Source organism: Aptenodytes patagonicus, chromosome 14 (assembly GCF_965638725.1).
Source record: "Aptenodytes patagonicus chromosome 14, bAptPat1.pri.cur, whole genome shotgun sequence".
NCBI lineage: Eukaryota > Metazoa > Chordata > Aves > Sphenisciformes > Spheniscidae > Aptenodytes > Aptenodytes patagonicus.
This window is the reverse complement of record NC_134962.1, coordinates 757,082-891,915: the sequence shown is the minus strand read 5'-3', so window position 1 is coordinate 891,915 and position 134,834 is coordinate 757,082. Positions and strand designations below refer to the sequence as shown.

The window sequence follows — 134,834 nt, the reverse complement described above, 5'->3', positions numbered from 1 at the left end:
TGATCTAGTTGAAGATGTCCCTGCTCATGGCAGGGGGGTTGGACTAGGTGACCTTTAGAGGTCCCTGCCAACCCAAACCATTCTGTGATTCTATAACTTCAGCTATTCAGAAACCAGGGTGGAAGCTCACAGCCCAGGTGCAGTCAGTGTTTAAAACTTATTTCATTTTTTCCCCTTCCTTTTCCAGTTTTTGTTCTAGCAGCCTAATTTAGTTTGAGGTTTGCTGTGTCATTTTCCTACCTGAATGCTTTCTCGTTTCTCTTGTGCTGGCTTCTTTTTGTTGACATCAGGGAAGTTACTTTCCATCAACATTTGAACTGAGCAGTTTCATTCATGTTCAAAGCATCCATTTGGAAGCAGTCACTTACTTCTAGAAAGTGTCCCTGCAAGAGAACAGGCTGAATATTTGTACAAGGCAGCTGCATCCCAGGGTGTAATTCATGCTACCAGATTTAGGTTTTTCACCTCGAGAGACAGGATTCAGTTTATGTGTATTCCTAATAAGGAGTTACTGTTTGCCCATTAAAGAAGTTTTACAGGCTGAGGTTACTCTTGGTTTTGTTTTTTTTTTTTTATTCGCCACATAACAATGAAGAAATTTTGTGTTCCTGTAGCCTGCAAACTTCTGGATGTCTCAAAACCACCATTTGTCATAAAAATGTGGTGGTGTTCTTCAAACTGTGGTGGAAAAATTCTGATTTTTTGTTGTTGTTGTTGTTGTTCTTTAACGTTGCTCAACATTTTAGTTTGAGATGTATGCAATTCTCCTAAGTTTTCCCTAGGCTTCTATGGTTCTATTAGAACTATTTCTATTTTTCTATTAGAGAAAAAAATTCAGTGAATTTAATAATATTTAATAAATTATAATATTTATTTACTTTAATATTACTCTTCTAAAGTTCCTGTTGTTGTTTAACCTCCCATCTTTCTGAGCCGCAAGCTCGGGGCAGTTCAGAATGCCAGAGGCTGCTCCGGAGCGTCTTTCCTCTGCGGGTGTTAGTCTTTCCGTAAGCCCTTCCACTTTCCGGCATTTGTGTTGTGTTAATCTCTTCTAGCATTTCTTGCAATGCTTCATTTTAATATGTATTCCCTTGTCGCTGCAGAACTGAATTCAGCCTCCTGGTAAGTGATGTCTAAATCACTGCTGCAAGGGGAGAATGAAATATAGGTGTGGGAGAGGGAGGCAAAGGATATGGCTGAATAAGAAAAACTCGCACAGCAAGAAGAAATATCTACAGCGGTGTATAAAATATGCTGCTTTTCTTACGGCTTCTGCTCGCTGCTGTTGGTACAATACGTGTGTGTCAGGTACGAGCGCAGATGTCTGCCTCTTGCCGTCTAACTGCGAGATTATCTTATTTGAGCGTGCGGTTGGGTTGTGCATATGCAACGACTCGGGTGTTTATTGCACACGCAGTGGCATGTCTGAAACCATTTGGAAATCGACTTTTGCAGATGCTCAGTAGCTGACTTTTGCCAGCAGTGATATTCCTGTAGCACGTACAAGGCCGGAGCAGAGTCTCCTGAACGCTTCACTGTGGGCATTTATGATGACCACTCGGCCTTGTGCATTTGGATGAGGGTCTTTGAAAGGGAACAAAAAAGGAGAAACACGGATAGGTTGTCCCAGGCAGAAAAAGCTCATTAGGGCAAGCAGCAAAGTCAGCAATAAAAACAGTAAGTCTAAATCACCCTGAGACACTTGGGGAGAAAATGGGGAAAGCCGGACTAGAGCCGGTGATGGGATGCGGGCACCGCGATGTGCTGGCGAGGGATCGGCTGCCTGGGGGTCAGCTGCGGGAAGGACCACGCTTGCCTGGCTCTGCACTTGGCACCCCGTGAAGGGCCTGGGGGTGGGCTGCAGTGTTGCTCTGTGTCTTTTCCCCGCTGATCAAGCACTGCAGTCACGATCTCAGCGGGCAGCTGGGATGCATCTTCTGGGGGAGATGGTTTCTGACTTCACTCTGCTGCTCCAGAATTCTCGGAGGGGCTAACTTCATTCCCTGGTTTTGGGACTAGACTGTCATCAGCACACCAAATGCAGTCCAGGTTGAGTGTGTGTTAAATAAAACAAAAGCTCGTACAGCATTTCTGTGATGGGGTTGCTTCATTGAGTCTGAGCCCTCGGAAGCACGTGCTGAAGGACCTTCCTGCTCGGTGAGAGCACTTTGCTGTTACTGCAAGAAGACACCTTGTGCGGTATCGAAGAGCATCCTAAGACTATTTTTGCTGCCTTCTGTATTCCCATGGGAAAGCTAGCCCAAAACTCGCTGGGGTGGTAGCAGCTTTCTCCTAACTTCAACCTGAACGTATTGGTTTGTGTTTGTTCCTGTGCCAACATTGTCCCTGAGCCCGAGCAGCTCTCCTCTCCTCTCCCTCCCCAGTATTTACCCCTCTCCTGTGTTTGTGGAGAATGATCGTATCTCTGCTCGTCTTTGTTCTGCGAGGCCGAGCGTGCTGGCCCCTCTCCGGTTTCCCAGTCATCTCGGCAGCCCTTTGCTGCCCGGTTTCCGTCTGAGTCCGTCCCTGTTGAACATGGGTGACCAGACCTGAACAAAGTCCCCAGATAAGATCTTCCCGGGGCCCTGCACAATGGAAACTTCCGCGAAGCCTGGCCAAGGCGTCCGCTGAGGGATGAGATTTTCATCCCTGTGGGATGAAATTTTCCTTTGATATACACGTTTCTGCTGCCCTCGGCTTATTCAGCTAGCATAAGCATTGCTTATTCAAAATGATATTTACTGTTGGCTTTATACATTTCATTACAACTTCATTTTTTACGGTCAATTCATGACACCCTTTACAGATACAACTGAAATAAATTTGAAGCTTGGTCTTAACAAAGCCAACATTTATCAGGTTTCTGCAACCTTTCCAAGTTGCTTTTTGTCAAGAAAATCTTTTTCCCGTGTTGCATCTGAAACAGGAATGAGCATTATAAGTCCCACAACTCCTCGGGGATTGGGAAAAGTAGATAGTTTCCTACTATAAGCCTCCTTGAATCCGTGCCCATGTTCTCCATGCGCTGCCTTCCTATACAGGCAGCCCCATCGGCCTCCTGTCAGATTTAGATGCTTCAGTAAGCCTCATGATTTCCTAAAAAGTTGGTTTCCTCAAAGCATGGGGATCCCTGCTGGGGCCACATCACAGGGTATCCTTTTTAAGACAGATTAGGGGGGGAAAAAAGCGGCATCCGAATGATCCAGGCCACAAAGGGAAATGGCAACCGGTCAAGTCAGTGGTGACGTTACCTCGTATAAATCAAGAGAGGTGGCAGCTGGGTGTTGCTTGCAAATAGCAAGAGTATTGAGGGATGCCTGCTCGTGAGACGTGGAGGTTGAGAGGAAAAGGTGTGTCTGGTTGGCTGCAGTTTTTATATAAGGGCAACTGCTTCCATCTTCCTTGCAGGAAAAAAAGGGAGAACGACTCAGAGTCTCGACGACTTCCAGAAAAGCCTGAGCGGACCCGAGAGCCCTTCCCAGCTGGCTGCAGCTGATGCAGGTAATAACATCGTCTGTGCCTCAAAGCCGCGGCTGGTGAAGGCTGCGTGGTGGCAGGGAGACGTGCGTGGTAGTAGTGTTACCGCCTTACAGCTCTGGAAGGATGCGCATAGTGTGCCTAGTGCTTGGCTTCTTTAGTTTGAGATTTGGCTGTGCACCAAGCTCCTAATCATCTGCCTGTGTCTGTCATTTCATAATTAAATTTATGTTAATAATTATTATTTATAATTTTATGGTTAGCTTATTTTTATCACTTGAGCTTTAGTTTATTGCTTTTGAAAGTTAGAAAGAACAAGAATGATCCTCAGATGTTTCCCTTGGCAAAGACCCTTACCAAAACACGTGTAACTTTTCATCTAAGAGATACAGAAATAATGCCTGCTTAAATATCAGTTCAGGGGAAAAGCAGTTTGGCTTTCTTTTGTGTGAACACGTAGAATATTTGGGGCAAGTCACAAAGGACAAGGAAAGGGCTTTTATTGACCCACACTTGAAGTCTGTCCATATGTGTGGACATGAACAAGGTCCTGCTGCCCCAGGCTCAAACAGAGTCTTACTTGAGCTTGATAAATAGTAGAGGAGGGATTTCTTGCTTGACCTCTTTCCTTGTAAAGACACTGGGATCCCTTCTTAGAGGCTTTTCCCTCACTTTTCACTCTGATGTCTCCCTTGCCAGCAGGGGAATTTTCTGGAGATGACGACGTTGAAGCTTTTTGGAATCATCTTTTTCTGTGGCCTCCTCTCGCCCTCTCAAGAAGTCTTGTCCGGTCTGTCCTGCGCCGTCAGTCCAGGGGCAATGCAGAATGGTAACTAGAAAACATGAGTTATGTTTGTTTTGAAAGCTATGTGGGACCGTGACATGGAGTAAAACCTCCCGAGCATCTTCGTCTTTATTTTGTAGTTCTTCAAGGCTGCAGACTTAGCTTAGAGCTTCTGATAGCCATCACTGGGTTCATGGGTCAGGGAAATCTCTCTGCTCCAGAACTGGGACACGTTTCAGCACCAAACAGCCGTACAGAATTTCAGGGCTAGATCTGGGTTATTTCCTCTTTTTGTCTTAGTTTCTCATTTCCACATTGGAGCAGCTGATATTTGACAAACAACTGCTGTGAAGGTTAGCGGCCATGTTAATATTTGCAATGCTCCAGCTAAAAAAAGAGGCTTGTTTCAAGTTGCTTCTCTTTAAAACAAACAAACAAACAAACAAAACCCCTTTACAAATGGGAAACAAGTTGCGAGCTGAAGCGCAGCTCCCGCGGAGTGTCATTGCTGGTAGTGCACAACCACACTGTAATCTTTAAGTTGGAGGTCTGGGATGCTCTCCACTGCTGCCCCTCCTGGTTAAGTCACTAAGGGCAGCTTTGGTTTAGTGCACGTTGTAAAATATCATCCCCTGCATGATTTGACAGCACTGAGACAGCCAATGACTTTATAAGGAGTTTTTGGGGGGCGGTGGGGCTTTGTTGTGCGACTCCTTTGCCAGGACAGATCTGACCGAGTGGAGAGGGGTCATTGCTGCAAGTGCCGGTCCTCACGCAGAGGTGTTTTCCAGTTCTCTCGGATGCCATACTTCAGAACGGACTTCTCCAGCAGCACCTCCAGGGCCTCGTGCTCCCAAACATCATGGGTGAAGGGGGTCTGCTGAACTCTCCCACCAGCATCACTGGGTAAGTGGAGAGCAAGGGCTTCTCCATGAGTGCACCTTGACCAGCAATTCTGAAGCAACAAAAGCTGAGCTGCAGTTGGCATGACTGGCCCAAGTAGTTATCCTCGGTTTATTTTGATACTGGAATTCTGGCCCAACAGAAGTTTTCTGTGTGGTAGCAAGGTGGATGGTGAAGTGCACTGCAGGTTACGGGTGCAGATGCAGAATGATGGCTCTGATGCTGCTGTTGATATCTGAGATGCTTGACAGCACTGAGAGAGGGAGGAAGGTGCCATAGAGAGAAAAAGCTGACTGCTCTATAAAGCTGGCTTCCACCCCAATCTGGTTCTAGGTTGCCGCCTTTTGGGTTTCAGCTGCAGACTCTCTCTCTCATCCTGGAGCTGGTATCTCTTGCTTATAATATTCGTGCCTCCAGCTGGAGGTGGCTGTGGTGATGTAGGTTCCTCAGGGTGTACAGCTGCTCAGCTCTTAGAAGATGCTTTTAATTTGTGCCAGCTTTTGCTGTTGTTTGCAGCCTACACCTTGTCAAGGTTCGTCTCCCCAAGCTGTCAGTGGTGCTGCTGCCAGGAATCGGGGTCCAGCTGACCATCGCCACAAAGCTGGAGCTCAGCGGCAACTGGTGAGTGTGGTGTTTTACGGTGGCTGTTAAGGGAAACCCCTACCCACAGGCTTCCTATTGTGCAACGTTTTGCATCTTTTATGGATTTCTAGGTGTTTCTTACCTATAATAAAGTCACAGAGCAGAAGCACCAAAAGATGGCTTGTGGCATTTGTAATGAATTGCAGGAGATGGAGGTGCAGTTTGTTGCTTCTGGCTTTGCTGAGTTTCTCTGGTTAGAGGCTGAGAGATGAAATCTGTTCAACCCATATACTTTTTTCAGCTTGGTTGGCCTTCTTTCAGAACTAATTGATATCTTAGTGGATGTGAACATTACCGCAAACATTAAATGCACGAACTTTGAATCGGGCACAGTCCAGGTCGTCATTGAAGACTGCCTCTGCATTCTTGGTGCTATAAAGATCAAGCTCCTTGCTGGGTAAGTGCCTGGGGATTTATGTTTTCCATTGCCTGTAATCCTCTTCTCTTTATCCAATGATCTAGACAGTCTGCCAGGACACAGACGGTGCTAAGCTGATACAGAGCCAGGCCTCAGGGAAGTAATTTCTTTCCCATTGCCAAAGCCAGTTGCTTTAGTGGAACTGACAAAAAATTTGGTTGTTGGAAGATGAGGGTTGATTTTCCCTGTTTGCCCATGGAAATTTTAAGATCTGAAATATGAGGTTTGATACCTCCTCCAATGCACTTTCTTTAGACTTAGCTAGTGAATTGATATCCAAAGGGTAGGAATAATAGGGCAGGGAGTGTTCTAGGAAACCAGCACCATTGCTTGCCCTGGTTTTATACTCTGCCTTTGGCTGCTGTCACAGAAAGATGCTGGGCATACGGACTTTCGGTCTGACCGCTCTGGGTGTGTGTGATTCCATGCAAATGTGCCATCTCTTGCGCAGTCTTATTAAATTCTTGGCAGAAAGAATTCGCTGACTTCATGTATTGGTTGCATTCATGTATGAATGCAACAGTAAATTGATCATGGGAAATATTTTCTTTTATTGCTTTTGAATTACTCACTTTTCAGGTTCATTGAATTTCTCCTAACTAATTTTTGCATTATACATTATATTTCAATCAGTGCAGCAGCTGGTTTGAAAGAGACTATGTAAGTGAATAGAGGAACACGGCTCACCCACTCTGGGGTCATATGTTAAGTTTTAGCAGGATTAAAGCGATGGTGTGCAGGAGGTGAGCTTCCTGTGGGGTAAGGGGGAGCGTGGATGTACATGACTGACTTCATGGCAGTTCCTCAGATGCGTCTATAGGCAGAACTTGGGCATAAATAACGAGATGCATTATGAATTCCTACTGTCTGTGGCTTGCCCAGTGTGCTGCTGCATGTTCTAACTCAACAGTCCAGAAATATATTGATTATCAAAAGTAAATGGCTCTGTGCTGCCTACAGGCATCACGTGTCCCAGAGTGATCTATTTAGCAGCAATGTTGAAATGTTACACAGCAGATTTCTCCTCTTGTTATTCCACATGTAAATTGTTTGTTTCCAATAACTAACATGAAGGTATTTCATAACACCTCCACCTTCCCGTAACTACAGCACTGATTTAAATACCAGAGGGAGACAACCAAACTCGGGTTACACCGCGAGGCTCACTCCTTTCGTGCAATGATGTCTGCACACCCCAAGCGCTGAAGCCTTCACTTATCAGAAATTAGCCCAATTCTCCCCTCAGTGAGGCGAGCAGCTCCTTGCCCTCCCTGCCTTCTGCACAGCCCCTGCTCTTGCCAGTATTAGCTGCAGCAGTGTCCCTGAAGGGATGACTAAGGACATAGTAGTATGTAAAATGAAGGCTGGAGATCCTTTGGTCTCCTATCCTGAAGCTGTGTTTGTAGTGATTGGAAATTTTTCTTTCCTTTCCAGCTTACTCTCCCTATCAGTAAACGAGATAGTGCTTAACCAGCTGACAGCAACTCTGCCCGGTTTGGTAAGCCTGAAGATTGCCCTCCTTTCATAGCTGAAATGCAGAAATGTCAGGAACAACATGTTACGAGGTCACAGCAAGCCGCACCGTCTTTCTGTGTTGCTTTCCCACATCACTGGCACACGCCGCTCGGCAGCGATGCCGGTGGCCAGCCTGGCTGCTGCTGGCGTGTTTCTGCCTGCAGGGCGATGCCTGAAATATTCCCTAGATCAAAGCAGTCCCCTTTGGTGCCGTACCACAGCTCCAGGGATGCTCCGCTGCTACCAAATCCTTCACAGCGTCCCAGCTGCTGCCCTAATGCCACGCGGCACTTTTTCCCTGGGGATTTAGACTAAAAGGAGTGGGTCTGATCAGGCTGAAGGGTGACGGCTCCCTGCAGAGGGGTGGCGAGGGGGGTTGAGCGGTCGCGTTTCTGCTTTGTGTTGCAGCTGTGTCCGGTAGTCGATATTGTCGTCAACCTTGTGAACATCCAGCTCCTGGGCACGCTCAACGGTGCGTTTCTTGTGGAGGATGAGGTGCTGCTTCCCCGCATTCCCCGCAGTCCCGCGGTGGGAAGTGCCCTTTCCCACATCTAGTCCATAAGTGCGTCAGGGAGGAGCTGCACTTCTGCAGGGCTGTTATTGAACCTTGAATTCACACCCGAGCAGTCCAAGTGAACTGCTCACACCTTGGCCCTCCTTACGCCATTTTTATACATCACCCTTGGATTTAGCGTATTATCTTTGATGCTTTTTTTGGGCTATATTCTACAGGCAGATCCCACAAAGCTGAATTTGGGGATGTTTTGGCCGTTTTGAGTAGCATTGAGCATCCCACAGAAGTGAACGCTCAGGACCTGGTTTGTGGGTGTGAGGTCTGGCTGGTGGCTTGCGGGATCAGGGGAGGAGTTTGTGTTGCTGCTTATTTCCTGATGTTGTAATGATCTTTTTTCTCCATGAAGCGGTGATCCCGGTCGGTACGGCAGGAACGATTCACTACCGGCTGGCCAGCCTCCCGTTTACCTCTGGCTTGTTCCTTGGGTTGGATTTAGATGTAAGTTAACGCTGGGCAACAGGACCCTGCGAGCGTGACTGCGGCGTGGTGCCTTTCAGACTGTTCACCTCATCCTGCGGGAGCAGTTGTCTTCTTCCAGTACAACCATGTGGAGGAGCTGGGCTAATGACTTGTTCTGGAAATGCTAGCTAAATATTTAGATCCTTATCCAAATCACCACTAAGTGACTGCGTGTACTTTTCTTCAAGCCTTCTTTTGCTCGGTTTGCAAACTTATCCTGAGACTGCCTGAGGCTGCGCGTCTGCTGTTTGTAACTGTTGGGACAAGCAGTTCTCATCCTCGCCCTCGCCCTGCCTGCGGACTGGGTGTTACTGCTTTTTGCCTTCGCTATTCAGTCTCTATGGTGGGTGAATGCTGAACGAAGATAACGGATGTATTTTTCACTTCTGTCTCACTGGGAAAAAAAAAAACCACAGCAAAAAACAAACAGTACTTTCAAACAGGAGAACTTAAATAAAAGAAAGTGGCTAGCAAGAAGCAACTGGGACATAAGCAATAAAGAATAGCAAGGGCTAATAACAAGCACAGCAGTCTGTATGATCAGTGCTGCTGCTCTTGCTTTACTGCAGATACTTCATTGGGATTAGTCTTTGCCCCCACCCCCCCAGGTGGTCAGAGTTGGTCTCCTTAGCGAGTAGATGGTATCGGTGCAAGTTTGTTGTAGAGTCCGAGGATGGCTCACGCCTGGCTGGGCGCTGGAGGGAGGAAAGGCAGGGCTGGGACCGCCGGGCTGGCAGCACCTTCACCGCGCGTTTGTTCTCGGAGTGAAATCTCAAGGATGAACTGAAGCAGTGAGTTGTGATTTGGACAAAGTGTGTTATTAGCTAAGAAGGCCTCAGTTACGCTCTCTGGCCTTTATCAGCTCCTTTCGTCTATTAAATATAGAGGGAATTGCTCTGATTCCAATGCTTTCCCTAAGCTGCTGGCAAGAGGAGGGCTATTTCAGCTGGCACAGACCCCGCACTCTCTGTCTCAAGGATCTGGGCATGCCTCGTGGCTTTGAAGGATCGGTTTAACGTCTGTGTCGCCTCTCTTTGCAGGGTGCAGTGAAGCAGGTGGGAGGCAGCATCATCCCCCATGACTCGTCCTCCTCTGCTTTGCCTCCGCTGCTGGACAAGCTTCTGGTCTTGGGACTGCGCCAGAGCTTTCTCAATGCAGCCCTGTGCCTCCTGATCCAGATACCGCCACAGACGTACACCTGCACGCCAGAAGTCGTGAGTGTAGCAGACCTGTATGTCATGCCAGGGGAGGTGGCACAGGACATGCGTCAGCGTGACCTTAGCTCTGCTCGGGGAGCCGGCTGTGCATGGCGTTCACTCTGTTGGTGCTCAGCACGCAGCCAGTCTGGGGACTGCATGTGCACGTGCTCACTTGCAGGTGCTCAAGCCCCAGCGCTGCCTCCTTACTGCTCTTTTCAGAAAGCTATAATAGCACGTGCAACGATCAGCCATTCTTGTTTCTGTATGGGCACCCCCAGGGATACCTGTTGAAACCAGTTGTGTACTGGTTATGCCACGGACTCCTGGAGGTCTGTAATCTGCTTCAAGGAGTCTTTAAAATGTCACTGAGAAAAGCAACTTCGTATGTGCAATGCAATTCTCTAGGCATATGCATTTTCTGTACCTCCGATCTGTACTTCCACGGGAAAATATTAGGGGTCTACACACTGAAAATTGTTGAAAGCCTGTGGGTTACGTCTCCTTCTGCTGGCTGCTCTCACCTTAACGACTGACCAGGAATTGCCCAGGCAGCTGGGGAGCAATGGAGAAGGCTGAGGGCTCAGGGTGCTGCCGTAACGTAGATCTGCATGTGACTGAGCTGCCCATGGCTTCACTAGGGACAGTGAGGGCTCAGGGACTGGCTCCAGGAGTGCGAACAAGCTGGCTGGGAACAGGGATGCAAGTGGGAGAGGGGTGGCCCCAGCAGGACAGCGTTGCTGAAATCGGCTGGAGTGCTCACCGGGGCTGCTTGCACTTTTGTTCCAACAGTTCTCTGGTGCCAGCCATCTGCAAGAAGCCATCACGACCCTTGTTCCTGCTGGGGTGAGTGACTTTTGCTGGAGTGAGGGTTTGTGTAAACCTCGCCGGGTCCGGGGCCATCCAAATGATGGTCCTGGATGTGCCGGGGTGCTGCTGCCAAAGGTCTCCAGTCTTCTGCTCGCCTCCACTTGGCCACACTGAGCGTGCAGCACGGCCGAGCGGCGCCAACATAGCTCGAGGCTGCCCTGCTGCCCGACCAGCTGATGGGAGCAGGTGAAGGGACCGGAGGTTTGTGTCCAGCCCTTGGCAGCCTCTGCACGGTGCCCACTCTCCTGTGTGCCGTTGGCTGTAGCCAACCTTCTCCCGCTCCCTAAGCAGGGGAACATCTTCTCTCGCAGCTCACGGCCATTGACAGAAAGAGCTGATAAGTGTCTGGCATGTCCCATTTCCTAGGCACTATGGGCACCCTCTTACGGGCACAGCCCCCTTCGTGTCCACCTTTGCTTCCTCAGCCCCTTACTGCCTGCAGCAAGGAGTGCCAATCCGTGCTGCCAGACCTATTTGCTCTGTAAATTTGGCTTGTCCAAGGTCTGTGTGACCTTGGGGGAGGCCCTACAGAGTTATGGGGCTGTGAGAGTCCACCAGAGGACTGCCTGTCCCCTGCCTGGCCAGCGTGTGGGGCATGGGTAGCCACCTCCATGTGTCCTTGATTCCCACAGTGCTCCACCTGCCATGGGACCAGTCCTCTGAGCATTAAGCTAACGTTGTCTGGGAACCCGCTCATCCTCTTGGAAGAAAACAAAGCCACCGTCGAGCTTTCGGTCATGATTCAGGTGCTCATTAAGCATTTAGATGGATCCATCCTCAACCTCCTGCTCCTGAAGGCCGTAAGTGTGGATGTAAAGACCTCAAACTGGTGAAGTGTACAGCCAGCCGAGTGACTGGCAGTTGGAATGGGGACGTCTTCATGGGCTGATCCTCTCCCTGTCTGCTTGCAGGACCTCGGTCTAAACGCCCGCGTGTCGATTGCTGGAGGCAGACTGGTGCTCGGGTTGTCCCTGGGCAGGTAGGCTGTCCCTGCAGCGGCTGCACAGGGGTTCTCGAAGCAAAGCCTGCTGCAATGCCCCAGCCTGCTCACTCCCCTGAGACAGCCCTGGGTGTTCAGCCGTGCTGGGAAACTCCGGCTTTCCCGGAGCTCAGGGTACAGGTTCGGTTTGCTGGGAAGCAGCAACCAGAAGAGAGCAGGATGACAGGAAGGGCTGTGATTCATCAGGGACACTCCGAGTGCTGTAACAGCGTGTCCCTCGGTGACACAGCGCTGGTGGAGCTGCCTGAACTATGGCAGAAGGGACGGGAGTGTTGCACAAACAGGGCTGTGACAAAGCCGGGCAGTGCTGCCCTCTTACAGGCTGGTGACATTCTCTGCATTGCAATGTTGGCTCTGGAGCCGCTAACTTGAAATGCTTTTAAATGTCTGTTAAACAGACATTTCATTTCCTGAATCGGAGAATGTCATACCTGGCTGATGGCATGAGGTCGACAGGTATTGCTGACTTTCAGGAAGCATTACAGCAGTGGGAAAGTTCTAGGAGACTGGAAAAAAAGTCTGTGTCAGTTTTATAACAAGGAGAAATGAGGTAACCTGCATAATTGTAAGACTGTCAGCTTGACTTTTATCCTGGGCAGTAGTTCGAAATGTCTGATATTGGACATGAGTAATAAAGGAGTAAAGGAAAGCACTGTCATTAATGCCAGTCAAGGTACGATTAAAGATTGGAAAGCATTTCTTATAGTGTGAGGTTTGAGGATTTAAAGCCATTTAGCTTGTCAAAGAGCTAGATTTAGAAGCAACATTGGCATAGCTTGTATGCAGTGATATAGAGAATAGAAATGCATCAAAGGGCTTTTAATTCAATAGACAAAGATATAACAAGATTCAGTGGAAGTAGAAAAGAGAAATTCAAAGTGGAAGTAAAGCGTATGTTTTAGCTATGGAGATAGTTGTGTGATTGCAATGATAGATTAGGAGCTGTAGCGAATTCTCCAGAGCTCATGATCTTTAAATCCAGACTGGATGCTTTTTCTAGAAGCTCTGCTCTCAGCTAGCCAGGAGCTGACTCCTTTCCCAAGGTGAATAACTACCTGGGCGCAGGAGAGGGGAGGGGAAGCCAGGAGATAGCGTGTGCCCTGTTGCAGTGCTATTTCATTTACAAGCAAATAAAAATTAGGTGAAGCTTTTAGTGTTGATCCATTGCTTTTATTTTCCTATTTTCTTTTCTCTCTTGCAAGTGTGGCAGCGCCTCATTTTTGTGTCACAATATTGTGATCCCTTTACGGATGCCCCGATGATGCCTCACAGGGATCCCTTGCCGTGGGCTGAGTAACGCTGCTCTAGGAGATGGCAGGGATCTCGTGGTCGGGGTCTGTGAGCTCTGGCTGGTGACATGGTGTCTGACATGCTGTTTGCTTTACTTTCCCTGCAGCACTTCCCTCTCCTTGGAGTCTTCTGATGTTGGCATCAGTAACGTAAGTCTCTCGTACCAGTCTAGGCTTTACTAGGTGGGTAGAGTGGCCGAGCGCTGTGCACTGCAGCTCTGGGGAAGGAGGGGGACACGCGGTCGCTGTGTGATGCTGAAACGTGTCCTGGCTGTGATGGATTACATCTGCTGAGAGTCTTAGTTGTTAGCTGCTCTACTTTGTAGGTCATAGCAATTCTTCTTTTGCTGCTTTTTTTTTTTTTCTTCTGCCTTTTCTAATAATGCAAATGTAAAGCCTGAAGTCTGTTTGTTTATTCACCCCTGCTTGGGCAAAGCTTACACAGAGCTCCAGCAGGAGTTTTACCTGGTAGAAAGATTCCCAAAGGAAGGACCAAATACAAATCGAGGAAGAAAAGTAGATTTGCTTTAAAGAAAAGAGGGACTATTTGTTCTTTTGCTGTGTCAGTGGGAAGTGATTTCCAGTCCCAAGGACTGGCTGGCTTCCAGCCGTAGTGCTGGGCTGTGCTTGTCGCTGTCGAGTGCCTGGCAGCGCTGCTCACGTGCTTGTTCCTTCTCTGGTTCAGATCTCGAACTTGAAGCCACACTGCAGCAATCTGCTGGCAGAAACGTTATTGCCCCTTATCAACGGTAAGGTGACCGGGATAGCTGTAGCATTGGGAGTGCTTTGACTGAGGAGGGGAGAGGGATACGTGTGCATGATTGAAAGCTGTAGCAGGAGAGTTGGAGCGATTAAATGTCTGCAGTCCCCGTGCTGAGGCTGTAGTTAAAAGTCCCAACTTTATTCTTACACGATCCGCCCCAGCTTCAGTCCTAAGGGCCCTGGCAACTGTTAGTGGCAGAGAATGTAAGGAAAGCCAAAATGCATCATGCGCGGTGGTGCTGCAGTCCATGCCTCTGGATCAGCTCTGCTCCCTTCGCCCTCCCTGGGAGCAGCTTTGTCGTGGGGCGGGAGCTGGGCTCACCCCTCCGGCGGTGCGTAAGGACCTGTCTGTCCCCTGCAGGCGCTCTGGGCATCGGCATCCCTCTGCCAAACGTGCTGGGCATTCCCTTAATAAAGGTGGATATTCAGATACTAGCGGTAAGTGCCTGGAAGGGCTATTTTCTCCTGCAAGACACTGGTGCAGGTCACTGGGGCTGTTTCTAGCAGCTGGCTTCAGTAACAGGACCCTGCCAGTGGCGGTTTAGTGAGCAAGAGCTGTGGATTTTAAGCCTTGAAAGGCCAGGAGGGGTTGCTCTGTCTGACCTCCTTCAGGTCAGAAAATGCTGCTGAGTACTTCATGCCCATGAGTGTTATTGAGCCAGGTACGCAATGAGCGATGTTCAGCCCCTCTGGGGTAAGTCCTGGTTCCCCCGTCCAGGCTGTGTTTCCTTTCTGGAGAACTCTGTGTTAGCAGCTCTGATGTGGGTCCAGGGGGTCTGGCAAGCCCTTTCGAGTGGCACCGTTCAAAGTGTCTTGAATTGCACCGAATTCCAGCCCTGTGCATCCTGGAGATGTCCCAGAGGAGCTGGGATATTCTCTGATGCTTCCCAAAGGATACCGTGCCCTCCTTGTTACAGAGTTGACGTGAGGATTTTTGCAAGAGGGTTTTCTGTTCGCTGTGTGTTGCTTGACAAGCTGATGTGAACCAGCAGCCCTCAAAAGTCGGAAAATAACGTGGATGTGTTGCTCCTTGCACTTCTTCAGGGCCTGCTGGTGATTCTCGTGTGAGCTGGGAAGTACAAGGCGCGGAGAGGTCTTTCTGGGCAGAGAGAGGAAGAAAGACCAGCGAGGATGGAGTATCGAGACCAGCATTATCTACTTTTCTTTTCTAAACTTGATTCAAGATTCTTGATAACATTTAAGACACTTTAAAGTTAATTGGCTCATGTGAGTACTAAGATACTTGCATAAGCCAAAACCTGATAGGCAGCTCTGTGTACAAATATTTATTTAGAGAAATTAGCATGATTTTGGGGTCGCAGTCATAGCAGTTGCATGTGATGCTGCAGTGGAATTGTTAAATTTGTTCTGAGGGAAAATTGTTATTGATATAATGAAAAAGTGAACTTGTTGCATATGGCTTTCTAAGTAAATGTCACCATCCGTGTTCAGAAGGGTATGAAGTGCTGAGCGGGAGCTCGGGGTACCTTTGTCATGTAACTCTTCTAATAAACATTCCTACTTTTTTAGTGCTTGGAATGAGGTTCTTGTTTCTGATGCTTCTCGGGGAGAGTATCTGTCCTGCCTCCTGCTATGGGATCTGGTTCCTTTGTGGCAACTGATATTTTGGTTTGAAAGCTTTTTCCACTCAAACTTCCTGAGGAAAAAACACTTGGATTTTCAGTGGCTGCTCCTGGCCGGGTAACCTGCTGACCAAATGCTAATCCACAAGCAGAAATGAGAATGAAATCGAATTTCCCAAGGTCATGAAGCATTTCCTAATAGAATCTGAAGGGAAAACATTACCAGATAATTGAGAAGTATAACACCGGAGCACACCCATCTGCCTGCAGTAATGTCCCAGGGAAAAGAATTCAGGCATTTTTGATTTCAGAAAAAAGAAATGATTCTGGGTAAAACCCCCCAACATCTGAGGTCTTAAATGGCCTCTCAAACACCTGCTTTTCCCAGCACTAGATGTTATTACTAGTGTGTTTATTATTATTAGCTGGTGTCCCCAAAGCTGATGGCAGTATGTCACTGTTAAAGCATGGGTGATGCATGGAAGAAGTCTAGCGCTGATCAGGTAACGGAGAGGGGCAATATCCTGTTCTGCATTTCTGCCTAAAGGTAAGAATAGTTCAATATCTGCCTGGCCAAAGCCCTTGGTTGTTGCATTAATTTCCAGCATCACAGTGAGATGTTGCAGAGGAATCACTGAGCGCAGCAGAGGATGCACTGGACCTGTCGGCGGTCCCGGTTCAGGCAAACTGCCCAGAGCTCTCCCGTGCTGTGCCAAACGGCAAACCTGGTGTCGCGCACCGTCATCGTGCGGCCTGGCACATCTTGTGTCACGGCAGGAGGGTTTTGGGTGGGTTGAAGTACACGGTAATACCGAAGACTGGTGTTTCGGTGAGTCTGAACGGCTCCTTCGGTTCCCAGCTCTGTGCAGGCTGATGGTGCCGGAGGGACTGTTCTCTCCTAAGGCCGTTCAGCTGCTGGTAACACAGACCTTGCCCTGTCCCTGGGCAGAAATGATGCTCCTGCACGTTGATGGGACTCCCCGCTCAAGCAGCGTGCTGTGGGCAGCCCCAGCACCAGCTAAACCAGGCGGGTGAGAAGTTTCTGCAACGCAGGGCGTGAACAAGAGGAATGCCGTGGACGATCGGGCCATGCTTGTGAGCCGGGAGCAGGGAGCTTCAGACCCCACTGCTTGTGCTCTCTGACGCCAGTATGCCTGCGGTGCCGGCAGAGCGGGGTTTTGGGGGGCTGTGTGGCCCCGTTACCCGCTGGGCAGGATGAGCAGCTCCACCGACCTGCACTGGCAGCCGCACAGCCGGAGCGCTCACAGCTTCTTTGTGCCACCTCAGAGTTACTGGACTGATTGGGCTTGGCTTCTCCATCCATCCTTTTTGCCCGCAGGTTGGCATAACGGGCTTTGTTTGTACAAGGTTTTGTTCTGGGTCCTGAGCAAACACCTTCTGTATGGTAAGTAAAATTTAGCAACTTTTTTGCACACTCTTTTGGCCAGCACTTCTGTGTGAATTCTGGTTTGCTGGGGGGATTAATTTTGCTGGCACTCTACAGTAATCTGTGATCTGTCGCTGTCCCAGGAGTCTGTTTGACTTGAGAAAGAAATGACAGCGGGAAGCGTGTAACTGGAGAGCTCGCTGCCTCGCAGAGCCGGGGCAGGGGCTGCGCGGGCCTGGGATCGCAGAAAAGTGGGAAAGTCATCTTGTGCATCTGGAAACAGCTTTCCCTCCCGGGGCCTGGCCTCTGTCATGTCATTTGTCGCACGGGGCTGAGCGGGAAGGAGCAGAGGGACCTTTTCAAAAGGAAAGGGCAGCATCTCCTCGGTGTAATTCATTACTTCTGCAACTCGTAAATCTCGTGCTCTGAATTGCTGGTGGGTTCAGGAGTAAATCCAGAGCAGGAAACCGCAAGACGGAATTCATAAGAGCTGGGACAATCCTGTCCACAGTGCAAAAAACCAACTAAACAGTCATTTTCCAGCGTGCTGGCACTCTGACTCGCTGGAAAATCTCTTTATGGGTGAGCAGTGGGAGCGGGGTGTGATGGGCTTGCTGCTCTGCCCGGGCTGTGCACGGGACTTCGGGCTCTCCAGCTCTTGCTCCAGGAATGTCCCTGGTAAAGCTTCATACCTCTGCTGCTCCATGGGGGCTGGCGAAGGGGCTCGTCTCTGTTTTTCCAGCACTTGAACCATCTGGCTGTCATGTCCTGCTCCTTGTGCCTCCAGCAAAGGAAGCTGTACGTCCTGTGGGACCCTGGGATACTGCCCAGGAAAATTATGGATTTTGTTTATGCCAAAGACGCTAATACAAATGCTTTTTGCAGCATTTCTTTTTCCAGGTGAACCCAAAGTGACTGCTGGGGACAACACTGGCCGTCTCCTGCGGATGCAGCTGTGCTGGGGGGGCTCGGTAAATCGGGTGACAAGAGGGAGCAGCAGAAGACCCCAGTTCTCCAGCGTAAGCCAGCTCGGCCCCCAAGCCTGCGGCTGGTCCCAGGTAGGACGTGTGGGGCTGGGAGTCGGAGTGTGCAGCTCCTGTGACCCCAACCCTACGCTGGAGATGCAGAGCCATGCAGTAAAGCCTAAAGCCAGAATATCCACTGGCAAATAAATACATCTTTTTACTACTGTAGCTTATTCCTTTTGGGAAACTGGTTTAAGATACATTAGTCAAAGAATAATGGTTGTAGCTCTACCAGGAAACTTTTATTAGGAGCAGTTCCCGCTATTGCCAACTTTGGGCATTAAAATTGTTAGTCAAGTCCCCAAGCTGGGCATATAAACCTTCAGGGCTTTTTACTCCTTATAATAAATCAACTTGGCTTGTTTTGTTTGCTTTGCTGTTTCTGAGTCTCTGAAATATGAGGTTTTGAAGTGCTTTTCAGCAGCTCCAGAGGCTAGAAATGATGTGTATAGCTGTTGCAAGTGAAAGCAGATGTATATGTAATTAATATGGTTTCATGGGAATCACCATTGCAGAGCTTACATTGTGAGAGCTGCGCAGTCAGCAGTGAGGGTGCTCTTCCTGGGCATCGGCACAGCGATGCGCTCACCCTGTCCGGAGGCAGCTGCCAACAGCACCCAGAGGTCGAGCAACTTGGGCGGCTTTAGGAGCTCCGTTACCAGCCCACCCTTCCATTCCGGACACTCAAGTCTGTTGTGGCTTTTTTTCCCCCCTTAGTTTGCTGAACAACCTCTCAAGCGCAGAGGCGCGTTTGGTCAGTAGGAAAGAGCGTTCCAATATTGACAAAGGCAGCCGCTGGTGCCCTTGGGCGGGCGCGTGCCGAGCCGGCACGTGGCACCGTCTGTACGTGTGCAGTCACGTTTCGTTCAGCATTTTCTCTGTGACGAGCTTTGTCAGAAGTATAGTTTTGAAAATATAACTGCCTTCAAGTCTAAAATTAGAAACCACTGGGCAGACTGATTTCCCCCTCCGCCCCTTTCTGACCCAGGGAAAACCACCAGCCGTAATGTTCCCATAGTAACACGGGAAATGGAGAAAAAGCAGATGAAAGATCTCTTGTTGGTAGGGGCCATGTCGTTCTGCAGCTGAGAGACACGGAGCTGCTTTGCATCCTTATAAATCAGTGCAATTTTCATGCTTCCTTAATTAAATGTAAGGTCTGGACATCTGTATTGCTACCAGTTCTTAGCAAGACAAAATTCATCTGTCTTTAGGTACAAATCATTGAGGGGAAAAAAGTCAATAACTATACCAGAAAATGCAGTATGAAAGTGAAATGTTTATTTAAAGTATGGAACATTGTTACAATCCATCCTCTTTGTGCAACAAAAATACCAAGAGCAGGACTGGAAGAGAAAGCCACTAGTGCAGTGCCATTATTATCCTAAATCTGAGAAAGTGTTGTTTTAGTAAGGCAAGAAAGAAGATTTTCAACATTTCAAGCAGTGACAAAACACAAAGCATGATTTCAGAGTCAACAGAACAATTTTGCCACTGTTTTACCCCAGACACCAGACTTCAGCCCGCGGTGGTCTGCTCTCCAGTCCTCGCCCGTAGCTCAAGGTTGCAGGGGACCAAGACGTAGTCCTAAGCAAGGGGAGGAACGAGGGGTGAGCGAGGTGCCCGTGTGGCTTTTGTCGGCCTGCATGGGGCTCTCCACAGCCCAATGGCCCCTCCAACACGGCTATTGCTCATGGCAGTGGGGCTAGAGAGGAACTATGCCTATTTAAAATGTTGAAACTTGGTTCTGTGGGTTAAGAGGGCTAGAGGAGCAGGCTCCAATTTATTCTGGAGCTAGGAGGTAAGCATCGCTCCCGCGTTCCCTTTAAATCAAACAGCACGGAGCAATTTAAATGTCTTATTTCTTACCTTGTGAATCGTGACGTTGACGTCAGTGTAGGTAAAGCTGGAGATGTGGGGCAGGAATACGCCTTCACTCAGGACCGCTAGGAAAAAAAAGAAGGAAAGTTGCCAGCTGGGTGCTGCCTTCGTCCTCGTCGTGCATCTTGTGTGGCAGCACTGCTGCAAAACTCCCGGCTCCTCACCGTTCATCTGAGCCGGTACCTCCTCACGGATTGTGGGCAAAAATAACTCCTCTAGTAAGGCAGCCTGCCAAAGGGAAATCCATGGTCAGCTCATTTATGACGTGACTCTAAAGCAGGAGGAGAGGTAGGGACCAGCAAGAGAGGGGTCCTGATGCTCACTGCACCTCTCCTAATCCCGCACGGACCTGCCTCTCCCTTCTGCAGGGTCCAGCAAGCACCCAAAGTAAATATTTCCCTACTGATAACCGCTGCCTGGGATGGTTTAGGGCAGCCTAAGCTGGCTGGTGCAGCTGAGAGTGACCAGGGTGTTAGAGGACGGTGCTAAGGCGCAGGCTGTTGCATTCAGCAAGTCACAGCAGCACGGTGTAAGGAGACACGGTTGCGTGCAGTCACTTGGGGGGTGCACGGCTGGGGGTACCTACCGGCACGGGACCCACGTCGGAGGCAGCCAGGCTGAGCTCAATATCCCTGGAAAACAAAGAGTGGCACAGGAGCTGCTTGTAATAAGCAGACTTTCATGTTCCCCCAAACGCCATGGCTGAGTTCAGGGCCAAGCCAGCAGTGAACGTGATGCCTGGGTACATCTGAGCAGGTGGCTGAAGCCTGACTTCCCCCCCCCCCCCGCCCCCGGGCACAGCAGCAAGGGCTTGAGGACGTTTTGGCCACCAGGACCCAGACTAAACATCTTTTGTGGGGCCCTGCTGAAGCGGGCAGGCTGCACTGGTGTACGCTGGGGTGAGCGGGCTGGGGCACAGGATGCTGCGGGGCCGGGGTCTGGAGAAATGGGCAGCCGTAGGCACCACCGTGGCCGGACACACCGGAGCCCCCCCAGCTGCAGGCTGCGTTTGGAGATGGGGCAGTCGAGCACGTGCTTTCCCCGGCAGTGGTGCCGGTGGTGTGGCAGGAACAGGCAGAGGCGGGCAGTGTTGGCATGTGCCAGTCGCCTGCGTGTGCCTGTGCTGAATGCGGGGGGGTGGAACGGTACAATTTCCACTTTTCTCTCTAACCACGTTACTGGAGTCTCACTGCTACCTCTGGAGTGCCCAAACCATAAAAGCTAAGAAATTCCCTGACCACTTTGCCTCTCCTTTCCCTGCTATGACTGGGACATGTCCCCTTCGAGGACTTGGAGCATAGCTGGGTTCATTACTCTATCACTGCTGCAGAGATCATCATCCTTGTGTCGGCGATGCTAAGGAGGAGTCCTGTAGACATATCCTGCAAGGGGAAAAGAGAAGGCAGGATCAGAGTGAGCAAATGGTCCAGTTTCAGCTTTGAATAGTGGCATGCAATGAACCCACCCGTGTGCTGCCACCTGCGACGTGCTCCTCACGCCCTGCTCTATGCAATGGAGGCAAATGCTGCTTGGGACCATGAGCGCTGTGGCAGGTAAAGGCTAAATCAGCCTCTTGCAACAGCTGCAATCGGGCCGGGTCTCGGAGCAAAGGGCATTGCCCATGTGCAGTTTGGGCACGCTCACAGAGCACACTCAGCACACTCGCAGAGCACACTCCCCATGCTCCCCACGCTCGCAGAACACGCTCGGCATGCTTGCAGGGCAAACTCACCACGTTCACACTCAGGAAGCTCTGGAAAGCTGGTGAGCCTGCCCCGATGTGGACAGTGAGGAAGAGCTTCAGGGCTCCCTTGCCTTCCTCCAGCACCACCCGAGGTGAGCTCCTGAACACAGCTTGCAGCATCACCGGTAGGTCCTCCTGGAAGAGGGAGCCCATCTGCCGAGGGAGGGGGGTTATTTCTGGGCATGGCAGCCGTCCCCTGCGTGCCCCTGGGTTGGTGGGCAGGCGGCCGGGGGGCACTGCCCGAGCGGGGGCTGTGCCTCTCGGAGCGACAGCAACGGCAACGAACCTGAGTAATCTTCTGTGCCATGGTGGCGGTGGTCAGTGGGCTCTGAAAGACAAAGCATGGCTTGTGATCTGACTGACGGATGCTTGGGGCTGCTGCTCTGGGGCTCGTGTCCAGCACAGCCGTGCGGACCCTGCGGTGAGCACTGTGCTGCATGCAGATACGTGCAGGAGCCTTCCTGCACGCCAGCACGTGCCGGGAGCAGCATTCTGGTTACTCTTCATGGCAAATTCTCCATGCGTTACTAGACCAGCAATATTTTTGGGAGCCTGGGGGTGGGGGGCTGCAACTCCCATGGGCACTCAGAGACACACTCTCATTTCTTTGCAGGGTGCACAGCTCCTCCAAGCCTTTCGTGGGGCAGGGCTGTCCCTCCAAATGCATATCTTCTACTCCTTCCTTGCTTGCTTGCTCTACTCACCGGGATGGTCATGTTGAAGGCTCCAGCTATTTCCAGGGCGAAGAAGAGGCTGGTGTAGAAGTGCTCAGAGAAAGCCAGGATGAGGTGGGAAGGGCTGGAGCTCGCTGGCTCGGGCATGCTGAACGGCACGGGGCTGACTGGCAGGGGGGTTGCCATCCCTGCCACCTGGAAAGTTGTCTGCAGGGATACGGGCAAGGAGAGAAGGAGTTTGAGGTGTCTCGGGGCACATAGCACTGGGAGGAAGCAGCTCTCCTAAAGCCTGGAGCTGGGCTGTGAGTGCTGGAAAGCGAGGACTTACTTGCAAGGATATGGTGATTCCCTGCTCGGAGAACATGGGTGCAGCCAGGGGCAGGTACTGGACCTGGCAGCTCGGCGTGACGGGGAACTGAGCTGCAAACCGAGCAGAGGGATGCTCAGAAAGAGGAGGGGAGCAGTGACGGTGGGTTGGGTCTGGGAAGCATCTGGGTTTCCCGAGTAAAGAGACAGGGAAAGAGAGCTGGGTGGAGGGAGCGGGTCCGTGGGGAGATGACGGTGGTGGAGCTGCTGCTGCTGGGTTTCTGCTGCGGGGTAGGGAACCCGTCCCACCTCGTGGCCTGTTCCAAAATGAGCCTGGAAGCCCTTAGTCCATAACAAGACTGAAAGCCAAACGCTCACCTGTCAGAGACATCAGCTGTTCATGTGGCAAAAGCAGCAATTTGGAGACTTCCAGGCAAATCTATGGCATAAAGAACAAAAAGAGAGGTGGCAGATGAACACGGGGGTCTGCTGGCATCAGGCATCCCCCGAACACCTCTGATGTGGGCATTCCCATGGGTCGGCCGTGCGGCAGCCAGGAGACGGGATGGCAGCGTTCAGTGACTCCTGATGGCTGCTGCTCTTCTCCCTGCGTGCGGGGCTGCGGGGGAGACCTGGCAAAGCACCAGGTTGACTTAAAGTGCTCTAATTCTTACAGAACTGTACAACTTTGTCTTCTCTTGTCTCACGCCTTTACAAACTTTATCTTACCTTATCGATGTTAATCTCCTCGTCCACGTCTGAACTAGAGGACTGGCTGGATGAAAACAACAGAACAGAAGAAGTTAGACGAGAACCAGCTCAGCCAAGGGTAGGTGAGCGTCTTTTATCTGACCCAAAAGGCATCCAGAGACAGTATTACAATTATTTTCTATCTAATAAGCTATGATTACAATTCAGAATTCAGCTGAAGAATTGCCATTGGACTTGCATTAAAAATGTTCCTGCTACACTACTGTAAAAGATCCGCTCCCTTATAAGAGAATGGAACTCTCTTAAAATGGGGAAAACCAACCCTGCAAGCAGAAGAAAGTTCCTCCCATGAAGATAAAGGTTTTGTGTTAACCTTTGTAAGTTTTTAGGGCAGTGACCAGATCTTAGTCATATCACCTTCCTGCCTAGAAATGCTTGTGCCTCAGTTTATTCTTTTCCACTGTTACCCAGATCCCATAACAAGGAAAACCGCAGGGTCAACCTTTCCATCTTCTCGGTGCTCTGCATCTCCTCCACGGTGGGTTTGCAAGCAGAGGTCACCAGTTCCAGGTTCCCTTCGGGGTTCATTTCCACGTGGAGGTCCACCAGGATGGACAGTCTCATCACCTTGGTGGTCGAGCTATGCCAGAGGAGGAGAGGCGGAGGCTGGAGCGCAGGGGCTGCTCCTGGTCCTGCTCACCCCGGCCCCCCCTGCTCCCGCAGGCAGACAGCAGGTGCTGGATGCGGCCCCGTTGCTCCGTCCAGGAGCTTGGGCTTCTTCCAGCCCTGCGGCACTGGCACTCACAGGGCGGGTGTGATGCCGAGGTCCACATCGATGCTCAGCCGCAGCCCGGTGTCGGGGATGAGCAACAGAGAGAACTCGGCAACCTTGACGGAGTTAATTTGGTTCCTGCTGGAGCAGAAATGAAGGTGTCAGGAGACCAGCGCAGACTGATGTGCAATCCCTGGCTGCTCTCACAGTGGGCAAACCCCAAAAGTCCATGAGATCTGCACAGTGCACGGATAATCAGTGCCCTGAGGGTGGCACCAGGATCGCTGTCCGTAGACCCCAAAGGAGGAGCCAGGAGCTCTTTTCTAAACCGCTCTGGCAAACAGCCGTGTTCATCTCCAGGGGGATTTTTGCCCTCACTGGCAAAATGCCTTTTGTGACGATATTCAAAGTGCTCCAGCTAAACACCAGCGTGAACCAGTGGTACAGTGGCAAAGCCTGGGCAAGGCACAGCCGCGGACTCACCTGATGGGCTCTGGGGAGCCGAGAAACAGGTCTAGGACTCTTGGGGCCATTAGGTCCTGCCTGAGGACTGCCTCTGCGTGTGGCTTTGAAACTTCAGCAACTGAAATAGGGCAGATATTTTATGAGACGCTCTGGAGCTTGTGGTCTGTGGCACAGAGATGGACAGACTGAAATCCCTCCAGGTGACACACTTCCACCCTTTCCTAAACCCCCCTGTTACTAGCTATAGAAAGGGGATGATGAAAGTGAGCTGATTAATGGCGTAAGTTTCTGGTGAGTGTTTGGTATTTCATCACCGGACTGAAAGATGCTGCTGCCTCCCCTCCCTGCTGACGGCGTGGGAGTTACGGGGTCCAGACTTACGGTAGCTCAGTCCTGATGGGGTGAGGATGCCCCCGCAGTCGGGTGACCTCGTGGTGTGAGCGGGGACCAGGAGGCTCAGGAGGATGCTCAGGGTGCAGAGCTTCACCATGCCGGTGCCTGGAAGAGGAGGGCACCCGCAGCAGCCTGGTCAGAGTGGCATGGCCCTGGCCCTGGCCCGGCCACCAAGGCACGGAGCCATGCTCGGGAGCCACGGATCCGCTCCCGGGTTGAGTTTGTGGTCCCGAGCTTGCCAGCTTTTGTGCAACAACAACGCATAGCTCTCATGAGGTGCCTGGGGATTTAAAAGCGTTAACAGAAGGCTCAGCCTTGAAAACTCCCTGCAAGTCTGCAAGCTACAGTGGTGCTTGCAGCAATATCATGCCTGCTGAAGAGCATATAATGGCCTACAACTGGTATAAAACTAGCAAATAAGCAGGAGCTAAAATTAATTGAGGAACGAATGGAAGTTATTGAGGAGGCTAAAATCAAATAAAAAGGTGAAAATGTTATCTACCTCTCTGAAAAACATTTGGGAATTGTTTATAATGTTTGTAATGCTCTTAGAATACTAAGAAAACAAGTAATTCAGAAAGTTTAACCTGCAGAAAACATACATATTTCTATCAGTCTTTGCAGAAAGTGGACTTCTGATGAGAACTGACCCTTACAGAGACACACCAAAGTAAGTACAAGCAATGCCTATATCAAGCTATTCAGTTTGCAAATGCATCTTTACCTTTCCTGGCCAGTCTTCCCATTCTTCTAACTGAGTCCGTGTCTTGCTGTGGCCACACCAAGGAATGATGCCAGCTTTATATATCCTCACAACCAAGGCCGATGGGGCAGAAATTGGCAGAGAGGGCTAGAAACCAGGACGTTGGGTGGACACTTTGTTTTATATACCATTTTTATTGTTTCCCCATATACTTGATTACATTGGCCGTTGACCTAGCGAGGTGAAATATTGAACAGCAGGTGCTGGGGCAGCTTGCCTTCATTGTGGTGTTACTGAGGAGCACAAAGAAAGGTCTCTGGGTGGAGGGTGCCAAGAAATCAAACATTGTTAGAAAGCGAACATCGGTTTCTTTGCTCTGCAGCCATGCTTTCTTCCGAACACCACAGGGATAGCCGCCACCACGTCCACACCAGCAAGAAGCTGCTGTGGTTTGTATCGCTCTCCCAGCTGGGCAGCTCAGACCAGAAGGAATGAGACCTGCACGTGTCGCGCTGAAGGAGGTCTTGACAATTCATCAAGGATGCCCTCCATTTCCATCAGGCCCGGGTAAGTCTGTTGAAGGCAACAGGAATATTTCTGTTGGTTTCAGTGAGTTTTAGACCAGACAGAATATCATTTTTTTTTACGGTATCTCCTCTAATCTCTGGAATGGCCCACGTGCAATAATTTCTTCCTCTCTTTAACCCATCCCAATCAAAAGCCACTGGCAATATTTATTACAACTGGTAGAAAAAATGGTGGGTGACGTCCACCCTCTTTGATAATGTCTCTACAAGCAGTGAAAACATTCATGGAAGGGAGTCAGAGTCCCTCTCCTTCCTGTGCTTGGGGTCCATCGTGTTCTCCTGGCTTCCTTTTGGCCTGGAGGACAGAGTGTGGACTACCTGCAAATGCCATGTAAGCGCATCCTCCGTGGTCTCACCCAGGTCTCCTTTGTGCTCCGTGTTCTGACTTCCCCCCCCCCCAATATTTGTGATCTCAGCTTTGGGGCATGACCAGTCTTCCAGAGAGGGTTGAATTGCCCATTTTGGTCTGAATCCCTTGGCAATGGGATAAGGTGTTCAGGGCTTGTTGAAACACCTGCTGCCCGGGGAGGCAACCATTGTCCTTTGTGCATTGGCAAAGTGAGTTATTGGGCGCTGGTTCCAGGTGCATCTTGACACGTTCAAAGCCTTTGGCTCTCGCCAGTGCTGTGTTGCTTTCCTTCTCAGCATGACAGAGAAATGCCACGAAAAGCAGAGTTTCAGCTACATTGTACATTTCCATTGAAGTCATCCAAAGAGCAGTGTCAAGAGAAAATATGAAGATATATGTCTAGCAGCCCACCGAGGGAGAGCAGGATTTACACGTTTACGCTGATGTATGCAGCCCATTTAGAGGCAAGAAATGCGTTCAGAAAAGTAAATCCATTGAGAAGGTTGTAACCTGCAGACGAGTCCCCCGGGGCTGCGGGAGACGTTTCGTGGCATCTGACATCGGTAGGGACACAGACACAACATAGAAAAGTCTCTGAGAAATAAGTCTTTGCTGTGTTTTAGAGCAATGGGTGGAAATTTGCCCCTGCTAGGCCTTGTTCCAACGTAGGTAATATCGGCAGCTCTTCCTGAAGCGGTACTGGAGATTTATCTGTGGAGCATTATTATAATTTACAGCAGTGCAAGGGTCTGGGGATAAGCTGCCGGGACGAGATAGCACCATGTGCTTAGATATGGATTTTCTCCTCCTGCAGAGCTGTTCTGGACCTGATGATCTCTGTTGAGGCTTAATTAGATGTCAATTTATAGCATAATGACTGATCAAGTTACTAGCACAAAAGTGTCTTTCTGGCATAGTGCATTCCTTATTGGGAGTTATCTATAAATCTTACGCTCCTGTCAGATAAGATGTAAATCTCCCTGTCTGGGCTTAGCAGAGAGCCACCGAGTACCTCACCGGGAGGGAGGTGATGGCAGATTAAACCTCATGACACGTTTTATACAGAAATGAAGGGAAGAAATAAATTTCTTGGTGCTGCAGGATCCCACTGGGGTGAACTCTCAGAGCCGGGTCCTGCTGGGTGGAGTACCCAGGAGGAGACGGGTGAGGACACCGTGGTGGCCGCTAGACCCAGCTCAGGCAGGGCTGGTGCATGGGCAGCCACAGCGACGGCAGCAGCATGACCAGCCCAGAGGAGAGCTTCGTGCAGCCTGTCTGCAGTCTGGTGGGATGCATGGCTCTCCTGTGGCGGGACAGGGACGGGGCTGAGAAGCCTGTTCTCTGGGCAGGTGACAATTCTTCTCAGCCTCACTCCAACCCTGCTGAAACCAGTAAGAACATTACTGAGATTATCACAATTCCCAGTGGGTTCTCCACCAGCTGATCCCATGTCCTCCCCTGGCATTTGCACAAGCTCCATGAACCTTTGGGGAGCGAGAGACACTCATCTCGAGAGTTGTAGTTACGCGGGTATCCCCAAAAGCAGAATTTACCATTACACGTCTTAGGTTTCTCCTCGTCCCCACTTCTGTCTGTACCATGTAATTAAATGGATCAGGTTTTTCTCTTTCGGACTTGACGTGCAAGTCTCCATTGGCTCTTCCTGGGCATTGAGCAAGAGCACTGGCTTCAGCCTGCTGGGAGCACGTGCCTGGTGCCTGAGGCTCGAGGGCTTATCTGGACTTTCAAATTTATTAGTGAAATTATTTGTATTGGCAGATGTCAGAAACACTCAGGAATTAGGTTACATCACAGCAATTACCCAGCCCTTTCATTCTTTCGTTTTTTCCCCTTTCTTGGTCAGGATTTATATATAGGCTGTTTCTTGCTTCTCTCCAGGAGATCAGTGCAAAGCTTGGACAGCCTCTGGCGACTCTCCACCGGAGCAGAACTGGGCAAAGCAACGGCAGGGCCCTTCCCTGCAGGAGTCCCTGTCGCAGCAAGGTGCAGCAGCTCACATCATTTCCCTCTGGTGCAAGCAAGAAGTGGGAGGCCAAGCCGGAGCAGACTGGTGGAGCCGTCTCCATAGCCTGTGGAGAGGCTCATCACGCCTCGTGCCACTGCCATGGCCAACAGCCGTGAGCTCTCCTGCCATTCCTGGGGCCAGGGCTCAGGGTGGCCCTGAGACCCAGCAGGCCATGTGCTCCATCAGGCAGCTCCAGCCCTTTCTCCACGGCAGGTTTTAGGCATCACGAGCAGCTCTGGTGCTTGTGGAAGAGGAAGGCTTAGCGCCCCACTTGGGTACTGACCACAGGGCAGGCACGTCCTGATGGGGCTGCTCTGGGGTGTTCAGACATTGGAATTTTGGAGAGTGATTCTTGTATTTGGGCTGTGTTTTGGCTAGTGTAGCTCTGCCAGACTTGCACAGAGCCCTGCTTGCTTTCCTCTAGTGTGAGTGCAGCGTTTATCCCCTGACGTGCAGTTTGGGAACCATCTCCAGCTCATCGTCTCTCTCTGTCCGTTGAAGCCCACACACTCCTGTAAGCCTCTGCCACCTCTGGAGCTCTGTGAGCAGCCGTGCCGGATTGGAAATGTCAAGGATTTGGTGCGTTTTATTCCTCAGCAGCTGGCTGGTGTGGTCAGGAAGAGCTGATGGCCCAGCAGCTGTCATCAGGATTGATCTTGGAACGATTGACCGCAGTAAGTGCTCAGCCACGTTAGTGTCTGTGCGTAGACATGAGTCTGTCCGTCTGCACAGACAAGCGGGCAGCGGTGCACGGGCTGCATTGCGGCGGGGAAGCCGCCTTTCGCTGCTGTGTAGCCTGCGTTCCCGAGCACATCCCCAGCCTCTGCGTGCCACCGGCCGGGCGGGCTCCAGGCGCTGCCCTTAATCCGCAGCAGGAGCCGCTTCCTTGCGGTCTGCGCGTCCCGTGTGGGACGCTGCAAGCAGGACCTCGCGGCTGTGATGCCCTGACGTGGGCACGTAGGTTGTCTCACCGGTGTGCGGTACGTTAAGGTGGGAACCTGAAAATGCGCCTCATGTCCAAAATCGCAATGTGTGCGCAGCAAGCGCCTGCCGAGCTCCAACCGTTACCCGGGGACGGCAAAGATTGCTGGTAATCCAAATTTACAGCAAGCGAAGTGTCCTGATGGTGCCTGTGTGTGTTGGAACAGGAATACGTTAATAATGATGTTTTATAGGGTACGGTGGGAGGGTGCCAAGTCCCCTCACCCTCCAGCACAGGCTCCTCCCTGCGGGTTTTGTGCTAAACTCCTCGTCTTGTGCGAACCTTCCAGCGGTCTCCACTGCTCTGAATGAGAGTGATGTTCTGCAGAAAATGGCAGAGGAAGCCGCAAAAAAAAAAAGCCAAACGCCAAACCCATCAAAGGCATCTCGGGGTGAGTGATGATCAGCAGCTTTACACCACGAGCCTGAACCTGGGAATGAGAAAATAAAAGCAGAAGGTTGGGAACTGTCAGCCTGGAGGCAGAAACGAATCACTCTCTGCTAACAAGTGTGATATTAAAGGAGTGATTTTCTGCATGGTTGTGTCTACAAATACATGGAGAAACTATAACTTAAAGGCAACAAAGCGCATCGGCTCCTGCTTCAGCTCTGGCTGGGGACTGCTGCAGTGGCTCTGCGGCACCAGGTGGGGTTTGCTCTCAAAGCCGGGGGTGCCCAGCTTTTGTCAATAATATCCTGAGGGAACCCCAGAATTTCTGGGGGATCAGAGCTGGCCCTCCATCCTGCAGATTCGTTCTGGGTGAAAGCATGGAGATGTTTTGAATGTCAAAACATTTTTTTTTCCAAATTTTTTCAAAATTAAGCTGTGCAATCTTTTTGCTAGGAAGAAACATGTTTCTAAATTTAAAAATGGTTTTAAATGGAAAGTTTAAACAAGAAGTGAAAGAATAAAGATGGTGATGGCAATTATCAGTGATAGGTGACTTTGACATAAGCAGCCCGACCTGGTTCCTCTGCGGGCTCCTCTTTCCCAGCTCTTTTCCTCTGTTTTTTTCCCCAGGCTAAAAGTGAAAGATCTCCGTCCCCCCGTGATATCGCTGGCACTCTCGCCGGGCTCAGGGCTCTTCATGGCCATCTTAGTCCAAATGACCATCACTGGGAAAAGGTGAGCGGGCACGGGGAAGATCCACTGGCGGGGCTGGGGTGGGCTCGCTCGCTCCCGGGCGTTTGCCCTGCGGTGACCGAGCTTTGCTCTGAGCAGCTTTGTAGGAGGAAACATGGGAATCGCTCTGGCCGCAAACCTGACGGCCAGCAGCCGGCTGTGGCAGGACGCTGCAGGCGTACCCAGGTTCCGCTGCAGGAACTGCCACATCACTCTCGTCAGCGTTAAAACCAACCTCCCCAGCAGCTGAGTCCCAAAGGACAACATCGATGATTTGCCGATATTAATAATTCCTAAGAGGTAGGTAACAGCATTGTTAAATCTCTCAGTCTCCAGGTGCGGGTTTCTACAGAACACAAATACTTTTCACTGTTCATTTTTTTCCACTAAGAAAACCAAAATTTTTTATGGATGAATTCAGGCCAGCTCTATCTGTGTTATTCCATGCAATGTTCATCTTTAGCATCAGTCCTCATTTAAGTGCTGTACTCCTGGGATACCAGAGCTTCTTTTAGGCGTGGAAACCTTTAGCTTTGTTTAAAGCCAGAAGATGGCATTCTTGAGAAAAGAGAGAAAACATCTTTTATTAGACATTAGGCATATTTTGGTTTAATCCATACCAGATACGTTTCTTTAGTGCTTGACTTTCTTGCCTTTTGATCTTTAGTAAATAATTATTGCTATGTGCAAAACGGCTGTATCGTCTGATGTGTTGCCTCTGCCCAGCTTGCTGCCCAAAGTCATGAGCAAGTTTCTGCACAGCACCCTTCAGAAAATGCTGCCAGGTCTGGCGAGTCTGATCCTCCTCCCATCCTTGTTTCCCGGAGACCGTCTCCTCCTCCTCCTCCTCACTGCACCGTGACAGGTTTCACAGTTGTGCCACACAAAGGAGCTTGCAGGCTGGTAAAAGGGAGCATTTCAAGCAATTACTCGTTTTATGCAGTCAACACCCGCAGCAAAGGCACTGTCACTGCCTAAAGCCTCCTCGCCCCAGCCCGGCGGTTAGGGATGCGATGCTCAGACAGAACTGATCTCGATGCTGAACATGCTTGTTCCTAAAGGATTGTCAAAGGGCAGACTTGCAGCCTCTTAACACGTGTCATAAAGTCGGTCTGGTTTAGTCAGATATCTGTGGGGGGTCTGGCCCTGTTCTTCGCTCAGCTTAAGGAAGGTTTACTCCAGAATAGCCTAATTCAACCAGGAACAGAGAAAACTGAGGCAAACCCTTGTCTGGGTAATTAATAGTGGAGTGTCCTGGTGCTTCAGGGTGGGAGCTGCACTGGTCTGGCAGCCACAAAGCTCTGCTCCCACCAGAAACCTCCATGCAAGGTTTTCTCACACATTTCTTGTTGCCCTACAGCTGTGTCCAGCTGTGGATGCAGTGCTCAACCTTGTGAATGCAAAATTCACCACCATGATTTGTAAGTTGGCATCCATCCATCTCATCCGTCTTCTTCCCTTCCCCTGGCAAGGGGAAAGCACAGATCTATCACATAGACAATCTGCTGAGCCCTGACTAGGACCAGGTGGGGACAAACCTCGGTGGCGGCCACACGAATATCCACCCCCTCCTTGATGCAGATTCGGGAGAGCCTGGCATCACAGAGGTTTGCAGGGAGACGGGAGCCCACCGAAGCCGTAAATGGCACGTGGCGCTGGTGAACCAGAGGTTTGGTGCTGGTGAGTGCTCTCCCCGCGGCGCAGAGTGTGCACCTTCTAGTTAAGCATCCCTCTTTGCTTCCACACAGCTGAGATCCCCCTTGGGACTGCTGGGACCCTCTGGTGCGCTTTGCTGAACCCCCCAATGATGAGTGAAACTTTCATAGAGCTGGATTTGGAGGTGAGTGCTGCTGCCTCGTGCCGGGTCTCGGAGCAGTGACATTTCTGGCATCCATTTACTCGGAGGTGTTTTCCTTCTCAGCCTTGGGCAGCAGAGGCTCTGGGAGGGGTGCAGACATGTGCTGGTTGCATTATATCACCTAACCACCTCCTCGGCTCATTGTTTTCTATGGAGTTTATTGCTCCTTTTTGTTGCTGAGATTACAGAGCAAAGCATCCAGTACCTTGTACCTGGTCCAAATGCAAATCCTGGAAATGGACCTGTGCTCTCTGACATGGCTCTTCTTATTGGTCCTTTTAGACCATTCTCCACCAAAAGGAGGGAAAGGAGGTTAACCTTCCCATGGACCAACCATCTTTTACTTCTCTGACACCGAAGAGGGATGCTGCTACCCAGCTTATCCTGTCTGCAAACTTCTTGGGTGCTGAGCTCTCTATTCTGCAGGCATCCTTCAACCTGGACATCAGCAATAACATGGTGGGTGGTTTGGGCTTGAGATTTTCCTCAAGAAACCACTAAAGAAATCTACACCCATGTCCAAGGCAGAAGGGGAGATGCCTCTTCCCTTCCCCATGTTAAACTCCCCACCACCCAAGTGAATTCATTAAGTCCCTGTCCCGTGAGACTTTCTCAACAGGTTCTTGGGCTTCCCCCGCTGGTGACCACGATGCTTGGAGCCCTCATCCCTGAGGTAGGTGGACTTTGCTTGATCCTACTGGTCTGTGGCTCATCTCAGGCTACTTATGGCAGCAGATAAAGCTGCTCTCCGTTCACAAAGACATGCTGGGTACCTTTTCCCCAAGGTCAAACTGGTGCTCTCTTTATTTTATTAGTAAAACTTTTATTACTAAGATTATTTAAGGGACATACTATTAAGCAGTATGGACCAGCTTGGCTGACTCCCACTGACTTTGGTGAATGTCACCGATGCTCAGCACCCACCGGGATAATCCCCAGAGCAGTGAACTGGGAAGGAAAGGGGATGTCACCCCTTTGCTTTGACTCACCACAGATTTCCAGGGTGCTGCCTCCATCACAGCCGGTGGTGATTGAAATGCGAGAAGTGAAAGCACCAGTGGTGACCACAACCCCGGACAAAAGCTTTGTGCAGCTCTTCAGCACTGCCGAGTTTTGGGTTTCCCCTTCAGACTGCTCCCCAATCCTTCTTCGTCCTGCATGTTGTGAGTTGAAGCCTTTTGCAGTTGGCGAGGGCTGAACGTGGTCGCCCCTGCCCCAAGCCAGCAAACCCACACCAACACCAGAGCGAGAGATGCGGGATAGTGGCCAGGGATGTCTGTCAGAGAGGATGCCTGGCTGGGGGGTCCTGCGGGGCTGGAGCGGTCGGGGGGATCAGGGTCCTGGTGGGGATTCCCTTTCCCTTTCCCCTGGCAGCACAGCAACCTGGAGGTGCAGTTTGCCATTGCAGAAGAAAAGCTGCGGCTTTCCCTCGCTCTGCGAAGGTAATGCGGCTGCTGGTCCCCAGTGCCACCACCAGCAGCGTGACAGTCCCTGGGCTGCTGGGAAGGCCACACGCTGCATCTCACCTGTGCATTTTCAGAAGGAACCTTTGCTGTCTCTGCATGATGCTTTTATAGTTTATACTAACAGCTATTTAAAAATACATGAGGGTCAATGTGACATAATCCAGCTGAGCTAATACCTGTTTGGTTTTTTTGCTCTTTAAGTTTGAAGAGCTGAACTTGGTTCAGGGTGGAGAAAATGCTCTCGGTGGGAAGCAGCCCCTTCCTGGAGGGAGGCTGGCAGAGCCACGGCACCTCTGGTGCAAGGGGGAGGTTCGCTGGGGGCCAAGATCTGGGTGAAGAGTTTGCTGAGGGCGACAGGGCAGCTCGCCAGGGGGCTGCGGGAGGCGAATGATGCCGTGCCCTTCCTCTCCCTGCAGTCTGTCTCGGGTGGCCTTGGCTTCCTCCTCCCTTGGGACGTTTGACGTGAGTTGGGCAGTCTGCGTTGTGCGTGAGGCTGGGGTTGCCGCTGTGAATCTCCGTGCTGGCAGTTTGTGTAATGCTGTACCAGGAATTCACTCTCTGGAGCCCCGTCCTGCTGCTTTCATTATCAGTAACAGATTTGTTAAAAAAACCCCACAAAACAAAACCAAAATGAATGTTGAAGATGATTGAAATATTATTTCAAGGAATAACAAATGACAAATCAACTGCCAAAACCATTTGCCCACAGACACGAATGCTCTGGAGGGGGTCCCTGTTCATCACGCACCTTGTTCATTCCTGGGAGAGTTTTGGCCATGAGTAACCCTCCCTGGTGCAGCACTGGTGGGGTGGGAGTGTGAGCTGGGCTGCCCTGAGGCTGTGTGTGCTGGATGTTCAATCTCCTTGTCTCCCTCTAATCCTGATGCTGGGGTAGAGATGAGTGGGAGGGAGAGTGCCCGGGGGCTCATGCGGATAACATTTGGGCTGGCTGCAGCAGGGCTTCGGGCTGCGAGGAGGATGTCTGGGTGCCCGGCCCCGGCACTGACTGCAGGGCAGAGAGCAGAGTGCTGCTGGGGCAGGGAACAGTCTCATCTGGGGCAGTTTTCATGGAAATTCAGAATTTCTCAAATGTTCCCATTCTGCTTGGGGGGACCTCTGCAATTTTCCTGTGATTGGAGAAGGTGCTGGATGAATTGATGGGGTGAGCCCAGCAGACGCGGCTGCTGGCTCACAGAGCAATGGGCGGTTTACACCGCTTCTCTGTGTTTCAGGAGCTTCCACTGAAAAGAGTTTTGGCAGGTATTATTCATATGGCTTATGTGCCATTGATCGACAGTAAGCACGGCTATGGCTTCATCTGAGGATTCGCTAACTGCACGGGAAAATAGTTCTCATTTCTTTTCCTATAGACTGTTGTTATCTTTCTTTTTGGAAATGACATTGCCTGGCTGACCTTGCGTGCTCTTCCTGCCCTCGAGGCTGTGAGTGACTCTGCCAGCAAAAATCGCTTGCCAGCCATTTCGCACCTGCAGGGTTTGCAGTGGGAGCTGGAGGCGGGCAATACCTCTTGGTCGGGGCTCTGGCATGCTCACTCCTTCACAGGCAGGAGAGATCTGCCTGCACAGAGCAGATCCACTGCAAAGGATGCAGGCTTCTCCTCTGAAGTCTCTTTGAACATTGTTCCTGTCCCCCAAAATCAAAACCACTTGCCATGAACAACTGGGAACAGTTTTCATAAGACCTTTGCTTTTCTGAAGTCTCAAAAAATCATCATGTCCCTCTTTACCATGCCTGAAAACAGCCAAAGTGTCAGTAAAAAACCCCACCCTGGAACACCAATTTATCTGCTTAACTTGTACGGCAAGTATGCCAAAAGCAGAAATTTCAGTCATGCTAACATGCACGAACCCAGGAATTCCAGCCCTGACAATTTTCCTTCCGAGTATTCCCAAAACCCCTTGCCAGACCTTTGGCAGGTGTGGGCAGGCAGCGCGAGGGCGGCAGGCAGGGAAGCACCGGAGATGCCGGCAGCGCCTGCCACGGCCCGAGGGCCTCTGACAGCGGCTCCCCCTCGTTCCAGGGGCGCTGCACGGAGGGATCCCCCTGCCCGACCTGCTGGGCATCACCTACTGGTGGGCGAACATCAGCGGGTTTGAGGTAGGCACACTTGTGTGGTGGTTTTACTGTACCCCGGGTCATCCCAGGAGTTAGTGCCGTTAGTCTGCCACATCTGAGCATGGAAGCAACTGTTAAATCCTGCCCGTGTGCTTTTTATTTTTAAATCTGCAGAATGATCTAGTTCTGGACGTGTCTGTCACGGAGACCTGAGGTGCGGGGAGGTACGGCCGCAACCCACCACTGCTGCGAGGACCCAGCAGGACCGGGTGGGAGAGGGAGCAGCAAGGCTGCTGGGGTTCCTGGGGTGTTTCTTCCTCTTTCCTTGACTTTTCAATAGTTTGATTCCACAAGCTGAAATAAAAAGAACCCACCACCCATGACGAGACTCTGGCCTGCCGTGTGTCTAGTGGAGCCAGCTGGGCATGTCTGGGCAGAGGTTGTATTTCGCGAAAGGACTGGTCCCTAAATCAATCACATTTGTAACAGCAATAGCACGTGCGTTAGCATGCTGCAGGCAGCAGCGTGGGCTGCCATCGGGGTGCAGCACCCACATCTCCTGCAGGAGCGGGGTGCAAGAAGGGGACCCTCATGCTCCCAGGGTGCATGTGCTGCAGAGGAGGGGAGTGTGTCTGTAGTTGTGTGTGGGGAATTAGGACTGCTTGGAATGAGTCAGGACATCTCTGTGTGTTTTTTAATACTTCAGAAGTGCCTAGCATCGTGGTTTATCGGCTGCATTGCAGATATTGATCCCAAGCGTATAGGTCAGTGATTGCTGGATAATTACCTGTCATTAGTAAGTCAATAAACAGCTTTGATCCTGATTTCATCAAGCTGACATGATTTGAACATTTTTTCCTGGTGACAAGTAGCTGGTGCAGAATTAAGGTTATCTTTGAAAAGATCATTGTGTTTTTAAGAAATTGTCCCCAAGAAAATCTCGCTGTGAGGCAGGCTCTGAGAACTCCATTTGTTTTCTTGTGTGTGCTGCCAGACCCAGCAGGCATTTGTTCTGCAACGCGTGTAAGGAATTGTCCTCATCAGGAGTCCTAAGCAATGAGGACAGCAGCCATAAAACCAGCTCCCCATGAGGACTGGTGTTTATGGTGCCTTCTCTCTTCATTTCACTGCAAACATTGTCAATGCCAAGCACATATTTTTAAGAGATTTCCCTTATTGTTCTTGCATTAGCTAATAAACAATCGAACAGTTTGAGTATGAATTCCCTTAAGAAGAACAAAAATGAATCAAAATATCTGTATGCAGCCCTCCTAGGAGAAATCAAGGCTGGAAATCTCAGGCGGCAGCTAGTTAATTTTTCATGAAACACTTAACCATGCTGTCAAGCTGCACTATCACGAAACTGGTATTTGATGCCCTGGGGCACTTGGTGGAGGTGCAGCCTTCCGACATGTGCAGGCACCAGCATTGTCCCCTGGAGCTGTACACGGACCCCGGCAGCCCTGATCCCCCCAGCAGTGGGGGATGTACCAGGCTCTCACAGTTAATGGTCCCAGAGGGATGAAAGAGCAAACCAAGACTGCCCTGGCTCAGGGGTCCCCACAGGGACGCTTTCCTAGGGCAGAAAGGCCACATCTGGACGATGCCATCAAGGGGAGAGCAGAGCAGAACCATCTCGTTTTTCAACCAGGGCTAACGCATTTCACTTTGCCTGCCCTGGCCAGAGCCTACTGCCCTCTTGCTAATGTCAAGACCTCCAACGCTTCGCGGGGGTATGTCTCTCTTACTGTCTGCCCTTAGGTCTCTGTTTCCAGGTGATCCGAGCATCAAAGCAGCATCTCTTCACATCAGTCCCATTCTTCTCCCTTTGACCAAGCCCGTTCTGGTTTACTCTGCGTTTCTGTCCTCACACAGTGATTTGGCTTCGTGTTCTTGAGGTTTTGAAAGTTGCTTTAGCGGGACCTGGACCTCACGATGTCATTCTCTTTATGGGAATCTGCTTCGGTTTATCCAAAATATTTAATTGTCAGAGACCTCTGCATTCAGCAACGGCTGGTGTGAGGCCAAGTTACTGTCATGCCTGAAAGGTGACTGCTCAGAAGCTATTCTCTGCGGTGCCAAAGTGCCCCTTTACTGTGTGCTGACCATTATCAGGTCTGTCTTTATGGTAATTTGGGTTTCGTATAGTGCTTGCCCAAAGTATAAAGTGATTCAGGAGGGATGATGACATAATACCATCTTGTTAACACTCTCTTCCACCTTATCAAATGTCATGATCTAGCTGTGACAGCAAGGCTTTGTGCTCCCGAGGTGCCTGGCTGATCAGGTTGCAAGGAGAGTGACAACTCCTTAAGTACTTTGGCACCTTTGCCATCCCTTTCTTGGCCTTTAGCTAAGATATTTTTTTAAAGCCGGAATTAATGTGTGACAAAAGCTGGCTAATCTGCTGGAAATACTTATTTCCAAGTTTGCAGAAAGTATTAAGTCTGAGCAAGCATTTTTATGGGCTATTATTCTTCAGCGTTGGGGAGCAGCCCATCCACCCCTGCCATTAAAGAGCACATCAGGGGAGTGAATAGTTCACCACTGTCCCCTTGGCCGACGCATCCTCCCCTCCACCACGGACAGCCTTCGCTGTGCATGTCAGGACATGACCCGCACACAGGGATGACGTTTGGTCTGTCACCCACAGAGACGGGTTTTCTTTTTCTTGCCCCGAAGAGCTGCTGCTCTGGTGCAGCTCGAGGCAGCAGCTCCGTGTATCCGTGTGGTGCCAGTGATCGGGACCAGGATGGGGCGAAAGGGAAGAAGACAGCATGGCTGTGGGTGCACATGATATGTTGGCTCAGCAGAAATTTTTCTCCTTTTCTCCTGCCTGTAGCAGTAAATTATCTGGCAGTAAATGATCCATGATGGACCAGGCGGGACACAATTTTTCAGCATGGAAAAAACCTGGCCAGAAATCTAAGAGGGCAGGGGCCTGGACGGAGCTGACCCTGGGCAGTTGCATGGCTGTTCCTCTCCTGCAGCACATTTGTTGCATGGGGTGGTGTGGCAGGGAGGCCACCTCTCTTGATATGCCCACACTGGGATCAACAGTCCCTACAGGACTTCAAAATGATCCAGAGCTGACAAGCTCTAGGCTGGGAGCTCCTTGGCTTTGTGGTCAATGGCACCACCCTCTCAACGGTATCTCCCCGTGACAGCGCATCCCACCTCCAGTCTTCCTGGAGTGCTCTGAGGCAGAGGTGATGGACCTGGAAATAATGCCATGCCAGTTAGACTAGTGCAGCATTTCCAAATCAGACTCTCTCCGAAGAGTCTGTCAGCTCAGGGTACCCGTAAAGCTGTGACACCCCATCGATACACCTTATCATGGTGTCACTATTCCTTCCCAATTCAATACCTCCTTTTCCTCAATTATCAAATGGATTATGAGCCATTCAGGTCACTGGACGGGCACTGTTGGCTTTGATAAATGTTGGGTAAGGTCATAGTCTGTAGGCACGTCGGGATGGGAACGCTGGGCATGTCCTCCTGGCCTGGACAGTGAATACCCAGCTCTGTTACTATCTCCACAGGCTGTCTTTACATTGAGAAAGGTGCCACCTGGTCCTTCATTTATCACCCATAACGTGTGGCACATCCCCACCGCATGGACTTACTGCGAGAGTAAAGTGCTCAGCACTGAGAACTGTAGAAGTCCTTAACAGCGAGGGGTGGCCAGTATTTTGACACATTTTTCAGTCAAAACCTCAATTTTATTTGGAAAAAAAAAAAAAAAAAGTATTTTATCAGGGCCTGACTTTTCAGCCATGTCCGCATCTTGACACAAGAGCAAGCCCGAAAGGAATATATACTAAACCAGGCAGCGGTGTGCGGACTGGCGCCCAGAGCTGGCTGAGCCTGCCTCTGCACCTACCCGTTGTTGCTCAATGATTTACCTAACTCCTAACATCTCTAGGGAAATATTTGCAGTGGAAGTCACCAGAAACCATACATTGTTTGTGTTTTGCTCCCCACCAATTATTCTGGATGTCCTCAATGACATTGCTTGCCTCTTTCCTGCTCAAAAGCTCTATATATGAGGATGCTTGATGCAGGTCATCTTCAGAAGACAGGGACATCGGCTAGAGAGCTCCTTGCACTCAAGACCTTGGTCAGGTAAGAGCAAACTTATCCCTCAAAAAGTGTGCTTTTAGCTTCTGCTTCTGCAAACCTGAATGCTTCCCAAAGAAGAATCCTTAATGTTTGTTTAGGAGTATTGGCTTTTTAACAAAAATTGTTATTCTTGCCTCCTGCCTGCTTGAATTATGCTCTGACAAGTAAAATATGCTGTGGCTTTCACTATGAGTTTCTCAAGAACAGACATGCACGTTCATTGTAGCTGCAGTCCTTGAAGAAGAAAAGGTATTTCATGGTTTTCATAAACAATTATCACTTAAATTATTTTTGGTATAACTCTGTTATCTGAGATAGATTTTTACCTAAGATGAATTAGACCTCTCACACTTGTTTTGATCCCTTTTTGATGTGCTATTTACATTTAAATAAATTTGGGGCAATGAAGTTCATTATGGTTCTTTAAAAAAAAAAAACAAACTACTTCAAATTGTAGGTCCCACAGAAATATTTCAATGACACTGAAACTTTTAAAATTATTTTCTCCTTCTTACAATTCTAGCAAAAGGTGCTTTTATGCAGAGGGAAGCCTCAGATGTTTGTGCAGAGATCATGACATTCAAACAAGGAGATGCTAGCCTTACTAGATATATTGGTGCATTTGTCCTGTGTAAATGCCATTGCTTTTCTTTCTGTGACTAGAGATGATTACGTTGTCAGAAATGTCCTGTTTTCCCATCGTGCGGGATACAGGATCTTGTTTCTCGGAGAAATTCCCACCCAGAACAGATGCACCCCAGATTGTCCAGATCAGTCACCGACATTGCTCACCGGCACTGAGAGATTAAAGCAGGAACAAACATTGGCTTTTCACTTGGCTGCTGTGACAGTTGGTCTTTGGAGCAACTGTTGTTAAAGTTCTGGTTCCTCCTGGAGGAAAGCGCCATCAGGAGTTTTACTGTGCCCACCAGTGTGGTGAGGAGGCGGGAGAGGTGCCAGCAGCTTCCTCCCTGATTTTGTCTTCCCTGACAGGCATTCCTCCTTTTTCTTTCCTCCATCTTACTCTCTCCTTCCTCCACTAGCTTGTGCTCACTGTCCCAGCATTGCACTGATGGCAATCGCTTTCCACAGTTATCAGGACCGAAGATGTCTGCATTCTGGGCTGTTTTCCTCCTCTGCAGCCTGCTGACCCCTTCACAAGGACTCGGAATCATGTCCTCGGTTGCCAAAGTGGATGTAGATGGTAAGTGTATGGAAGAGACAGGATTCGTCTTTTTTTTGAGACCAGTTCTGCTCTTTCTGTCTCTTGAACATGCTCAGAAAATCAGAAGCTGGTCCAGATTATTTCAGCAGTAGTGGCAATGCTGATAATTTGCATTTATAAAGCACTTTGGAGATGGCACTTCAGATACTTTACAGTCGCTGGTGCCACCACCCCTATTGTATAAAGAGGGAAATAGAGGGACAGTGGAGGGGAAGGAACAGCCAGGCTGACACAGCATGCTTGTGTGCTGAGTCCACATAGCTCACAGTGACCTCTCATCCTTTTTTTCAGATATTGCAGATTCACTAGCCAAACGTGACCTCCAGAAGCTTCAAGGTGGTGTCCTTGGCGGCAATCTGCTTAGTGGTCTCCTTGAAAAAGATAGTCCTCTTGGCAGTCTCCTTGGTGGAGATGGTGTCCTTGGTGGTCTCCTTGGGGGAGATGGTGCTGTTGGCAGTCTCCTTGGTGGAGATGGTGTCGTTGACACTCTCCTTGACAGAGATGGTGTCCTTGGTGGTCTCCTTGGTAGAGATGGTGTCCTTGGTGGTCTCCTTGGCAGAGATGGTGTCATTGACACTCTCCTTGACAGAGATGGTGTCCTTGGTGGTCTCCTTGACAGAGATGGTGTCCTTGGTGGTCTCCTTGGCAGAGATGGTGTCCTTGGTGGTCTCCTTGGCAGAGATGGTGTCGTTGACACTCTCCTTGACAGAGATGGTGTCCTTGGTGGTCTCCTTGGCAGAGATGGTGTCCTTGGTGGTCTCCTTGACAAAGATGGTCTTGTTGATGGTCTCTTTGATGCTGTCATTGATATTCTCATTGGCAAAGATGGTCTCCTTGGCAAAGATGGTCTCGTTGGCAATCTTCTTGGTGGAAACAGTGGAGATCTCACAGGGTAAGTGAGCGTGGGAGACGGGTGTCCCTGAACAGCCCTCGGTGCATTGGGGCCACGCTGGGGAAAGGAGGGTCTGGTTTGGAGCCTGATGTCTGAACACACGGGGCCCTCTCTTTCCACTCCTGGGGCAGGTTCATAAATGAGGGTTCAGCTGTTGGGAGTTTCTTGTGTGTGCTTGCCATGGAAGCGTGCCTTGTATGTGCCACAAGTTGCTCCTGGGTGGTAGGGATGCCTGCTGACGCAGAGCGGAGAGGACCCCAAGACCATGGCTCTGCAGTCACCTGTAGCACTGGGGGCTGAGGGGACAGGGCATCCGCTGTACAAATGTGCTACTTACCGTCTTTTCCTTGTTTCAACCATCCAGGGCAAAAATTGTAAACAACACCCTCCCCAAAATAAGTCTGCGCTCCCTGCCAGGCTTTGGGCACCAGGTGGGCTTCAACACCCAGCTGCTGGTCGAGAGCACCAGGTACAGCGTGTCCATCAGGGGCATGGCTCAGGGCCAGGGGGTCACCATCTCTTCGGAAAGTAGATAGCCAGCAAATTTCCTGAGCCACGTGTTGTGTTTCCCCCTGTGCAGTGCACTGGGCAGGGCGCTCTGCGTGCAGGTGGAAGCAGATGTCGTCATGCTCATCCAGGACAAGCGGGCGGCTCTCCAGGACAATAAAGACTGCAAGACTTTTGACATAAACATCCGTGTGAGGTAGGCAACAGTGTGAGATAGCATCCATGTGAGCTCAGCACCCACGTGAGCCGGGTGCTCATGGCCAGCACGTGGCCCCTGCGGCAGTGGGAAACCTTGGTGCTGTTGGCCATTGAAGGTAGTGCTTTTGTGCCTGACGCCTTGGAGACTGAACTACCCGGCTGCCGACCTTGGAGGGGAACTGCCGACCTTTCTTTTAAAATTTGGGCTCAAGAAAGAATATTTCTGGGTTGTGCTGGGAACCTAGCACGGGGCCAGATTCAGAGGGCTGGGTTTTGGTAATATTTTGGCACTGAATATGGGCCTGGAGAGTGCAAGCAAGGCCTCATTATTTCTCGTGTGAAGTACTTTTATTTTCCAGCCATTAATCTACGTCACTTTTTATTTCCTATTTTCCTGTTACCCAGACCCAAAGTGCCACTTCTGGATCAGCCTTTGAAACGCCTCCTTAGTGATGTCCTGCGTGAGGCGGTAAGTCTGCTAAGCGATCTTCATGCGAGCCATCAGCACGGTGCTGGGCGGGCGGGCGGGCAGCACGGGCAGGCAGCACAAGTAGGCAGCGCGGGCAGAGCGGGCAGCGGGCCAGGCCGCCCCCGCGGACGCAGCTGTTTGCACAGCTGTGGGCTCGGCCAGGTTGGCCAGCCCGTCCTCCCCGCCAGCGGGCACCGGCACCTCGTCGGCACCCTCGCCTGTGCCAGGCTCCGCCGGCAAACAGTTTTCTGAGACGCGTGCTGGTTTAGTGGTCACAGTGAGTAAGTCTTGCCTGGGAGGTTAAACCCACCCTGGCTTAGAGGGGCCGCTTGCCTGCCTGATGCTGAGCGCTGCAGTAACAGGGTGTCCCACCAAAGCCTGCCCAGCAGCGGCTCCTGCCCGCGCTGTGCAACCCCAGCAGAGCCAGGGAAGGGCTTTATCAGTCTTAACTAGTCATGTGAATGCAGTGCACATCCACTGGTGCTGCGGGTCCCAGGACTCTAACATTCCCCTGCCTCCCCAGGGGTGCGACATTGTCAACACCAGGCTCAACGTGGTGAGCACTCTGCTCGGCTCCAGGACCTGTAAGTGCTGGCGCCCTCCTTTTCCTCTGCTCCTGTGTGACCCTCTGCACTTAGGGTTGGTTGTTTTTTTTACATTGGGTAAATAGAAATATTTTAACAACTTCCTAAAAACACAACTCTCAGCTCAAGCACAACATTCAATTTCCCTTGCCCCAGAGCAGCAGCAGACAATTTTTCCTGCAGAAAGCCACTTCAAGAACTGTTGCTTTTAGAAACAACATTTTTGCTGCAAAATAGTGCTCTCTAGCAACTTGTCCACCTGGGAACGCTGTGAGCAGGAGTCACCGTTGGTTCTGATATCTCCTGGGACACGGGATTTGGGAGCTTCCCCCTCTCATTGCAGCTTAAAAGCTTTCCTCCCTGTGTCCCACAGCCGCGCTCCCGCTCGGGGCTCTGGGAGATCTGCCCCCCTTTTCCATCATCAGTGGTGACGCTATCCAGCTGGATCTAAACGTAAGTGCCACCGCTTCCCCTGGCCCAAAAGCCTTTGACTTAATGAGTTTGGGTAATTCATCTGAATGTGGTGGCTATTTGTCAAAGGCCCCTCTTATTCCAGTTGTCTTCAGGAAAGCATTCACTGGAAGGTACTGAGTGTGGTTCGGCCATGTCTGTGCTAGTGCCACCACTGGGTCTCTACCTTATTTTTTTACTTGCTAATCCTTGAGGGTAGCATGAGCCAGATTGGTTTGACACTGCTTAATTAAGCATAATTATAGCACTCTCATAGTTGTTAATCAGGAAAGCTTAATTTCATACAGGATCAGTGGTCAGTGTTCACAAGCAGGTTCCATTTATAAGTGGCTTGTAAAAGTTTGGTATGTAATTAATAGGGATCATGATCAGGTCAAAAATATTGGCAATGTGTCTTTCTGATCAGGAGACACAATGGTATTTTAAAGGGAAAGCTGTAGCAGATGCCGCCTTCACCTGTGCTAGGACAGTCTGAAGCAGCCATATGTTTATTAAAGCATCAATTAACCCTGCGTGAGCCTCTCCGTGAGGTCCGTGGGTGGGCAGGGTGCCCGGTGCGACCGCAGCCCTCCGAGTCCCGCCAGTGTCCCTCCCCTGCTCTGCCCCCTGCAGCTCCTCGTCGGGGATGCGGAGGGCAGTGTGGACGCGTCCACGCAGGGACCGCCGCTTGCTGCCACCCTGCTGCTGGCCACCGGCCGCCCGCCACAGCTCAGCCTCTCCCAGCGCGCCCTCGGCATCCTGCTGGAGACAGCCCAGGGGCAGGGAGCCTTCAACCTCAGCATCACCAACTCGATGGTGGGTCGCGACGCCCCTCTCCAGGGCCAGGTCGGGGTCCTGGTCACTCTTCGGTGACCCAAGGGTGCTCGCCGCCACGTGCTTGTATTCGTTTGTGGGGTCCAGCCGAGCCCAGTGTGGGCTTTGCACAAACCCTCCCGGCCGCCGACACTGCTGGTGCTGTTCCTGCAGGTGCCCAATAGCATCTCGCTGTCCACGGCTGCCCTTCTCCCGCTCATCCCCCAGGTCAGCCGCCTCCTTCGTGTGCACTGATCTCCAACCCCACCACCTGCCCTGGCCACGCAAAGACCCCCTTGCCCTGACCTCCCCCTGCCCCGTACAGCTCGCCAAGATCTTCCCCGGCTCTCTGCCGCTGGAGCTGCGCGTGCGGGTGGCCAACGAGCCAGTGGTGGCCATGAAAGGCAGAAGAGCCACTGCCACCCTCAAAGCCTCCATCGATGTCTTCAGTCCCCTCCTGAAGTCCTCCCAGAAGCTCCTCTTCTCCCTCGACACGGTGAGTGTGCTCCCAGTGAACAAAACCTCCGAAACAGGGCAAGGGGTGAGTCTGGTTGTTCTCTGGCATCCCCGCAGCTTGTCCTGCCCTTAGCTGTGCAGTGCTTGTACTTTTGAATTCAGTACATCTTAAAAGCAGTGGTGCCCAGTCCTTTTAAAACGCTCGTAACCAAGTGCAAGTCAAATGTTTAAGGAATAATTAAAAATAAAGACAGGAAGTGTGAACCCTGGGGAGAGAGATACATGATGCCATCCATCAAAAAAATGTAATTTCTAGGCAAAGACAGGTGTTTTTTCTTGGAATGGGTTATTTACAAATACTCTGGGTTTTCTTTTCAGTCTTGGGAGCTACGCAGGGAAATAAACTAATTTCTTCTGTTGTTCCAATTTCAGGACATCGTTCTGAACGTCATCCCATCGGTCTCTGATGGTAAACTGCAGACCTCTCTGACTCTCGACAGGTAGAGCCGAGCTTTGCGGTCGCTGCGGGCAGGGAGGGGGCTCTGCCTGGGGATGCTCCCAGCAGCCCCACAAGATAGGGCTGGTGGTAGCGATCGGGGCGTGCGATGTAGATGTGGTAGAGACGTAAAGGGCTGCTTGAGCTTTCCTGCCTTCTCCCAGCCCCAGCCTCAGACCAAGTGCATGTCTGAAGTGATGAGAGAGTTGTAAAAAAGTTGCCCTATTTTCAAAATCCTTGTATCTTTATGTGGGTGAGACAAATTCTGGACCAAGAAAGGGTCTGAGCAGCATTTGGAAAACTGGAGGAGGGCTGCACCCGATGCACCCCGACTCTGCCTTGTTTTTATCTTCTGTAGCATCAACATGACACAGACACCCCTGGGACTCGACCCTCTCAGTGTAAGTGCACATTGCTTTGGATCGAGGCGCTGCAGCGAGCGATGTGGTGGCCAAAGGCTCTGTGTAGGGAAGGAGAACCAAAATGCCAATTCTTCTTCAGTCTTCATGTTTCTTCTTCTCTTGGCAGAGGCTAATTGTTGTCCTCCCTGTCGATCCCCTATGCCCTATAGCAGTGACACTTTGATGTATATGTTCACTTGTTGGCATCGCACTGGGGGTGCTGGGAAGGAGGGAGGAATAATTAAGAAGAAATTACCCAAAGACCATGTCCCTGTGTATTCCCCCACCCTCAGTCCTGGAAGAGTTTCACGAAGGAAGCTTCCCAGACTTTGTGTTTCATAGTTCTGAGCATCCTGCAGTGACAGAACTTAATTGATAAGCCTGACATTGCTGTTTTCATCCCAATAACCATTGCTCTCTTCTTCTGATACTGACATGTCTTCTTCCCCTGCAGGTCTCCCAGCTTGTAGGATGGCTCAAGCAAGTCCTTGAGGCTGCATACGTACCTGCCATTAATGGTACGGCCGGGGTCTGGGTCCCCTCTTCTCTCAAACTCAACTGGATTTAGGGCTCTCCCCCTTCCCTCGCTGCCTGCGTTTGGGGTTTCCCCCCATGATGAGATGCTTTCACTTGCTTTTGCAGATGCCTTGCACGTGTCGGTCCCTCTGCCCAACATTCTCAACACCAGCCTCAGGAATGCCAACATTGACATCACCGACGTAAGGATCACATTTCCCACAGCGCTGCTTTCCTGGGGAGCCAGGGGATGAGACCCACACCACCCCGGCCAGCCCATCTCCCGTGGGCTGCTCCCAGTTTCCAGGAGGTCCCTCTGCCTGCATGGACCCACAGGAAAACATCACCTGGGATATAGGGAAAAGCTGGTGAAAGTCTGAATGAGAAAACTGAATAGTTTTTGTGCTGCTTCTTCCAGGCAGACGACTCTCCTGACCAGACCAGTCTAAAAAGATCCTGCTCAGGAGGATCCTCGACCCTGCTCGCCATCTGAGGCAGGGAACGCGCCGCAAGTCCCAGAGCCCTGCTCGTCTCTGCTGTCTCCGTCTTCATTTTCCCTTGAGCACTGCCCTGTGTTATCGCCGTGGCCCGAGGGGGACAAGCAACCGTCTCTGGTCGGCCGGTCCTGGCGTAGCCTGGCATCGGTGTAGGGAAAGCTGCTCAGCTGGTGGATGTTAGGGAGGATTTTCTGTGGCCAGTTTTAACATCCATGGTCGAGAAGCAGAGCTCTTCTTCAGGCATAAGGTTGCTCTCCTATTCCTCTTTCAATAAAATCTTTCACTGCCTCAGTATTTCTCTCTCTAAATGTTTATTTGCTGTGGGTTTCTGGCTGTGCCCCTATGCCATATGGCCCATGGACAGGCAGTGCAGCTCGAAGAGGAGGTTGTACCTATAAGGAACAAGCCACTACCTTACAGAAAGCGTTTTTGAAGGTCAGCCTCACACGGGAGCTGGGGTTTGGTGCACGTGGGTGCCCTGCTGCAGCCCATCACCCTGCCTGGCTGGAGCAGCACTGGGTGCTGCTCGTGCCAGACTGATGGGGAGCAGAGGAGGTGTTCGCAATGCAACGACGGTGCAGATTTAGCAAAGTGCTTGCTGATATTTCCGACTCATTTGAAGGCCTCATCGCAGCGGCTGCGGGGGGAACAGCTCCTTGCCGGGGGGCTCGTTTGCACCATGTCCCACATGGAGCCCAGCAGTGCTTGCTGTGCAAGGCTCTGTATGGAGCCAGGCACAGATAAACAGCTTACACCTCCGTACTGCTTTGTCTAGGAGCATATTATCCCCTTATTGTGTAAGATGCACTGGGTTGTTAGCAGCACATTTTATCTCACAAAGCTATTAAGTGTTGAGAACACGAGTACAAAAGCACCCTTATGGTCTGGAGCTGACGTGGATCAGCATGTCCCACCGCACAGGGGCTTTTCCAAGGCTGCAGAAATACTGTCTGCCGGGAAGCGGCTGGTGGCTGCGGGGACGGGTGGGATGATCCTCAGGAACTGCTCCTAGGGTTGAGCACTAAAGGAGATAAAAATCTCCCAACGCTTTTCTGGAGCCTCACTGGAAACTTGAAAAATTACCCCGATACAGTCATTTGTGTGTGACAGCCTGAGTGCAAGTGTTAGTGGGGATTTGCCTGGAATAAGCTGATCTTCCAGCACGGCTCTTTTGAGGTCAGCAGCAGCTTCACGTGCTGCGGTCCACAGAGTCTCAGGCTCCTTCTCCTTTGCATTAGCTCTGGGCTCTTGGGTAACAGCGCTGGCTGATAACCGGGCATCCAATAACCTGTTGCTCAATGCTTTTCCCTGTTTTACAAATCTTCATTTGTGTTGGAATATATTAAAACCACAAATGATGCTTTATACACTCGATCCACTATCCCAGCTTTTACAATTTAGGCATCTTTCCACTTTTTCCACATCAGCTTCACTATATAAGGACCCACTGTTCCTACATGTTAAAGCAGAGGTGCCTTTGGACAGCTGTAAGGTCTCCTCTTGACCAAGAGCCGAGCACTGAAGACCAAAGCCAGGCTTCGAAATTCGGGATAAGACCAGGTAAATATGGTCAAAATAGTGGTGCGGGGTGTTGTAAGTTTGGGGGGACAGAGCCACCATTTCACCTATGGGCCTTACAATATACTCTGGTGAGCAAGAAAAAAAACATGGGAAAAATACCAATAATGGTAGAAATGCAAGTAGGTAATTCTAGTTTATATTTAGTGAGTAGCCTAAAAAAATCAGAAAAGAAGGTTGCTATAGTAAAATGAAAACACTTCTCACACTTCTGTGAGGAAAAAAACATTCATTTGACACAAAACCTAGGGATTTTTTTGTGTTGCAATATCCTCTTAAGGTTATTATTTTTATTGTTATAAGATTAAAACATGCCATTTTAAAAAGAAAGGCTTTATTCCAAATGTGAGTTGCTTGTATAATTGGAGCATTAATTTGCATGCCCACTCACAGGGCAGTTGTTAGCGAGGGGAGCTCAGTGCAGTCTATAGGTTATGAGTAATGATTTCATACTGTAAGTTTAAAACTATGTCACGGCGACCGGGGATGGAAAGGGGCAGGTTGCCCGGGGTGCCCATAAATAGGAATAAGCAAACAGGTGCTGGGGTTGTGCAGAAGCTGGCTGGAAAAAGTCCCTGCAGATGTGCGTACGGACACCCTCCCTCTTCACCCCCTTTTGTGTGTGTCCAGATCTATTTGCCAAATGTGGCTCTAACTCGTGAAGAGTTTTGGTCCTCCTAAAGCTCACGTTTTCTATTAACTGAAAAATTTTCACACAGCTCGAAATATCCAACTCCATTTTGTCTCCAGGGGGTCACCCAGCCTATTCTCACTCTTTTCCCATTGTCCTTCCCCAGGTCCTGCCAGCACCCACAGCGCTCCCAGCCGAGCAGAAGACACCATGCCACCGGCTCTGGGCATTGCCCTCTTGTATGCCCTGCTGACCCCATCACTAAGCGAGCAAAAAGATGCCGTCCTCAGGCTCAATAAAGATGTTTTAAGTGATGGTGAGTCACTCTGCCTCCTCCTAGTGGGACCCTGGGAAACAGGAACCAACGGTGGTCCTTGAGGGTTGATGCCGTGGTACCAGCACAGCCTGATCAGCCAGGGAAGGGAGGGGAATTGCTCATGGAAGGGGAAGAGTATGAGGCTTGTGTGCAAACCTCCCCCTCCAAACTGACCCTGGAGTCATTTTTTTGTAATTAAAATTTCAACTGGCCAGGCTCCTAAAAGGAGAGAGACATTGCTCGTGTTGGGGATTGCTCCTCCTGGGAGCCTGCACCTCTCAGGAGGTGTGAGCCATTGCTCAGGAGGTACAAGCCACATGGCACCTCAACTATCTCACATTTAGGCTTTATCAGTGCCCAACCCCTGTGACTGTGCCACACCGTTTGCTGTCTTACTGGTGCAGCTGCAGACAAATTCCCCTGAGCTTCTTTACAGAGGTCTTAACATGGTGCCTCCTGTCCTGGATCCCAAAGCCCTTTTTCCGTTGCATCATATATGGGAAAAACTGACAGCAGATAGTTAGGGACTGGGGTAGGCAGCGATGGTAATGGAGAGCACAAACCCCTCAACAACCCATGCTTGAGGAGCACAATGAGTAAAGGTGCGGGCAGGAGGCTGGCAGCTGCCTGCTGGTCCCTGCACAGAGGCTGCAGCGGTGGCCGGGGAGGCAGCTCTGCCTCGCAGGCTGATGGCGGGCGATGTTTCCAGCTCTTACAGGCTCGCTCAGGCAAGGCAACGCCCTCCAAGGTGGCCTCGGAGAGGTGCCGCTCGGCAGCGGACGTCCCAGCACAGATGAAAGTGGGGACCTGTTGCGTGGCCTCGGAGGAGGTCTCCTTGGTGGTGGTGGTGGTCTGCTTGGTGGTATTACTGGTGGTTTGCTGGGTGGCGGAGGGCTGCTGGGGGGGCTGACTGGTGGTCTGCTTGGTGGAGGGGGCGATGCTGGTGGTGCCTTGCTGGGTGGAGGGGCTGGTGGAAGTGCTTATGGGGGGAGCCCCAGAAACCCTGCCAGAGGCTGGCTGGCACCTGGTGGCGATGTCCCCAGGGGAGACATCCCCACAGGGGTTGCTGGAGGAGTGTTGGGACAAGGAGGTCTGCTCGGTGACGGAGGTCTCCTCAGCACAGCAGGGATCCTCGGTGGCTCCAGTGGCCTTCTTGGCAGAGGAGGGCTTCTGGGCAACGGAGGGCTGCTGGGAGGCGGCGGCCTGCTCGGCGTCCTCGGGGAAGGCGGCTTGCTCAGCACGGTCCAGGGGCTCACCGGGTAAGGACAGCACCGTCCGGGCTCCTTGCAGGGGGGCAACCTCAGATCTGTTTGGGGGGGGAGCAATGGTGATGCTTCAGTAGATGCTCAGACCTCGTTTGGAGCTGATGCTTTGAGATAAATGCTGCTTGGAAGTCCCACCAGGTTTGCATTGCTGGCTGCTACACAAGGAAAGTTAAAGGAAACAGTAGTTGAAAGGCACTTGCCCGCAGAGGGTCCACAGAACCACACGTTGGCCCTGCGGAGCTGGTGCCACCACTGCCAAAGCAATGCTCACTTGTTTGCAACCGTCCCATTTTAACTCTTATTTTAAGCCCAGCACCAAGCAGAAGCACAAGCACAAGCAATAATAAGGCAACTAGAACAAAGCTTCTAATAAGACTGGAAAATAACTAAAACAGGAAAATAACTGAGAAAACTTGGTGTATTTTGCCATTTCTGGCCTAAATGGCCTCTGACTTGCCCACCCCTTGAGCAGTGGCTTTGTGTGAGCGGCACAGCCCAGGTGGCGGGGTGCTGGGCTCAGAGCCATCACTCGCGGTGTCTCCCTCACTGTCCCTGCAGGCTGAGGATTGTGGAGCTGACGCTCCCCAGGGTGTCCCTGCGGCTCCTGCCTGGCATCGGTGTCCACCTCAACCTCTACACACGGGTGGCCCTCAATGCCAAGAGGTAGGTCGGGCTGGTGCTGGTGGCAGTGCCACCCGTGCCCCCGGACCCGGTGGAAGCACCACCACAAGGGGTGTCTCTGGGAGGACACACTGCTCCTGTTTGCTGGGAAGTGGCTGCTCCACTGAAGGTCACTCCTTTCCCCTTGCACAGCCTCCTGGGTTTGCTCGACATTGCAGTGGAAGTGAACATCACGTCAAGGGTCAGGCTAACCATGGACGGCACAGGCTACCCCAAACTGGTGACAGAAAGATGCGATACCATCCTTGGTGGTATTAAAGTCAGACTCCTGAGAGGGTGAGTGATGGAGGTGTCCTCCTCTGCTGGCATGAGCCACCTCTCCACTGGGCTTTGCTGGCCCCCAGCCCCTGCCCGCAGAACAGCAAATGCACGAGGGCACTTCCCATTGCGTGTCTGAGTCCCATGGGTGACTGCGACACCGGCAGCCGCCGTTCCTACAGGTGACAGTCACTCACCGGCCCTGTCACGGGGCTGAGCAAAGGGCTGCTGGTGGCGGTGGTCCCTGTGTGCCCCTCGTGCAGCTGCAGCAAATGGACATGTTGTCCTAGAGGGCTGCATGACCCCGCAGCAGTCCCGGAGGGACATTTCTGTCCCATGTGCTGCATTCATGGGTCATTTTAACTGACATTGCATGGGGTCTTCTAAGACGTAAGCACATGATACATAAATCATAGAAACCACCTGGGCTGAGGTTGTTTCTGCTCATTTAAGGAGACTATACACTATTAGATAAAAGGCAGCAATAAATTTCCCGCTGGTTATTTTGGGATGCAAATTACACTTATCTTGCAAAATCCAAGCATACACCATGCACTTTGCTGCTGCAATTGCCTTGCTCCGGGAGGTCTGTGCTCCGCACTATTCACAGGGAATTGTTTAACAAGACCCATTTACTTTGCAGCAGGTTTTTTTATGGTGCTCCTTTATTTTTCCACAGCCTGCTCCCAGTTGTGGATAATTTATTGGCAAGTGCCCTGAACAGACTTCTTCCTAATCTGGTAAGTTGGAAAAAACCTCCACCCTGGAAAGGAGCAATGAGTCCGAAAAGCTGCAGTGCAGCTCCCTGCGGCATCGCTCCTGTCCCAGGGCGGGAGCACGGCCATTGTGCCAGGGCTGCTGCGTCCACCTGCCCACCCAGTGGTTTGGGATTAGCAGGGGACGTGCCATATCTCCATCTGCTTGGAAGAAGCTGCTCCCTCCTTCCAAATGCAAGGTCAACAAGCCTGGCGCGGGTCTGCCCAAGTGCCTGGGAGTTTCTAACGATGCTCTGGACTGTGTTATGGGCTAACTGAATCTCTCCTCCCTCCTGAAAGCCCCAGGGTGTCCCCAGCCATCCCACATGGGCTCCTGGGACCCAGTCCTAACCCCACTTGTCTGACGAAGGGCAAGGCGCGCGCAGGGCCAGATCCAGAACTGGTGCAGCCTCAGCACCGTGGAGTCACCAGCAGGGACTGCCATCCCATGCGCCCAGTGCTCCTGTTCCCTGGAAAGCGCGGCAGAGCCGAGCTGGGCTGCGTGTCCTTGTCCGGCTCTGAACACGGGTTACTCACCGTCCCTCCCCGACTCTTGCAGCTCTGCCCGGTGGTCAACGTTGCCCTGGGACTCGTCAACGACCAGCTGGGTCTTGTAAACTGTAAGTACTTGGTGGGTCCCACGCCTTTCCCTGCCTTCCCCCTCGTGCCACCTCTGCTCTGGCCATGTGAGGACTGTGACACTATCCCCCCTGCTGCACCCCAGGCAGGAAGAGCAAACCCCCCCGCTTCACCCCACAGACCCCAGGTCTGCCCCGAGCAGGGAGCGGGGACCCCCGGCAGCTCGCTGCCCAGAACCTGTCACCCCCGGGCAGCAGCCAAGGAGCAGTGTCCCGGAGGGATGCTGTCCCCTCCCCACATCTCCCCTTTCTCCATCTCTAATCACGGACAGAAAGACCCCTGGGTGCATAAGGGTGGCATCAACGGGGTGAGCTGTGAGCTGTCCCCTCCATTTGCAGCAGTTGCACGCACTGCTCATTAGGGAAACGACACCTCCTGTGGCATTACCGCTCAGCACAGAGCACTTGGAGCCGGGGCCAAGTGGCTGCCCTGAGTCCACCTGCGAGCCAGGGCTCTTCTGGGAAAAAAACCCCGCTGCCGAGCAGGGGAGGGGGTATTTGCACCTGAGCCCAGCGGGGAATCGCTGAGTCCCTCCCTCTCCCCCCAGCACTGGTGCCCCTGGGCTTGCTGGGCAGTATCCAGTACACTGTGTCCAGCCTTCCCCTGGTAACCGGCCAGTTCCTTGAGGTAGACTTGAATGTAAGTCCTGCATCTTCTCCTTCCATCTACGTACAAGGGTTGTGCTGTTTCACTTGGGTTTGGGAAAGTCTCCTTGGGCTGTCCCTGGGGCCACCTACACCTGAGCAGCGGGCTCTGAGGTTGCTGTGAAAAGGTTGGGGAGGTCCCGGCTCGGTGCCCTGCTCTTGCTGCTGCCGCCGTCACGGGAGAGCGCAGTGGGGTTTGCATTTCATGAACTTCTGGAGAAGGAAGTGTCACAGGGCCTGACTTGGTGTGGTCGTGCGTGCAGCAATTTCACACTGAAGGAACATGAAGTTAACCGTAAAGGCAAATATTGCAAACATTTTGGCCTGTGCTTCCTTCCCCTGTAACTCCAGACTGTCGTTGGGCGAGTGGCAGGAGGCCTGGTGGACTATCCCCTGGGAAAGGCAGAAGCTGTCCCCACACCACCACGGGTCCCCATGCCACCCCTGCCACCGATGGTGGACACCAGTTCCTCCCAGCTGGGCCTCTCTGTGAACTTCCTCAGCTCGGTGCTGTCTGTCCTGCAGAAGGAGGGTGCCCTGGACCTGGACATCTCCACTGGCATGGTGAGCAGGGAGTACTGCCCAGCTCTGGGTTTGGAAGGACTCAGGGTTGTCAGCCATGCAAACTGGTCCCACCGTGCAATGCCTTAGCACCTCTGTACCATTTAGCAGGGTCTCTGCTAGCTTAGGCGAAAAATGTGAGTGAGAGACCATGTGGTAAAAGCCAAAAAATGTGAGTGAGAGACCATGTGGTAAAAGCCAAAAAATGTGAGTGAGAGACCATGTGGTAAAAGCCAAAAAATGTGAGTGAGAGACCATGTGGTAAAAGCCTCAGGCATGTTGCTGGTGAAAGCAGATTCTGCTGAAAACCGCCACACACACGTGCAGCATTTCTCTCTTCTGTGTCACAGTTTCCTGAGCTCCCGCCACTAACAACATCAACCCTTGGAGCCCTGGTTCCTGCGGTGAGTCCTGGTTCCCCCTTGCACTGCAAGTAACCCGGTTAGAGAGGCAGCGTCCAGGGCAGGGGAGGTCCCCCTGTCTCTTCCTCCTCAGAGGCATCATCTCAGATGTCCCATGGACTTGAACGAGCTCTGACTTAGGTCCAAAACTGGAAATCATGGCAGGCCAGAGCCCGGTTTGTCAGCCCATCCTCTGCAGCTCTGGGGTCACAGGTGAGCCTTGCAGCTGCTCCGTCTGCCTGGATGCGGGGCTGTCTGTGGTCCTCCAACCGGGATGAGATGCTCTCAGCGAGACTCAGGGCGTCCACGGGGCTGAGCGCACAGCTAGCTTGACTTCACTTCAGCCTGTTGAGATACAGACTCGTTGGACCGGAGCAATTCAGGATCAGATCTGCCCCCTGAGAGCAGCACGGTGCTAATGCTGCCGGAGTAGGCAGCCTGCTCTCTGGCTCCTGGTTACTCATTTGTTCTGCCTGGTCCAGTGTCAGCACTGCTTGTGCTCCTGCCAGCAGAAACTTTCCACCTTTGGATGTTGACAGGTTTTTGAGGCGTACCCCGAGTCACGTGAATTGCTGCTGAAAATTGCAGTCCCTGAAGCACCTGTGGTGACCTTGAAGAAAAATAAAGGTGTGATCCAGCTCATGGCTACAGCAGAGGTGATGGTGATCCACCCAGATGATGTCCAGAGGTCTCTCTGCCTTCTGAATATTGTATGTATGAAGGAACAACCCATGCAGAAATTCCTCCTGCAGTTTCCCCCTCCCCACACAGCAGGTGTGGGGGTGCCAGTAGATGGGATCTGCACCCGATGTGACACAGCTGGGCTGCAGGCTTGGGCTTGGGCAAGGGCTGGAGGAGCCACCCCTGCCCTGACCTCTCTGTTTGACCGCAGAACACCTCCTTGCTGGCCCAGTTTTCGGTTGAGGACAACAAACTGAAGATCGGCGTCAGCCTGGAGAAGTAGGACACTGGTCTTCATCTGAGGGGTGGCCAGGGGTGGCCATGGACGTGGGATCTCCTGGGCTGTGCGACGATGAGGGCATCGACAGCACTGGGTCAGCAGAGGAACTGCTTGGATCTTACTCACCTCTGCTTCCTTCTGCAGGGCTGATCTCTCCTTGGTGTCTTCGTCCGTTGGTGGTTTTGATGTAAGAACACGAGCAGCCTCAGCAACACGCGAAATCCATTGCAGAAAGCAAAGTGCTGATAGATATTGGCTCAGGAGAAATAAGGGCCAATTATGGTGTAACGGTTGTGTTGTATTTTTAATAGCACCTTTCTTTCACCTCTGGGGATGGATTTTCTTTTCATGGATGAACCATGAGCAATTTTCAGAAAAAATCCCCACTGAGAGGGAGAGGTTTGGGTCCTCGGTGGACCGCAGGACACCCCGCACATGCCCACGACGTCCCCTCGGGATGCGCCTGGGGAGGCTCATCCCTGTGCCTCATAGGGGACGACGGCAAAAGTCGGGAGGAATCCCGGGCTCTCCTGTCGCAGGATACTTGCAGATAGAGCACGTTTGGTGCAGACAGCTTTAATGCCAGTGGGAAGAGGCCTGTGGAATGGCATTATTTTGGGACTAAAAATTGACCATAGAATGCTTAAAGTCCAATTTCTGTGAAATTGGGAGTTTGCATTAGATGGGTGTGGAGCTGGAGCACCAAGGGTTCAGGTTGGGTTTAGCTGGTGTGAACGGAGCATCCCCACATGCCTGAGGACAGGGTGAGGCTGCGCTGACCACGGGACTGGGACCAGCAGTGTCACTAAGCGACCCCTCTCCTTGTTGCAGGTCTCACTCCTGGAGATGCTCGTTGACCAGATTTTCGATGTTGCCTTCCTGCCTGCAATGAACAGTAAGGGAGCTCTTATGCCTCGTCCACATATTTGTTTGTGCTAGACTGTAGCCAAGACACCAAATTTGTGCAGGTGTAGTTTACCTCGCCGTACAGAACAGGAGCCAGTGGGACTGACCTGCACTGATGGGGGGGGGGGGTGTTTCAGGTGGCAGCATTTTGCCGGGAGGTGAACCCACATGTCACGAAACAGGGGCCCCGCAGCCCCCTCCGTGGGGCTGCTCACCACCTGCCGCTTTGCTGGCAGGAGCAAATGACAATATGTTTTGTCGACGCACTAAGTCCCACAACACAAAGCCTTTCTGGAGAGCCTTGCACTCGCGGAGGGAGGGGTTTGCACACAGGGAGGATGGAGTTGGGGACCAAGCCCCGGGCAGAAGCTCGGCAGCAACCCCCTCCTTCCGCGGCACTAAGCTGGGCTGGCTTGTGACCCGCAGGCGTGCTGGGAGTGGGGGTTCCCCTCCCGAGGCTGCTGAACATCGACTTCACCAGTGCAGACATTGATGTCATGGAAGTAAGTGCTCAGGCGCTCCCCGAGGTTCTTCTGCCGGCACCTCAGCTCTGCTCTGGAGCAAAGGCCGTGCCCGTTGCTTGCGCGGAGGATGTTCAGAGGGAAGGTAACCCATCTGCTTCACCAGGATCTCATCGTGCTGTCGGCATGAGCTGGGGATGCCGGGCTGGGAAGGGTCCCCTGGTTTTCCCTGTCTGGCCCCGGAGGGATGGGAGCCCAGCCTGCCTGAAGGATGCTCCACCGCATTTCTCTTCATACTTAACACAGCAAAAGAGCAGCTTGGTCTTTTCCATGCGAATGTTGCATCCCACCTACATTGCTTGGAACAGAAGGAACACACGTGGTTTTTGCCTCCAGATGTTGTGTTTTGGACTCTTTCGTGGATGCTCGGAAGGTCGTGGGTGTATTTTACATTCTCATGCTTGGGTTTAATAAAGGCCAGTCCTCTCTGCAGCCACAGTGGGTGCTCAAGCCTGTGGGGGTGGCCAGCTCTGGTGAACCCCAGGGGCTCAGGACAGACCCCGCTGTGCTGGGGACCCCAGCCCCTGTGGGTGGGAGGGCTGCAGCCCCCTGCCCGGTTGCCCAGCCCCGGCTCTGCCCACCCGACACCCAGCTCAGGGTGGGCAGAGAGCTGTCTGCCGGCAAACACTGCATTAGATCCAGATATGTTGGCCTCTTTTCAGGGCCTGGACCCAAAGCTGTGGGGTCTTTTGTTTATCTTGAAGACCCCTCACGCCATCACCTGCCCCGGGCTTTACCGTGGCTTTGTCCTGGGAGTGCTCGGGGAGCCCAGCGAGCTCCCCTGGCCCACGAGCAGGGGTCTGAGCAGTCATGCCGCATGGCTGGGTAATTCATCCATCGATGCCTGTGAACTCTGCATGAACTGCACAGTTTATTTATGCACGGGCTCTTTCTTGCAGTTCAGGTGCCTGTTGAAGCAATGAAGCTTTTGCTAATTTAAGGCTCTAAAGCCATCGATTGCTCCTGGGGTGAAAGGGAATAGCTGGGACGGCTGTAATATTGCTGCCTTTGAGACTGTCCTGCCCTTGTCCAGTCTAGATCCACCCTGAAAACCACCTGAAACCTCAGACTCAGGTTTTTCCTGTCATCTTTCATGCTCCTTTTCCCTTCCCCTCTGTATTTATTTCCCTGTTTTCTTTTGTTTGTTGTCTCTCAAGCCTCCTTTAAACTGCCAAGATCTTTCTTGGAGGCACAAGCCGTCTCCTGTGTACCTCTGGGTGACAGGCAGCTTTCACGGCACAGCTGGCATGCCGTAAATACACATACTCTTTAGTTTGTGATAACTTTTTTTTTTAATCAATCAGCCTTGTGCTGTTTCTGTACATAATTTGCTCGTTGGGAGGTAATTGCTCACCTCTCACTGTCCTCAGACCCTTGTGCCCTGCTGAATATGATGGAGCATACCCTGGAGAGGAACTGCCCCAAACCTTCCCTGGGACCCTCTGCTCAGCCAGAGACCCAGGAGCATCCCCAGGCCCCTGTGGCATCCCCCTTCGCACTGGCTGCTCTGAGGTTGTCTCATAGGAACCGTGATGCTCAGGGGATGGTCTGGGGTCTGCGTGTCCCATGGAAATTCGGAGATGCAGAGAGGAGAGGGAGGAGAGCGAGGGATCACAGATTTCCACCTCTCTGCCTTGGCAGCGAGGGCTGCCCTGGGCTGGACACCACTGCTGCTGTAGCTGCGAGCTGGTACCCGCTACTGTCTGCAAAGCACAGCACCATCTGCACCGCAGCCGTGGCCACGCCGGCCACCCGTGGCACACACGGTTCTGGTGACTGCCCTTGTAGCGGGTTCTGGGGCTTTCAGCGGGGCTGGGAGTGCAGGGAGGATTTGCAGCTGGGGGCTGTCGGGTGCCAGCACCCTCCTGGCTCTGCTCTGGGCCGCTTTGGGAGAGCAAAGCGAGAGAGACACCGAGTTGCTGTGAGCGGCAACAGCCACCTGTGCCACGGCCTGTGTCCCTACCATGGCCATGGCCAGCCACGCTGGGCCATGTGGAAGGAGCTGCGTGGCGCTGGGCTGGATGGGACCTGATCCAGAGCATCCCTTGCCTGGGGACGTGAGCCCCTGCCCCAGCACCCAGGGGCTGCGGGGGGGCTGCCTTGCTGGACCCTCGGCCCCGGCGCAGCTGCCCCAGGCATGCGCTGTCTTGAAAGTCAGAGCGGGCAGGAGGGGACAAGCCCCGAGGAGCGGGGTGGCAGTGTGCCCTGGCCAGGCAGGAGGGCCGGTGGGTACCGCACCCAGCCCGAGGGAAGGGGGTGAGCCACTGGGCTTGGTGGGTGCTGCTGGCCACGGCCCGGCGCTGCTACGTGAGCATTCGGGGTCAGGCTGGCGCAGGGTTCACACTTCACAGCCAGCGAAGAGGAACTATTCTTGCTTCATCCTTCCCTGGACTTTCCTTGTTCCTGCAGTTCGGGTATATAAGAGCAGCTCCTGCCAGCTGCTGCTGAGAGGCCGTGGGCAGCTGCACTGCAACATCAAAGGGCTCCAGGTAAGTGGCACTAAGGTACCATGGCCACAGAGCGCCTGTTCCCATTAGACTACTTACAGCAAAGTGTAACTCGGCTTTAAAAGCAAGAATTTTAATGATGTTTTCCTTTGATTTCTGTAGCAGCATTTAATCATTTATGAAAATTTATTTTTGAAGCTAGTAGAGCTCTCCCTTGTCAAATTCCATGTTTATTTTTGTTGTTAAGTTTGTTATCATGACTAAGCTAGCAGAAATGACTAGGATTTTTTTCATGATCTTGGTGACCAGAATTCAGAATGATTTTCAGCTTATCAGATCTCATCTCAGCTGGTATAAAATAAGCATTTATCGGCAAAGCCATACATGCGTTCTGCATGTACAAGATGTTCAGCTCGCTTAAATGCGTGTGACCAAGGAGGTACCAACCTGATAGATACCATTAATAACGGCAGAGACAGTTGTCTACTTTGTCACGTATTCTCTCTAAGAGCTCTTCTAAAAGACCTGAAAACCATTTTGGCATCCTTTTACAATGCTACACACGTCTTGCAGAGACCCTCCAACAAATCCCACTGATTTTATTTGACATGATTTTCAATGGAAGCTGCTCAAGCCTTTGTCTTTCTCTCCTGTTCAATAATCACAGCTACAGGAGCTGTGCATCATTACGTGCTGATCAAAGGGAAAATGTAAAAGACAGTCTAGTGAATTAAAGTCTAATTTAATTGTGCCAAAAACTGTCATAGAGGGATTTTTTTTTTTTTTAAAGTACCTGGAACAGATAAAGAAGTTGTTCAGTCTGACCTAAATAATGTTATTTCTCAGTGCTGAACCTCAAATCTGCAGACTGTACACTGTTTTTCTCAGAAGAGACAAGCCGGGGTGTCCGACCCGGGACGTGGGCTGTGCAGGCGGGTGCTCCCTTAAACCGGGACCTTGTGGTTCCAGTCCCAGTCCTTAACCTGGGACTTCAGCAGGTGCCTTTTTTCATTTCTTTGCAAACACCTTTCTGTGCATAAACAAACACTCCACAACATTGATTGCAACCCCAAGAAGTCCAGCTCGTGCGGGAACATGAGGTCCTTGACGGTGCTTTCTTTTGACTAGAGGCAGATCAAATACAGGGAAAGTGGACTCTTTTCCATAGCCTGGATGGAGCAAGATGAGAAAAACAAACAACCTGCCCATGGAAAAGTAACTCTGATTTTGGCTGCGCTTTGATCTTTAATAACGCAAGGTGTTCCTCATAACGGGGAGAAGGACACGACTGTGACACAGACCATTTTTTATCCGGCTGTGCCCCTTTGAGTGTCCTTCTTTCAGGGCCATTTCAGAGTGGTTGGAAGCCATCCGTCTCGTTCGGTACAAGGTCCTCCTGCCTCATCTCCATTCCTCTTGTTCTCTTTAAAATGGCATTTTGTTCCTGCAAGCTTCCCTGAGATGTCAGGCACCCAGCTCTGCAGTGGGGTAGCCCAGCCAGGCATGGAGACATCAATGACTCTGGAGGAGCACGTCACCGTGCTCCAGTTGCTCCCTGATAGCCAGAAGCAGTTTGACCTTTCTGGGTGGGAAAAGGGTGCTGTGGGTCCAGGTTGGTCCCTTGGGGCTGGGGGACGATGCCTGGTGCCTGCATGTCCAGGGGGGGACCTGCCCCACTGCCCTGGGGCAGCACACGTGAAGGATGGAGAGCTGGACCGGTGCCCAGGCTGCTGATTCCCGCACAGTGGGGCTGGTGCTTGGGCTGATGTGGGTCTCTCCGCAGGTGCTGGGACCAGACATGCTGCCTTTCTGGTGTTTCGTCCTCCTTGGGGGCCTCCTGCCCCCGTCCCAGGGCCTCCTCAACCAGGGCAGTGTCCTTGGGCTGGGCCCAGCGCAACCCAAAGATGGTGAGCTCAGGGGTTTTCCATGTTTCCCATGGGAGCGTCATGGCACAGGTGGCCACACCTGCCTTGGTCCCGGTGTGTCCTGTGTCACGTCAGGCTCTTGGAGCGTCCCTCTGCTCATCAGGGACCTGCCTCCTGGCAGGCTCGGCTCCATGGGGAACCCAACTTTGTGCAAGGATGCTCAGAGTTCCCCATGAGACCTCACGAGCAGGTCAACCTAACGTAGCTGATCCAATGTTTCTTGTCAATGAAATCTTTCCAACAGTGGAAGTCTAATTAGTAACTGGGACTTCCTTGGTGCAGGTTTGCCTGGTGCTGGTCTTCTCGGCAGTGAAAGTCTCATCAGCAGAAAAGGTGGATTGCTTGGCACAGGCCTTCTTGGTGAAGGTGGGCTACTTGGTACTGGCCTCCTTGGCAGAGGAAGTCCGAGTGGAGAAGAAAGTGGAGGTCCCCTTGATGCAGGAAATGAATCCAGCAGATCTGGGGTCCTTGGCACAGGCCTCCTGGGTGAGGAAGGTCTACTTGGCATGGGTGTGCTTGGGAGAGGAGGGCTTCTTGGCAATGAAAACCGGAACAGTAATGAAGGTCTGACTTCTCCTGTTGCAGGAGGACAACCTGGCAGCAGTGGTCTGCTTGGCACAGGCATCCTTGGTGGGGAAGGCCTTGGCACAGGCATCCTTGGTGGGGAAGGCCTTGGCAATGGTCTCCTCGGCAACAGCCTCCTTGGCAATAAAAGCCTTCTTGGAGAGAAAGGTCTGCTTGGCACAGGGCTGCTTGGAAAAGGAGGTCTCTTAGGCAATGGAAGTCTACTTGGTCTCGATGGTCTTCTGGGTGAAGGAGGACTGCTGGGTGATGGAGTCCCTCACAAGTCAACACGCTTCGCCTGGTAAGTCAGAGCAGAAGCACAGCGGTGGTGCTTGCTGCAGGGTAACAAATAACGTTCAGAGGAGAGGTTCCCCTAAAGGGGTGCTCCAGGGGACCAGATCCTCCCTGTTACACAAACCACCAGTCCTGGGCTCGCAGCTCACGTGAGGAGCTGCGACAGGGGAAAGTCTTCCCCGTGGGAGTGATGTGACACTGCAATGGGCACCCTGAGAGGTGGGGGAATCTCCACCCTTGGAGATGGTCGAGACTCAGTGGGACACAGCCCTGAGCAACCTGACCCTGCTTTGAAGTTGGCTCTTCTTGGAGCAGGGGCTGGCCCTTCCCCACCTACACGTTTAACTGGGAATATCTACATAGGTAACAGGTCAAATGATGAACAGGAAGAGGTGGGACTGTAGGTCCTGCTCCTGCTGATTCTGCCATCTCAAGGTGGGTTTGCTTTGGTGTCAACCCCCAGGTTGAAGGTGCTGAACCTCGAGAACATCCGAGTGTCATGGAAGGTCCTTCGCGGGAGCGAGCTCGTGCTGAACCTGTACTCGAGGCTGGTGCTGCGCTTGCCAGGGTGAGCAGAGCTGGTGGGCAAGACAGTGGAGCGAGGCCATGGGGGCCTGAGGGTGCTGGGGAGGACGGGACATTCCCAGGTGATGGAGAAACATCCCCAAATGCTGAGCAAAGGGCTGGTGAGGAAAGCTCTGTGCTGTGCTGCTGCCTCTCCCTGGGGGCATTTCCAGCTGTCCTCACTCCAAAGGCACGGTCTCAGTCTGTGGCGGCAGGCAGAGGCAGAGATCCTCTTGTGGACAAGGTGTTGGAAGCAAAGTGCCAAGAAGGCTCCATGCTCCTTCATGTCGACTTGTCCTTCCTCCACCTGAAGTCAGAACTGTCCTGGAAACCCCTCCGTGCCTCTTTGCACGCTGGGACTTCAATGGTCTGCTGACAGGACCAGGAGTCTGATGGAAGTCCTGAGAGTAAAACATTGTCCCAGCCAAGCCCAAGCTTGCAATTCAGCCACAGATACCGCTCTTCTGGGCTGCTTCGGTCTCCTCCATAATCCTCCAAGCCACTTCCTTATTTTTCAGGATTTTTCACTTTCTGAGCGGATCCTCGGTAGAAACAAACATCACATCACACATCGCACTGACCCAAGACTCCCCCGGTGACCTCAAGTTAATGATTAAGGATTGCAGCAACCTGCTCGGTGACTTCAATGTCAAACTGCGGAAGGGGTGAGTGTGGCAGCTGCTCATAGAAGCCCCGAGGTGATTTGCAAGGACAGATCCATCACACGCAGGAGCTGAGCCCGAGCTTACCTGGGGCTCGACCGTGGCCCCCGGCGTAGGGCTGCATTTCGTGCTGGAGCAGGTTTCTCCCTCCCTCAACCCTGAGCTGCCCAGCCGGGCTCTAGTTTCCAGACTTGAGACCACCCAACACTTCACAGAAAAGGTTAATTCAGTGAAAATCTCAGAGGCAACATGCAGAGTAAATGGCAGCTCCATTATCCAGCCATGAGGAAACCACAGGATTTTCTCATAGAAAAGCCAATTTTTTTTTTGAGAAACCAGCAAGGAGATGGGATATTGGTATGTGCGCGGGGAAATAGTTAAAAATAATGGGCAGGACTAGCCGTGGGTCAGCTCTTTGCAAGTTTGCAGTGGGGCAAAATTTCAGTCTCAAACCTGGGCACAGATTTAAACTGTAACAATCAGACTTTGAGAACCAGGTAACAAAGTCCTGAGCATCTATAATTCCTGCTAAAGCCTGGGGGAGCTGTGGGCTTGCAGCAACTTTTAATGTCAGAGATAAGAGAAAACAGCGGGTGCTCCTCTTCGGTGCTCACAGCGCTGCAGACCAGCAGAGGAGTTCCGATTTGTCTCGATGCTGAGCCCCGGGTTTTAACAATTTCCCTGGTAATTTTTGTCTGTCTTTTTCCCTTTTCAGCTTCCTCACCAACCTGATCAGTGGTTTGCTGAACTCAACTCTTCAGTCTCTCGTACCTGCGCTGGTGAGTGCCTGAAAGTCCTTCGCTGTAAGAAGCTGCACTTCAACTGAAGTTAGTGCTCTTGCCATAATTGTCTAGCGGATTTACACATACATACGTGTATATATATGTGCATGCACAGACACATGCCCACATCCCATAAGTGAATTCCACAAAATTCCGTGATATTTCTTACAGTCAGAACTTATTTGTTAGAAGTAATTCAAATTCCATCATGCAATGTTACGGGATAATTTGTAACCAATTGCTTTCTGAAACACCTTCTGGTACCAAGACGGTGCGGTAAGCAGAAGTGACAGCCTCAGTTAGAGAAAAGGTGCTTGTTAGAAAATCTTTTATTCTGTTAAATAGAGTCTGTGCCATTTTGAGAAGAGGGCTGAACAATTTATATTGCTCTTTTTCCGTGGAGGAAACTATGCTCTAGGAGCTGATTGTTCCATCTTGATTTAAAGTCTGTGAAACTCAAATGATGTTAGGGAAACGCGTTGCTACACCCACGATATTCTCACCAAGGTTGTGCCACTTGTTACCGTTGCAGCTTTGTCCATTAGTGAATATTTGGGTCAGCATCATCAATATTAAGCTACAATTCCTCAACCGTAAGTTGTTAAATTTTCTTTTCTATATTAATTTTTAGAGTGACACTTGAGTTTTGCGTGTCTAGCCATCTCCACAGGCAGTGGGTGTCCTCAGGAGAGCCGGAGCCGTAGGAGAAGGAGTTGCTCTGCACGGAGCAGGAGCGGCTCCACTCTGCTGGCAAAGCTGCTGTGGGTGGCACAGTCCTGGCTCACTGTCCTCCCCACTGCCTGACATCATGAAAGCATCGTGATCCTGCTGTTCTCACGGTTGTTTTTCTAACTGGGGCCAGACCCGAGCTGCTGCCAAGAGAGGCGGCTCTGCTGGGACCCCCCCCCCCTGGTTTGCAGCCCTGCAGAGCCGGGGTGGTGGTGGGGGGGGGTCCCTCCCCAGCTCTGTTCACTTCGAGTCCTGCACAGACGCAATTGCTGCTTCACTGCATGCAACGTTGTCCCTGTTTACCCAAAACATCTCCCGTGTGATGAGACATGCACCAGGCAGCTCCAGGACAGCGGCTTTCATGGGAGCCTCTGAACCCCGGGAGGTTTGAGACCGGCAGGAAGGATGAGGGGTTTTTCCTCCTCTGGTGCTGGGGACGTTGCTGGGCAGGGACTTTGCTCTCCCAGCCTCTGCCAGATGCTCCACTTGCCAGCGCGGCTCCAGGCAGGCAGAGCACTCCGGCAGGCTCCTGAACGGGCAGCTGGCTCTGCCCAGCCCTGACGGTCTCTCCCTCTCCCCAGGTGTCATCTCCTTTGGGCTCCTGGGGAAAATCCACTCTGCCCTCTCCAATTTGCCGGTGACGTCTGGGCAGTTCATGGAGCTGGATTTGCAGGTACGGCCGTGTCCCGTCCCTGGTCCCCCCACACTGCCTGCCCTCCCACCCGCCGCAGCCTCCCCGGTCACGCACTTTAACACCTCCTTGTTTTTTGCAGAATTCCCCGTTCCCAAGCACCTTCATCGACTGGCTCCTTCAGAGTAAGTCTGGCCCCGATGCCACGATGGGGATCCCCACTGGTGTCTGTGAGACAGAAAGGGGCAGCAGCCACAGCAGTGGGGGTGCACAGAGGGGGCACAGCCAAGAGCGGGGAGTGGGTCCCCATGGCCACGGTGTGCTGACGCATCTCAGGGTGGTCCCACAAAGTACTTCCACCCCACACGGCACAGCGGTGCTGTGGGGTGGTCAGGAGCCCTGGTCCTTGGAGACATCCCCTGGCTCAGGCACAGGCAGGTTTATACCTGAGCAGCAGCTGCTTCGCCGCGCTCGGTGGCTCCGGGCATACGGTCACGAGACAAAGTCTGTGTGCTCCTACTTACGCCCTGCACAGCCCTGGAAAAGTCACTTCACCTCTCATAAAAGGATTTAATAATATTTACTTAATAAGAGTGAATAATGGTCCTCAGGATGCTGTGAGGATTAATTAATATTTGCAGAGGTGATTGGAAGAGCTTTCAGTTTCATATGCATGCAAAGTTAATATATAGAGGAGGGAAGGAAGAGTTGGAAGCCATCCCAGCTTTCCCAGAGGCGTATTCCTCAGGGCACTAAATCATCTCTGCCCATAAAGCCGGGAGCTCTCAGGCCGCTGGTGCATCAGGCACCGTGGAGCTCGGCCCTGCGGGTGGGGGCTGACAGGGCTCGGGGGGCTGGGGGGGCCAGGGGCCAGAGCACACTGACCTGGGTCCCTCTCCCCCAGCCACAGGCATCGATCCCGGGAACATTCCGTAGCCAAGGGGCCGGCAGCGCCGTGGGGTAAGGATGATTTGCTGGCGGGGGACCTGGCTCAGAGCTCTGCTGCCGGATGTGCTGGTGCCGGTGCTGGTGCCTGGGGTGGGTGAGATGAGCCCACCAGGGCTGACCCTGCCACCTGGTAGTGGGAGGTGATGGGGGAGCATGGGGCTGCCACTCCAAGCTCCCGCACTGCCCAAAACCTCAGCTCCAGCATCTCCCCAGGTGCCCCCGCTGGCGATTCCCACCTCTCCGCCCTGAGGAGGAGAAGGGATGGGAGGAAGATGACTTGATACATGGAGAATAGACGTGAAAATGGAGAAACCCAACCAAGAAAATACACTATTTCTTCTGCGTTACATTTCAACCTTATCAGATTTTGGTGTCTCTGTCCAGCCCAGAGTTAGCCGTGCCGATGGTTAGCTGTGCCAATGGTTAGCCGTGCCGATGGTTAGCTGTGCCAATGGTTAGCTGTGCCAATGGTTAGCCGTGCCGATGGTTAGCTGTGCCAATGGTTAGCTGTGCCAATGGTTAGCCGTGCCGATGGTTAGCTGTGCCAATGGTTAGCCGTGCCGATGGTTAGCTGTGCCAATGGTTAGCTGTGCCAATGGTTAGCCGTGCCGACGGTTAGCTGTGCCAATGGTTAGCCGTGCCGATGGTTAGCCATGTTGATGGTTAGCCGTGCCGATGGTTAGCCATGTTGATGGTTAGCCATGCCGATGGCACTGCTGGCAGCGGAGCCAGAGGCAGGAGCCCCAGGTCATGCCCACGTGCCCTCCCGGCTGTCACAGCCATAAGCCACTCGTTACGGCTATCACTGACAAAGGTACTGCCCCGACCCTCCAGCCTTCCTCACACACACCCGAGTTTCACCTGGGCCGGGGCTGTGGTTTGGGCCAGGTAATTGCTCAGCACAGAGTAGACTTTTGTGGTGCTGGACCAAGACAGCCCGGCTCGCGGCGGCAATTTGGTCCCCGTGCAGCCACCCCATGGGAATTTGTGAGTTTGCCCCAACTGCACCAAATTCCTGTGAAGGGAAGAGAAAGGGACAAACACTGATGAAATGTAAATGCTTTGTCTTTGCTCTCCTTCTGCTTCTTGATTAGTTTACCATTACAAAAGGAAAATTTGCTGTTTCCAGTGATTTCATACTGTTAAAAAGAAGGCAAAAAAGGCCTACAGTCTAATCCAGACGTGTACTTAGCTGATTTGTTCCCTAACAGTTATGCTTTGAACTGATCGGAGTAAATGCTATCCTGTCTTGTAATCTCCAAGTGGATTTGGACGTGTTGCATTGTGGGTGAGGCGGATTCACATCCCTTGTTACTCCTTACAATAAAAAGGATTTTTCTTCATCTGCATTCAGCACGTGATTTGGTTTCTTTCCAAACTGCCTAAGGATTTTTGCATTTGCAAAGGTTTTGTTATTTATCTCTCCTATCAGCTACAGGAGTAACTCACATGCAAAGAATATTTAATAGATAAGTCTGCTGGAAAGGTGGGTTACCACGATGAGCTGCAGCCCTGGAGCCGAGTCTAAGCCCTGCCCGGTCCTGACGGACCCATGCCTCTCTCACAATTTAAAGTAGCTACAGAAAAGTGGTCAATGTGAGAAATAAATATTCCCTTCATTTGTATTTATGCAGATTTATTCCACCCTTGTCCCTGAGCTACTGGTTCTTTTATTCTCTGTTCCTGCTCCCTGCTTGTTGCCAGCGAGCTGGGAGCTGTTTGACATGAACAAACACATCCCTGGAGCCCCACCAGGACCCCGGGGGTGAGCAGGCAGCGATGGCCGGCGAGCTCTCGGGTGCAGGAGGAGCTCACCCCTGGCCGCGGCAGCTTGCTGGCTGCTGCCCGCATCAAAATGTGTCCTGGGGTTGGCTGTGCCACAGCCCCTGCGCAGAACAGCTGCACAGCAAGAGCTGCTGGGGCCGGTGCCAGGTCCCCGAGCCCTGCAGCCTCCAGAGCCGCCGGCATGGCACCATGTGCCGCCAGCGGCTTCCCGCCCATGTTGGCTCTGCTGGGCTGCACCAACACCCTCCTCTGCCTCTGCCCATCACGGGTCCCTCTGCTCCCGCCCAGGGCCCCAGAGCCCCATCCCGCAGGCACGGGGGAGAGCCGGTCCCGTGAGCTGCGGGTTTGCAGACAGCGTCTTCCCCAGTGCCCCCGCTCCCAGGGCCAGGGCTCCCGCTCACGTCTCGGTGCCTCGGCCAGAGGACGGGACCTGCTTCTCACCTGTCATTTACGCTTGTCTTTGCAGTTTGTCATTCCAGCTGGTAACGTGTCTGCCACCGGCAGCGTTCTGCAGCGTGCGTGCCGCTGCACCACCACCTGCCGCAGCCCCGGCTGCGGGTATCGCCTATTCCTAATGAAGCGCATTCAAAAGAAAAGGTGAAGAGAAGCAGGATGGCTGAAGATGTTGGGAAATGGGAAAAGGTGGGTGCCAGAAAAAGGTGGGTGCTAGAAAAAGGTGGTAGACAGAAAGAGCAGCACGTGCAGCCGGGAGCCGTGGTGCCAGCTCAGGGTGAGCATTTCCAGTGCAGACCCCAGCCCACACCGCCGTTCCTCAGCTGTGGCTTGTCCTCCCCCACCACCGTCCTCCCCACCTGGACCCTGTGCTGTCTCCTTGTCCCCAAAGCACCGATCTGATCCCATGCCATCCGGGGCTGCCAAAGAGCCGCCGGCTGGCACGTCCCTGCTCCCTGCAGCTGGCACTAGTGCTGTTCCGTAACTTCACACCTGAACCGGTTTTGACAGAAAGTGTTTTTTTGTATTAAATTGGCTCTGTGCAGAAACCACGGCTCTGCCAAGCAGCAGCGGCTCTGGGGAGGAAAGGCTCAACTGGAGGAGTGAAGAGCTCCTGTGCAGCTGATCCAAAAATCAAGTATTTCAGCTCAAGTTCCCCACAGAATTATTTGATTTGTGAGCAAAAGCTTTCAGGTTTTTTTTTCATGAAAGAACAAAATTTTCATTGGGGAAAGACCATTTTCCTGTAGCCTAACCTACAGCTCCTGCGTGTCATGGCTGAGTGTTCAGGAGTCTAAATATTTCTCTAAACACCTCAGAGTTTCCCGCTGCCCTTTTCACAAGTCGATGGGGTGACCGAGGTGCCCCCGATGCCCAGGGACTCCAGCCCAGCCTCTCCTGCTGCTCCTCGCTCCTTTTACCTGGCTGCAGCAGCCTGCGAGCGAGCGATGCCCCAAGCAGCCTGACCTTGGCCGGGGGGCAGGATGCTACCCCACCCTGCCAATTAAATGCAGAGGTGACGACGCTATCGAGATGTGGTCATTAGGTACCACCGGGCTGCAGCTGGCGCGTCCCTCATGCCTCTCATGCCAGCTGCAATGAACACCCATGCGCTGAGAGCTCCAGGAAATTTAACTTTTTGCCAATGATGAGCTGCGTGTGCTCAGCAGCACAAAGGTGAAGAGCAGAAGGCCGGGTGTCCTTCGATGGCAGCGGCAGAGCTGTGAGGGGAAGGACAGGGACGGATGGCATTGCCTTGGCCCGAGCTGTCTAATACGTAACACCTCGTTGGGCACGTTCAGTTTCCAATTCCTAAGGAAACCGAAGGAGCAGGATAAAAGAAAGTTCCAATTCCCAACTCAGCCTCACTGGCTGTGAATAATTGCAATGACAGGTGTAAAGATTTCCTCAGTAATCCTAGAACCAAAATGCCAAAACCCAAATCCTTCCAGGTGGCGTGGTGCCATCGGGGTGGTTCCCACCTCCACTCCCGCAGAGCAAGGGGAGGGCAGCCATCGGCCACTGTGGGCCCTGCGGAGCCGGCGGCAGCACCCGCCTCGCCAGCCCACGCCAGTTTGACGCACCAATATTGATGTAAAATGGTGCCTCAGGGGATGTCCCTGCCACTGGCACCGCCTGGCCCCGGTGTGCAAGAGTGGGTGACTCTGGGACAGCTCAGACCCCTGCGAGCCCCGTCTGCAAGGGCACCAACGTGGTTTTGTGCAGGATTTCCCCAGCTGATGCCCAGGGGCATCACGGAGGGGTCGGGGGCACCGAGCAGCTCCTCTCACCCCACTGGCTCTCCCCGTGGCGGCTGGGACGTGTGGCCCGTCCTTTGCAGTGGCTGCTGGCAGGAAGGGACATTGCGCGGACACCTGGCAGAGCCCCTTGGCCGGAGCCTGGCCCCAGGTCGGCGGTGCCTGGCCGAGCACAGCTCTGAGCGGTGCCAGCTCCTCCTGCTCGGCAGCACCTCGATCTGTGTTTGCCTTCGCGGGGTTTGCTCTGACAGCATGCCATCCCCCTCTCATCCGGCTTCTGTTTGCACAACAGAAAAACATGAGGTCTGGGACTGCCCGGTGAGGGTTTACTTTGGCCCATGTAAATACAAAACCAAAGCCCTGAAGGCAAACAGCAGCCTCGGCTTTTACGGTGGCTCTGCTTTCCTCTTTCATAAGCTGCTTTGTTGTACAAGAGCACCCAGCCCTGCCTCAGCCGAACACGGGTGGGACAGCAGGACTGGCAGGTCTAAGCATCTCCCAGGTTTTTTCCACCCAACAAGGGGAGGAAAGAGCTGTGGGAAGACAGAAACCAGCACCAGGGCATGGAAAGGCGCTTGGCGAGGGGAAGCAGCTGGGGAGGACGAGCACTGAGGATGCCAGCCAGCCAGCTGCGGGAGTTTGGTTTGTCCCCCGAGCCCCGGGGCATCTTCCTGCTGCCCAGAGGATCCCGGGTCTCTGCCGGCGGGTACCGTTGCTCCTGGCAGGCCTGCGCCGTGCTTTCTTCTGAGCACGGGATGGGGAAAGTTTTCCCACCAACAGTAAAAGGGCTTTTCAAAATGGAGTTTTGACAAGAAATCATAGGAAAAATCTTTTTTTAAAATGTCAGAATGTTTCCCTTTTTTAAAGAGAAACTGTTTTTTGAAATGCCTACTGTTCTGTTCTGATAGCTTCAAAGAAAGCCTCCTACTATTCTTTTTTTAAACTTCCTGTAATTAGATAACAGAAAGATGGCGTTAAAAAAAAAAAAGAAGAAACAGGTTAAAAGATGAGGCTAAATAACCCAAAGAGAATGGACTGTCTTGTTTAGGCTCAAAACCCCTGTATCAGCTTGACCGAAAGTGAATCTTGTTTTTGTTTCTGTGCTTCAGCCATTACCCTTGGCATCTTCATGGATGCAGAAAGGGGAGGAGGACAATTCTGTCTGGCTTTTCATTTTCACAGCAGTGCGCTGAATATTAATCAGCCTAAACCCAGTGCTGTAGGCACTGCTGCAAATTACCCATTCTGCAGTTGGTCGTAGTTTGCTGTGTAATTTTTGCATGCAAGACAACAGCAGGGGCAAGCTAATTCTCCTCTGTGACCTGACTTTGCAGATAGCAGACACACCGTGAACAGGAGTGTCCCTGAAGCACCCTGATAGCTCTATTAGAAATGCCACTGTACATCAGGCTGTTGTCATACCCGGGTTTTCTTTCAAGGAATCGGACACCTTTCTCCTCCTCATTAATGTCAGAAGTATACGTAGGGAAACGAGGCTCATTCTTGCATTAATCCTCTCCCCACGTGGCCGACCCAGCCCCGCTTCCCACCCCAACCCTGCCTTGCCCCATGCAAGCGACTCCTAGAAATGAAGACCATTTTCCTGGTCTTAAGGAGACTTAGGAGATTTGGGTGTTTTCAACACCGATGGGCTTTGCTTTTGACACTGCTGAAGATACAGTGAGAAAATCCCTGAAGCCGAAGGCACTCAGCAGGGCTGGCAGCCCTGCCTGTCCCCGTGCTCCCGGCAGCAGGAGCAGCTCCCGCCAGCCCGACTGCTGGGGAAGGTGGCTCCGACCCAGCAGGAACAGAGACCCCGGTCATGGGCCCCCTTGAAATAATGTGAAATAATTCCCTTTCACTTCCAGTTTCCTAGAGGACGTTCTGCTAATAGGGATGAGAACCTGCCAGGCACATGAAGCACCGCACCATCCCCCTGCAGCTGGCGCATTACAATATACCACATGCATGGATTCACTGCGCGGCTCTCAGATCAAGGTCTCCTGCTGCCGGGGAAGAGGGCATCAGCTTTGGCCACGCTGTGATTTCCCCTCTGCAGGACAGCAGCTGACGTCGGCTCAGCCAGATGATCATGTGCAGTGCTGTGCTTCCACTGCGCTGTTGTCTTTTCCCCAGTGGAAAACAAGTTCCCGAATTTCCCCATTAGCAGTGACATTTGCAGTGCGAAAGAGAAGCTGTGGTCTCTCTCGCACAGCAAATGTTTGGGGGGCAGAAGGGGCCTGGGGGCTCCCTGCGACACGGGGGGAGGGGGGGGCTCCGCACAGGGCGGCTGCACTGCTCAAGTCCATCCTGCTGCAGGCAGTACACAGCCAAGAGAGGCCATCTCCTAACCGAGGGCTGCTTTGCTCTCTGAAATTCTGACATTTCAGGCAAAACGCTGTTTTGAATCCTACTTTGTTGTTTGATCTTGTGAGTTCTCCAGGTGAAACATCAACATTCCTGTTAATCTCCATGCTGAACGCTGAATCGTGGATCATGAGCAGACGCTCAGCTCAGCCCGTGTTCCCATGGTTTGCTGCTGCTCCAGCTCCCCTCACATCCCGGAGCCACCCTGCCCGGTCCCCGTCCCTGCACGGGGGTACTGCAGTGAGGATGTCCTGAACATGCAGCGCATCTCCAGGGCACAACCCAGGGGAGATTTCTGAGTGGGAAGGAGGACTTGTACGGGAAATAAGAGCTGAGAGGTGCCTCTAACCCTGGGGCTATTGCCCAAGGGCCAGAGCCGCTGCCCGGGTGCAGGAGCGGGCACACGGGGAGCCGGGGAAGAGGGAGCCTGCGGGAGGGGGCAGAGCGTGGGAGGGGGCACAGAAAGACTTTCTCTCTTTTTCCCAGAGAGAGTCCAATACAGCTGTCCAAATGAATTGCACCACCTTTGCCTTTTAATTACTCTATTGACTCACGCTCTTGAGAGCACCCGGCATGGCAGAGCTCAGCCTGGGATTAGAGGGATGCAGAGAGAGCGAGCCAGGGAGCGTATGGCCATCCCCGCCAGCCCCATCACCAGTCCATCGCCCTCCCTGCACACGCAGCCGGCCGGTGGGCACTAGGCCACTCCACACGCACCTCTGACTGGCGTCTGACCATCTTCACAGCCCTGATCCATGCCTGAGTATTAAATAACTCAGCCAGCAGAGGAAAAAAATACTTGACAAAATATCTGGAAGATACAGAGCCATTCATGGAAAACATCAGAAAATAGATATCAAGTAATGACACAACGATGAGAGCTTATTAATAGGAAAGTCTAAAGATAAAACTAATTTAAACCTGATGAAACAGGACATCTCATCTTCAGGAGAACAAGAAGTCAATAGTTAGCTGTCAGTAAAGGAAATAAATTGCTCACAAGGGAGGGGGGAAAGCCACAGGACTCCCAAGCCCCAGAGATCAGCAGTTACTGTGGCAGACTTGTAAGATACACACTGAATTCACAAAACCCTGAAAAACCAGAGCTGCCATTCACCATCAGCGCCTCTGTCATTGACATTCAGTTCACAGCCCAGAAGCGCTCCAGGAAGGCGCATTGCTCTGGGAAGGGTCTGGAGACAGACGGAAATGCCAACCCCGGCGTTGCCGGCAGGAGTGGGTGCTGGGTGGGCTGCAGAGCATCTTGGGGCTTGCCAAGGCGGGGGGGAATCAGTGGGGGGACGTGGGGGAGGCAGGCAGGGGCCGGCAGCTGCCTGCTGCTGCGATGGAGAGCCCATTGCTTTTCCAGCACGGCAGAGTTGGCCGTCAGCTGCAAAGGAGCCTTCAGGAGCAGGCGTAACCTTCCTGCTAGAACCTGACCGCAACCAGTTCCAGAAAGGAGTGAACTAAAGATATAACTACTTTTAGAAATGAAAAACATTTTTTAAAGTTTTTTATGTTGCATTAAATCCCTAAGCTTTATGCAAAGAGCTAGCTTCAGCAATGGTGATGAAAAGCCACCGAAGGAAACCTCCATGGACTCCCAGCCCACAGCAGTGCTGGTGGAGGGAGGAGGAGGAGGCCTGGGGGAAAAGGGCTGGCAAGTGCGTGAAGCCTGTCTGCTAAAGTGAAAACCCACGAGAAAAGGGAAGGAAAGCATTTCACCCCCGACACAGCCCAGCAGGCTGCTTGGCACGTTGCTCAGAGGCGATGCCTCTCATCACCTGCCACCGCTTCAGCAGAGCAGACATCTTCGGCTGACCTAAAGCAAACTGTGCTTACAAGCTGCCATCAGGGAAAACGTCAATCTTTCCCTCCAACTTCATTGATACTCAGAGGGAAAACAGATTGCAGACCACTGGGGGTTCTGGGGAAGGACGTGACACACCACAGCCAGCTCTGGCACTGGGAAAATCCCAACTGCTCTGCCTTAGCTGCTTAGAAGAGAGTCTTGGAGAAGGGAGCAAGGCTGGGTAGGGGTAGTGTAGGCAACGATAGGCATCTATTTTGAGATTGTCCTTAGGCCAATAAACGGCAGTGATGAGCAGATGAACACTGGCGCAGAGCGCCCGCTGCCGTCTGTCCCTCCTCTCCGTAAGCACAGCCAAGACCTCAGGACAAAGAGGTTTGTTCTTTAGGGCTGTGTGATGGGGGTCCAGAGAACAAACGGGCTCTTGTTCTCTCTGACAGCAACCTTTCTACCACGTGAAGCTATTTCTGTGTTCGTGGTGATGTCCAGCCTCACCCAACACACACTGCAAGCAGAAAAGGAAAGCGTGCAGGTTGCGTGTTATGAAATCCCGGTGTAAGGAGATGCTTCAGGGCACGGCTAGTGCTTGAAAGTAAATGTCATCCCAGCACTTTAGGTCTGTGCTCGGAAAACTGATCTACCAAATGCCTTGTTAGGTGTTTGCCCACGGGTGTAACTGGGGCACGACTGGCTGGACGGAGGCAAAAAAAAGTTTGAGTGTTCTCCAGAGGGACCTGGGGACAACTGCCTGGGAAGGAGGGAGCTGTCGGAGAGGTGAGGCTGGGCAGGGCTCTGCTCACCCGCGAAAGGACTGGCCGAGCCCTCAGGATGCTGATGTGACCACAGCCCAGTACGTCCTCCTGCGCAGCTCAGCCCATCCAGCCCGGGAGACAGGAACCGGCGGGAATCCTGATGCTTCGCAGTGGTGGGACAGGCTGGAGGGACTAACGTGCCTCCTTGCTCGTGCAAGGGGCTGTGTGACAGGGCAGAGCGCTGGCGCTGCCATTACTAGCGTTGCGAGTTGCTGTGTAACACTAAGATCTATCACTTACAAGCCTGGCCCCATCCTGCTGTAAATCAGGAGGGACTCGAGGAAGTCGGGGAGTCAGAGAGGTGTGAAGGAGAACGGGTCCCGGGAGCTGCTTTGTTCTGGCAGAAGAGGTTGCACTCAGAATGAGAATCTGCTTTAATCAGAAACTAGATTAAAACAAACCGAGTGGCAGATGTTACAGGGCAGGGACTGCAGAGCCCAGCAGCGGTCCTGTGCCCGAGGCTCGCTGTCACTGCAGCCAGCTGGCCTGGGCACAGAGGACAGCACAGACCGGTTCTCAGCATCACTAAATCCCAATTTTTATCGCTACTTACTGGTAATGCTGGACCGGGCTGGAGCTGCACTCACGGGCCAGGGTCCCCAGGCGCAAGGGCTTTCGACACAGCTAAAGCAGTGACCCGCCTCGGGAGGGCTCCCAGGCGGTGCCACGGCCCGTGCCCGGCGCAGCACAAGTCAGCAGGAGCATCCCGAGGGCCGTTCGGTGTCTCGTTTAATGCATCCGACTGAAGTCCCCAGAGGCTTGCAGAGGCTGGAGGCTGCCTGCCTTTTTTCTGAGCAGGTGGGGTTTAATCTGTTTTTCTAGCAGGTTGGTTGGTTTGCTGATGGGCTGTCACCTTCCCCTGCAGCGCCCTCGCCGCCCGGCCCTGCAGATGGCAAGTGAGGGTTCACCACCTCGGCCACAGGCTCCTCATGAGCCCGGTCTAGTTTTGCACGTAGCAACTGTGGCTCTTGGGCTTATTACTGAAGGCGTTTTATGCCGACGCTCTGTGCATTTCACATACATCCCGTTAATCTCCTGGCTCTTACCTAAACAATCTGCCTCAGCAAAGGAGCTGGACATAGATTGCTGCTGTGACTTTTTCTGTACCTTTTCCAGGGTGTGTCCTGAACACAGCACTTTGTGGGAATGGTTCAGGGCAGGGTTAAAAGGTGGTTGGTCTCCTTGGCTTGGGAAATCCACTCTGCCCAATACTGGGAATATAAAGTTGGAACTGTAGGAATATAAAGAGCAGAAAAAGCAAGCAGATAACCCCAAAACCACGTGAATAAATACTTCCATTGCTCTAACATGCTTTTTTCTTTTCTTTTTTTTTTTCTGCTTCCTGAGGCTGCTGGCTTCTGGTCTGGTGTTGTTATTGCTAGCTGTTTCCATCCCAAGCGAGTAGATACAGGAAGGCTGAGTGCACAGAACAACACTGGGCCTGCAGAGTGAGGAGGAATTGAGAGTTGTGGGTCTGACCTGAGGAAGACTCCTGAGTCATCCCTAAAACAAAATACCACCCAGTATCCAACCAGTAGTGTTTTGCCTCTGAGGAACATCTCCTCCTGTGCCCAGAAGCAAGCGGAGCCTGGCAGCATGTCCTGGTTTCGGCTGGGATAGAGTTAATTTTCTTCCTAGTAGCTTGTATGGCGCTGTGTTTTGGATTTAGGATGAGAACAACGTTGATAACTCACCCATGTTGTAGTTAGTGCTGAGCAGTGCTTACACAGAGTCAAGGCCTGTTCTGCCTCTCACCCCTCCCCACCAGCGAGCAGGCTGGGGGGGCACAAGGAGTTGGGAGGGGACACGGCCGGGACAGCTGACCCCAACTGACCCCAGGGATATCCCACACCATATGACGTCACGCTCAGCACGTAAAGCTGGCTGGGGGTCTGCTTCTCCAGGAACTGGCTGGGCATCAGTCAGCGGGTGGTGAGCAATTGCATCGTCCATCTCTTGTTTTGTATATTCTTTTATCATCACTATTATTATTATTTCCCCTCTCTTTTCTGTACTATTAAATTATCTTTATCTCAACCCACGAGTTTTACCTTTTTTTTCCGATTCTCTCCCCCATCCCACCGGGGAGGGAAGTGAGCACACGGCTGTGTGGTGTTTAGCTGCCCGCCGGGTTAAACCACAACACAGGGGCTGACTGCAGCTCTTTTCCAAAAGAACAAGAGTAGGATCCAGCTTTCAAATTCTAACAGGGCTGCTGTCTCCTGAGGCCCCTCAGAAACACAGCAGAACTTGTTCTGAGAGTTTGGGATACTAGAGGTGAGGACTGACCTTCATTACAAAATGTATCTTATGAGGACCCTTACAAAATTGGTTGAAATTAAGGCTTTTAAACACTGTGCTCTGGATAATAAAAACCTAGCAGGCTTCTTTGCTGGTAACAAATCCCAGATAGTCATGTTCCTACCAAGTCTGGGTACTGATTCCTGGATCTGTGTTTCTCTACAGAGCAGAGATACAGTGCATGCTTACATTAAGCAGTATTTTGGTTTGGACCCACAGCCGTCTTACAGCAGCAGTCCCAGCAAAACAAATCCCTTCCGTCACTGAGGTATGCTGAAACACTGCAACACTTCGGCTTCCAGTTGCAGAAGGCACAGGTATAAATCAGTGTGGGAGATGTAAAGTCCTGTGGCGTTCAGGAGTCTTGTCCCTGCTCAGGCTGGGAAAAGAAACGTACAAGAATGAGCACGAGGCAGAATGAACACGAGGCAGAAGTTCAGCCTTCCCAACAGCCGAATTCAGGGAGCAAATCTTCTGACAAGCGATACAGAAACTGCATCCCACCCTTTAGCCCCTGAGAAAAAAACATTCCTGCTTTCAGGCAGTGCCAAATGACTAACTTGGCCTCCAAGGTCACTGTAAGTGCTTCCTAACGGATGCTTCGCTGCCTTAAAACCTCAGCCTTCATTCCTGAGGCCTATAAAAACTAAGAAGGCGAGACAAATGGTAAGCGCTATGGCTCCCTGGGGAGTCTGTGCAGTGAGCATTATCACCTTCTCATCAAAATGTAAAACCCAGCTCTCCTCCTCATTAGTCTCGTGCTCTTAAAATAATGATTGTAAAACGACCGCAGCTGGCCTCAAAGCTGGATGGAGCGGGGAGGGCACACCGCGGTCTGCGTTTCTCACTTGGAATAGGTGCTTGTGGGGAGAAGGTGAAAGTGAGCAGTGAAAGGTGGGTGTCAGCCCTTTTCAGGGGGCGCTGGCTTGGGCCACGGTTTCCAGACGTGTGGGAAAAATGAGCTGAAAGAGATGCTGCAGGGCAGTTAAAACTGGACCACTTACCCAGTTGTTTTAATTAGCAAGCACACGTTGGCTTCAGTGCCTGTCTCTGCTGAGGGATGATGCTTATACACCCTGCTCCTTCCTTTGGTATTTCAAACCAAACAGCTTCTCGCTGCCTCTTCCTTAAATACCCACTGGCCAAAGGCTTACACTCACTAGGCAGCAGAGGTTTAAGACCTGGTTTGTGGATTTGGGCCCAAGACACTTTCCCATTTGGAGGCAGGAGAGCAGAACGGCACTGTGTATTTGTTAGCCCCTCAGAACCCGCACTGACTAGTGCTGATTGTGCAGATTCACTTCTGTGAGAAGAGAATCAGCTCTGAGATAATAAGCAAAATGTATTTGTTTCTTAAACTAAGGTCTAATGAATATTCAGTGAACTATGTTGTTTTCAAAGAGATACAATTATATCCCAGAAAGAGCTTGAGCAGGAGGGAAGACTTTCTAGCAAAACCCTTTCATGTTTATTTAAAAATTCTGCAAATTCACATAGTGACTGCTCTATTAAGAGTTGATCAGCTGTTCCTTCAAAATTTGTCACTGCATAGAGCCTTTTACAACGATTTCTTTTAATAACATGATTATCTGTATTAAAAGGGGTGATTCTTTCTCACATCTCACAAGAGAGAGTTTTCAAGTACAGGTTACAGGTACTTGTTTGAGTTTAGCAGACCAAGCTGGAATATGACACAATGCAGCCAGGATTAGCTGCAGGCCGATAAAAACGAGGAACTGCAAGACGCACTTAAAGAAGTTATTGGCCATTTAAATTGGTACAATAATTTCTCTCTTCTAGTGAGCAAAGGGAAGGACATCCACAGACGTTTGGATTACAAAGCTGCACCTAAAGTTTTAACAGGTTAGAGAGAACCCTCAGCTGGCAGCCAGTCCTTACCATGCACCACCTTAGGCCTGGAGACAGGGGAATCCTTCCTCTCTAACCTAGACCCAAATATCCCCAGTGCAAGGGTAAGGCCGCATTCCCTCAGCCTCAGATACAACAAATTAAGCATCACTTGTGCACCTTAAACACCATTTGATATTCCACAGTTCAGTGCCATATTCCATCATACAGGCACGATGCAGGTTCTTACTTCCCCTTCCCAAGGATTTTGCAAATAGGGAAGTTACCAATATTTGGAAAGAATTCATCAGTCTTCTCCTGTTCTTTGAGTTCTTTGTCCCCTTGGGCAGTACTCCTGCCATTCTCCAGCAGTTACTGGAGCTGTATTTTCTAGCCACTACCATTTCTGCAGCTCCTAAATTCAACTGAGCTAGTAGGAACGACCTGCTCTGCAGACAGATTTCTCAGGCTGGGCTGCATTAGAGGACGTGATCGAAGTCAGAGGACAGACCTGCAGCACTGCAGGGGTGGGCCAAGCCTGAGGGGAAGTGAGAATACAAGACCACACAGTACTTGGGTTTGGCAAGTCCATACACAGCTTCCATCCCTTTCGCCTACAGACTTGCACAGATCTATGGGGGGTAGGTTGTTGCCAAAACAGAAATATATCTATAATTTTTTATTATTATTATTTTATATATTTTTTTTTAAAATATACATATAAGTCCCTGTTTCTACCCCATCTCCACCTGACCAAACTTCCTTGTTTCTTCCTGGAAAAAACGTGCTGCTTTCGTCCACTGGCAGCAGGGATACCTCAGTGACAAACTGCAGAGCGGGAGAGGGTAGTACGACAGAGCAGAACTCCCTTCAAGGTCTGAGAGCTGGCAGAGGTTACCTGAAAGAAACAGCACAACAGTCCTCAGGAACAGAAAGGCTGAGGAGGACCCATTCTAATTTTAGGCTCTCCTGGCAGCAGCTGCTCTAGAGAACAGCACCGTGCAAGAAAATGAGCCCAAGGAAACAAGTACTGTAGACAGGTCACCTTCACCAACACATAGTCCCCCGGCTGGGCTCTGACCAGAGCCTTGCAACCCGCAGCATCCTCTATCTCGGCATCAGGGAAGATCACCTTGATGTTGCCGTCATTCCTCCCACACAACTCCAAGACAGAGCGCTTGCTGGGCTGAAAGGAGGACAGGGAACATTACCTGCATGGCAATAGCTCTGATTCACTGCTGGGCTTTATCGCCTCAGGAATTAATCGAGCACTATTGCCAGTATTAAAATCCACATTCCACACTGTTAAGCACGCCATGGAACAAACTCCTACAGCCAGAGCTGCTGTGGTGACACCCACACCAAAGCCAACGTTCCAAAGCCTGCACTAATTCAGCGCTTGGCCAGAGACACGTCTCTAACCCATCCCATCCCCCTGCGCTCAGCTCGGTGCTCTGGAAAAATCAGGCTGCCTGCTTAAGTGTGTAGACACGGTCTTGGAGTCCTAGGATTGCGTGGGGAAAGTGAGAAGGGAAGGCAGAGGCGATGATTGCTGTGTACAGCCTAAGAGCCTCTTGGCCAGCAAGAGGGGAGAAGGACAACTCTGTTCCAGACACACTCACCCCCTCCACCAGCACCAGCTGAGACTGGCCCACCATCGCCTCGTTTGCCCTTGCAGCCTCCTCTCGAAAGACGGTAATGAGCTCCTCCAGCCGCCTCTTTTTTATGTCTGCAGGCACATCGTCTTGCAGCCGGTGATATGCCCGAGTTTTCTGTAAACAGACAAAGCAAGCGTGGCTCCTCAATAACCAGACAGTCTGAGATCAGAACCTTGTCTGACCCCAGCCAGCATGGCTGCTCTTCAAGCAACAGCTTTCCACAGTTTGTATTTACAATCTCAAGGAATGTTTTCAGCACCAGCAACATCCTTGAGTTCCTCACATTCTTTCTGCACCACCTTTTTGGTAGAAGGCTTGATGTAGGGCGCTGAGTATCGGTGGCTGTGTGAAGCAGTTCTGCAGCTCCTACGTGAGATGTGCCTGTTGCCTGTCTGTCCACAAGGACAGGCAATGGATTCTACTACTTCTAGTTCCATGAGCTGAAAGGTGATCCATACTCCTTTGCTTCCTTATGTTTCCCAACCTCCTGTCCTCTTCCCCATCAGCATCTTACACTTTGGAGAGCATTCTAACGGAGACTTGTCAACTATCCACTCTTCTCATGGAAATACCTTCTGAAAATACACCACTTCTCTCCGGACTTGACTGACGGAGTCTCTGTAGCTGGACTGGAGCCCAGCTACATCAGCACAATTTCTCATCGGCAAAGAAAAGTGTATGTGCAGCCAGGTCTCTGCAGACATGGCTGCTTCATTGCAATGACTCTGGAGCATCTGCAGAACCAGGTCAACCCTGACGCTCACACAAGGGAGCTGGAAGCCTTTCAGGCACAAAGGTGGCCCTTGCAGAACCAGATACCCTAGAAGTGCCGCACGCAAGCAAAAAAATCTACCAATATACCAAGTCTTTAGGTATTATTTTCAATAGCTTTTTTTTTTTTTTTAGTGTCTTATTGTGAGAAACAGCACCCAGTAATTAGGTGAGATACCCAGAGATAAGAGTGTTCTCCATCAGGTCCTGCACTCACCTGTCTCATGCTGTAGGCAAACAGGAATCCTATGTTGTAGCGGACTTCCCGCAGCAAGGACACAGTCTGCTGGTGATCTTCTTCCCTCTCTCCACAGAAGCCAGCAATGAAATCACTGCTTAAGCTCACTCCTGTAACAGAGACGCAGCTTTACACTTCCCTCAAGGAAGAGACAAACACTCACTCAAGAAAGGACAGTAAGATACAGCTGGGCTGAGCTCAGACGAAGCTAAAGGGAGCCCCTACCTGGAATGCACTCGCGCACATGGTGTACAAGCTCTAAATATGCTTCTCTTGTGTATCTGCAATGAACAACAGATGGATTTGCTAATCAGAAAACCACAACATTGGTGAGGAGAAAGCAGCACCCTAAATCAGAGGGTAGGGCACAAGACTCCCCACAGCACTCACTCACCCTCGTCGCATGGCCTCCAGGACTCGTGTGCTTCCACTCTGGGCTGGGAGGTGAAGCTGCTTGCAGATGTTGTGTCGCTCCTGGATAAGCTGCAGGACCTGTGATGGGCAATCAGGAGACAAAGTCATAGACAGTTCAGCTCTACCAGGATGCCAAGGGGAAGAGTCTTCCCTGGGTAAAAGCCAGCAAATTGCAAACCTGCCAGCTTTAGCACGAACATTCCCCCTCCCGGGAGCTGCTGTTCCCGTTCTGTGATTCCGCGTTCCCTTTGGGAAGGAAGCACAGCCAGCAGTTCAGAACTGCCTGCCTGCAAGCAGAGGTCCAGGTGTTTATTTTACACTTGCCTCATCAGGAAAATCCTTGGGGTGTGGAGAGGTGAACCGGATCCTCATTTCTGGATCAATTCTAGAAACCTGGTCTAGAAGATGTGCAAAGCGCAAGCCTCCTGGTTTAGCTTTGTAGACTGTGCTAAAGCCACGACTGAGGACTGGGGCAGCAGCTGATTGAAACTGCACCTCAGACATGTCTCGAAAGCTGTTGACGTTCTGACCCAAAAGGGTCACTTCTTTCACTCCCTACAAAAATAAACAGAGGGGAAAAAATATAACCCGGTCAAGATGGCTAAGCTGCAAGGGCAGCCACAGTCTTACTCTTACTTCAAGGAGGAGTCTCCAAGGGAAGCCCTCCCTTTCCTGTCTGTCTCAGAGTACTACCAGGGGAATCAAAAAGCCACTGGCGGAACCCTACGGTAACCTCATCTCCACAGATAAAGGTGGTGTCACCGGTCAAAGGTATCACTGAAAACAGTTTCACTGAGAACCACCCTTCCTCCCATGGTTTGGGACAGGTGGGAAGCAGGCTCTGCCTCACCTGATCCGACAGCATCCTCACTTCCTGCAGGATGGACGCGATGGGGCGGCTCCTTTCACGGCCGCGGGTGAAGGGCACAATGCAATAGCTACACATGTTGTCACAGCCCCGCATGATAGATCTGCCGAGAGGTAAAGTACAGGTCGTACTACGATTGCTCCGGAAGAATCATCCGCGTTGCATCCTGCCCTGCTTTGACCTGGCCCAGCACTGCTGCCTTCAGCCAACCCCCTTGGCCTGCAGCACACACAGCACCAGCTCTGAACACAGCTCTGCAGCTTCCCCTTACACACTGTTCCAGCCAGGGCTGGCTTCTGCTTGCCCCTAGCTAACACCTCCTAATTTTTCGTGCATATTTCCAAGAAACTTGGAAAGCAACTCATGAGGCACAGACTTGCACTGCAATCTGGCAGTGATGAGAGATCCTTCTGCATCCTGTTCCTACAGAGGGTGATGCTGTCCTGCTGTACTCTATGGCCACACTGAGCAGAGTCCGATTTCATGTTTGGGAATCTTATTATCAAAACTAAACAAATGGAAACAAAACCAACAGAAGTTAAAATGCATGGAGGATTAGAAGAATTAAATAGGAGAACCTGGGGCAGGACATAGCAGAAGGCAGGGGTTGAGAGGGGCACAAATGTCAGTGTGACAGAAATCACTCAGTGCAGCATCAGGCTTAGACAATCAACGTTCTCAAAGGAGAGTAAGAGAAGCCCGCAGACAGCCCACAGACAGCCAGAGCACGGGGCAGTCTCTCCAGGGCTCAGCCAGACAGCAAAGAAGCAGCAAACACATAGTCTGGCAGACTCACGCCTCTGGGCTGCCGGGAGCGAGTGCAACCAGGCACTGCACCTCCTGGGTAGCTGCTGTCACTGACATGTCTGTTCTGCACAGCAATATTTCCAAACCAGAACCACAGAAACATGCACAGGAAAAAAAGGTACTTACACAAACGCTGTTGTGCCACCTGCACTAGTCTGGACAGGCAGAATATCTGCGTAAGTCTCATCTAGCGATAGCAGGACATTAGCAGCTTGCTGGCCAGACTCTGCCACGGCCAGCAGCCGCGGAAGGTCACGATATGCATCAGGGCCTGCCACAATATCGACTAGTTTCTCCCTGTGCAGAATCTCCTCCTTAAGCCTCTCAGCCATGCATCCTGCCGCCAAAGGAGAAGGGTCCTTGTGAGGAAGCGCCCACCCTCCGTTACACCTCCGCACCCCTTCACTAGCTGCTTTCACCCTGCAGAAAAGGCTTGGTGCCGCCAGAGGGGAAGAGGAAACGCAGCACGATGGGATGTGGCACAACAGTATGTGCAACCCGCTCCTGCACATCCCGCCAAGTACCTAGAATCCCGATGCGGAGGGGTAAGCGAGCCTGCTGCCGCCGGGCTTTCAGTGCCTTGAGGTGCCGCAGGCGATTCCAGATAGCCTGCTCTGCCTTCTCCCTGGGAAGCCAGGAAAACAGTGGTTAATCCGACTGTTGCACTTTAATGGTCCCCCTACGCGAAGCAGCCCAAGTGCTTTGAGAGGAGAATTCAACTAAAGACAGGGAATCATCCACCTGATGGATCCGATGGCACATGAAAGTGCTGTTTGTGGTGTGTGGATTATGTCTTGACTCTATCTTATCTACTGTCGTTTCTCTCGCTTGGGAGCATCTGCACTGCAGAAACAACTCAGGGACTAAGCTCTTGTGGAGAAAAAGTCTGCCTTAGCCAGCCAATATGAGCTACCTTGCAAGTGACAATGAGCATTTAGTATCTTCTGCATTCAGAAAAAACAAGCAAAGTTCCCTATATATTTATATCCCAAATTGCCCCTAAATGTATTTCCCAAATTTTTAAAGTACAGACTCTGTACTAGAGAGACAGTCAGTTCAAGAGAAGGCGGAATAAAAAAAAATTAAAAATCATTAAAGCACAAATCCGTGCAGGTCTCTAACGGCCCATGACATATACACAGAGCTTACAGTACCAAAGAGCTGCTTCTCACTATATAGAAAAGCAATTCATAGCACAATTAATGTTATACATTGTAGCACCAGCTAGCTCTATCCTCAGCTAAACGGGTAGTTTCACATCTGCATGCTCTTTTCTGCACACAACACATTTATTGCCTTGGTTTTCAAATGGTAACTCCTTAAAAACTGTCCGAAACCAGGAGTGACAGAAGTTTCCTTACCTCACAGAACAGGTGACAAGGAGAACCACATCTGCCTAAATTGAAAACAACAAAAAAGGAAGAATAATTTGTAAAAGCCAAACGATAAGTACTCATGCCCTGCACAGGTCAACCTGAAGAGGCAGCCTATAAAACTCACTTAACTCAGTGAAAAAGATCTGCCCAAGGACACAGTGGGCTTCAATAAACAAAGGTGCAAGAAACTAACAGAAGACAGAGTCTTCCACTAAATGGCAGATGTAAACTTAGACAAAGATGAGTCAGGAGCATCCCGCTGTGTCCAATCGCTCTCCGACTGAGAGGAAACCCAGCAGTTTAAAGAAAAAAAACAACCCACAGCTGTCTAGCACATTTGTTAAGTAGCTTCCTTTACTCCACAGAACTTAGACTGCAAAAATCACATCCTGCAGGACTGCACTCCAGACAAAACCCGGGACTCGCAGGCACAGCAGTGGTGCGATGCTCTCGCAGACCTGCGCTACAGGAGAGCTGCCAAGGTGCCTTACCTCATCCAGGTCCTTTGTCCTCACGTAGCCATTCTTCTGCAGGATGGCCCAGGCGATCTCCGTGTCATTGACGTTCATCTGGCAGCCATACGTCTCCATGTACACTGCAACAAAGGCTGTGTGACGCAGAAGCCTGCCTCGGCGCTTTCATCTACAACCTGTTTCCATGACCTTTTCCATAGGAAGGAACCTTCAGTCCCACCACTGGAGAGACTCGGGCAAGCAGCGCAAAAGCTGCCTTCGCTTGCAGCCCATACAGAAAGGATAAACCAAAAATAAAGACAGACTCTGCTAGTGGCACTGGGAAACCGGAGTGCCTCAGAGCGTGTCACTCCAACACGACAGGTCTGGGCTGTGGCTTGCAGAGAAGCAGAAGCTGTGTTAATACTGAGATATAACATTTAGTGCAATGAAACCCCCCCCTCCCCAGGGCATCACAGCCTGAAAGCTCTGGGGCTGTCAGCCCCGGCTGACAGCCCAGCACATGGACTGCAGAGAGGTGCCAGAGCAATCTGCTCCCCATCTTCATGGTGGGGGGAGACACACCAGTGGGCACGTGGCCAACGAGCTGGACTTCTGCTAACATCAAAATAATCTTCTGGGCCCCAAAAGCACCCAAACAACTCCTTTCCCCCGCGCACGCTGCAGCGACCCTCCGCTCCGGCTGCAGGGCACCGCTGACCCCACCAGCCCTTACGGCTGGCCTCGGCCTGGCAGCAACGCCACGGCCGCAGGGCACGGCTAGCCCCACCAGCCCTCGGGGCCGGCCTAGCCCCGGCTCCAGCCGCGGCACGGCACGGCACGGCACCCGGGCCGCCGCGCAGGGGTCAGCAGCGCCCGCGGAGGGGCGGCGGCGGCACCACAGACCTTTCCCGGTTCCGGGGGCAGAGCCCGGCCGCGGCTCGGGCCGCGGCTCCCCCGCGGCGGCCCCTCTCAGGAAGTGCCGCAGGTCCGGCCCCGCGGGCAGTGCGGCCCCGCGCCTCACCGGCCGCTCGCCCGGCCCGCAGCGCGCTCGGCGGGCGGTCCCGGGACGGGGTGCGGCGGCGGCGGCCGAGCGGAGGAGCCCGGCCGCCCGCGGCGCTCGCCTCCAGGGCAGCATGGCCGCGCCAGGCCCCGGGGCCAGGCCGCGTTGCCACGGCGACGGCCGGCGGAGCGCTTTGCGGGACGGACGGGGCGGGAAGGGGCGCCAACGGCGAGGGGGCGGCCCCGCCGCGCGCCGCCAAAGCGGTCCCCGCCGCGCCCCCGCCCCTCGGCGCTGCGTTCCGCGCCGCCGCAGTTCCGCCGGGCCCGCCCCGCTGCCGGGCGGAGGCGGGGACCCCGCGGGCGGCCGGGCACGGCCCCGCCACGGAAAAGTGAAATAACGGTGAAAACGTGATGGTCCGTGGTGCTTTGCCACGACCGCAGGGATAAAAATAGCGGAAACGGGCGTTCCTGGGCGCCCGCCCTCCCCCGGGGAGGGGGGGGGCTCCTGGCACCCTGCGGCCGCTCCCGAGCAGACGCCGGGCCCGGCGCGAAGGGCCCGGGGAAGGCACCGCAGGCTCAGACAGCGACAGCACCACCACAGCCGCCCCAGCCGCCTTTATTGCCGCCAGCTGCCTCCGACACAGCAGGAGCGGGAGGGGAGGGGGCCAGGGTGGGGTTGGGGGGTGGGGGGGTCAGGGGCGCCCAGCCCTCGGTAGCGCTGGGCGAGGCCCCGGCTGGGGGACGTGGGGTTCGGCCGCCGGCGGTGCCTCTGCCCCCGGACGCGGTGCAGGCCGAGGCAGGTGGGGAGAGGCTGTGGCAGAACCGGTGGTCTTCAGCTCCGGCGGCGGGGCCGGGGGGAGGGAAGGGGGCGAAGGGGGCATTTTTGGTGCTCGAGGTCCCTCTCGTCGCCTTGTCTTCATCCCCGGGGCTGATAGTGAACATCTGCTCCCAGCAGCAGGAAATTCTGGGAGAAAAAGAGAAAGCGTGGGGCTGTGACGGGCCCTGGCGGGCGCTTTCTGTTGCGGGCAGCTGTGCTCCCCCGCACCCACCACATCGCAGGGAGGGAGGGTGGATGGGCACGCGTGGTTCTGCCAGCCCCTGTGCCTAACGTTAGCCCTGGAAGGGCTCCGAAGACACTTCACAGCCGTGCCCCACTGAATAAATATTCAGCATCGCCATAGTGGCACCCCTCTGGGGCTTCCCCAAGGCCTCCCGCGACAGGGGCTTTCTCCGCTCCCCAGGACAGGGCAGGGCTCCTTCCACCGAGTCTGGCGGGCGCTGCCTGTCCCGCCACAGGCAGATGTGTCCAGCAGCAGCTGCTCCGCACTCACACGCAGCACCCCGCCAGGCACTGCCGGCCGGGGCAGGCGGGGGCTCAGGGCTAACGCTGCTGCCACGCTGCGCGTGCTATCAAAAGCGTTGTGGGAAATTCAGGCCCTAGGTTTAAGAACTGGAGAATTCTTAAATTCCGGTTGCCCCTTGCGGGTGCAGAGCCCAGACCCCTACTGTGCAGATGGGAAAAGCGAGGCTCCAGTTTGCAGCTGTGCCGCTGGGATCACGGCAGAGCGTACCCGCCTGTCCGCTGCCGCCCACCATGGGCGGGCGAACTGGCTTTGCACGCCATGCCGGCAGGCGGGGGCTCGGCCGCGGCAGGATGGGCTCTGGCCAGGGCTGGCTGTTCCCCCTCCTCACTCACCTGGTGAAACCGCACGAGGATATTGGAGAGCTGTATTCTGTCCGGCAGCGGCAGAGGGAAGCCCTGATCTAACCTGGCTGGAAGAGACAACACACGTGGCCGCATTGGGATGGGAACGGGAGCAAGAGGGAGCACGGGCCATGCAAAGCAGGCGGCCACCTCCTCCGCCCGGCCCTTTCTTCACCCCCGCTGCTCCCAGGGTCGGCAGAGGAAATTCCTCCCAAGCTCCACAGAGGGGCTGGGGGCTGCACGTTGTGCTGTGCCACCCCACCGGGCCCCTGGCAGCCACCAGCCCCGCTCTGGCCCCATTTGCTGGGGAGTCATGAGAAGCAGCGAGCAGGGGAGAGGGTCTGGAAAGCATTAGGATGTGCGTCGTGCTCATTTTTTCCATTGTGTTCACTGCTGGATGCATGTCACAGCACTGAGAAAGGCTCCCACACACTGCTGCCCGCAGCCTGCCTGTGCCGGGCGCTTTTACTGCCGTCTCCTGCACTCACTGCAGGCTTTATCCACAGATCAGGCTTGGCAACAGGGATTTAATTATTGAGCTGGGCCTGCTTGGACGGAGCAACCTGGCCGGCAACTATCCCAGCACCCCCATTCCCCCCAGCAGATTCTCACCATTAAGACGCGGGAGCAGGATACTGGAAGCAAATACGTTCATTATGGACTGCAGCATTCGCACCTGGGGAGCGGAGAGAGGGGGACAGAAAAGAGCTTTAGCCTGTGGGACAGCAGGTGACCAGGCACTGGAGGATAATTAGGAGAAGAAAAAGAGATGAGGAGCTGGGATGGGCACACGTTTCGCCAGAGGCCAGTGGCTTTGCCTGGCTACGCTGGCGAGGTAGGAAGCGTAGGGGTGAGAAAGGCAATGGCATCTGGCTCTGCATCCTCTCCCAGTCTCACAGGCTGAGGCAGGAGGCGTCCATGGGGTCAGCGTGGGGTCCTGGGTGCACCCCCAGGTCCCGTGTTGGGGGGCAGGGGGGGAATGAGCCCTCTCCTTGGCCCCCATCAGGCTCTCGCCTCCATGCTGTGGGGGCTCTGGTCATGGTCAAGGATAGCATACCTGGAAAGTGCCAACATCCGAATGCTTCAGAGAGAGCTTCATCCTGCGCAGAGACAGAAGTGGTGCTGTGAAGGCTGTCCCAATGGAGGGAGCAGTTCCCACCTCAGTGCTGCCTGTCGATGGCCGTACCGTTCCCACTCCCTCCAGCCCCAGTTCATCCCCTCCGCACCAAGTCCCCATCCCCAGGGCCTCCCCACCTCACCTCTGTCCCTGGGAGCCCAGAACAGAAGCAACCCCCAGCCAGCGCCCTGCACTGCTCCCCCTCCATACCTGCCCACCTTCAGGCTTCCAACTATGTGGCCGGATTTCACATCGATGACGGCAGACACGTTGCCTGTCTGGGGAGAGAGTGCAGAGCTCTGGCAATGCTCATCCCACCTCACCCCAAACCAGACACCCAGGGGAACGGCTCTGACCAGCCAAAACGCAGTGGGACCGCTGCCCGTCCAGGGGCATGATGGCACGCAGCATTAAACCTGGCATTTGTCAGCTCAGGTATTTTTCTGTTGGGGACACCCCCACTGCACCAGGACTGGGCTGGTTTCAGACAGTGTCCGGCACCTCTCCTGGCAGGAGCTCGGCAGCAATGGCTCAGCATTGATGAACACAGCAGGAGGAGGGGGCACAGCTCAAACTCCCATCTTTGCCCTGCTGAGATGCAGGAGAGAGCTCACCGACCTCACCGCATCAGCCAGAGCTGCGGCTGCACTGGCAGCTGCCCAGCCAGGACCACAGTCACCACCGCAGGCTGTGCCTGAACTCACCAGGCTGAGGAGGAAGAGAGGAGCCAGGCTGGAGTTGGGGAGGATGGCGTAAGCCTGAATATCCACAACAGGCTTGAGTGAGAGCCCCCCTGGTCCGATGTTCAGGAATGGGGCGGAGGAGGCGGACAGCCTGAGCTTCATCAGCATGTCTGGGTACATCTTCTCTAGCTGCAGAGGAGCAGGGAGAGGGTAGGGACAGCGGCACAAACCCCCGTTCCTGGGGGAGACCACCTTGCACAGAGCAAACCCCGAGCTGTGCATGGCAGGAGCTCCGGGGAGGCAGGGCTGGACCACTCACCTGGGGAATGAAGGCTGAGAAGGTGGAGGTGTTCAAGTGGAAGTCAATGCCCTTTGGGATCTGCGGGGGGAGAACAGTCACACCGGGGCAATACGGTGCGGCTGAGCCCGCGGCGAGATCAGCCTTCCCGCCCCAACGCGCTGCCGTGCCGGACGGCCGCAGCCCCATCCCACAGCCCCCAGCTCTCAGCCTCCGGGCAGCTCGCCGGGGAAGCCGGGGGAACCCTCCGAGACCACAGGCTGCTGCCAGAGCTCCTGTGCAAATTGAACCCCCTGCCCGGAGGCGCGGGGACAGCCACCATCCCACCTGCGCTGCTCACCAGGGAGTCTGTGATTTCGAAGACCAGTGCCCCGGCTCCATGGTAGGCAAAGCCGGCTGTGTTGAAGAAGTAGCTGGAGGCCCCGAAGTAAACCATGCGGTCGTGATCCGGGGGAAAGGCCAGCGCTAGCGGAGGGAAGGGGACGGCGGAGCGGTGGGCCAGGGAGAAGAATTCACCCTGGGAGGAGAGAGAGAGACATGAAGCAGGAGAGCAGAGGGCAGTGGGACTCACCTGCTGACCTGAGCTGGGAAACAGCATTTGCAGGAGGTACCTAAACCTGGTTCCCCACCCGCCTGCAGCAATGGCATCAGCTTCCCAGGGCAGCCTCTCACCTTCAGGTCCACATCCAGGGACTGGGCGGTAGTAGTTGGGGGTGCCACCAAGGAGTAATCGATGCCAGCCATGGCATCTATCCTGGCTGTGACTGTAAAACATGGGACAGACGGATGAGCGAGAGGGAGATGGCACAGGACAGCCGGGAGCAGATTGCCTCCGCTGACATCCAGGCAGTGCTGTTCCCCGGCTTCCCGGTGCACAGCTCAGTACCAGCTTCATGTGCGCTTGCTTCTGTTTAGAAGCAAAAATCACATTTCCCTCCCGACTCTGTTTCTCAGCCATGCAGACTAACTCCTGGACCTGAGGAACGGTCTGGGTCCCCTGACTAAGGCAGGCCGTGCTCCCGCCAGCTCCGGGGCACAGCTTGTTGGAGGCTGCGTGCGCGGCCGGACAGGGTGCACAGTGACAAGTCTCTGCTGATACAGTGTTCCCCAGCTCTCAACTTGGGTGCAGAAATACAAGGGAATGGGGAGTGGGCACAAGGTAAAGCACTGTCCTCATGGCTGGGAAATGCTAGGAAGAAACGCTCCTAAAACCCTGTGCAGCCCCCACCTCGTACCTGGCAGGGTCCGGAGGTACGGCTGGAGCTCGCTGCGCACAGAGCTGACCACGTTCTCACAGACCTGCGGGAAAGAAAGGCAGCGAAGCTGAGCAAGAGCAGCTCTGCCGAGGGCGGATGGTTCACATCCCCCGGGTCAAAGCCTCAGCCGCGCTCTCTGCCTTGCTGCCCGGTGCCGTTTTTATTCCTTGCAAAAGCCTGCTTAAATAAAAGAGCACACAATGACGTTTGTCTCTACTCATCAGGCAGCACATTAATTAAGCGTCCAAGATAAAAGCAGGGTTTATACCTGCAAACATCTGCTTGCAGCAAGCTCCCCACCCACAGTTCAGCTCCATGGAGGCCCTTGGAAGGAATCTCACGTGTGCCCTCAGATTTTTCCTATGGCCCATGCTGGAATGAATTGTACTGAGCAGCCAAGGCTTAGCCCAAGCAGAGCAACTGAAGGAGTTAGCCCACCCCCGCAGGGGCAGGAGCACTAATTGCACCGACAAAGCAGAGCTATCCTGAGTTCCTACAGCTCTGTGCTGCCAGGACAGAAAAGCAAATCCCTCTGCTGCTGTCACCCACGGGTGAAGCCTCAGCATTAGTGGAGGATTTAATTGCAGGCTAAACACTGACCCCAAAAATTTACTGCAGGGCACAGTCCTGCAAATGGCTGAGATAATCTGCACAAGCTCTCTTCCAATGCTTTCCCCATAATAGCCAGAAACCGCCAGGCAGGATCAGGCCATCATCTGTCTGACCGGGCATCCAGCCTGCAGCAGCTGATAGCGAGATGCAGAGCTCCGACGAAGGAGCAGCAACCATGCTAACAGCAATGTAGCTGCTGGCTGTGCAGCGCCAGGGAGGAAGAGGAGGGACAGAGCCTTGGGATGGCCTTATTGACAGAGGGTTGCTGCTTTTCCCTGTGCCCAGCCGATATTTGTCTGTCTGTCCTGGAAATGCCCCATCGCTGCCTGGGAGGACGGAGCTGCAGACGGACAAACGCAGCCCTGATCCCAGTGACCGGGATCTCCCAGCGACCGGGTGCCCCTGGCACTGGGGCACGAGGACTGTCCATGCTCTTGCAGCGAGAGCAGGAGGCAGACGTGGGCTGCCAGGGCCGGAGCTGGGTTGGGACCAGGCTGTGCCTTGGGGTCCCGGTGCAGCACACTCCCAGCCCCTGCCCTTTCCTGCCCATCGCCCCTGGCGCCATCTCACACATGGAGAAAGACACTGAGAAATGTGCATTGGGCAAAGGGGAGTCGGACATGCTGCAGGAGGAGCAGAAGTCCCCTCAGAGTCCCAGAACTGCGCTCCTTCCAGGAGGCAAAACAGCAGAAAAGGCGTCTGAGCCCCAGCTTCACTCCTGCTGCCAGCCCATCTGCTGCCACCACTCCCAGGGGCCTCGGGAAAGCCACTACCTGGCATCGGGAATAGCGCCCAGGCAGGGTGGGATCTGCTGCGAGAGTGGGATTTGCCTGTTCTCCAACTGCTTCCTTCCTGAGCAAGGTTCACATCCAGGGAGGCTGTAACTCGTGCCAGTTAGGCTTGTAGTAATTATAGCTAACAGCTTGTTTCCATGTCTTGCTGCAGGTCTCCTGTATGTTGGCTTTTGTACCAGGTGGACGGTACCAGGGCCTCCCTGATGCATCCCGTTAAAACAAGACGGCAAGCATCTGAAATCCAGAAATGAGAATTTCTCCCCCCTTGCTCCCTGAAGCACACAGGAGTGCGGCCATTTAAAGGACAGCTCTGATCAGGTTTCCTCTGTTACAGTGAGTTTGGCCGAGGCATAAGATCTAATTAACTGACCACATGGAAGGAAAAGTCTTTGTTAATTAGGAACCAATTACGCTGGGCTTTGGCAAAGGCTGCAGGTTTCGAATTCAGCCCAAGCTACGCGATGCTGCAGAGACTGCAGTTAGCAATGCCCATTCCTCTGGTTTTCACCGAAACGGCAACGTGCCCGTGTGCTCTGGCTCTAGTTAAATCCCTACATGTCCTCTGATCCTTCTAGCACATCAGCTACAAGTGAGGGCTAAAGACCACCAGAAAAACCCAGAGCTCTGCTCTCCTTCACTCACGTACCTTGTTCTCCAGGATCTTCCGGAACCTGGACTCAATAGCACTATGGAAGAGGTTATAAAGCCATCTGCAGAGAAAAAAAGAGAGGATTCCTTCTTTAGCTCAGAGGCTGCTGCAGAAGTATTTGCCAGGAAAGGGAGACACTAGAGATTCCGGAACACTGGGGAACATCATTCCCATACCAGTTTGGTGCCTGGCTTTGCCTCAGGGTTTACATTTGCAAATGGACCTGCTTGTAAACCATGTGCACGCAAGTCTAGTGACTGCCTTAAATCTCCCTTAAATGTGCAGCCACAGCAGGACAAATTCAGGCCAGATTTAAGTTCATTCAGTTGCATCTCTGGATGAGAAGCATATCACAAGCGTCCAGAGACAGCTGACTAGTGTGTCTGGTGTGCCAGTGCAGGCAGCCTGCGGGCAGAAGGGGCAGCCTCCAAGGGACTGCAGATATGCCAACATCTTATTTCTTGCACCAGGGCCTGGAAGCCACGTCCCATGGCGGACAGGCTAACACACAGCGTTTCTAGGCCTGCACGGTAAAGTTACGTACCCAAACTTGCCCGAAAAGTGTACCCGGACTTTGGAGATGCGGGTGCTGCAGTCAGAGGTGTCAATGGTGGGTTTCCCGGAGGCATCGCTGCCCAGCTTCAGGTTGATTTTGATATAGATGTTCTCCACCTTCAGGTCAAACGAACCATGGTCCCGGCTGCAGGGAGAGGAGGACGAGGAAGGGACATTTCTCAGTGCCAAGTCCTGGTGAAGGGACCCCAAATCAGCTTTGGGACGGACCTATCTAGCTCAGGCTCTCCCTTGTACTGAGCATCCAGAAGAGACCAGGAAAGTTTTTAAACTCAGGGAAACCAAATTTCACTGGAACATAGACTAGGAGAGGTAACCTTTAAATAGAGAGGGTCGAGAGCAAGTGAGGGAGATGGGAGAGAGGAGAGCTGATGCACAGCTCCTCCATCGTCCACCTTGTTCTTGCCTCCTACTCTGCTTTATCCATCTCAGTGGCTGTACAAGTGGCAGCGACGTCTGCCCACCCCCAGTCCCAGCTCAGGTCTGTCCCTGCGAGTGCTCAGGAAGGTGCTCCCCAGTGCAAGCAAGTGGGAGGGACTGTCCCTCACACCCCCAGGTTCCACAAGAGGGGAGATGGCTTTCACGTTGTCTCCCCAGCCACTTGCAAGCAGGATGAACACTGCCTGGCCAGCTCTGAGAACTCCCGGCATGGAGGGAGATCTGGCAGGGCTCCCGCAGGGTGAGGGGCTCCCAGACGTGCATCGGGAATACAGTGGCTGCAGCCCAGCTGCAGGAAAGACAAGTCAGCACATCTGGAGAGAGCAGCTGCCCAGACACAAGGGAGAGGGAGAGGGGAAAAAACCTGTCCAGACCCAGAGAGGGAGACACAGAGTGAAGCGTCCAAGCAGGGAGAGGGGGAGCCAGGCACGCACATGAAGTGTATCTTCACCCGCCAGTTCCCATCCACCTCGGCGAAGGCGTTGGAGATGGAGACCTGCAGGCCCGCATTGGGGACCAGGGAAATCCGCGAGTACGGCAAGTGGAAACTGCGAAGGTCCAATCTAAAAATTAAATAAATAAATAATGAGAGAAAAGGCACTTGAGAAGGGGTGCCTTGCCCCCGCGCACACGGCTGGGGAGGGAGGGAGTGGGGCCACCGCGCCGGCAGCATCCCCAGCTCCCGTCCTGCCACAGCAAAGCGATGCCTGGCAGGGACGCGCACAGCAAAGCGGCACCTTTGGAAAGGTGGTCCCTGCAGCCACCCAAACAGCAGCTCGAAACCCTGAGCAGTGGGAGCATAGAGGTGCAGCGGGGCAGCAAGGAGCTGGCATCTCCGCAGGGGCTGGGCTCCTGCTCCATGGGGCGGGACAGGCACCCTGCTGCCGTGGGCAAGGCCACCTCCGCCGCCTGGGCTTCAATTGCGCAAAATCCGCCTGCACCAAATGCCGTCACCCCAGTTCCCTTTTTCCCCTTTGGGCAGGAGGGCAAAGCAGGAGCATCTCTGCCTGCACCGAGGACAGGGCCAACATCTCAGGGAGCTGTGGAGCGGACAGGATGGTCCTTGCTGCTCCGGGGGCTCCCCATCCTCCCCCACCCCTCCTGCCCCTTGCGTGGGCTCAGGGGGCAGTGAGCCACTCTGGGGTGCTGGCAGGGCTCACCTGGAGATCTCATAGCGCACCTTGCCCACATGCCGGATGCGAAAGTCACCCGAGATGTCCGGCAGCTTCAGCTGGGCCAGCTCCTTCTCCAGGACCTTGATCCCCTGCTGATGGGCTGCAGGGGCAGAGGGAGAGCATCACCACCACATGCTTTCTGCAGGAGCTGGGAGCATGCACCGGGCGCACAGCGAAAGGGTTAAAGGAAACATCCAGGCAATGGCCTGGCTGCTTCCCACCTCCCAGGCTATCTTTAAAGCTAATCTCCATGCAGAGAGCCCTGTGAGCACAGTGGCTAAGCTGCCCGCTTGCCCCAGGGGAAAGTGGTGGCCAGGCTGCACGGAAAGGAGGAAGAGGTCCCAGTGCTCGCTCTCTGGGCTGGGCACTGTGCGAGGTGTTCAGGAGGTCCTGGGCACCACGCCGCTCCATGTCCAGCGCCGGCAGGCAAAGCCAGATGGAGCACACGTCCCAGAGAGCAGCACAGTGTGAGGGGGTGCTGCATCCCTGCATCCGTCTGGGAAGGGGAGTCACGTCCTCTCCCGCGCGGCTGGCAGAACTGCCGGGTAAATGAGCTGTTTCTCACACAGTGTATTTCAATCCATAACAGCGCTCTGCTGGAGCCGGGGCTCTGCCTGCCTCAATAAAACCAGCGTGGGGCCCATCCATCTCCGTCACTGCCCTCCCCTGCAGCTCCCCACCTCCTCTCCTCGGTAGCTCATTCCCCCAGGGCTCAGGGCTCGGCTGCCCAGACACGTGCCATGAGAGCAGAACCCTCCCACCCTGCCAGCCCTGCGCCTCCCCGGACACCACCTGGGCGCAGCCCCCCCGAGACCCCCGCAGGGCCGGGCCCCTCTGCAGGGGCTCCATGAAGGTCGTGCTGGGGGCAGATGAGTGCACCAGTGGGAAGCCCCAGGCGATGGTGCATTTGGCACCCATGGCCGAAGCTCCCCCCATCCTGCCCCAGGACCCCACACTCTCCGAGCGAGCACCCAGCTCTGCACCTCGGCCACCAGCACACCTGCAAGGAGGGAAATCAGAAGCTGAACCCACCATAGTCCAAGCCCGCCTGGGTGATCCTCACCACGAAGCCGGGGTTAGTGGCCCCGGTGAGTGCCAGGCACAAAGCCAGCACTCCACAAGCCACCGCCAGGCTCTGCGCTCCCATCCTGGCTGCCCCGTGGTGCCGCACTGCTGCCAGGCTCTCCCTGCCCACAACACCTTTATATCAGTGCCAAAACGGGAACTGCGGGCGAGGGAGGCGTGCAAAGCCACTGCCGCAGCCCGCACGGGGCGTCCCCCAGAGCCCCAGGGCTTCCTGCTTGGCCACCGCCCCACTCCTCTGCACTGGTGACACCCGCACCTATGGCATGGCACACCTTTCCTCGCAGGCAGGGAGGAAACTGGGAGGCGACAGCTCAGTTTTCAGCTCTCCGTCGGGTGCAAACAGTCCCTGCCTGCAGCAGAGGACTCAGCAGAGGTGCTCAGTGAAGCAGACCTGCTGCGGGCACAGGTTCCGCTCTGCCAGCCGTGTTCGATGGGGCTATGTTGTCACCGTGTGCTCTGCCTGCTCGGCTCTGCCTTTGCCGAACAAAGGCTGGGAACAGCCCGGGGTGCCCCCAAGCTGTCTGCCAGCCCTGCTGCCCCCCACCCCATCCCACAGGGCTCCCGGTCTGCTCTGCGCTCCTGGGCATTAGCTGCTGCTATCACAACATAGACTGCCAAAGGCACCGGTTGTAACGTTACCAACAGAGCAGCCTTGGGGCACAGCAAGGGCTAAAGAAAGCAAGTCATGGCTTCTCACCCCACGCGAGCAGATCCCAGAGTCCCCCCACACCCAGCAGGGCTGGTGAAGGGGCACCTGCCTGCACTGGGCGGCCACAGCGGGGCTCTGGGGGCAACTAAATCAGCAGGGTGCCCTGCGCCTCCAGCCCCAGGCACGGGGCTCCGTCACAGAGCAGCCGTGCATGGGAGGAGACGTCCAGCGCACCAGGAGCAAGCCACAGATGCAAAACTTCTGGGGCCCTGGCATGCCACAGCTCTTGGGCTCACAACATCTGGAGACGGGTGTGGGAGCTGGATGCAGCCAGGCAGAGGCAAGGGGGCAGCACCCCCGTGATCCCCAGCGGGGAGAGAGGGGCTGGCCGGACCCTCCCCGCAGGCTGCAGGACAGAGGTGAGGGAAGAAGAAATGATTTAAGTAACTTTCATTTCCCATTGGGGAAGCAGCAGGACCAGGCACAGGAAACCCACAGCAGCTGATGCAGGCAGATCTCATGCTGGATCCAAGGAAGTCCTGGTTGCCAGAGGCAACATCCCTGAACCATGCACTTGTGAAACACAGCTATTGCTCAAGCACAGCCGCCAGCATGGCCATGCCCTGCGGCGCTGTAGCCCCAGGAGGCCCCAAGGGACAGGGCGAGCGGAGCCCAGGGTGTCTGTGCTGGAGGAACCTGGCATGTGGAGGATCGGGGCTCTTGGATGCACTCTGCCTTTCTTCCCCAGAGTTTCAGTCAGGGGCACTTGCAGGCTGCCTGGCAGACACACAGTAAACACCCACCAGACTTGCACGCCTGGCTACAGCTTTGGACAGCGGCACCGGAGTCGTCATCAGCTCTTGGACCCAGGGCAGGAAAACAAGGACACAGCAACCCAGCAGGTCTGGTGTTGATGGTGCCTGCCAGAGAGGGACAAACAGCCCAGGGAAGAGCCATGTCCCACTGGCACCCAGACAGCATCCACGGGCTGCGATCCTCCCATCAGTGCTGGCCCAAATCCATCTCTGGGGGCCAGGAGACCATGGGCAGAGCTCATTTTGCCCAGAGAAAAGAAGCCAAGAGCAGAGGAGCAAGTTAAAAGGCCAAATCCCCACTTGCAGCCTCTGCGGTGCCATGACCTTGCCGCTGCCTGTCATCAGCGCTTTGCTGGGTCTTGCTCAGTGCGGAGGAGAAGCTCCCCAAACAGTCCCATCTATGACACAGCATCTCAGCAGGGCTGTTTCGAAACAATATTTAAGACATTCAGGACAAGCACTGAGGAACCAGAACCTCTTCCATGAGGAGAAATGAAATTTTATGGGGAGGAGCACAGAGAGGAAGCAAAACTAGAAAGTCTTCCTTCTGAGTTTGAGCAAATTTTAAAGTTGAACTGAAAAAACCCTTCAAACAGCATGAACCCTGACCAAACACTCCCATGTTTGGCAAGGAACAGCTGAAACGGCATCTAACACCTGACACTGCGGGCTGGTCCTGGTAGTGCTTCATGTGAGGGATGACAACTGGGAGTTGAGCATGAAATCCTGCCCTGCCCAACCTGACCCTTCGGAGCGGAAAAGACTTCGCCTGACAGGTGGCTCCACTGGGGAAGGACTGGTCCCCCCAGGGCTGCCGGAGCTGGGCTGGGGTTTGCCAGGCTGTACGTGCAGGAAAGGGCCATCTTCCGACAAGAGGCCAGGAGGGCAGGGAGCTGCAGGAGGTCCATCTCCTGTGCTGCCGGCTGTCCCCCACCCAGGGCTGTGGGTCAGGACCCCCTCCCTGCTGTCCCCAAGCCACCCCCCGCTCCCCAGGTCAGGGTTTCCTCTGGCCCCACACGCTCTTCAGCACGTATGAGCAGTTCCCAATCCTGCCCACAGCACTTTCTGCCTCTCTTGCATGATGCAATGGCCCAAACCACCCTGCAATCACGTGCTGTAGCTCCCCAGGGGACCTCAGGCATTGGGCTGTGGCTCTGCTCCATCCCCAGCAGTCGCCAGCTTGGGTCCGCTGCCACACCGAGCCCCTTCCCAGGTAAGCACCTGACGAGGGCTGGCTGCACCCCAGCTGTCCCTGGGACGGCCTTTGGCAGATGCAAGGCAGCGCGGCAGGCGTTACTGCTCCCTGGGCTGCGAGCAAGGACACCCAGTCACATTTGCCTTCTGCAAGGAAATCTATCGGCATCCGTTGCCTGCGGTGCCACAACTGCCTCGGGGAATTCCCCGGGGCCTGGGCAGCGTGTGCTGGTGCCAGAGGCATTGCAGCTGCCGATCATCAGGTTTTCATTTGCAGCTGCAGGGCAGAGCTGTGGGCTGGCAAACACTCTGCTGGGGAAACGCAGGGGAAAACCCAGGGGATTCGGCAAGAAAAGTGAGAGCAACCTGGCTGGTTTTGGAGGAAACTTGGAAAAGAGAAATCCACAGCCAGAAATAAAACCTCCCCCTATCCATTTCCAGCCAAGACAAGTTCACTGCCACCAACAGAACCAGGCTCTTGACCAGGACCTGTGGCCACCATGGTTGTCCCTAGACCCGCAGGGACTTCACCCAGAGCTCAGCAAAACTACTGTCAGCATCGAGATGCGGGGGAGCTGCGGCTCCTGTCCACTCCCACGTGTGCACGATCGCTGGCAGCCTGACACTACCCACCATCATCTGCAAGTCCCTGACAACCTTTGATCCAGCAGCATCTAAAAATACAGCCAGGGGACATGCAGGGGCTCCTCCGCTGTTGTTTTCCCAGCTGCAGGATCAGTGTGACCCAGCCCCGGCTGTTCCTGGAGCCGGGAGGGCTCTCTGCCAGCGCAGGGTCACTGCTGACGCCAGCCCTGACCACTGCATCAAAAACAGGCAGCCGGGGACACAAGAGCTAAAAAAGCAGGAGCTCTGTGGGGCACAGCGAGCCGCTGTGCCCGGCAGACGAGGACCCTGGGTGCAGGGACATGGCTGCAAGCAATGAGGCTCCCAGCAGGAGCCCAGCCCCAGAGACTGTCCCCGATGCTGGGCTCACCACCTCGCCCTAACATCCCAGTGATGTCCCAGGGGTCCCCCAGGGACCAGCACTGCAGCCAGAGCGTCTTCTCCACCCGCTGAGGGCTGCCATCACCCCCAGACAGGCGGGCTCCTCTCGCAGCACGCCAGCTCGTGACACAAGGTCTGGGAGCCTCGCGGGAGACAAAAGGGGATGCAGAGAGCTGAGGGGGATGATTTTTCAGAAAAGTAAAAATAAAAATGCAGGAATGGTGACCTCGGGCAGAGCCTGGGGGATCTGAATGGTGGCTCTGTGCCGGCAGAGGGGCAGGGCAGGAGGCCACATGCAGCCTGTCCCAGCAGCTACTCGGGACAAACAGGACATGGAGAAAAGGAGCAAAAGAGGAGGGTGAGCTCATGGGGTCAGGGGCACCGGGGCAGCAGGGGCACCCAGGAGGCCCCCAGGAGCTCTGCCCTTTGCTGGGTAAGCTTGGTCCCCAGCACCCCTACTCCCATCTCCAAGCCTTGCTGTCTCAGGGCAGCAGGAGGGCACGGGGAGCTGCTTTGGGGTGCTACAGGGACATAGGGTTGGATCCAGCCATGCCGGGTGCGTATGCAGGGTGGGCTAGTTTAGCACAGCTGATAAGAGCACCCCAGGGCCCAGGCTGGGAGCTGCTGCCCTCAGGCACTCCATGGTGCCGGGGTGGTGGGGTCCCACTGGGCTTGGCTTCGCATCCTTCCCCTCCTGCTCACCGGTGCCGCAGAGGGATCCTACCTGCTGGTGTGGGACCCGGTCAGCCACGCTGCCTCCCTCTTTGCCCGGCTCCTGTGCCTTTCAGAAGGTGTATGAGCCCAAGTAAGTTCTTAGACTCATTTCAGAGGTAACCAGGCAATTAAAGAAGGTCAGAGCATGAGCTCATACTCCCCTCACACTCAGGAAAACTATAAAAAGGCTGAAGCGGTGTATGTGAACTAACGCAGTTAGAGGAGCAATTGGCTGCTGGTGGGGAAGAGAGGAGCTGGCTCGGCAGGCCCCAATTTGCATTAGGGATCCCAGGCAGGTGGCTTGGACCAGGTTTGAGCTGAGGGCCAGCCCTGCACGGAGCTGTGGCAGTGCCTGCGGGTCCGGAGCCAGGCAGTGGGCTGCAGCTGGGCGCTCCAGCCCTGCTCCCCACGGCCAAGCCTCTGCCCACCTGGCATGACCACCGGTGCCTGAGCCCTTGCAGCACTTGTGATCTGTACTGGCGATGAAAGGGCTCTCACTTGCTCCCAAGGAAATGGGAAGCAAGCGCAAAGCCCTCCCTGGCGCCGTCCTCCCTCCGAACAAGCCAGCAACCCAGCTGTACCTCCTCCCGTCTCAGCTTGTTTTCACAGCGTGTCCTTTGGCCGCTCGCTAATCCCTGGACAAGTGTTCGTTATCAAGACCGGCCTGGTGGCTTGCGGCCCACGCTGCGGCCATCCCACCCGTCCCTGGTTCTGTCCCCCATCCCAGCCCTGCTCCCGTCCCTGAGCCCGTGCCCACGAACACGACAGGGGAAACGACTTCAGCCTGAGCAGGGAGCAGAGCGTCCGAGAGCCCTGGATGCCCCCCGTGCCTGGGGATTGAAGAGCTGTGCAGAGCAGCAGTGGTTTGTGTCAGGATGTACCAAATCTGGGGCTTTGGCTCTTACACTGATTGTCTTTGTATGACTTCTGGTTGCTAAATCACACAATTCTGCCTTCAAGTAGGTACCTTCAACATCCCAAAGAGCTGTAAGAGACACCTTCCTTCTGCTATGCTTTTAGGCCAATTCAGAACTGAGAACTCCGAGCCGTGCTCTGTTCTTGAATACAAACCAGTCCTGACGGTTCCTATCAACGCTGGCCTGTGTTTATTTAAAAAGAGGGAAGCCGCCACAAATACTGCATGCCTGCATGTATGGCACACACGCACACACTCACATGCACACACAGCTTTGCCTTTTCCCGGTGCTCTGTAGCATCCCCCGAGCCGGGAGCGGGAGCTGCCCGGAGCTGCTCCGTGGGCCGGGGGGCGGCGGAGCGCCCCTGCCCGGCACGGTGCCGCGGGGGCCGGGGCAGGACCCGCCGGGGGCCGCCGCCCTCCCGCACCACCCGCGGGGCTTTTTTTCTCCGGGGGTCTTGCACACACACACCCGCCGGGGGGGGACGGAGCCGGCGCCGCCTCCGCCCCTGCCCGCCCGCCCGCCGCCGCCTCGGGGGCACCCGGGGGGGGGGAACGGGGGGAGCTCCCCGGGAGGAGCCGCCGCCTCGGGAACACACGGCGGGCGCTCCCCCCGGCCCCCCCGGCAGGCACAGGGCAGCGGCCGGCCCCGGCCCGGCCCGGCCCGGCCCGCCCCGGCCCGGCGGCGCTCGCAGCCGCGGGAGCGGAGCCGGGCGCTCCCCTCGCCGCCCCCCGCCAGCCTCCTCCCCCGGCCCGCCCCGCCGCGCTCGCTCTTTCTTCGCCTTTTCTTTCTTTTTCCTTCTTCTTCTTCTTTTTTTTTTTTTTTTTTTTCCCCTTCCTTTTTCCCCCCAGAAGAGGCGCGGCGGGCGGAGGGAGCCGGCCGGGGCCGATGGGGCCGGGGCTGCCCGCCCCCGCCCGCAGCTCGGGGAGGCGCCGGCGGCCGGGGAAGAGCCGCCCGTGGACCGGCGAGGCGCGACGGGCGGGAGAGCCGGGGCGGTAGGGCAGCGCTCGGCCCCCCAGGAAGGAAGAGGGACGGGACAGTTGGTGCCGCGGGCCCCCCCGGCCCCTCTGCCAGTTCCCAGTAAACATGGTAATTCCTTCTGCTTTCCTGTCCTTTCTGCTGACCTTCCCCGCTCGCTGCCGGACCCCGCGAGCACCTGCGGGCCCCTGCGCCCTCGGCCCTCCCAAGCGCGGGGTGGGCGTCGGGAGCGATGGCGGAGGTCAGGTGCGAAGGCGGAGGTGGCCGTCGGCCGCTCGGGCAGGCGCGTGCGGGGCTGCAGCCCGCGATGCTTAAACTTCCCTGCAAAGTTTGGCAGGGGGATGGGGTGCAGCAAGTGGTGCCGCAGATGGGGTGCGTGAACCCTGCCTGGCATGCAGGTACAGGACGCTCGGCGGATCCTTCCCCGCGCTGGCCATCTCGTTTGTCACCGCAGCCGGCACGCGCTGTTGCCCCCGGCTCCCGGATGATGCTGTGCTGAGCGCCGGCCTCCGGCTCTGCCGGGCTGGGGCTGTTCGTTAGCGTTTGCATCGTGCCCTGCCAAAGTTGCTGACAGCGAGAGCTGCGGGAGAGGGAGAGGAATTGTTATTCAGGGCTGGTCCTGGCGCTCAAACTTCGCTCCTTCCTGAGCAGGAGGGAGAAAGGAGACGGAGCTGAGTCACCCTGTGGCTTTGGGTACGAGTTAAACAACTTTACAGCAACAAAACAGCAAAGCCCAGCTCGTCTTGTTGGTGTAAACCACTTTAAAAAATATGGGTATTTGGGGAGAAATATCAATCTCTATTTAACAGCACTTTGGCTTATTAAAATGGAAATAGCTTTGCAAATGTAAATCTCCTTATGCTCCCTAATGCCTTTTGTTTCGGTTCTGCGCTCCCTCGCAGCTGGCGGAGGGACATGGGCTAATTGGCTGCTTTTGGATTTCTAATGGCTCCTCGGCCGGCCTGGCCTCAGCTTCTCCCACGAACGCGGAGCCGCTGCACCATGGTTACCCCCAAATCCTCCCCCGGTGATGAAGTGCTTTGTGACACTCAATGAAAACATTTTTAGTCATTCCAGGCTAAAATATTCCCCAGCACAACGCAGGCTGCGTCTGGTGCCTCCATCATCCTCTCCTGACGCTGGCTCACACGGTCCCCGCTGCTGGGTGAAGTCCTGGGCGTTTTTATTCCATTGACAGGGGAGCGGCTGTGTTTATTCAGTCGATCCATCCTCTGGCATGTCCCTTTACTGTGGGGTTTTGGTGGTGATTTGGAAGATTTTCCCTTTTCCCCCCGCAGCAGGGCTGTCCCCTCCCCAAGACACCCCGAGTTTATCCCAGACGGTTTACCCAAACTCCGTGTGTTTCTCCTCAGCCACCAAGATGAGGGACCGGGCAAGGCCAGGGAGCTGGGCTGTGTGTGCCACGGCCAGGGGAGGCTGCTGTGGGGTTTGGGGGGACGGTGTCGTGAGAGACGGTGGGTGTGGGATGGGGCTGCTGGAAGCGTGTGCCTCGGCCCCATCGGACCGCGGTCTGCGCCCCCCCCGCCCTGCAGAGCCCTCCCCGGCAGCGTGGCCGAGCTGGAGAATGGCCGGGTTTGGGGCTGCTCGTCACCCCGCGATGCAGCCTGCCTGAAGCAGAGCCCCAGCGACCCCAGTCTCGGGGGACCTGGCTTCTCTTTCTGTTTTCTTTTGCTTTTTCGTCAGTGCCACATGAGCTCGGCCAGTAAGAGTTTAGTTTGGTTCCAAAAGAGCTGGTTTTGGGCTGTGCCAGGGCTGTGCAAGGGTGACTCTGGGCAGCGGGATCTGGCGAAGGCAAGGGCAGGCGGTGCTGGCCTATCTCTCATGGCAGCATTAGGAACTGGACGGATCCCCCTTTGCTGTTACAGACGGCGGCTCCTCACCTCCGTGCTGGGACGGGGAAGGAGCCAAACTCGGTGGTGCCAGGCAGGGAGGTGGTGGGCGCCCGGCCGGACTTGGTGCCTGCGAGCAGGTGGCTGTGCCGGGGCCCCATGGGAGCAAGGCGGAGCGGGGAGCTGGGCTTTACGCTGCAGCAGGGCTTTTCCAGAGCCATGTCTCCCGTCCCTCCTAGGAATTGTGCAAAGTAAAACCAAGTGTGAGAAGACCAGCGGTCCAACGGCAGGTGTGCAGAAAGCCTGGCAGGGGAATGCACTTGCAGATCAGGGCACCAAGAAGGGACTTGCTCTCCTCCTGCTCTGCCCAGGCCCCATGGCTTCTCCTGCCAGGCCCAAGGGCAGGAGATCTCTGTGTGGAGATACGGAGAAAAAGTCAAGAAGAGTTAACCAAAGCGTGACTGCAAAGTGCTTTAGCTAAAGCGCATTAAAGTTAATTAAGCTGAATTAACCCAGGCCGCTTTGTCTCTGTATAGGCTCCCAGGTGTTTCAGCTGTCTGAGACTAATGCCCACCTTCAGCTAATCCCACCTGACTTCCCGGGTGCCCGTGCAGGAGCACGGGGACAACGGCGAGCTGTGGCTCCCCGAGGTGCGGGACCTGACTGCTGCCCCGGCTGCCAGGAGGATGCTTATCCCTGTGGCAGCTCCCGCCGGCTGCCTGCAGCGCTGGGGTTCCTCCGCCGTTAAATCTGGAGCCCAGCCCTGGGTGATGGACTCAGCTTTGCCGTGGGCTGCAGCCGGTGGCAGAGCTAGGGGCTCCTCGGTACCCGGCGGCTGGCAGAGGTAGCACACACCACGCTCTGCAGGAGGAGGAGGAGGAGGAGAGACGTCCCGCTGCAGAGTGGCAGATCAGGCTGGGCCTGACCCTGCACCACGCAGAAACCTGCATCTCTCCTGCAGCAGCACCGTTTCCAGCAGAAAAGGTGCCATTTGCCCACCTGCCCCCCCAGGCACCGGCCCCAGGCTGATTTGCTGTTTATCTGAGCCTCTCCTGCAGAAATACCCCCCCAAGGAGTTGGAGAAGTTGCTGTCTTTCCCACTCGCAGATGGGCTCCTTTTGGCAGCCATGTCTGTAGTCACCCCCGCGCTGCCTGTAACGCAGCTGGGATTTAACGGGAGCTGTCTGATGGCTTCCCTCCATGTACCCGCTGCTCCAGCCGGGTCTGCGCAGCCGACATCTCCTGGAAAGCTGGGAGAGCAAACTCAGAACCGCCAGTTTACGCGTGGCATGAAACCGGTGTCCTCGCCCCAGTCTGGAAGCGGCGCAGGGGAGGGGGCTGTAACCCGGCAGAGCGCTTCCCAGAAAACACTCGGAGGACTAATTTTGAGTTCGGCGAATTCAGTGATGAGTCTGAACCAAAACACCCTATCCATCTTCAGATGTTTGTCCTTCCTCTCATCCGCTGCATTCCTATGGCGAGCTGCTGAGCCTGGCACATCCCCACGCTCTGTGTCTGGCTTGGCTTAACCCCTTGTCTGCTGCGGCCCCTCCACCTCCGCACGGCCAGCGTTCCTGAGCGGGGCGACAGGCTGCGCTCAGGGCTCATCTCAGCTCCTTAAACCACAGCCCAACGCTGGGAACCAGACCCGGCCGTACTCCTGCCCCCCAGCTGCACGGTGCTTGATGTGCTCTACACCCGGGTCTTCCCCAGTTGCCAGCCCAGGAAGGTTTGGAGCCCCCTGAGCTCGGCGGCATTGCCAGCGTGGGCATACCAGGGACCTGGCAGAGGCGCAGTGCAGCGGTGCAGCATGGGACGGTGGGCACAGGCTCCACGGGGGGTGACAGCATCCCGTTGCGGGGCCGCTCTCCCCACCAGCGCCGCTTTCCTCCCGCAGGACGTTGGGTCGCTGGACACGGCGGTGCAGAGTGCCCTCCAGGCCCTCTACCCCCCCTTTGAAGCCACGGCCCCCACGGTCCTGGGCCAGGTGTTTCGGCTGTTGGAGTCCAGCTACCACGGAGATGGGCTCTGCTGCCTGCTCCAGTTCCTCATCCCGGCCAAGCGCCTCTTCGAGCACGTGCGGCAGGCAGCCTGCGTAAGCCCGCATGCCCCCCACGCCACGGTGCCCTGCGCCCCACTCCCGGCCATGGGGGCTTTGCCCTATAGTGTGACACCCTGCACGGCTGTGCCCTGCGCTGGGCTGCAGGCTCCCTCTCTGCATGTCCCCCTCCCTGTCCCTGTCCCCTCTCCGCAGAGGGGACCGTGGTGTGCCCAGCTCCCTGGGACAGCTCCAGCACAGAGCCTGGCACGTGCGGTCCCCGTGTTAAAGGCAGGAGGACTCCTGGGTCACCTTGTCTCGCCCCTGGAGAGGCTCCAGTGGGGGTTTCCCCTCTATTAGCATGTGGGGAGCACTCAGCATCCCGGGAATGGCCGCGGGCTCGGGGTGGGCTTGCAGGACCCTGCTGTGGCTCAGGTCAGGGACATCCCGCCGGGTCACCAGGCTCTTCAGTCCCCATCGTAGGAAGCGCAGAGCCAGGCAGCAAGAGCGCGCGGGGCCAGCTGGGAGGGTATGGAGGTGGCAGGGGCTCTCGCTCATGCGCTGTGTTCTTCTTCCCTCCCAGGCTCCCTACTTTAACTGCATCTTTCTCCATGAAGGCTGGCCTTTGTGTCTTCACGAGAAAGTGGTCGTCCACCTCGCGCCGCTCAACCCCCTCCTGCTGCGTCCCGGGGACTTCTACCTGCAAGCGGAGCCCTGCGAGGAGCACTCAGCGCGCATCACTGTCAAGCACCTCTCCCATGACCTGCGCACGGTGGAGGAGACGCCCATCCCTGAGGCCGCCTACGCACTGCTCTTCACCAACGAGTGGCTGGAGGAGATCAACGGTGACCGGGCCAGAGCCCCCCTGCACACCTGCCTGGTGGCCACCGAGAACGGCATCGCCCCACTGCCGTGGAGCAAGATCGCCACGCCGGAGTTCATCGACAAGCCCAAGGCTGGAGCTGATGGCGTGCCCACCGGGGCCCGGCATGACCCCGCTCCTGAACCTGCAGCCGAGCCAGCAGCACCCAGCGCGCCTGCACCCCGCGGCACAGCAGGCACCCCAGTGCCCTACAGCAACGTCGCGGGCACCGTCCCAGGCTGCAAGGTCACCTCTTGGAAGTCGAGCCAGGGTAGATATCCAGGACTGATCAAAGTGGACCAGGCTGGGCTGCGGAAGAAGCCGGCCGCGCTGGCCGTGCCCAGCCTCTGTGAGATCGTCAGCCAGAACCTGGAGGGGGAGTATGTGGACCTGCTGGAGCTCTCCCAGGAGCAGCTGGACCTCCTGGCCAGGTCCCTGCCGCCCACCTGCCCAGCAGGGCCGATGGAGGCGACGGTTCCCTGCGTGAATGGGGGGCCGGGGGCAGACGCCTGGCCCTGCGGGGGGGTGCCGAGCTTGGAGGAGGGTCCCTGCACCCCGTGCCTGGGAAGGAAGCTGAGCCAGGAGCCGGGGCCACACGGCCCACGGTGCCGCCACCGCGACTCTTACCTGGCCGCGCTGCAGAACCCGGTGAGCTTCGGCCCCGGGCTGATGGCAGCCATCCTGGAGGAGCCAGATGGCCCCGGGCCTGAGCCACCCCCTGCCACCCCCCATGAGACCCACACACAGCACGGGAGGGGGGCCGGCAGCCCCATGCTCCTCACCCGCCGCCCCCACCGAGCGAGTCCCAGGGCGCAGGCAGAAGCGGTGGCACGGCAGGGCAGCCCCCGGCTCCCCCCGAGCTCCAGCCACAAGTTCTCCTTCCTGAAGGGGCCACGGCTCGGGGCAGCCCCCGGGGATGAAAGAGCCACCAGCCAGCACGAAGGGGCCTGGAGGAAGGTGTCTGCTATCTACTCGCCCAGGTTGGGCAGAGCCAAGTCAGCTGGGAAAGGTACCGTCCGAGTGGGGCTGCAGTGCCTGCCTGGGCTCTGCAGGGACTTTTGCATTTCTCTGCCTCGTTGCATGTCGCCAGCTCCTCTCTCCTCTGTCCCCATGGGCAGGTACGGATGTGGCAGCCGCTGCCCCTGCAGAGGAACGGTCCCTGAAAAGGACCGACTGCAAGAACGGTCCCTCCATGCCCGGCACCGGCACCCCTGTCCGGGAGCCGCCGGCCTGGCAGGACCTGCACGCCAGGCTGCTGCGCTCAGGCATCGTGTGCCTGCCAGGTACCGCCAGCACAGCGAGACCCTCGGGGGGATGTCAGGAGAGGCCTCCAGAGGGAAAATGCCGTGCTGCTCGAGAGGGTTTTCTGGAGGAAGGTTTCAGGGCTTTGCTGGAGGCCAGAAAGCCCCCAAGCGGAAAATTTCCTTTCAGCTGGGCAAAAAAAATTAAAAACATAAAAACAAGCAGTCTGGTCTGAGCAGCTGCCCCGGTTCCCAGCTGCACCAAGCCCTCCCACACCATTCCTCACCAATGAAGCCGTTCAGCTTTTAGATGCCAAACACTAAACATTTGGCTTCTTCCTTTTCCCAAGAGTTGAAAAACAGTGACAAAACCATCTTTTTTTCAGGGAAAACGTCCCCAGCAGCTTTGTCCTGGCATTTCCAGGGCCAGCATTTGTGCTGAGAGCTCTCACGGGCTGGTGCTGCCCCTCTGGAGGGGCTGGGGGAGGCGGCACCGGGGCGGCCACTGTGCCACCACAGCTGCACAGTATTAACCCAGGCTGAGCCCCCCGAGCCAAGCTGGGGCAGACCCCGCTCCCGCACCCCTTGGCAGCCATCCCTGCTTGGCGAGCCGCAGCAAGGCTCATGGGAGACCCGGCCCCTCCGGGAGGTTGCTCAGTGCTGGGGTTTGCAGCCGGCGGGTGGCTGCCAGAGAGGTCACTCGCTCCTTTCCCCGCAGGGAGCTCAGACAGGCTGGGCAGGGCCCTCCTCCAGGTGACCACCAGTGGCAGCGCCTGGGGGGCCGCGTGGTGCTCGGCCACTGAGCTGGCGAGGCTCATCCTCTACCTCTGCTCCCTCCCCAGGTAAGGGCCAGGAGGATCTGCCGGGACCCCCCGGCTGCTTCCCAGCTCGGGGGTCCCAGGCAGCCCCCAGGCCAAGCCAGGATGGATGCCCAGCATCCCGCACATGCTGCTTTGGGCACATCCTGCGCGATCCCCACCGTGCCCACTGCCCCCCCTGCAGCCAGCCCTGAGGACCCCGTGCCGTGCCTCTGCTGAAGGCATGCATTATTGAAGGTCCGGCACTTCCCTTGGCTGGGGCATCCCATGGGGATGAGGCCATTGCCTGCAGCTGTCCTCACCCTGCTGCCTGGGGGCGCGGAGCTGCCGGAGGGGGCTTCAAGCGAGTCCTGCCGAAAGGGAGGGACCCCCACTTCACATGCTGCTTCTAACCAGTGCGATCTGCCTCCTGCTTTATTTCCCTTTGCTAGGCGAGAAGCAAAGGACAGCGGGCTCACCGTCGTGGTGGACGCCAGGAAGCAACCGCCCGCTCCTGTCCTGTTCTCGGCCCTCTGCTCTGTCCAGGTACACCGTGCTCCGCGTGCCTATGCCACGGATGTGCCGGGGTGTCCCTGCCCAGGACCAAGCACTGCCCTGCCCTCCGAGGGTCCTTCAGAGCCTCCCCTGCACCTGCTGCATGGTGCAATCCCCCGGCTGGCAGCAGATTTTCTGGCAGCCCCCGACGCTGCCGTGCCTGAGGCCACGGTTTTTATCTCGCTCGCAGATTTTACCCATAAGCATCACAATGCGGATTTACCGAGGCAGCTCTTGGCTGCCTGCGGCTGCATTGCAATGCACTAATCTAGAAAACCCACATCTGTCTTGCTGCTTCCTCCCCAGCGGCCAGTCCTGGCTCCTGACTCCCTGTAGGTCTTGCAGTGCTTAAATAACTGCCACTTTGTTCCCCAAGTTGCTGATAAATCTCTAATTTCTGAGCATGTCTGCAGTGGCGCAGACCGTCCCCCAACAGGGCACAGAGACCCCATTTCCCCCAGCCCCCCGAACTGAGCTCACACCCGGTGCTTGCATCTCTCCAGCTCCTCGAATGCCAGCTGCAAGGCACCAGCAGTTTGGGACCGAAGGTCCCTTCCCAGCCCCACAGGATCTGTCCTTGACCTCGCCCCTGCTATCGCCCAGCACCACGGCGTGCCCCCAACCTCTTCAGCATCCCGCTAGCTGAGCTCACCTGGTAATTGGCTCTGCAGCGACGGTCGATTCATCCTGGCAGGGTTTCTGTGCCAGTGCCGAGGCAGTGCCGTGGGAGGGCCCTGCGCTGTCCCAGAGGCCGTGGGGTCCTCCCTGCCGCAGTGCCTGCTCAGGGCTTGGTTGCAGCCTGTCCAATAAACCCTGTGCTGACCCCAATCTTCCTGTGTGGAGAAGCATTGCTGGTGCGAGCAAAGGGGTTTGCTCACAAGGCTCTGCCCGCAGGTCCATTCTGCCAGGGAGGTGGTGGATGGGGACGGTGTTACGGCCTGAGCGTCCTGTTTCCATTTCCCACGCCAGCGAGCTTGGGAGCCTTTTCTTTGTAATGAGCTCACGGGCCTCAGCTGACTCGGGCAACCGACCCCCAGCATCACCGTGGGTAACTCGGGGGCTGCGCCATGGGGTTTGCCGTGGTGACTCTTCCCTGCCTCCCACAGAGCATCTCACCGGGCTGCATCCACACCGTGCTGCTGCTGGCTGAGAAGGAGCTGGTCCCCCACCGCGAGAGGCTGCCCGGGGTGCAGGTGAGCCTGTCCCTGTCCCCTCCTCATGTCCCTGCATTGTCTCCTGTGGGAAGAGCAGAACCGGGGTGAAAAGAGCCTCGCGCCTCGGGGACCCTCCGTCCCCTTGCTTGGAGACCCCAGTTCCCCTGCTCAGGGACCCCAGGCAGAGCAGCGCCTCGCTGGGGCAGGTCCCCCCGTGCTGGGTGCAGGGTGAGGCCCTCGGGCTCGCTGGGCTGCGTACACGAGCGAAAGCTGCCCAAGGGCAGCCAAGCGTTTTCCCACTTACCTCCAGTGGCCAGACACAGGCACTGGGATAATAAATCTAAACTTGAAAGGGTTTATTGTTCTTTTAGTGCTGCTCAGTTTAATTAATATAATGTGAAATATTAATGAGCTCGATCACCTAGCCTGGCTGTCATGGCAGATTATTGCAGTCCTGGTGATCTCTCATGCATTCAAATACCGTGGAGCCACCGGGAGATGCTCTGAGCAGAGCTGCCGCATGGCGTGCTCAGCCCTGCCAGCACGCAGCGCTCCCGGGGCCACCGCGCCACGCAGGTTAACAGAGCAGGGTGCTTAGGGGAGGAGGGGGTTATGCCCCCTGCTCCAGGCTGTCCCTGGGGATGTTTCTGGGGAGTGACCTGGCACAGTCTCATGGCACTTACAAACCCCATGCCCCGCAGGTGGAGACCCTGGCATCGCTGAAGGCTCTGGGCCGCTACGTCGACAGCTCCCAGCTGACCCAGGAGCTGGACGGCGCCTTCCCCTACTGCCACGACGAGTGGGTTCAATTTTTCCAGGTGTCTGTTATCACGCCGTTAGCCATCGCCTCACCTCCCCGCGGTGCCCCTCCATCCCCACCACAGCTTCTGTGTCTCACAGGCGTCCTCGGAAAAGTGACAGGAAAGCCCAGGAGAGGGGAAGGAAAAGGAGAGCTCTGAGCACAGGAGGGCAACCCCCTCCTGTCTGATTCTGACTGCTCTTGCCTGTAACTGCCCATCCACCTCCACACTCCCTTCCTCCTCAGCTTTAACCCGGTGCCCCGCGGTTTTCCCTGCTCTGGCCTGGCACTGCTTCTCCTCCTCCCTCTCGTGGGCAGGCTGCCCTCCCCCCCCCCGCTGCTTGCCCAGCCTCCCCGGCCCCACTGACCCGCTGTGTGTCCCACCCGCAGAAACTGCATCCCTTCACAGCCAGCCTCAGGCAGGCATCAGAGCTGCTGCAGAGCTGCATCCACGAGCTGCGGAGCACCGACACACTGGCGGGGACGCAGGTAACGGGGCAGGTTGTAGGGCTTTCCAAAGACCCCGTCTGCAGTCCAGCACACAGCGACATTTTGCCCTGGTTCCCTAAAACTCGGTGCAACTGTTCCCGGACCAGCCGCTCCTGGCCACGGGGCTGTCCCCTGTCCCCTTTGCTCGTCCCTCGGGGTGCAGCCCTGAGTGCCTGTCCTGTGCTGGCCCTGGAGCCAGCAGGCGAGGCCCCAGGTGAGATGCGTGTCCGACCCTCCCTCTGCAGGATGTGGCCACGTGCATCGGGAGGCACCAGGAGCTGATGCGGAGGGTGCTGAGCGACCCACAGCTGGTGCGCGTGCAGCGCGAGGCGGGGGCCGTGCTGGCGAGGCTGCGCAGGGAGGCCGCCCAGCTCAGCACCTCGGCTGACGTCAGGTAGGAGGGGGCGGCTGCACCAGGAGAGGGGTGCCAACGCCGGAGACCCCCAGCCTCCTCCACTGGCCGACAGAGCCACCTCCCCAGGGACAGCCCGGTCCCCATGAGCACGAGCTTCTTTCCACCATGCCTCAGAGCTGGTGCCGTGCTCCCTTCTGCCCTGCAAACTCCCTCCAAGCCTGGAGCTCGCGTCTCAGACAGCCCTTTGCAGGTTTTCCCGTCATCCCGGCTGGGGAAGGTGCACGGGTCCCTGGGAGGGCCTCCTGCCCCGGGACCAGGCTCCGGGGCTGCTCAGCAAGGCCTGCAGCGAGCCCTCCAGGCTGGTCTCAGGCAAAGCCACTAGATGGGGCCAAGCCCTGGTGGTGCCGCGCTCGTCTGGCGATGCTGCATTGGTCTGGCGGTCCATGCATGCAGGCAGCACTAATCCCACTGCTCCCTTCTCTCAGCTGGGCCGGGCCACACCGACAGCCAACGCTTTCCCGTCCCGTGTTCCCTGACATCCATCTTGCTCCTTGGGACAGGGAGGTGGGCACCTGCAGGGCCAGGGTGCTCTGCTGCAGCATGCCTGGCATGCAGGGCCTGGATCCCACTGCCCAGCGCACCCCAGGGAGTGCCCTCGTGTCCTGGGTGGGCTCTGAGGATGCAGGAGGCGGGTGGGGAGGAGGACTCTTGGTTGGCTCCTGACCCGGGCACCTGCCAGGCTCTTGCCAGCTGCACGTGCTGGGTCGTTGTCCGTCTGCTCCCTCGGCTCCCGGCTGCCCGCATGGCCACATGCCAGTGCCCACTTCCAGGGAGCTGCCCCATCCAGAGGCTCCTGCCCACGGGAGAGCTGCTTCGGCCAGCGTCTTCAGGGGCCGGTAGCTTGCCCGGCAGCACCCAGCACTGACGGCCCCTTTCCTCCCCAACCACCAGGACCAGCATGGAGTCGGCCGAGGGGCTGTACAGCCAGCTGGAGGAAGAGCTTCACGACCTGGTGTCCCAGTCCAACAGCTGCCTGGAGCGCCTGGAGTTCCTCCGAAAGGTCCGGGAGCTCGAGGCTGAGTTCGGCAAGGTGAGTTGGGCGTCCCTGGGGTGCCGTTCTGGATGCAGCAAGTTGAAGTTGTCCTCTGCAGTGTTCCCATGGCTGAGCATTTTTGGCACATTTCCTTGGTTTTTGATGATGAAGGAAGCCCAGAGAATAACAGGATTGCCTGAGCTTTGATTTTCATTACGAGGCAACTGTGTGTAACCACGCCTGGGATGGGGTGCCCGGGTCAGGGAAGGAAGGGGAGGTGCCACAGAAGCGCTGCTGCCAGCAGCTGGTCCTGCCTGACCCTCAGCCCCGCTCTCTCTTGCAGCTGGGGTGCTGGCTGGACGGGGAGGCAGCGGCACGGCTGCAGAAGATGGGCGCCGAGGAGTGGAGCCCCGACAGCTTCCAGGGCTCCGCCGAGCAGTTTAACGAGTTCCTCGTCCAGGCAACAGTATGTTTGGAGGGGGCTTTTCTGTAACATGCATCCCTAGGGTATTGCTGCCAGCAGAGCTGTTAGGTGGCTCCGGCCCCTGCCTGGCGCCCGGCAGAAACTGAAAATGCCAAGTCAGAAACTTTCGAACGTTGTTACAAAGTTTGATACAATCAGCCCACATCCCCCAGGTTTGGAATGAGGCTTCTGGGCAAAACTGGGTGTCCCCAGGCTGGCTGGGTCAAGCTGCAGTTTTCAAACCCAGCTTTACTGGGGTCTTTGGGCAGCCCTGCTCTGGTGAGGGGGACGGTTGTGCTGTTCCTTGGTGCGCTTTGGGCTGGGGCTGCTGTTCCCAAACCCTCCTGCGCTCCGTCCTTCACAGCCCCCTTCCTCTCGCAGGGCCAGGCTGCAGAGCCTGGATGTCCCTCAGGCAACAAATAATGCGGTGACAAGGATTTGTTCCTCCCGTATCTCTAGATAGGGAGGCCCTTTAGTTACATGCACCGCAGGGAGGACAAAGCAAGGTGACTCCACTCAGGACAGGACAATGCATTCTGTGCATTTTGAGCTGAGCCAGGACAGAGCAGAGATTTTGAGAATCCCCGTTCTCTTTGTTTCTTCTCACTTGCCCAGAAACATTTCCCATGTAGTTTTGATAGCGATGCTGAGTGCTGACCTGCAAAGAGCCTCACCCTGCACACACATCCCAGCGCAGCAGGTCAGCGCCGTTCCCCGAGCTTGTTCCTTCCTGCCGTCCCTGCAGGCTCAGTACCAGCATGGCCTGGCCCTGTGTCAGGAGGCGGCTGAGGTCCGAGACGCAACTTTCCCCGAGGCAGACCCCTTCCAGGTGGCTGCAGCCCTTTTCCGGACGAAGCTGATGAGTTTCTACAGGCAGGTGGAGCGGCGGCAGGCTGAGCAGGAGCTGCTGCGGGAGCTCGGCCAGTTCTCCAGCAAGGTGGGTGCGTGGGCTCTCCTCCCGCAGGACCCGGTGCTGGCTGGGCAGCCATGAAAACAGCCACTCTTGCCTTCTTTTCTAGATCACGGGGCTGAAGCTGGACTGCGGGCAGTGCTCAGGCCGGGTGAAGCGTGGGGAGGGCCAGGCGCTGCAGTGCCTGCAGAGCTCCTTCCAGAAGTTGTCAGTGGAGTTCGCCCTGGAGAAGCTGCAGGAGATGAAGGCTCAGGTGTGCAGGATGCAGAGCAGCCAAGGGCTGGCAGCCTGGACCAAGGCACGGCACAGGTACCAGGAGACCCGGCAGATCCTGGAAGAGATGCTGGCAGAGCTGCAGGAGGCCTGGGGAGCACAAGCCGACGGGCAGGGAGATGCCTTTGGCTCCCCTGGCTCGGGGTCTGCAGCCCCTTGCAAGGAAGCCCCAGTCTGCAAAGCAACCGCCAGCCCCGAGCCAGCTGTGTCGGGGGGCCGGGGGGCGGTGGAGCAGCCAGAGCCCAGCACCTGGGGACCGGGACAGCCCCAGGGGCCAGGACAGCCCTGGGCCGGCAGCATTCCTGGCCCCGTGCTGGGTGCGGAGCTGAGCTCCCCGCAGCCCCGCTGCTGGCAGGGTCCAGAGGGCAACTGTGGCTTTCACCGCCATGTCTCTGCTGACACCTCCCTCCCAAAACCCGAGCGCGGAGCCTGCCTGGGAGCTGCAGGACAACTCGCCCAGGAGCGCAGCCAGCCCCTTCAGAGGCATCCCTTCACCCTGCCTCCCCAGGCATGTTTTCCAGGTGCTGACCCGTTGTGTCCCACCGCTGTGCCCCACGGGACTGTCTCAGCCCCCAGCACACATGGTCCACCTGCAGATAAGCGGGCAGAAGCCACCCAGTACTTCCAGGTTTACAGCCAGAGCAGTTTCTCCTCTGAAGACTCAGACTCGCAGAACTCCACCGAAGAAGCCCCAGCAGCGAGCCTAGCTTTGCCCCGGGACCTCCAGAGTCCCAGACCACCTTGCCCCTCCGAAAAGCCCCCCCAGATTGTTTACCTGGAGAACCACCACACCGAGAGTCCAGCTAAAGCAAATGCCAAGTAAAACCAGCCCCTTCCATTTGGGGTCGTTTCTGTCCAGTTGTGGAAGTCTCAATCACCAACTGGATGGGACGTCCCAAGCTCAGAGGTGGGACGCTGGGACCTGTTGCCCAACCCTCAGTCCCACAGTCCTTCAGTTCCCTGTACTTAGCGCTCAACCCACTGTGCAGTGGCAGTAACCCCATCACCAGCCTCACGAGGTTCATTAATAATCTACTAGGTGTGTAGCAATCCTCACGTAAAGTGCATTTATCCCTACAAGCGCCAGGTTTGCCTCAGGACAGCGGTGAGGGTTCCCTGCAGTCAGCAGCCGTGCTCGGAGCGTCCCATGGGAGCGCAAACCTGTGCCGAGGCGTTTCTGCCTGCCAGCCCCTCTGTGCTGCCCCCTCCGCCAGGCGATTTTACCGTCCCCTGTGCTGCTGCTGCAGCCTTGGCCGAGCAACAGCAACAGGCATTTTGTTCATGTGCACTCGTTAACGTGGGACTAACGTTATTAACGTTAATAAACCTGAAGAGAAGCACCCAGCATGGTCCTCGTGGAGCAGAACGAAAAGGCGTGTCCTGCTGAGAGCCAGGCGCTGGGCTGCTCGCCTGGGCTCCCCGACACTGCCAGCGGGCAGCTGGTGCCACCGTGAGAGCCTCCCGTGTCACCTGCGCGGGCTGTGGCCACAGCCTGGCTCTCCTGCTCACCGCCAGCATCTCGCTGCTGGTAGGATGGTCCTGCTCAAACCGCTGCTGGCTTGCCCCTGTTGTGCCCTGCCCCGCTGGCCCCCGCTGCCAGGCTGCAGGCATCTGCAGAATGAGTCCCTCTCCCTTTTGTAAGGGTTAAATAACTCCATCTCTGGTTCTCACTCCCACCCTACCCCCTCCCCAGTACATGGGCGAGGGTGGTGTCATCCTGCCCAGCCTCCCCACTCGCTGGGAACAGGCTGTCCCAAAGCCTTGGGGATCCAGCTGAGCTGGGCGCGACCTCGCCGATTGCTGTCCAAAACAGCCCGGGGTCCCCGAGGATCTCATCCCCACAGGCGCGTCCCACCGAGCTGCACAGCCTGTTTGGGCACCCAGGAGCAGGCGAAACCAGGCAGGGGACGGGCTGTCCGGGCCAGGGTGCTGCGCTGCCTGCCACCCCAGGCAGCCGCATCATGAGCTAATCAAGAGACATCGTAGAAAAAGCAATATCTCATGTAGAGGCTGTTCCAGAAAAACACTCTCCTCCTCCCAGCCGCGGTGCGGTCATGGCTCGTGGCCCTGTGTGATGCTGCGCCTCAGCAAAGGGCACTTGCTCATCCCAGTGTTTGTGAGCATCACTCATACCCCCTTCAGCCTTGTTTTTGCCAAATCCCCAAGCCAAGCCCCACTGAGCTCCTCTCTGGAGGCCGCAGTCCCGGCCACCCCCCACACCACCGCGCTCCTCCTGCCCAGGTCATTAACGGCAGTGCTAACGAAGACCGATCCCAGCCTGCTCCCCAGGTGCTGCCCTGGGACCTCCTGCCCGTCGCTTCTGCTCCCAGTCCCACCCGTTGTCCACTCTTTCAGTCCTTTTAAACTCCGTCTTCTCCAGCTAAAACACTAATTTCCCGAGTAGCACTTCTATCACCACTTCACTGAAATCCCACTAGCCGAGGTCTATCCCGTTCCTTTTGGCTTAAAAGTAATTATCAAAGAGAGACACTGGGGCAGGTGTGCACGATCCATCCTGGGCGATCTCAGCCGGCTTTGCTCCATTCTCCAACTAACGCCACGTCCTGAATGTCACCGAGGTTACCCCAGCCAGGCCACTTTTCCTACCTCTTCATGTAATTATATTTACCCATGCCCAACCGTCCGGCCCTGCACCGAGTATAAAGGGCTTCAGAAATCCCCTTGCTGCAGAGATGATGTAGCACATAAATCCGGAGAAGGAGCAGACGGACGCACCTCACCCTGCCCCAACATCCCTGCGAGCCACCTGGGGCTGGCTGTCCCCGCACCAGCCAGCCGAGCGTGTCTGCTCCCTGTCCCCGCACCAGCCAGCCGAGCGTGCCGGCTCCCCGTCCCCGCGCACACAGCTGGTGAAAGCCGTGCCCTCCTGGATGATGCCCAGCTCATTGCGAGAGCCAAAAATCTCTTCTACCTCCAAAAGCATTTAAAGCCCGGCCTGACAGTTCCCTCACTCAATTTTCTGCTCTACCGACAGACGATTTGTTGTATCCTCCCGTTACACCCTCGCCTCTGCAGTGCACTGAAGAAACAGCATGCCTTCCAAATTCCTCTTTGGACACCGATTTTTGCCTGTCATTTCACAGAAGCCCGTGGCTTTGGAAGTCCTCATTATCAGCGTGCAGCCGCGTGCGGCTGAGCTCAGCCTCCTGTGACCAGCACAGCACACATGTCCCACCCCGGGCTTGTGCCGGTGCCTTGACGGGCTGGACACGCCGTCCACGTTACTCATCTCCCTTGGGAAAGGCAGACTGCACACTGGTGATGAGCACTGCGCACCCCATCGCCGCCACAGGCACGCCAGCTCCCGGGCAGGGACGCCTCCGCGGGGAGCCATGCTACGGCAAGGCAGCTCCAAGCCTGGTGAGGGCCGGCAGGGACGGCTGGACCAGCCGGGGTCTGCTGGGGCCAAGCTGCCCAAAACCCGGGCAGCTGCCTGCATCAGCCCACCCGGCATTGGTGGGTGTGGAGGATCCCCTCCCCACCGCTCCTGCTTTCTTACTATGTCCAGGAAAGTAGTAAATAGACAGGTATTGAAAATGAACCACTGTGTAAATTGAACAAGAGCAAGGAAGAGGGATGAGAATATTATTACTGAAATAATATCGTGTGGAAGCGTTTGGGTGATGCCATTGTTGCATATAAAGCCCTCACTGTCACGCAGTGTCACTGGATAAGCATCTCCCATCCACAGCTGAGGCTGCTTTTTATCGCTCTGCAATGCTCCCGGAGTCACAGCACTGCCAGGCTGTGAAGAGTCAAAAATGCTAATCAATACTTTTGTCATTTTTAGGATTGATTATTCTAATTAATTCTGGGAGCTGTTCAGCCCGGCTGTGAACAGATAGCTGCTGGTACATGGGGTGGCAGCTGGATTGGGATCTCGTTTATCCCATCATACAATTCAGGAGATGAAATCTAGCGGCTGCAAGTAAACCTTCATATTGATTCTGAAGTGCTTTGCTTGTTTATAGGAATAACACCCAGTGCCCCAGAAGATGTTTTATGTTTTGCTGCTCTCCTGCACCGTCTTCAGCGGTGATAACGAGGTCAGAGGCTGAAACGACCCAAATCCAGGAAGGGTAGAAGTGGCAGGGACCGAGCCTTGGGCTTGACGGCCCTACGTCGGGAAGTTACCTCTTTACTTAACTGGGGCAAGCAACGTGTATTTTAGCTTCCACATTGAAATGAAAGAGGTGCTCACCATTTTTCATTTATTTTACCTGTGTTTAAATAGCCAGTTTCCTGGGAGCCCTTTGAAAAGGCACTCAAATCCGTGCTGCTGTTCTTTATCATCACCACACATGGAGCAAAGCCAGTTTCTGCGTCTCAGCATCCCCTAACCTCACCTGAAGAGATTTTGGCACCTGGGCCCAGGCTCCGCAGGGGACCACCCCCTCACCCCCATCCCCGCGGGCTGCCAGGTTCTGTGGATTCAGACCTTGCCCTGACCACAACAGTCAGGTCTCAGCTCCAGGACAGGCTGGGAGGGGACAGGCTGCCCCAAAGGCTGCGAGGAGACGGAGGTAGAATCATAGAATCATAGAATCATTAAGGTTGGAAAAGACCTCTAAGATCATCGAGTCCAACCGTCGACCCAACACCACCATGCCCACTAAACCATGTCCCTAAGTGCCTCATCTACACGTCTTTTAAATACCTCCAGGGATGGGGACTCCACCACTTCCCTGGGCAGCCTGTTCCAATGTTTAACCACTCTTTCAGTAAAGGCATTTTTCCTCACATCCAATCTAAACCTCCCCTGGCACAACTTGAGGCCGTTTCCTCTCATCCTATCGCTTGTTACTTGGGAGAAGAGACCGACCCCCCCCTCGCTACAACCTCCTTTCAGGGAGTTGTAGAGCGCGATGAGGTCTCCCCTCAGCCTCCTCTTCTCCAGGCTGAACAACCCCAGTTCCCTCAGCCGCTCCTCATCAGACTTGTTCTCCAGACCCCTCACCAGCCTCGTTGCCCTTCTCTGGACACGCTCCAGCACCTCAATGTCCTTCTTGTAGTGAGGGGCCCAAAACTGAACACAGTATTCGAGGTGTGGCCTCACCAGTGCCGAGTACAGGGGCACAATCTCTTCCCTACTCCTGCTGGCCACACTATTTCTGATACAGGCCAGGATGCCATTGGCCTTCTTGGCCGCCTGGGCACACTGCCGGCTCATGTTCAGCCGGCTGCCGACCAGCACCCCCAAGTCCTTTTCCGACAGGCAGCTTTCCAGCCCCTCTTCCCCAAGCCTGTAGCGTTGCATGGGGTTGTTGTGGCCGAAGTGCAGGACCCGGCACTTGGCCTTGCTGAACCTCATACAATTGGCCTGGGCCCATCGATCCAGCCTGTCCAGGTCCCTCTGCAGAGCCTTCCTACCCTCGAGCAGATCAACACTCCCGCCCAACTTGGTGTCGTCTGCAAACTGACTGAGGGTGCACTCGATCCCCTCATCCAGATCATTGATAAAGATATTGAACAAGACCGGCCCCAAAACTGAGCCCTGGGGAACACCGCTCGTGACCGGCCGCCAACTGGATTTAACTCCATTCACCACAGCTGGTAAATCCAGGAAGACCTGAATGTGGGGTTTAAGAAATAAACTCAGGCAAAGCAAATGCCCGGAGGCTGGGAAGAAAAGAGAATAGTCAAGACAAGACCGAGAGGCACCAGTCCTGCAGCAAGATGGATGCTTGGGGCCCTACCAAGCCCCTCTTTTGCTGCACGTCGAGACGAGGTCTGACGGTGTCAAGCTGGGGCTGGGGCAAACCCAGTGAGCTGGGGGCATTTTCTGATTTGCCATTTTTGAGCAGCAGCAGCGCAGCAGCAGTAATAGGGATGCCTGCAGCGTGGTTTGAGATTCCTTATATTAACATCCTAATTCCTCAATAAAATGCTGGGGAGAATCAGGGAAGAAATAATTACTGACATGAATAATAAATGCTTCACATCTGCAACGCTGCTCCCTGCCCACTCTGAGCACTTGGCCAGGAGCGCCGGCGGGTCCCTGGGGGACGGGGGGATCCCCGGGCCAGCAGGGACCTCTGAGCTGGGCCAGTGCTGGCCAGTGTTTGCCTTCACTCAAGCCCGCGTGGTGTGGGAGCACCCGAGGCGGTGGGATGCCCAAACCAGCCGGCGTCCCCAGGGCGGGAAGGTGCTGCCGTCAGACCGCTCTCCTCTGCCCTGGTGGGCAGAGCCTTTTTCTCTCTCCTCCACTGCCTTCCTGGGCTAGGAAAAAGCTGGGACTTTTTAAATTTTAGTTTTTAGGTTAGGGGGAATAGCACTTCCCATGGAGAAACAGAATCATCTTCCAAAACAGATGGAATTCAGATTCTTCCGAATAAAGCAAACAATGGCTTTCCTGTTGTTTTTCTTTTTCCAAAAGAAAAAAAAAAGGGTATTTTGCAAATCCTGAGATTAACTGATAAGAGCAGGGAGAATTTCCGGCCCCTCGCTGGAGGGTGAATCGTTTCCTCGGAGGAGCCCTGTGCTCTCGGCTGCCCTCAGCCCCCACAGCTGGGTGGGCACAGCTGAATACCTCCTACCAAAAAGTGTTTTTGCAACATTCTGCAAAAATTTTCTTATCTCCGCTGATCCTTCAGTGCATGATTTATGACTCCAAGTCTGACCAATTAAGCTATAACCTTTCCAGAAAGGCAAGTGCAGGAGTTAATCAACGTCTCTTTCCCACCCATGAAATGGCAAAATCGTTTGTCACGGGCTGGCGGGGGGTGTCCGGAAGGGCCGGGCTGGCAGGGGCTGGCAGTGCCGGGGGGCACTGCGGCCAGCCCAGCCCAGCCCGTGGAGGGGAGCTCCCACAAGGCCCAAAGAAATACTTTTTTCCGAAGGAAAAAAGGTAATAAAAGTTAGATGCAGAAGAAGACAAAACCAGCCTGGAGACAGAGACAGGCCGTGAGTCAGGCAAGGACGCCAGCCCCGGGGGGGGGACTGCCCTCCTCTTCCCCACAGCAGCTCTTGGGGGCAGCCGACCCCTGCGGCCCCTCGCTCCCTGCTCCAGCGGAGCAGCCGGTACCTGGGTCAGCACTGAGCAGGGAGCTCTGGCCGAGGTCGGCAACCACACTCTTCCTCTTCCTCCTCCTCCTTGCTGCCAGGTTCTCATCAAGCCCTGCCCTGCAGGCCACGGGGGGCGCTGAGTTATCAACCACAGTGACACAGAGGGAAGAGGAAGGAAGAAACGGGGGCAGGAGGCACCAGGGCTGCAATGCTCCCAGCCAGAGCCACGGCCATGCCCTCGTCCTGGGCAAGGAGAGGAAAACAGGAGTGTGCCGGTGCTCGCCCAGGGGCCTAGCGGACGCCCACCCCCGGGAAGCCGCCAACCGGACAGACAGGCACAGGCGACCCCCTGCATGGGGGAAGTGCATTGCTCGCGTGCGAGTCCTGGGGGAATCACGCAGCTTCAGGCATTTAAATCCAGACACATGCACTCACAGAGGAACACAAGCAGGCTACACACCAAAGCCGTGGCCGGGGAGTGCAGACCCCTCTTGTTTTCCTCCCACAAACCCTGTCGGAGCCTGTCTGCAATGAGGGCGGTGGAGGATTACTGGGGAGAGGCACCGCGCAGGAACAGGCACCCTGGGGGCAGGAGGGCTGGGGGCTTTCCAGCAAACTGCTGAGAAATGACACGGGGAGACTGGAATTCAGTTCGCACCAGGTTCAACCAGTTCAGGTTGCAAAACACTGTGTCCCTGCTCATGGCCCCCCCGGCAGCGGATACGTGTCCGTCCCATGCAGCACCGCAGCCCACCCTCCTGCGCTGTGGGACCCTGCTGGCAGCTGGGGCCAGCCTCATGGCCATCCCGGGGCCACCAGCTCAGAAAGGCTTGACACGGCTGGAGAATCCATTTCCCCTGCACATGTTGCTGCTGCCAGCCCGCAGGTCCCATCACCCTGGAGCAGCGGGAAGGGGCTGCCCCATCCCTGGGGAGCCCTGCCAGGGAAGCCCCCTCCTGAGCAGCGGCACAGTGGGCGGCAGGGAAACCCTGCCCCAGCCCTCCACCTCTCTGCCGAGCTCAGAGACCTAATAAATCAAGAGACATGCGAGAGGTTTTTGTTTCTCCTTTCTTTTAAATAAAAACATGGACTCGTCCTAAGAACAAAGACGGTGACATAAAAAATTCCTCCTCAACCCCGCCTTTAGAAGCGGGTGGGAGTGCCTTGCCCCAGGGCTTTCCAGAAAAGCTGGTTATCAGCTGGCTGGCTCACCCCTCCGCAGGCGATGCTGGTATGGGGCTCTGCACTTGTTGGTAACAGCCTCTGGCTCGGTGTGTGCAGAGAGCAGCGAGCCAGAGGCCAGGACTGCGTCTGAAGCCGCCGGTACATCCCTCCTCCTGCCTTGTGAGCGGAGGAAGCTTCAGCCCCGCAGGGCCACATCCACTGGACGCCCTGTGGTTGCGACACTGGAGCACGCCAGGCTCCCTGGACCTGGCTGCGGGGCCAGGTGGAAAAACAATCTGCTTTTCCTTGGAAAAGCCACTTCTCCTCCCAAAGGAAAGGCTGCCTGTTCCCTGCGCTGCACTGCCTGGCCTGGCGGGCAGCTGCCCCCTCCTGCCCCGCCAGCACTGCCTGCTGCACGCGGCCGGGAGCAAGAGCCCCTTTGTGTAGGCTCCCAAAGCCCCACCGCCGCGGGAGCCCCGGCGCAGCGCCGAGCCCATCTTGCTCAACCGCTGGCCCAGTGCCAGAGCGCTGCACGCGGCAACCAAAAGCCCCAAAACAGGAGTGATGCCCGCACAGAGCCAGCTGCTGCCCCTGCCCCGAACGGTGACGTCTGCCTGTGCCGCAGTCACCGACCCCAACTTCCCCCGTGTGCCAGCCCGTCCTCCCTTGCCCCGGGCTGCGGTGCCCTTACGGACCCCATTTGCCAACTCTGCCCAGCCCTCGGCCCAGTCCCTACCAAGGTACAGAGCAGCCACAGGTTTTTTTCCCTGCGTTTTTGAAGTATTTTTCCATGCTCGCAGATCAGAGTTCCTCTCTGGCTCCAGCGTGCAAGGGGTAACTGCCGCGTCCTACGTGCCAGGATCCCTACGGTCAGCCACAAACGCTCCCTGCCAGCCCTGTCATCATGAGCATAAAACACTTTCTCACCCTTTAACCTCTTCCTGAACCCGCATCCCAGCCCTGCCGCCCCCTTTCCAGACCCACCACCCCGGCGTGGAGCCTGAGGCAGGGACAGGACCATGCCAGGCTCCCCGCCGAGGGGCTCTGGCTGCCGGGATCACCGCGCAAGGTGGGGAGCAGACAGGTCACCCCAGCTTCGGAGGGCTGTGGGAGGCAGCGGCTCGAGGCTCTGCCAAGGGCCACGCTTTGGGGAACACCGCGGGGCGGGAGACAACGCAGGCAAACGGGCAGATCTGTTAAAAGTCGGTTGACAACTTAACAGGGCGACTCAGAGGAAGACACTGTTCCTTTTCACCGCTTGTTTATCTGCCTGCACAAGAGACTGAGTCAGGATGTGCGGGCCCAGCCGGGGGCTGCCAGCCTCCCCGGCACACACCCAGGAAAGCAAACAGAGGCTCTGCCCGCGCAGGACCGGGGGAGGCAAGAAACCAGCAGGCTTTGAAGCAGCTCCAGGACCGGGGTGGGTGCGAGGGAAGTCACAGTCCTCCGCTGAACACCTTGAGCAAATGAGGAGTTATTTTGGGCCTCCAGCAGTGCAAACACCCTCTTAATGCAACCTTGTCTTACTAAGGAGAGTAAAAATAACACCATGAGTGTGGTTGGCCTTCCATGTGCAGCATTTTCCAGTGCTTGGGCAGGCAGATGCCTCTGCAATACGTGGTGGTGAGTGAAGTGGGCACTAAAGCCAGAAGCAAGGGAGGTTTCCTCTCGCTGAGGTGCTGGGACCAAGCCCGGGGCTCCCCGGACAGCCCCAGGGAACAGCCAGGCAATCGGCTCCTGCCACTTCTGACAGAGGTGCCAGGGCAGGGACAAGGCACTGTTAGTCGTTCCTGTTCTGAGCTTGGCCAGAAAACCAGACAGAAATTGTGGTAGTCCGTGCAGCCTGACCAGCGCCGGGCGCCCCGGCCTGCCTGGCCCTGCACACCCCAAACACACCAACACCCCTCACAGCAAGGAACTGCTCCTGCTTCTGCACCAAACGAGAAAAGTCTGTATTGGATCGCTTTGCGGTAGACGGTGCCATTATGGGTTGTTTGTCACGCATTACCCAAAGCAAATTAAACACATCCCGACCGCAGGACCTCAGGCTGCCGAGTGCGTCCAAAGTTCACATAGGGTAAGGGAGGAAGAGTGGGCTTGCACGGGCAGAGCCAGATCCAAACAAACTTGCACATGTCACTGCTGATGGCGAAGGCTCCTGTGCCCAGGAAGCAGCCCTGGGAGTGGGGCCGGCTCAGGGCAGGCGAAACCAGCTGCCGGTGGGGCTGTGGGCTCCCGCTGCCGCCAGCTCCCCCTCAGCCCCGATCCTGCAGCAGCTTGGCAAGGGAAAGGGATTCCTGCTCCCCCAATGCCTGGAGAGCTGTGCAGCCCCCTGGACCCCCACCCCCAGTGAGCCCTCCCTGCATCCATGGGAATGGCTCAACTCAGCTCTGTCCACGCTGCCGGCACCAAGGGGTCCGGGAAGAGGAAGAGGGCAATGTTTTCAGAGGCTCCTCCCGAGTCTGAACAGGGAGAACGGGAACCCGTGGTAGTAATGGCAGGGGTGCGCTGATGGGGCAGCGCTTGCAGACAGCACCTGCGCAGTACGTCCTGCGATGGGGCCAGCACTGCTCCGGGTTAGCAGCTATGGGGGTGAGAACGGTACCCCCACCACCACCTGCACGCCCCCAGCCTGTGCAGGCATGTGGTGGAGCGGTGCATGGATGGCTTTCATTAAAACCAGCTGCCCTGAGCTTTCCCTCCGCGAGGATTTGCTGCACTCACTCCAACCTCCCTCCCTGCCTCCCTCACAGATGGTGATGAAGGAGGGGGCTCCCCTGGCCACTGCGGCTCAGCTCCTTCACCTGGGACGCTGCCTTTCCAGGCGCCATGCAGGGTAGCACAGGGCAGCGCTGCTGCAAAATCAGCCATGTGCCCCCAGAGTGGGGCCAGGGCCCTGCCACACCAGGAGTCCCCGGCTCACGGGGCTTTTCCTGGGTATCTGTTCTTGGCACGCTCAGACCTTACTGTGACACTGTCTGTACCAAAAAGCCCTTTGTGGAGCTGGAAGAGGTTGCACGTCTTGCTGCAAACCCTCCCAGCGCAGTGCTGCAGCATGCCCGAGCAGAAAGCATCACCCATGGTTGGGGGCCCCTCGTCAGGACCGCCCTGAGCACCGGGGGAGCAGATCCAGCTGCACGACCAGGACAGGGCACACCGGGACATGGGGAGAGCCCAGGACAGCAGGGCTTTACCAGGGCACAGCCCACGCGTGGGCCCTGTGGGGCAACCCTGATTACACCAAGTGATAGACCCCAACCGCCTTCAGCACATTGCCATCCACACGAAGGTCCTCAGTACCCGCAGCAGCCCTGGAGCGACACACCAACCACCAAACCTCCTGGGCTCTGGGAGGGGAATGGGGTGAGGGGTCCAGGGGAGCAGGAGGGGACCTGTTGGGCTGAGGAGGGTTTCCAGTGTGCAGCCGCCTCCGGCACAGGGGCTGCAGCATCCCACACCCAGCCAAGGGCCAAAGAAGGTTGGCATGGGGCTCCACGAGGAACAAAACCCATCCTTGGTCCTGGCCCTGGTCAGCTTAAATCACATGAAGAAAAAACAGTAACTAAACAAAGTCTGCTCCAGAGGTGAAACTTCTCAAGACCTTATTCATCACAAGCCATACTGCTGCTCAGGTACCAAGGGCACTTCCAAACCCCAAGACCTCATGGAGGTGTGGGGTCTCTGCCCTCTGCCTCTGCTAGGCGGACTCAAGTGTGTTGAGTCACCCTTGGGGTGCACAGGGAGGGACAGGCCAGGCCAGGCAGCCCCAGGCAGCACCGCTGGCAGTCCCGTGGGGCCAGAGACCCCGGGCAGAAGAGGAAGAGCCGGTGCGTGGGGCAAGGGCTGCCAGGGAAAGTGCTGGTCCCTGCCCCGTGCACACCTCCCCGTGTCGCCGCGCCCTGGAGCAAACAGCAAAGTATCCAGCACATTTTCCCTCCAGCCACCACGTCTCTCAGGGATGCATTTATGGGAAGGGGACTGGCCGCTGCAATCCCAAACAGCCGTATCCCTTGCCAGAAATGGCCAGGTTTGGAGATAAGGCACAGGGGAAGAAAACTTTATAAGGAGAAAACATTCCCCAAGTTTCTGGCACCTCGGTGTGAACTGCACAGCCCCTCTCCTCCCCCCACTTTTTTTTTTTTCCCTCCTCTTAACCGGCAGCGTTTCCAGCTCCTGCCCGGGGGAGGCTCCGGGGGCCGGCGGCGAGGGGGCTGCGCACCGTGGGCAGGAGCAGGGGCAGGGACAGGGACCGGGGCAGGGACCGGCCCCGGCGCTTCTGGGCGGGAGCTGAGCCCCCGGCCACTTTTTCTTTATTTTTCTGGGTGGTTGTTTTAAATAGGTGGGACGGAAACCACTCCGTTTCCTGGAAACTTTGTTTTCCCTTTCTTTCCCTCCGCCATCCCGGCCGCGGGGGTGTGCGCGGCGGCGGCGGGCGCGGTATAAATGGAGCGAGCGGCGGGGCCGGGCGGCGGGCGCTGAGGGGCAGCTCCCCCGGCACCAGGACCAGGACCAGGACCAGGACCAGGACCAGGACCAGGACCAGGACCAGGACCAGGACCAGGACCAGGACCAGGACCCGCACCCGCACCCGCACCCGCACCCGCACCCGCCGGTGCAGGGCACCATGGCCGAAGGTAAGACCGCAGGACGATCCCCTCCCGCAGGTGCCCGGGGTTTCTGGCCCGCGGGGAGCGCTGACCGGCCGGAGCTCCCGGAGCTCCCCCGCCGTCCCGGCACCTACGCGGGGGCTCCCGGGAGCGAAGCGCTCCCGCCGCCGGGGCTCGGCGGCACCTCCGGCCATTAGTTGCTCGCTCGCTTTCCCGCGGGCTGGCGCAAGCGCCGGCTCACCGAACTCCCGGCTAAAGCAAAGGGCGACAGGGAACGGGAAAGACTAAAACAGAGGATGGCGACGACAAGAAAAGTGTGTTTCGTGCAGGGTCCGCTCCCTTCCCTCCCTCCGCAGCTACAATGCTCTCCGCCAGCCAGAGTGACACCAGTATTTGCAGAATGAAGTTTGGTGCTATTTAAAGCTTTCAGTGCTCTTGGAGAAGAGTGTTGACAGCTGGACTAGGAACATGTGCCTACGTCCCGTTCTGGTTTAAGGAGGATTTCTGGAGGCTCGGTCAGAAGTAATGCTTCTGGCCTCCAGAAATCCCTCCACATGGGTGGCTTTTCAGAGCTTGTGTGAGGGGGCAAAGGCGCCCCCCGCCTCCCACAGAGCTGTCTCCAAAGTCCTGGGAAAGGGGACTGTGCAATACCAATGGGCGCACAGCCCTCTGGATGAGACAGCATCGCTCTGCCCCGGTGCCCAGCAGTGCTGCAGGCTCTCCCGGCTCACTGGGCTCCCAGCACCGCAGCAGCGATGGCAACCCGGGTCCCTGGGGAGGCAGTGCTGATACAGGCACTGCCAGCTCCCAGCATGAAGCTGAGCCGCTACACCTCGAGCAGCCCTTGCTCCTGCGCGGCAGTGCCTGGGACCCCACTGCTGTCCGCACGCCCTGGCAGCACCGCAGCCCCCTCCCCACCCATTCTTGGCACTGGTCACTTTGGGAAGAGACACCTGCGCTTTGAAAAATCTGCTTTTTGCTAAATCCACTGAGGACAATAACCCTGGGTGACTGGGACAAGGAGGAGCCCCGGTCCTGCTCTCATAACACACTTGTTTGCAACGAGTTTGGCTCAGTGTCAGCGAGGTTTGCACTCACACAGTTCGTGTGCTGTAGCACGGAGCCATGCTTCTGCTTACAAAGGGGGAGGCAGCAAGGGAAAGGTCCTTTCTGTGCTCTGTCCCTGCTCCAGGGTCCCAGTGGACCAGCTGGAGGGACCTTGTCCTTATTTATAGACAGTCCCAGCTGTCCACAGCAGCTCTCACAGTGTGGTGGGGACCAGTGATGAGCCCAACTGCCTCCCTGGGATGTGCGCTGTGGGGTCCCCATGCCCGGAGAGCCAGGAGTGGGGTTTCCATTTAGCTCTGGGAACGGCGAGCTCAGTGTCAGCCGTTTCCATCTGGCACCGGCCCGGGGAGGGCTCAGTGACTGCCACTGCTAGCACTGGGAAGGGCACAGCCAGGAGAGCCATGGCACAGGGGTGGCAAGCCAAGCATTGTCTCTCTGAGCCGAGCATCGCCCCTCCGAGCCGCCCCAGTCCCTGGCTGGCGCTGAGCTCGCTGTGTGCTCTCCTGCACTAAACACTTTTGCTTATTCTGGCAACTAACCCATCTGACGGCAGAGCATTCAAGGGTCACTGGCCTCAAGTGATGATGAACGATATCGCATCGCTCCAACGCAGTGCCTGGGGCGGTGGGGACATGGCCACCGGCTGTTCCAGCACGCAGCTCTGCCTGGGCTGGGAGGCAGAGCAGACCGCCTGAGGCCGGGGAATCAGACACCCTCTTTGTCACTGAATTTACAGTTGGTCTCTCCAGTTTGTCAGCAGTTGCGGAGCAGTAAAGCTGCCAGAGAGCTGTGCTCAGCCTGGCTGATGCACAGAACCATCCCTGGTATTCTCTGGGCTCAGCGGCACTTGTTTGGGGTGGGGGCACACAGACAGGCCGACGGGCCCCACGCCTCCCAGAAAGTGGAGATGAGCGCTGGGCTTTGCTCCAGCGCTGGATGCTGTGAGCCGCAGACCTGGCACGGCTCTGGCAGCACACGGAGCCTGTCCTCCGTGGTGATACCATGGAGAGCAGCACCACAGCACAAGAAATATGGCACAGTTGGGTCGGGAGCGCAGCGCTTTGCTGAGAGCTTGGCTGCCGGCTGGCTGCAGGACCTCTGTCCCTGCCCCGGCGGGCTCACAGCATGCGATGCAAGCCCAGCCTGCAGAGCCCTCCAGGAGGGATGCTTAGAGCCCAGCATGGCTGCAGCACCCAGGGCTGCGCTGGGCACACCAGGGGAGGACAGGGCTGCTTGGGCAGAGAAGGCTGCCAAACCCCAGTGCCTAGATCCAAAAACCCAGGGCTCAGCCGGGGGATAATAGCAATCCCTTCCAGCCTGAACACGGGGGCTGTGTGTGCGGGGCATGGCTGCGCCCTGGGGCCGGGAGCACATGGCAGAGGGGAGAGCTGTACACACTGCTGCCTTTGCAGATCTGGTGCTGGAGACATGGGACCTGCAGTGCGAGCGCAACGGCCGGGAGCACCGGACGGCAGAGATGGGCTGCCAGCAGCTGGTGGTGCGGCGGGGGCAGCCCTTCACCATCACCCTGCACTTCTCGGGCAGAGGCTACGAGGAGGGGGTGGACAAACTCGCCTTCAACGTCGAGACGGGTGAGTGCTGCCGTGCCCTGTGCCATGAGCAAGCGCCTGCTGCGGGGCGAGCTGCCCCCTGCCCCTGCCCGAGGGCTCACCCCATGCTCATGCAGGTGCTGCGCCGAGGCACCTGCCCCATCTGATGCAGTCCCACCACCCCATCCCCTCCTGGTAGAGGCTGGTGCTGTGCACAGCTTTTATACCAAGATGGAGAGAAAAGGTAGAAACTCGGCTCCGTAATGAGAGCCGAAGGGAAGCGATAAAGAAATAAAATAAAAAGCCGCTGCCGTCGCCGCCTCCTCCTCCTCCTCCCTGTGGCGGAGCCAGACTCAGGGCCACGCCGGAGCCGCTAGCTCACCGGGAAGTGCCTTGGCTACAGCCAGGGAACCCGCCTGAATCTCTTGCCCTTCTAAGAAACATCAGCAAAAGTGAATCCTTTTAGCCAGAGGGTTTCACAGTGCTTTTTCTGATGGTCTTTTTACCCAGCCACCCCTGCCCTTGTCGCTCAGACATCCCTGGAGCGGGGTTTGCTCAGGAAACGCCGGAGAAAGGAAAGGTTCCCATTGAGTCTCCCCAGCGCACAGCCCCGTTGCGTGTCCCACCCCGGGAGCGGTGCTGGAGCCGGTACACGGGAGTTGGGTGCAGCCTCTGACAGGTCCCTGTGGCTCCGTGCCAGGGGCTTCTCCTGCTGTTGCTGTAGCCCTGGCGAGAGCCCGCTGGGAGCAGTGGGGACAGGGACATCGCTCCTGTGGCCAGAGCTGGGCGCAGCCGCCACACAGGGGCTTGGCCCCTGCCAGCTCGGAGCAAAGGGAGAGGAAACTCTTTCTTGGGCAAGAGTTATTTTGGGGCTGCAGCGTCCTGCTGAGTCAACCAGGTCAGAATTCAAAGTTAAACTGCACCCGGGTTTCCTCACAGCATAAAACGCTCTTTTTCTTTTCCCCCCCCGAAAGCTCCGATCCTGCCATTGGGTGACAAACACAAACCCAGCACCCCCTAGATTCACTCTAAACTGGCAGCTCCCTCAGTCCCAAGGCAGCTGTGGTGGGGGTCTGCCTGCCCACCACTCAAACCCGCTGGGTTTTTACAAGGTTTTGCTGCATCCTGGGTGACCCCAGGCTGGTTTTGCAAGCGAGAAGCAGCCCCCCGGCACAGCCCCCTGGGGCGAAGGCATAGGCTGGCAGTGGCTGCAGCCGGGGTGAAGCACAGCCCTGGAGCTTGCAGAAAAATGGCAAAGGTGCTTCAGCTCTCACAAAGGACGCAGCCACGTGGCCCCAACACGTCCCTCACCAGGGCCGGTGAGGTGCAGCCAGGGCAGGAGCCGCCAGACCTGCCCCCCTGGGACAGCGGGGCTGCTGAGGCCGCGTGCCACCTCCTGCAGGAAAGAGGGGAACAGCTCTGTGCAAAAATAGAGCCCGTATTTTTAAAGCAGCCATGTTTGAAGAGCCCTGCTCAGGCGCCTGGGGCCCCGGGGGGACGCCATGGGTTTTGCAGGCAGGGAGGAGGAGGAGGCGGCGGCGGCGGCGGCAGGCTCCTGTGGCTGCCCATCCCCACGGCAGCACCAGGCTGGCCCTTGCCAAAAGGACAGGGTTAGCTCAGCCCAGCCTCCCTGAAAGGACAGAGAGGAGAAACTGTGTCACTCTTATGAGTTCATGAGTATTTTTGGTGACTCGCCTGGCATCCTGCCCACGCTGCGGGTGAAGGCTGGCAGGCTGTGGTCCCGGCAGGGGGAGCTGACCACAGCGGCACTGCTGCCCCAGCTGCTGGCCAGCCCTGCGTGGGCACCGGCATCACCATGGAGCCGTGCTCAGCCAGGGCTGGGCGTCACCGCTCCCCGGAGGAGCGGTGTTTGGAGCTGGCTCGGCGCAGGTGGCTTGGATGCAGCCTCTGCTCAGGGGGGCTGGCAGGGATCAC

The 134,834-nt window shown here is 55.1% G+C and overlaps 10 protein-coding genes across 14 annotated transcripts in view; 7 read left to right on the top strand and 3 right to left on the bottom strand.

The window, feature by feature from the left end:
- Window positions 1-3,413: 3,413 nt before the first annotated feature.
- Window positions 3,414-15,420, top strand: LOC143166931 (BPI fold-containing family B member 4-like). 3 transcript variants are annotated; one of them, XM_076351809.1, is made up of 16 exons: window positions 3,414-3,501; window positions 4,177-4,306; window positions 5,053-5,167; window positions 5,681-5,785; window positions 6,048-6,203; window positions 7,659-7,722; window positions 8,148-8,211; window positions 8,660-8,751; window positions 9,813-9,986; window positions 10,761-10,814; window positions 11,471-11,638; window positions 11,750-11,817; window positions 13,235-13,277; window positions 13,813-13,876; window positions 14,251-14,327; window positions 14,934-15,019. In XM_076351809.1, exons 1-16 carry the CDS (start codon window positions 3,496-3,498, stop codon window positions 14,955-14,957), a joined length of 1,404 nt encoding a protein of 467 aa, XP_076207924.1. In that variant the 5' UTR covers window positions 3,414-3,495; the 3' UTR covers window positions 14,958-15,019. The 3 variants fall into 3 exon arrangements, with proteins under 3 accessions (XP_076207924.1, XP_076207923.1, XP_076207925.1); XM_076351808.1 differs by lacking the exon at window positions 14,251-14,327 and having other exon boundaries at window positions 14,934-15,420; XM_076351810.1 differs by lacking the exons at window positions 13,813-13,876; window positions 14,251-14,327.
- A 3,982-nt stretch (window positions 15,421-19,402) lies between these two features.
- Window positions 19,403-24,927, bottom strand: LOC143167206 (protein TENP-like). Its single transcript, XM_076352395.1, has 15 exons — window positions 24,819-24,927; window positions 24,456-24,555; window positions 24,006-24,110; window positions 23,703-23,840; window positions 23,219-23,264; window positions 22,868-22,928; window positions 22,512-22,603; window positions 22,214-22,390; window positions 21,796-21,837; window positions 21,498-21,662; window positions 21,080-21,147; window positions 20,352-20,397; window positions 19,930-19,993; window positions 19,754-19,830; window positions 19,403-19,471 (listed from the first exon to the last, which is right to left on the bottom strand). The coding sequence occupies exons 1-15, from the start codon at window positions 24,925-24,927 to the stop codon at window positions 19,403-19,405; spliced, it is 1,359 nt and encodes a 452-aa protein (XP_076208510.1).
- A 1,147-nt stretch (window positions 24,928-26,074) lies between these two features.
- Window positions 26,075-36,281, top strand: BPIFB6 (BPI fold containing family B member 6). The gene is given in 18 exon segments (XM_076352393.1): window positions 26,075-26,100; window positions 29,093-29,169; window positions 29,767-29,837; window positions 29,840-29,868; window positions 30,498-30,602; window positions 30,699-30,785; window positions 31,326-31,389; window positions 31,960-32,020; window positions 32,348-32,439; window positions 32,740-32,916; window positions 33,077-33,130; window positions 33,452-33,586; window positions 33,588-33,620; window positions 33,832-33,899; window positions 34,340-34,385; window positions 35,156-35,219; window positions 35,965-36,041; window positions 36,174-36,281. Coding segments are annotated over 18 exon segments (1,305 nt in total). The 3' UTR covers window positions 36,213-36,281.
- Window positions 36,282-41,228: 4,947 nt separating this feature from the next.
- LOC143167204 (BPI fold-containing family B member 3-like) lies at window positions 41,229-47,621 on the top strand. Its single transcript, XM_076352392.1, has 15 exons — window positions 41,229-41,325; window positions 41,638-42,238; window positions 42,603-42,707; window positions 42,819-42,941; window positions 43,349-43,412; window positions 43,936-43,996; window positions 44,370-44,449; window positions 45,080-45,262; window positions 45,434-45,487; window positions 45,585-45,755; window positions 46,148-46,215; window positions 46,570-46,612; window positions 47,067-47,130; window positions 47,255-47,331; window positions 47,547-47,621. Exons 1-15 carry the CDS (start codon window positions 41,229-41,231, stop codon window positions 47,619-47,621), a joined length of 1,866 nt encoding a protein of 621 aa, XP_076208507.1.
- Window positions 47,622-49,310: 1,689 nt separating this feature from the next.
- LOC143167203 (BPI fold-containing family B member 4-like) lies at window positions 49,311-57,872 on the top strand. The gene is made up of 17 exons (XM_076352391.1): window positions 49,311-49,329; window positions 50,001-50,150; window positions 50,860-50,979; window positions 51,211-51,409; window positions 51,974-52,078; window positions 52,229-52,372; window positions 53,034-53,094; window positions 53,669-53,729; window positions 54,296-54,387; window positions 54,744-54,956; window positions 55,304-55,357; window positions 55,894-56,064; window positions 56,247-56,314; window positions 56,460-56,502; window positions 57,147-57,210; window positions 57,648-57,724; window positions 57,849-57,872. Exons 1-17 carry the CDS (start codon window positions 49,311-49,313, stop codon window positions 57,870-57,872), a joined length of 1,665 nt encoding a protein of 554 aa, XP_076208506.1.
- Window positions 57,873-59,879: 2,007 nt separating this feature from the next.
- On the top strand, window positions 59,880-67,710 carry LOC143167202 (uncharacterized). The gene is made up of 13 exons (XM_076352390.1): window positions 59,880-59,967; window positions 60,152-60,231; window positions 61,973-62,096; window positions 62,397-62,600; window positions 62,700-62,979; window positions 63,436-63,540; window positions 64,055-64,201; window positions 64,914-64,977; window positions 65,513-65,573; window positions 66,291-66,382; window positions 66,483-66,525; window positions 67,245-67,300; window positions 67,502-67,710. Exons 1-12 carry the CDS (start codon window positions 59,880-59,882, stop codon window positions 67,274-67,276), a joined length of 1,320 nt encoding a protein of 439 aa, XP_076208505.1. The 3' UTR covers window positions 67,277-67,300; window positions 67,502-67,710.
- Window positions 67,711-76,580: 8,870 nt separating this feature from the next.
- CDK5RAP1 (CDK5RAP1 mitochondrial tRNA methylthiotransferase) lies at window positions 76,581-88,143 on the bottom strand. 3 transcript variants are annotated; one of them, XR_012996480.1, is made up of 15 exons: window positions 87,912-88,143; window positions 87,045-87,148; window positions 86,539-86,573; window positions 85,702-85,802; window positions 85,304-85,514; window positions 84,353-84,473; window positions 83,827-84,057; window positions 83,483-83,580; window positions 83,314-83,369; window positions 83,068-83,198; window positions 82,044-82,193; window positions 81,467-81,607; window positions 81,238-81,319; window positions 78,763-78,952; window positions 76,581-77,713 (listed from the first exon to the last, which is right to left on the bottom strand). XR_012996480.1 is itself a non-coding variant. In XM_076352024.1 (13 exons), the coding sequence occupies exons 1-13, from the start codon at window positions 88,141-88,143 to the stop codon at window positions 81,239-81,241; spliced, it is 1,692 nt and encodes a 563-aa protein (XP_076208139.1). In that variant the 3' UTR covers window positions 80,141-81,238. The 3 variants fall into 3 exon arrangements, 1 of the variants encoding a protein (XP_076208139.1); XR_012996481.1 differs by having other exon boundaries at window positions 76,582-77,503; XM_076352024.1 differs by lacking the exons at window positions 76,581-77,713; window positions 78,763-78,952 and having other exon boundaries at window positions 80,141-81,319.
- Window positions 88,144-88,607: 464 nt separating this feature from the next.
- LOC143166868 (bactericidal permeability-increasing protein-like) lies at window positions 88,608-98,476 on the bottom strand. Its single transcript, XM_076351679.1, has 15 exons — window positions 98,340-98,476; window positions 97,293-97,407; window positions 96,567-96,695; window positions 95,666-95,821; window positions 95,119-95,182; window positions 93,046-93,109; window positions 92,483-92,574; window positions 92,151-92,327; window positions 91,832-91,891; window positions 91,534-91,701; window positions 91,040-91,107; window positions 90,770-90,812; window positions 90,325-90,388; window positions 89,704-89,780; window positions 88,608-88,971 (listed from the first exon to the last, which is right to left on the bottom strand). The coding sequence occupies exons 1-15, from the start codon at window positions 98,452-98,454 to the stop codon at window positions 88,924-88,926; spliced, it is 1,440 nt and encodes a 479-aa protein (XP_076207794.1). The 5' UTR covers window positions 98,455-98,476; the 3' UTR covers window positions 88,608-88,923.
- Window positions 98,477-104,640: 6,164 nt separating this feature from the next.
- KIAA1755 (KIAA1755 ortholog) lies at window positions 104,641-118,818 on the top strand. Its single transcript, XM_076352035.1, is given in 14 exon segments — window positions 104,641-104,776; window positions 108,413-108,610; window positions 109,137-110,424; window positions 110,534-110,698; window positions 111,375-111,498; window positions 111,906-111,999; window positions 113,115-113,201; window positions 113,864-113,980; window positions 114,352-114,450; window positions 114,696-114,844; window positions 115,757-115,895; window positions 116,182-116,304; window positions 117,047-117,238; window positions 117,321-118,818. Coding segments are annotated over 14 exon segments (3,912 nt in total). The 5' UTR covers window positions 104,641-104,773; the 3' UTR covers window positions 118,455-118,818.
- An 11,213-nt stretch (window positions 118,819-130,031) lies between these two features.
- Window positions 130,032-134,834, top strand: part of TGM2 (transglutaminase 2) — a 15,497-nt gene continuing 10,694 nt past the window's right edge. Inside the window, exons 1-2 of the mRNA XM_076351888.1 lie at window positions 130,032-130,308; window positions 132,762-132,941. Of these exons, the coding sequence (XP_076208003.1) occupies window positions 130,299-130,308; window positions 132,762-132,941 (190 nt within the window). The 5' untranslated portion in view covers window positions 130,032-130,298. The remainder of the gene's footprint in view (window positions 130,309-132,761; window positions 132,942-134,834) is intronic.

What these genes read in the sequence shown, in the direction of transcription:
- LOC143166931 (XM_076351808.1), top strand. An exon ending in CTGGAGCTCAGCGGCAACTG is followed by an intron (nt 5,786 to 6,047) that starts GTGAGTGTGGTG and finishes TACTTTTTTCAG; the next exon opens with CTTGGTTGGCCTTCTTTCAG. An exon ending in TCCTTGGGTTGGATTTAGAT is followed by an intron (nt 8,752 to 9,812) that starts GTAAGTTAACGC and finishes CTCTCTTTGCAG; the next exon opens with GGTGCAGTGAAGCAGGTGGG.
- LOC143167203 (XM_076352391.1), top strand. An exon ending in GTGGCCCTCAATGCCAAGAG is followed by an intron (nt 52,079 to 52,228) that starts GTAGGTCGGGCT and finishes CCCCTTGCACAG; the next exon opens with CCTCCTGGGTTTGCTCGACA. An exon ending in ACAGACTTCTTCCTAATCTG is followed by an intron (nt 53,095 to 53,668) that starts GTAAGTTGGAAA and finishes CGACTCTTGCAG; the next exon opens with CTCTGCCCGGTGGTCAACGT.
- LOC143166868 (XM_076351679.1), bottom strand. Translation starts at nt 98,454, where the DNA reads ATGGGAGCGCAGAGCCTGGCGGTGGCTTGTGGAGTGCTGGCTTTGTGC. An exon ending in GTACCTCCGGACCCTGCCAG is followed by an intron (nt 92,575 to 93,045) that starts GTACGAGGTGGG and finishes CATGTTTTACAG; the next exon opens with TCACAGCCAGGATAGATGCC. An exon ending in CCTGCTCCCGCGTCTTAATG is followed by an intron (nt 89,781 to 90,324) that starts GTGAGAATCTGC and finishes TGTCTCTTCCAG; the next exon opens with CCAGGTTAGATCAGGGCTTC.
- LOC143167204 (XM_076352392.1), top strand. Translation starts at nt 41,229, where the DNA reads ATGTCTGCATTCTGGGCTGTTTTCCTCCTCTGCAGCCTGCTGACCCCT. An exon ending in TGGGACTCGACCCTCTCAGT is followed by an intron (nt 46,613 to 47,066) that starts GTAAGTGCACAT and finishes CTTCCCCTGCAG; the next exon opens with GTCTCCCAGCTTGTAGGATG. An exon ending in CCAACATTGACATCACCGAC is followed by an intron (nt 47,332 to 47,546) that starts GTAAGGATCACA and finishes TGCTTCTTCCAG; the next exon opens with GCAGACGACTCTCCTGACCA.
- LOC143167202 (XM_076352390.1), top strand. Translation starts at nt 59,880, where the DNA reads ATGCGCTGTCTTGAAAGTCAGAGCGGGCAGGAGGGGACAAGCCCCGAG. An exon ending in CCCAGCGCAACCCAAAGATG is followed by an intron (nt 62,097 to 62,396) that starts GTGAGCTCAGGG and finishes TCCTTGGTGCAG; the next exon opens with GTTTGCCTGGTGCTGGTCTT. An exon ending in CATCGACTGGCTCCTTCAGA is followed by an intron (nt 66,526 to 67,244) that starts GTAAGTCTGGCC and finishes CCTCTCCCCCAG; the next exon opens with CCACAGGCATCGATCCCGGG.
- CDK5RAP1 (XM_076352024.1), bottom strand. Translation starts at nt 88,143, where the DNA reads ATGCTGCCCTGGAGGCGAGCGCCGCGGGCGGCCGGGCTCCTCCGCTCG. An exon ending in CCTCCGCATCGGGATTCTAG is followed by an intron (nt 85,515 to 85,701) that starts GTACTTGGCGGG and finishes CTTTGGCGGCAG; the next exon opens with GATGCATGGCTGAGAGGCTT. An exon ending in CCAAGGATTTTCCTGATGAG is followed by an intron (nt 83,581 to 83,826) that starts GCAAGTGTAAAA and finishes TGCCCATCACAG; the next exon opens with GTCCTGCAGCTTATCCAGGA.
- LOC143167206 (XM_076352395.1), bottom strand. Translation starts at nt 24,927, where the DNA reads ATGGTGAAGCTCTGCACCCTGAGCATCCTCCTGAGCCTCCTGGTCCCC. An exon ending in ACAGCTGATGTCTCTGACAG is followed by an intron (nt 22,604 to 22,867) that starts GTGAGCGTTTGG and finishes CTCGGTTTGCAG; the next exon opens with CTCAGTTCCCCGTCACGCCG. An exon ending in CCTTCAACATGACCATCCCG is followed by an intron (nt 21,838 to 22,213) that starts GTGAGTAGAGCA and finishes TTTGTCTTTCAG; the next exon opens with AGCCCACTGACCACCGCCAC.